General features: G+C 42.5%; 1 long non-coding RNA gene across 3 annotated transcripts; it reads right to left on the bottom strand.

The window, feature by feature from the left end:
• Positions 1 to 583: 583 nt before the first annotated feature.
• On the bottom strand, positions 584 to 70,684 carry LOC130597338 (uncharacterized). 3 transcript variants are annotated; one of them, XR_008971737.1, is made up of 4 exons: positions 70,665 to 70,684; positions 9,119 to 9,329; positions 2,975 to 3,109; positions 584 to 883 (listed from the first exon to the last, which is right to left on the bottom strand). It is a non-coding gene; the product is annotated as an uncharacterized LOC130597338 (long non-coding RNA). The 3 variants fall into 3 exon arrangements; XR_008971735.1 differs by lacking the exon at positions 70,665 to 70,684 and adding an exon at positions 70,409 to 70,539; XR_008971736.1 differs by lacking the exon at positions 70,665 to 70,684 and adding an exon at positions 58,290 to 58,418.
• Positions 70,685 to 121,896: the final 51,212 nt, after the last annotated feature.

The following is a 121,896-nucleotide window of genomic DNA, read 5'->3' as shown; positions in this document are numbered from 1 at the left end:
TAACCATGGATGAGAAAAGAAACATTGTATTAGCATCAGGTTAATGCTTTCACACATTTCTGCATGACATTTCAAGATATGCAAGGACTTGCTGAATAAAAGCTCTGAAATACATCGTTAGTACTGCTGAATGACGGCTATGGAATTGCTTAGTCACAAATTTCTTGTACATTAATTCTGATTTTTCTGTCTCTGCCCACTGCACACAAACAGCAACTAGAAGGGTTGTTTGACAGAGGGGTTTTTGGACAAGATTTAGTAAATCTGTTAAAGACACTGAGCTGTGAGCTCTGTGGTTCCCTCATTATTTTACTGCACCACATGAAGCCTAATTTTGTGGAAACCAGAGCTGGTGGGTCACACAGCTTCACAGGCTGGTTGGAGGGACACCTGGTTTAGAAATGCTGGAGACTGCAGGTGATATTAGATTGGACCTACACTGAAGCTGCACTTCTGCATTAGTGAGGTAATGAAGAATGAAAGAAGTGCACTTAGCAAAGAAGAAGAAATCTCTCTCAAAATTCAGCTGTGTGCGTAAGCAGCAGTACTTTAAGATAAAACATTTCCAAAACTAATTTAATCTATTTTTAAAGTAGTTCATTTCCTTGGTACAGTTTGATCAGGTCTTAAATGCACTGCAAAAGCTGTGCATAACATGTTTTGAGTATTTGTGTGACCTTTTCCAGGAGAAGTAGACCCAAGAATAGTTTCCTGTAGCTAGCCAAATCCTGAGGACAAAGTAGGTTGACAGGAAAAGCTGGCCAGCATTCCTTAATGAAAGATCCCACTCTAGTGTGCTCTTTTGCAAAAGGACTTTTCACTATGCACAGTGTAGCTTCTGTAAACTGTCCAGCATAACATCTTGTTCTGCTTTGGGGTTTATCTGCTGAAAGAAAGGAGGGTTTAGCCTATTTAAGAGCGAGGCAGGGAACTGATATGCAGGTAGGAAAAGAAAAGAATTGCTCAGAAAATCTGAACAATCTTCTGTCTTTCTTCCTCTTCAAACATAACCGCATTTGGTTACCTTGAGCCAGCTTGTATTAGTGTTCTTACACAGTCAGGATGTGTTCTCCCTCTTTGGAGGCTGATGTTACATCTCTTTAGCCACTTACAAAATAAAGCTTGGTGAATGAGTATTGATTCCCTTACTTGGAATAACAGGAGTGCAAGTGGTTAATTTCCTGACCTGCTGAGCTGCGTAGAGAAAAATAAGCCCTTTCCAAAAGACTGAGTGTGAGTAGACATGCTTAACAAAACAGGGAGGGGAATGCTATGAGAGTTGAACTTCTGAGTGACACTTGTGAAATATTAATCCTTGTTGTCAATGTAACAGTGAAATATAAATCAAGAAACTAGGCACATGGAGGGAAACAACTACTTGTTGTATCTAGCAACCATGATGTTAAAGGCACATGGAGGGAAACAACTACTTGTTGTATCTAGCAACCATGATGTTAAACCTATTTCTCATTCACCAGGTGGGAGCAAGGCCTGGCCAGGTGCCTGCCACTTATGGTACCCTTGACACCACAGAATTCCTGTTTTCTCCATACAATTTTACATTCCATCCTCACAAGGAATGTCTTGGTGATTCAGAGAGGCGACTAGGTTGCATTCCTGTTATTCCAAGTAAGGGAATCAATACTCATTCACCAAGCTTTATTATATAAGTGGCTAAAGAGATGTAACAGCAACCTCCAAACAGCGAGAACACATCCTGCATGTGTAAGAATATTACTACGAATTGGCTCAAGGTAACCACCCAGCAAGAGCTGTTTACTAAAGCAAATCAATTTTTAATCAGAAGCTTGCTCCTTTTAAAATGTTTGACTATTTTAAAATAAAGGAAAAATACAGCCTGGAGAGAGTGATCAAGCCCAGACCCTACTGAAGTCATGTAGAAAACAGAGTTTATTGCACAGATACAACTTAAAACGTTGGACTTTGATCTACTGCTATGGAATAAACATGTTACAGAGAGAAAAATACAGAAGAAAAGCCCTCTAAAGACGGTCTCTGAGTTGGACTCTGACCCACTGCACATACAGACAAGTGACATATCAGTTGACTTTTGAGATACACTTGGCAGGTTATACACATTTCAGATCAAAGGGCTTTGGCTGGATGGAATAATACTCTGTATTTGCAGAAAAACATACGTCCCTGGTTCCTCCTCTGAAGATCTCCAAGAGCTAAGCATCTAATACTGAATAACCTTTCCTAGAAACCCTCTGGAGCTGGTACAAGAGTCACTGACAAAGACAACCTGAACCACAGGAGAAGGTGACATCCTGTATCTCCACTCACTGAGTTAGGAACTACCTTATTTCTAACTCCAGAAGTTTACTGCTCTGTAGAGCAAGTTCTGTTAGCATGAATACCCTCTAAAAGCAAACCCCTCTACTGCTGCAGCAAGCGAGACCAGCATTTGGTCCCAAACTAGCTACAGACCATTTCAGGCTGTGATTTTCAGGCTGTTTTGCTCAGAATTGAGCAATATCTTGGTTGCAGTAATGTCCATTCCCCCTCCTCTTCCCCCTCAAGCTGTTCTTCAAACCCCATCACTTTCAGTTTTGTCAAGGACTGAGATTTTTATACAGAGCTTTCAGTTGGCTTAAACTTTCGAGTTCCCCAGGATAAGGAATCAATAACCATTTAATATTTAAGCAGCTTACAAGCAAGGACTGAGCTCTAGATGTGGCAGCAATGTTTCAAGTATAGAGAACTTTTGAAAATCAAAATGCTAGCACTAGCAAGGTATTAGCATGTATTATGCTCATCTCTATTTTAGGACCAAGTATCTCACAGGATAAATCCTTTTAATGATGCCTTCCAATGCTTACATTTTCCCCCACATCCTACTTTGTTCTGGATTAGGCAAATCATGATTTGGGGCAGACCACCAGCAATATGGCTTTAAGAAAAAGATGACTCAGAAGTCAAGCAAAGTCTAAGTGGCAAGTGCTTCAATTACCTCTTCCAGTAAAGCAGGTATTTTTGATCCATTAATCCCCAGCAGATGATCCGTATCTGGTTTGTTCTCCCAGGATAGATTTTGCTGCAGGTCAGCTCCTGAGAATATCATTCATGACTCTGCTGAAACAGAGCACTTAAAAGAGAGTTTATGTGCCAGCTGTCTAAATGCACCGAGATGATATGGACAGGTTGGGAGTTTAGCATTAAAAACCCACATACTACGTAACAATGCGATCTATAGAGAGACTATATACGATATGCCTTCACACACAGATGTATCTTTTCATCTCAGAGGAATCACTAGCAGAGAATCAGCTCAAAGTGCAGGTAAGGCAGGATAAAGAGCTTAAGCAAACCCCTAAACTGACCCCAAGTTAAAGAGTCTTCCTCCACATCTACATATATGTATTGGCACGCAGTGATATGTACAGGTAGATTCCAAACATGTTTTCACTTCCAGCTAGCAGCTGAGAAGTAATCCCTGTAGGAACAGGTTAAATAAGTATAAATACCTATGTAATTCCTGCCTGAAATCTTTCAGATCATGGACAAATTAGGCAGAATAGATAACTTCTCATATTGATACAGGAAGGCTTAGAAGCCAAATAATCCCTACTCCTTTTAAAGCAGTATAAATACTTTAACAGTGAACACATTCTTCAGTTTTAAGGGAAATCAATATGCTATTTATTCAGAGCCTTTAAGAAGAGGCTGAAATGAGAACTGTCTGGGGATAAAGAGCATGGGGCCTTGTAATCCTCAGCTTGCTTCTTTATCCTGAGAAAATGCACTTATTTGTTGCAGGTTGAGGCTGCTCCATAAACATCACTAATCTGGTGACCGTGCAAATGACCAGTAATGCCCTGAAAACTCTCATTCCAAATGATTTTTGTCATGTATCAGGGCAATGAAGACACTGCTGCAACACAATGGACTGATCAATTGGCATCGTCCTTTCTTAGGTGATAATTACATTTATTTTCCTGTAGTCTCCTCATGGCAAAACCCAACTGAACTGAGAGTGAAGGAAACGGTCCATTGTGATTCCTGGGTGATTTCTACATGCCCCCTTGATCTGCCTTTCTGCTAAGCTCCTACTTAGGAGTGAGCTCCTCGGAGCATGTTCTCTAAAACGCACTGTTATACCTGCTTGTGAGAAATTCCTCTAATTCTTATAAATGGTTTTCTAACACTGCTTGGTGACTTTGACAAGTATTCGTCAGCTTTGAGCAGTTCCAGACCCAATTAGTTTGCTCATGAGGACTCTTCATCAGGGACTGTAGCAACAGGACAATGGGGAATGGGTTCAAACCTAAACACTGGAGATTTATGCTAGATAGAATGAAGAAGTTCTTCCCTGTGAAGGTGCTGAGGCGCTGGCACAGGGTGCCCAGAGAAGCTGTGGCTGCCCCATCCCTGGCAGTGCTCAAGGCCAGGTTGGACACAGGGGCTTGGAGCAAGCTGCTCTAGTGAAAGGTGTCCCTGCCCGTGGCAGGGGTAGGAAATGGATGAGCTTTAAGGTCCTTTCCTACCCAAACCAGTCTGGGATTCTGTGATCTGCAGAGAATTGGCCATTCTTTACTGAGTCTGTAACAGGATGGATTTTCCCAGTTCTAAAAGCAATCTCAGAAATTCCTCTGGGTCTCTGAGGACATGGTATGATCTTCCAAGGGAGGTGAAATGGCACCTTCATTTAGCATTTACAGGAGTTGAATAAGAGGTAGTTAGCAGCAGTCTTTTACATGAGCAAATACCCAGTGACAAACTGTTCCTAGTAGTATCCAGCCTCTAACACATATTCTTCAAGGAAGGCAAGCCTGACAGCTCATTTTTAACGTGGAATCAACAGAAGAGCAAGAGCAACCATCACACACATTACTGACAAACACTGGGGAGCAAAATTAGGAGAGTCAGAGAGACCCAAAAGCCAAGACACTGCTTGCCTGACAGTCCTTCTGTGCATGCCAGGTGTGATGGAATGACAACACTGTACACAAAGCCACCAGCAGTCTGAGGAGGAAAAGCCCTGCATGCAGCCACTGGATTCTTGATTAACACACTCCAATTTCCAGCTATCCCAGATGTAGAAAACAGAGATCCAGATCCAATTTTACATTGCTTGCAGAGCAACCAAAGTCACAATAAATATCCCCCCCCAAAACAGATTAGATGAGAAATACCAATAAAAATTGATTTCCCTGATACCACTGCCTGCTCTGAATCAGGATTTAAGGGGTGTTACTTCTGAGTGTGTCTGTACAATACATCTGTGGAGGCAGGTGACAGGAGGCTGGCTGCTGCTCACACTGTGTCTAAGCACGGATGAGGATTTAAGCTCTAACAAGTAATTTGGGGTATGCTAAGCATCTGCCTTTGCTGCTGAACTATGCTGGCTGCCAACTCTCAAACTGTATGTAAAGAAAGAGTGGATTATTATTTCCTTTATTAAAAAAAGGACACTAGAGCTGCTGACTGTATATCTCTGCTCTGGACATACTTGTGTATCTAAGCACTTAGTACCTGTATTCAGAGTATTATGAGCAGAAATATTTCCTCCAGGCACTTGCTGACTCACAAGGCACAGGTAAAAGATATTTGCAAGGAGGATGATCTATACTCTTTTTCTTTCAAATTTAGAGCACAAGTTATATCCATAATCCTTCTCCAGTTGCTGGGGTGTTATAAAGCTGTCTAAGCACAGCTTGGGGAGTGCACTTCAGAGATAACACTTGGATCTCTGCAGCCTACAGTGTTAAGAACCAACCCACATAGACCTGGAGTTTGTAATTAGTAACAGATGCATATGTTAAAGGTGGCTATTCTCAGGGATGATACGTTTGAGATCACTCCACGTGGCATTTTTGGACAGAGCTCTTAACTACAGAGATTTACCAGTAGGGTTTTCCAAAAGGAAATCTGTTACTATTATGTTTACTCGTCAATTACTGCTAATGAAAATAAACAACTTGCTTACTTAAAGTCATTATAAACCTTGTGCTAAGAAACAAAAATTAGGTTAACCAAGCACAACTCTTTTCTTTGCCATTTCCCCACTGGCAATTTAATTAAATTACATCTTGCAATTTTTAAGTATGCTTCGCCTAAATTATTGATTTTATTATAACATCATTATTGAGCAGTCTACAGTTCTGTAAGAGTTGCAAAAGCCTTCACAACTCCACATTCTCACCTGATTTAAAAGCAGATGAACACATAAAAATGATTTTACTTGAAACTTTCTTTGTGAATGGTTTTATCTGAAACATCCTTCCTATCCCCACCAGCTACAGAGGCATTTCTCTTACTCGGGTATTTGCCAGCTTTGTCAGGAGCAAAATGACAACGAGGAATGCAAACCTACCTCATCATGGTGGGCAACTGCATTGTATTTACTTGGACTGTGATAGCCCTTCCAGAGGAACAGGAAAGAGGAGGTTTTTAACAGACAGCTTCCTTTCGGCAAGTTATTATTTTCCTGTTGCCATTAAAAGCACCTGATGACCAGACCTGTCTCTTCTGAAATGCTGTCCTTACTCGTGTTAGTTGGATTTCTTTTGGATTTTTCTGAAATCTTTCAGATTTCCTTCTAAGCTTTTCTCTTTGATGCCCATCTGGAACTTCAAATGCTTTTTATACTGTAACAATCCTCTTCAGAAGTTCCTGGGTCCTTAAGGAAAGCTCAAAGCTGTGTACACACAGGTTACAAACTCCTGAGCTCCCAACTCTCCAACAGGTTTGAGCTGATTCACTGCTAAGAAAATGACAGAGCTGCATAGGTTTAACCTCTCCTACCTTCCTCCTCCTCCTCAAATGATTTAACTGCTGGGTCATCTGAATTATTAACTCCAGCTCTCTTCTTGCAATCAAACTTTAAATCAGAGCCTGTGACCGTGTACACTTAGGTTGGATTTACTGCTGTTTGGATGCATATTGTTGTATTCAGCTTTTCCAAAAGAACTGGTGTTTTATGGTTTTGACCTAGCACAGCCCCCGAGATCTCTTTTTTCATCATCTCTCAAGTATGTCAACTAATCAGCATTTCTATTTCGTGGTTACAATCTCCTAGCAACTAAACTTTACCTTAAACTGATTCTCACTGTTTTGGAGACCCTGTGCCCAGAGCACGTTACATCTCTTCCTCAAACACACTTTGTACGTTTCCTTATTCTCATTTTGATTACCTATAGGGCTTATGTTCATCATCTTGCTTGAGATAAAACATCGGGAATATGCTAACATTTAGACTCACAGTACTCCTACTTCTGGTTGTTGCCTTGCACATGATCCATGAGTTGTCATTATCAAAACCTTCCCTTAAAGGGGGAAAAAATGCAAACAAAAAATTACTCTGGAGGCTTTTCTAAGTGCCTCACAAAGAGCATTCTTGTGTCTCAACTGTCCCAACCTCAGAAGCCTGCCATAACCGGAGTATTAGTTTTGTCAGGATGAAGGGTTCTTTACTCCTCAGAAACTTGCAACCTCTCCAACAACAAATGCAGCTAAAACTCTCTTCCGGACAAGTTAATAGTCCTTATGGGTCACCCTGACACTGAAGTCAAAGACATGGAAATGATTATTTAGGTCTGGACCTCAGAGAATACGGAATACTCATGTGTTGATACCAGCTCACAATTTATCTTTGATTTTAATGATGTGCATGGAAACTTACAGCATCTCTTGGTCCCTTCATCTTCTTTTATTCTAGCTGGGCAAAGAGAGTGGCAGATCCACCTGCTTTGTATCCAGTGAGAAAATCAGATGCTGAAGAGATAGTAAATTCAAAGTCTATAATGCTGACAGCCTCATGAAGGATACCTGCACCTAACAGTAAGCCAGAGCAGCCTACTTCACTTGATCATTTGTAGTACAGGTTGCCAGGACTTCGAATCTTGTCAGTTCAGCCATAAGCAGAGAACAGCTTTGACCTACCTCTCACACAGTCCAAGGCACGTAATGCACAGATGCTGATTGGGTGGAAGCATTAGCTTCACCTGGATACTACACACATACGTATTCAGGCTTATTCACATTTATTGAGCCCTGTTTCTTCAAACTCTCATGCAAAAAGAAATGTTGTTTGTGTAAAAGCTAGAAAGATAAAGTGAAAGACTTGTACAGTACCAGCAAAGTGGCTCAGGTAGTCATGACAACCACGTCGGTGCTCATAAAACTTCTCTTCATAATCTTTTTTGCACTTTAGGAAACACACATGCGAGCAGTAAAAAATGTAACTGATCTACAGCAACACAACCAGAAGTAAAACCTTCATAACATCCACAGTGGAAGCTGATACACTGACACTTGGTGTCATTATTGACAACAGCTTTGTCCAGTTCCCACAGGGGCTCCTCAATGTGCCCAGGCTTAAAAGAGTCAAGAGCCTTACCCCAGATTTAGGGGTGAGCAGGGAAGGGAAGGAGGGAGAGGCTTAACATTGCTTTTAAGGTATTAAGATCAGACATTAAAGACACACAAGCATATTATAAGTTATTTAAAGGTTCATGTACTTATTATTTCCTTCAGCACCTGATACCAGAAGGGCTCTGCTGCTCCAGTCCAAACCCAAGGAACACATTCTGCATGAGTTGTGAGTTCCCACAAACCATCCTTACTTCAGCAAGAATCAAAATCCATGTTTTTCTTTCAGTCTTTATGCTCCTTACTTTTTCACTTTGTTTTCAATGTGGAAATTTAAAATCCCTCTCACTCTTACCATTCCCAGGTGGAAACCAAAGCATGCCTGAAATAAACCCCTCCCTCTACCCCACAGAGGAGTTACTGGATTTGCTTCCAGCAAGCAGGGAGTGCCTGCTGGCAATAAGGCAAGTCACCATCTTTCTAATCACGTGATAAGCTCAAAAGAAAATTGCAAAGCTTTATATACCTGAGTCTGCCAAGGCGTCATGTGTTGCTTCAAAAGAATAAAAAGAAGATTTGGCATCTGGAGTCTTCAATAACTGAATTTCCTTTCATGTAAAATTGCTGTAGTTAAGAAGTATCATTTACTGAGGAAAAAACCCTAAACTTCTCTTTTATAATAAAAGATCTATGGTCAACATGTCATTTTCTCTTCTTTCAGCTAAGAATAATAATTCACTGACACCCATATAAATCCCCTCATTTTATATGATACTGAACTTACAAGGTCTCCATCATCACCAGTCTTGGGGAAAGAGCTCCATCTTCTGGGAAACAGTTCTTCAGTGGTCAGGGAGGGACAGGTTCTGATGGATCATTGCATCTCTTCTCCAGAATCACACAGCAAGTATCAGGGTTTATCAGAGAGGTCTATCGGTGCACGACAGCTCATCTCACAAATCAATCTCCTGTGAGCTGGTTTGTAGATGGCAGGACTGTTAATGGAAAGAACTGGGGCTGAGTAAATAGAGTCTTGCCAGATAATCCACTGCAATAGAAGCATCTCACACAGTAAAAGGGGCATTTTACCCAGAAGCTCCGTGTTGAGGCGGTTGAGTAACCCAAATCCATGATCAAGCTGGTATAAGATACAAACATCCTTCAGATGAACTCTGTCACAAGCAAGTTCCATAGCTGACATGATGGAAATGATAAGAAATAGCTCTAAACCTCCAAAATTAGTGATACAAAATATACACTTACCAAGTTTAAAAACAGCATAGCAAACACCTGAGAAGGCAAGATCTTCTCCCACAGGTTAAACACTGGAAGCCAGTTACCAATTCTACGTATTGACTTAAACTGTATCATGATTTGAGGCCCTATATTTAACAATGGATATAAATGGCAGTTTTGGATGGAAGCTTGGCATTTCTTTCCAACTCAAAAGCATCCACACAGTGAATTTTCTTGTTCCCATTCATCACAAATACTGTGTTACACAAAGGCTGTGCACATGTTCCATACACCGGTGATGATGAGGGAACCTGTGAGGTTGAAATCGCTGACCTGAAGTTGTTATTTCATTAGATGCGATTCTGCTTCAGCCATGTAAAATCTGACTAAAGTCAAATAAGCAAATAAGGAAAATAATTTTTCTGTGAACATTACTACAAATTGTTGAGAATTTTCTGTTAATTATATGCAATATAATTACTTTCAGGGTTAAACAGTCATTTTTATGCAGCTTTCAACAGCACTGGGTAACTAGCTTCATCTCTAGATTCCTGTCTACTTGCTCATTAACTACAGGAAGAAGAACTTAAAATACCTTCAAGGGGAACTGATCTTATTAAATGCTTCCACCTTTTCTTTTTCTTTCTCTCCTCTCCAGAAAACAACATTCCTGGCACTAATACAGTGAAAAGCAAGTTCCTGGTTGATCCCAGGGAGCTGTGAATTGTGCTCCTGGACCAACCTGGAAGGAAGGGGACTCTTACGAGCTAACAGATGAGGATAAATAACCATTCTTTGAGGAAGATGAGGACAAACAACCATACACAGAGAATGCTCATGATATAAACCTGCCTGTACCACCACCTACCATCATTTAAAAGTGGGGGTTCTACAAGGACACCAGTAAGAGTACATTTACCATTACTTTTGGGGGTATTTCTGGTGGGGCTGCGTGCGTGTGTATGTGTGTCATGTGTGGGTTTTCTTTAATGATACTTTCAGGCTTTGATGTGTAGTTTCACTTTTAGCACGCTGATTTACCTCATGGTGAAAGAAAAACCCCAAGCTGCTTGTACAGCAAAGAACCTATTTGAAGATGTTAGCTTTTTCTCCTGATTGCGGAATGTCTGTGAGCAGAACATAATGTCACCACATTGATTTAATCGCAGGTGATGTTTCATGATTTTTCTTTCTCCCCTATGTGAACTGAATGAATTGTGTTGATCTCCTAAATCACAGCAAGCATTTTCTCTCAGTTGAAGCCGGAAGACAAATACTTCAAGAGCAACTATAAATCCTAGTTGGGCTGAGAACATCACAAAGACAGCTTCTGCCATAGGTGTTGTCTAGAGTCTCTGCTCACAGCACGAGATGAACAGAGCAGCTTCACTCTACAAAGGAATCTCCAGTCTTCATAAAATCTTCCATCCTCTTGTCTCTGTCCACTCCTCCAGCTTATAGACAAAATTAGCATCAGTATTTTCACTAACTCCTATTTGAATCATTATTCTCAACTTCTGCTGAATTTGGGACATTGAATCTCACTTCTGTGGCCACCGGCACCAGCTTTTGACGCCTGTGAATTTCAGACAGGTTCTGCCTTTCTGCAAGAGCTTTCCAATTTCTCTTTTACCAAAGCAACCACACTGTCCACGAAGTCTAACAGAGCCTGATTTAGTAAGTCACTTTATTTTACCTCATTTCTTTAACCAGGGGTTTCAAAAAGAGGAATAGCAAAAGGAAGATCTCCTTAGGTGCCTACGCAGACTTCCCTCCCCGTCTCTCCTTCTGGTATTTAGTTATGGGAAGGTTGGTCTCAATGACTGTTCGGGAATATGGGAGCTGCTGCTCCCTTTGCCCAGAGGTGTAGCAAGGGCAACGGAGGAAATGGGCATCAAGTATCTGCCAACCCCCTTGGAAGCTGCAGCCTGGCATGAGAGGCTGCTGGCTCACTGTTGAGATGTGTGCCAAGTCATAAGCAATTGCCCTGGAGAGGAGAGGGAGGACAAGAAGGGTAAGAGAAGGAGATACCTGGACAGTATATGCTGCAAGTGCCAGAGAGCCTCCTTTCAGCACTGGCTGACGTGTTACCCCCCGCTGTGCAGTGCCTGGAGCCTCTTGTTTCTGCAGACCACAGCGAGGCACATCTGCCTGTGCTCCAGAAATAGCCTCCCAGTACTCAAACAGACCCAGCGTCCTCCCTGCCCACTATCCCAGCCCTACCTGGGCAGCCAAACACCATCCTCATGTGCTGTTAGTTACAAAAGCAAGTGCTGTGTCATGCAAAAGCTTTGGGTTTCTTTACGCTTTCTCTGCAAAGTCAGGGAGAGGTCGGAACTGCCTCCCTTGCCATCCCAGAATAACTTTTGCTGAGCTTTAATCAATGAACTTGAAAAGATTTGCTGATCCAGACTATAAAATACAAATTTAGCTGCTGAGCTGTGGTGCAATCAGTTCTTTGTGAGCAGGGAAACCCCAACTCCAACATAACGTACAGAAATAGCAAACCCCACTAACAAGTATTTTATTAGTACTCCATAGTAGTGCTGAACTGTTCTGGTTGTTTCTAGAAGCCATACATTTGCATTAGAAGGCAGCAGTTTGCTTTCTTTATGTTTATTATCCATATGGGCAAAGAAGATAAAGAAGAAAATAGGAAAATATCCCTGCCATTGCTAAAGCAGCTACACTGCTGTAGTACAGGCTGGATTGCAGTGTTTTTCTGTACCTTTTAATGACACAGCTCCTGAGATGTCACATTTCATTTAACAGCCTGCGTAATGGTTGGGATGGTGTCACGTAAGTAGTGAACAGAAACTGAGCTTTTAAAATGACAAATCACCCTATTTCTGGGGATTTAGGGCAGAAATTGTTTCCTCTCTCAGAGGCAAAAATCACTGTAATTAACTTTTTCTCCCTGTCGGTTCATGTAATTTGTTCTTGTTAAGAGTATTATGCTTGAGGACAGTGTTACCTCCAGCCTACAGCCATCACACACACAAAATCACACAACACTGTCTGCCAGGCCTGGTTTCGAATCTCCCCTTTTCCAGGGATGTCCCAAGGGAAATTTCCATCTGCCCTGTGCCTACAGGAGCCACGTCTGCTTGCTGCCAAGAGAACTGCTCAGGGGGCTCTCAGCAAGGTTTACTGCCTGTTTTCTAGGGAGTGTAAATGACCTGGAGCATACTGAAGCACTCAGCAGACACGGGCTCGATGCTGTCAGGGAATATGCGTGAGTATGTGCCGCACTGAACGCAGGGGGAGGATGCATTTGAGGAGAGCTGAGCCAGTGCCCTGCTGAGAACAGCCATACATTGCTTTCCCATCACCTCCTGCACCTCCTGTACTCAGCAGATGCGAAATCAGGTGATCAATTATGAACAAGATGACCTCAAACATCTACCCTGCAAGTGCAAGCTCTGCGAGGGCCTGAGCATGTACCTGCGACATAGGGAATGATGCTGAAAGGAAAACGGCAGCACAGTGTTGCTTCTGTTGTGTCAAGTCACCCATCTAAGGTTCCCGGGTCTCTGCTGTGGGAAGCACAAGGTGTCCTGCAATGCATCAGCAAATACACCACAGAGAGAAAAGCACAGACAGCACCCCACTGGCTCAAGGTGCAGCTGACATGTGGTGTAGTTTGCCTCATCTGTGAGTAATTTCATTGCCTGGGTTTGCTTTGCTGTTCTTTTATGAGTGTGACTTCAGAAGAATGATAATGAATTTTACAATAACCATGGGCTCCTTTTCAACTTTTCCAGGCTAACACGAGAGGCCCATTCTGAAGTACATCCACTAGACTCAAATGTAATTAGGTGCATTTAACCTTCTCCCTTTCCCAGCCTCTAAAAAGGGTTTTCCTCAGAGCATGGGAAATGAAAGATCCTCCATCACATGTAGGTTATTAGCTCTCTTATACCGCTGTCTCTGCATTTCACATCCCACACTGACAACTCAAAGGCACCCACACTTCCCAGAGCTTCCTTTTTGTAGCAGCAACGGAGATAGGCTGAAAGGGGAAACTAAGGCACGGAGAGATGATTTAAGCTGTCCTAAAGGTAGCAACTGAACAGAACAAAGTACAGATTATAAAACTCCTGAGTTTCCATTTTACTGAGGAAACACTTGACATTAAACCTCTGCTAGTGTTAAGATACATATCCCATGGCACTGCTCCCATCAGGAAGATCTGCCTGACCAAAATCTCAAGTAGGTGAAATACTAGGATTTGGAACAGAAGTCTGAAGGTTCAAACTGAGGCAGTGGTGCTTCCTATCCAAGAATTCAAAGAGGAGAGAGACACCAAATAGGGGCTTCTTCTGAAAGAGAACACCAGGAGGACATGGCACCTGGGGCAGAGTGGTTGTGTTGTCCATGTCCTAGGAAGTCTCAGCAGCTGGGGAAGATGCTGCATCAGCCAGGGAAGATGCTGCTGCTACCACATGGGTAGCTAATGTTTAGGAATGCCCGTGGATGTTTTTCTCCCTATTCCTGCAATCCAGTAATCTGTTTACATGTAATCCCTTAAAGCAGTGCAACAGCTCTCCCTGCAAGGCTGGTGACTGCTCCAAACGGTTTGCTTGCAGAACTAGGTACTGTGCTTTCAGAGGGAACATTACAGATTGAATCATGTGCCTCCAGAACTGGTGAAAGTGTTGGTATTGACTCTGAGGGATGCAGGGTCAGACCTTGTATTCAGTATCACATATGGATGGAACCTTACCTTGCAACCACAGGAATGAACAGTAAGCCTTTCCCTTCCTCCTCTACCGCATTTCTCCATAAATATTGATGACTACAGAACAATAGCTTTAGAATTCAAAATACAGGATCTTTGTTGCCAGATAGAGAATGACAACACAAAAGAGAGAAGCTAACACTTAAGTTATTCAATAGGCTATTTATAATCATTTGAGGCCAGCACGACGGACTTATAGAGGCTGCACTGCAGCCATCCCTCCATACTCATTAAATTTATCTCATTTTGACAGATTTTCAGCAAACTCTGGCCCAAACAATTATAGCAGTTCTTAAATCCTGAAACACCTGGAGGTAAGCGGTACTGTCTCTGAGCAGAGCTCTTCTAGAGCTGGAATAGCATCATCTTGCCGTTTCTTTGAGATGAACTATTGATGTACATGAATACAAGGTATTAGAAACAGCAAAAGCAAAGACTTCATACTGAACAACTGCTTTTAGGCTATTGGAGTTCTGTGGGCTACTCAGGCTCCATGAAGTTTAAATACTTACACAGAAAGTCGGTACAGTGTGACTGGGGAAAATGCTCTCAGCGGCTCTAAGTGACACACTGGAGGGGAGAATTAATCATGCACAGCTGACTGCCTTTCTTTAAAGGAAAAGGATGGCCCCTGTATAACTTGCACACAGCCCAGCTCTGTGGCTCCTTCTGTGCTCCCTGTAATGAAATGAAGGACAGAAATGCTGCTTGCCTTCTGAGGGTGGTGGGGAGATAAGATTGTTCTTTGCCTTGCAACAGCTCTCAGAAGTAGTTACCTGGGTACAATCCTCTGTGTGTTATCCCCAGCATTTTCTCCCCTGCCTTTCCCATTTTTGAGTCTAAAAGATGTTCAAGTAAAGCTTGGGGAGAGTTTGCTGCCGAGGTGTTTATTTGCAAATGTATTTGGGGCACTTTCCATATAATACTGCTATGGAGATAATGGATACCAGACCCTTCTTAAAATGTAGCGACCAAAGGATCTGAAAGCCACTGACACCGCAGTAATACTTGAAAAACGGAAGGAAAAAAGGAAGAACACTACAGTTCGGTCACATCCTCTGCTTAATATTCCTGATGCCAACCTTATGAAGTTTAACCATGCCAAGTGCAAGGTCCTAAACCTGGGTCGGAGCAATCCCAGGCACAGCTACAGGTTGGGCAGAGAAGTGATTCAGAACAGCCCAAGGAGAAGGACTTGGGGGTGTTGGTTGATGAGCAAATGAACATGAGCCGGCTTCAGTATGCGCTTGCAGCCCAGAAAGCAACCGCATCTTGGGCTGCATCCAAAGGAGCGTGACCAGCAGGGTGAAGGAGGTGATCCTGCCCCTCTACTCTGCTCTTGTGAGACCTCATCTGGAGCATTGTGTGCAGTTCTGGTGTCCTCAACATAAAAAGGACATGCAACTGTTGGAACAAGTCCAGAGGAGGCCACGGGGATGATCAGGGGACTGGAGCACCTCCTGTATGAAGACAGGCTGAGGAAGTTGGGGCTGTTCAGCCTGGAGAAGAGAAGCTACGTGGAGACCTCAGAGCAGCTTCCAGCATCTGAAGGGAGCCCATAAGGATGCTGAGGGTGGACTCGTCATTAGGGACTGGAGTGACAAGACAAGGAATAATGGGTTAACACTTGAACAGGGGAAGTTTAGATTGGATATAAGGAAGAAGTTGTTTACTGTAACAGTGGTGAGGCACTGGAATGGGTTGCCCAGGGAGGTTGTGAATGCTCCATCCCTGGCAGTGTTTAAGGCCAGGCTGGACAGAGCCTTGGGTGACATGGTTTAGTGTAAGGTGTCCCTGCCCATGGCAGGGGGTTGGAACTGGGCCTTTCTAACCCTAAGTATTCTGTGATTCTAACTGCTTGCTACGCCAAACTGAAGGGAAGCAGGAATGATGCTTTACGGTAAAATGCTATAAATAAAGCACTTTCAAATATGGGTTGTTTCACTACCATTTTGTTTATGGGAAGGTAATAGCTTGTGAAAAGTTCCTCTGCTACCTTCATTTGGATGTCTATAAGCAAAGTGCAGAGTGACATGCTCTGAAGACTTCTATAACTGGCATTATTGCTATCCTAGGCAACCTTTTAAGGGAGAAGAGGCTTTCTCTCACTTTTTAAAAGTAATACAATCTGAGGGCCACTTACCTCCCCCTGTAACCTTCATCTGTACATATGTTTCTCCAGGGAAGTATAAATCATAGTCTTTGCGTGTCAAATAGCTTAGTGTCAACAGAGCAATGAGTCATATATAATAAACGATACAGAATCCCAGGCGCTTTGTGGAATTGGAACAGTAGCAGCATGCAAACAATAAAGCAGAAAAACACCCCGAATGTGCTTTTCCTGCTCAACCAGTTCATTTTGGTTACTAAATGGCCCCAGTGAAGCTCGCATCTCCTTTTTGTGCTCATTTCTTACAAGGGTTCTGACAGAGGAGCTCTATTGTCAGGCATGGCAAGCCACTAAGTGAATATTGGAACAGATTCAGAAAAAACTGCATTTTGCATGGTTGTAACATGTACTGGTATCAGTCAGGCAATTCTGAACAATTATATTTACGTGGTTTGTGTAGGAAACCTATCAAGTAACCTCTGGATTCAGGGAACCAAGCTGGGCTGTTGAAATTCTTGACTGAACTACTGAGTGACATGCCCCTTCTAGATGGTTCTTGGTCTATCTTTAGTGAATAAACCTGAACAACAGAACATTATAACAGTGGTTTGCCACTTGCAAACAATTTACAGCAGTGAAGCATTGATTTGAAAAGTCAATTTTCTCTTATGCTTACCTATGTACCATGTTCTGCTTAAAAGGAGGTACTCTGGATTTGCACGGCCTGTAGCACTCACTGAAAAGTCAACCAAGCTTTAAAGTTATTTTCACTCTTTATAGTGTTTTGAGGAAAAATGAGGAGACCCAGCACCATTGCTCAGATCTGACACAAGACACAATAAAACCAGCAAGATGAGAATGGGATATGTTTCTCAGATTACTCTCCATGCTTACTGAGTATGGCTTTGACAGAGCATTTCCATCAGGAGAGCCCAGTGTGCAATGAGCTTGCTGCAGCCTGTAGGGTTTTGCAAGAATAAATCTGCATGGGAGTTCACAATGAGTAAACCAAAAGGCTGGCAGCAGCTATGCCAGTAATTCACAAGTCACTCTGGGTTTATAAAGATGTAAAAGGAACTATAACTAATGCTGGATACAGCCAAGATAACCCTACAGCCTTATAGCTGCTGTTTACAGAGAAACACTGACCACAGGGGACCTTTTCTAGGCTACGGTTTGACTTCCATACGTGTCTATAGTGTACAAGAGCAGCACAGACAAATGCACCTCAGTGCAACAATGATAAGGAGTTATCCACAGGATTAAATGCAGTTTTGAAATGATATATATATACACACACACACATAAAAAAGAGATATACTGTCCTATCCTGATGTTCTATGTATCTACCACAATAATTTATCTTCTAAGAATACATGAACTGGAAAGATGCAAAAGCTAGAAGTGCCAGTATCTTGAGTTTCCCCAGGCAGCCTGAAAGGCCCTTGTCTTTTGAGACTGCTTGATTAACAAGTTTTGATAGCTGTAACAAGCAGAGACTTTGAAAGCAAGCAGAGGAATATGTGAATGCAGATCACAGTGGAAGCAGACAGTTCAGGATGTGTTTAAGGCTTGCAAAACCTTGAGGATTTCTTTTCTGTTTAAAAGACACATTTCAAAATGTTAATTTTACACACACACAATTTGTCTTGTACCCAAGTGCTGAGGTCAGTCAGTTACTTGTGCCACAAACATGCATTAACTGGAGCAACATGGGGAAATACCTGTGATCAATAATACAGACCCTGGGGGCACAAATGAGAAACTCAGCAACAGACTGGCTGTACCTGAAAGAGGTAACTAGTAAATCATTCTCACCAGCATGGAAGCCTGGTTACTTAACACCATGGTTTAGGTTAAGTCTTATGAAAGAGAAGAAAACAAAGCTGACCAACATTTTCCCATTAGTGACCTAAACCCCATGAAGAGCCAAATACGAGCTCCATGATAACAATACACCAGAACTGCACACGACTTACCCAACTGAAAATGCAAAGTCAAATGCTAATCTGTCTTTAAATAAATCACGATTATATACTATTAAGTCAATTTGCAAACCAAGCTTCAAAAGATGCATAATTAACGAGATGTCTGTTCCACATTTATCACTAAGAAACTATTTTCAGCTCTCCTGTGTTATCACTTTTCCTGCACTGTGTCAGACATGGACTCCTTAACATCACCTCAAAGATTCTCTGCTCTTATATGACCTCCTGAGATCCCTGAACTATAAAGGTGACTCATCCCCTCTCCCAAGCAACAACACTTGTCTTGAGCACATATTATTGCTCCGTATCTAACTAGAACCCATATCTATACTTGGAGGCCTACTAATACCCTCTTGGGTGGTAGCAAGTAAAGCTGCTTTGGGTGTCCTCTCACGATTTCCCCTATAGATGACTAAGAAAAATACAAGGTACCTTTTTTAAGAAGACAAGCTGAGAAAATTGGGGCTGTTCAGGCTGGAGGAGAGAAGCTGTGTGGAGACTTCAGGAGCAGCTTCCAGTGTCTGAAGGGAGCCTACAGGGATGCTGAAGAGGGACTCTTCATCAGGGAATGGAGCAACAGGACAAGAAGTGATTGGTTTAAACTGAAACAGGGAAGCTCAGGTTAGATATAAGCAAGAGGTGCTTTACTGTGAGGGTGGTGAGGCACTGGGCACAGGTTGTCCAAAGAAGTGGTGAATGCCCCATCTCTGGCAGGGTTTAAGGCCAGGCTGGACAGAGCCTTGGGCAACATGGTCTATTTAGTATGAGGTGTCCCTGCCCATGGCAGGGGTTGGAACTGGATGCTCTTACGTCCTTCGCAACACAAGCCATTCTGTGATTGGACTAGTGATGCTGGCTGAGCTGGGATGTGCTTCCTTTCCCACCCAATCCTTTGAGGAATGCACTCTGACTTTTTCAAACAGCAATGCCATGATGGCAAGTCCATCCACTGAGGACAAAACATGGATCCACTGAAGAGTTCAGGCTGGACACGACCTCAGCACCCACCTGGTCCTACACCCTTCTCCCTGTCTTTATAGGCAAGGACTGTGTTTGGAAATGAGACAACACTTAAAAATGAGATGCAGCAGCTCTTGTTCCTCAATCTCTCAGTGTGGGTGTAAATCCAGATTAATTTAATTGACTTCAGTGAAATCCTTGCAAAACATCACAGATGTAAGAAAAAAGCCTAAGGATGGATGGGACAGTAATATGCTGCAACACTGGTAAGAAATAAATCTAGCAGTATGAGTGGGATTGGTTTACTTAAACCTTGATATGAAGTAGTACTTCAAAGAATGAACTCTATAAAAGCTTCAAGTATGTGATTATGTCTCATGAAAACCAGTGCAAACTAAGGCTATACCTTCTAATAGGCATGCTTCAAAGTTTTTTTCCTTTAACCCCTCTTACTTCTTTTCTTATTACAATTATCTACAGTTTTCCACCTGTTCCATTTTAGCCCCATCCCTTCCAGGACTTACTGACACATTCTGAGGAGCACTGCCTTACAACAGCACACCACACACTTCTTTTTGAGTCTAAAACTTGCTCTCTTTTTCTTTGTGGAAAGACCCTGAAAGTTCCTGTATTTGCTCACTGAAGTGACCTGTTACCCCTCTTCTTGCACACTGATGCCTGCCAAACACCTGTGTGAGCTGTCAGCCTTGGTGCTGGTGGCTGGAAGCTCAGCAAGTCACACCAGGTGGCATGTGAAGAGCAGAAGATGATGAAGAAAGCTTTGAATATGGTGCAACCGTCAACACTGCATGTCTGCACATGCCGAGCCTACGCTCAAGTTACCACAAGTGTATCCACTGCTCTCCAAAGGCATTTGAAAACTGGAAGTATTATTACATTTGTAATAATGTAATAATTACGTTACATTATTTCATTTGTTCATTTCCTTCTGTTCAGCCTGGAGAAGAGAAGCTGTGTGGAGACCTCAGAGCAGCCTTCCAGCATCTGAAGGGGGGCTATAGGGATGCTGGGGAGGGACCCTTCATTAGGGACTGTAGTGACAGGACAAGGGATAATGGGTTCAAACTTAAACAGGGGAAGTTTAGATTGGATATAAGGAGGAAGTTCTTTCCTGTTAAGGTTGGTGAGGCACTGGAATGGGTTGCCCAGGGAGGTTGTGAATGCTCCCTCCCTGGCAGTGTTGAAGACCAAGTTGAACAAAGCCTTGGGTGAGATGGTTTAGTGTGAGGTGCTCTCTGCTCATGGCAGGGGGTTGGAACTTGATGATCTTAAGGTCCTTTCCAACCCTAACTATTCTATGATTCTAAGATTCTATGATTTGTGGGGGAAGATGAAAAGAAATCAACAAAAACCATCACAAAACCAGCCTATGAATTAAAGTGATGTTTGGTTAGCGATGTAAGAGTTGCAACCCTCCTCTTGTGAGCTGCACATTTGAGCCTAATACTCCTACCTGCTACAGTGATACTACACAGATGGCCAAGTCATCAATTACAGTCTGATTAATCTTATCCTAATAGAAATGAAGCACTGCACAGATCCCCCAGTTAACTCCTAAGATGTCCCAATGTGGAATGGCTCTGGCAACTCCAGCAGCCCCTGAAGCTTCAAGGCATGGCTTGAAGTGATTTCAGTAGCCCGCATTACTGACCTCCTACACACAGGTGCCATGAACAGTTCCACACTGCAAGTTACCCACTCTGTGAAACAGACACTAAGATCTCCTGAGGAGGCTGCAGAAGGTGAGAACAAGTCCTCTGCCATAGGTCCATCTGTAATTGAGGGATGTCTCTTTACAGCTTTTAACAGGAAATGTAATTCCCCAGACATGCAAACCTGATTTCAACACCACATTTTGTTATCTCGGTCCAGTTATACAACCTCCCCTCTCTGCAAGCAGAGCCGTCAGCTTTGTGCGTGTGGAATTTTCCTCTAATTCTTAACAGTCTTGAAAGTACAGTTTGTGACCAATAATTAAAAGCACAGCTTCCAAGGCTGATGTATGTCCCGTTCGCAAGCTAAACATTACAGGCACCCTCCCTGTTCTCATTCCTGTGAAGCTTATTAAAGAAGTAAGACCTAAAATCAGCAAGTTTCCCTGTGTTCCACCATCTTTGGGATAAAACCAAGAGGCAATGATAAGGCATGAAAAGTTCTTTATCAAATTAGGAAAGAAATATTTGCCAAGAAGCTGTCACTATAACTGCTGTTCTAAGCCCGAATGCTACTTAGTGTCTCCAAGAATCAAAACAATAAATTCCTCCGGTTTAAGTACATTTAAAGTGCTGCATTTCCATCAGATTTGAATTAAGTCAAAACAGGGCAGCTGAGCTATTGAGCAAGACACCAAAACACTGAGCTAACTGGAACGGAAGAACTAACATGTTCTCTCATCTATGACCCTCTAAGCTCCCAGTTACTTTTGAAAACCTCTTTGAAAGGGCAGTACCACTTTGGAGCAGGATGCTCCAGGCTGGTGTGGATGATCTCATCAGTGCAGTATCCCTGCCATTTCTGCAGCTCAGTGCAGTTCTAGCTTGATGACTGGTTGAAAAAGCTATAGCAAGTGTGTGTTTGGATCTTTCTCTCAAGCCTTCTCTACTGCTTCCCTGATTCTAAATAAATAGGTATTACAAGTATCCATAAGAAAAGTCTCAATTACTTCCTGCTGCTACCCTTCCACCCCTAGAACCCTGAGAGCTGCTGGAGCTCTGCGATGTCCTGATGGCTCCTGTGGCCACACTCTGGCAGAGATCATCTAACCATAACTACCATTGTGTTTATGATAGCGTCACGACTGCTACTATTTCAGGGACTGGATTATGGTTTGTATTACTCATGTCCCACACTTCACCTGCTGGTAACTACTCCCCTGACATCCACATGGTTTTCACATTCTCCAATTTATTCCTTACCATCTGCTAGTCAGATGTTCCAACCAAATAAACTTTTACTGTTCCATTTCTCTTTGATATATGCTGCTTTGCCCTTTTGTAGCTCCTCTGATCCACTCCAGAAGATTAACTTTGCATGCAAACATCCACGCTGTTGTGGTTGCTTTGGTTTAAGAAAGCCACAGAGAAGTCAGTGCATCTTTGGCTGGAGAAGGGGAAACCCAGGCAGTGCTCACACAGGCCATCGATCAACTGTCTGATTCGCAGATTTCAGAACTGCTAATATAACTGGCACTTCCTCCTCTAGCAGAAGGACATTCCTAGACATCATCCCTTCTCCTTCAGATTTAGTTTTGCAGTGCAAAGAGAAACCCAATTTACTTTTGGGAGAGAATTATCAGGTGCTGCAGCAGCAGTTATCACTGCAACATACAGAACACTGACATCAGTTTAGCCCTGTGGGAAGTATCTGTAGCTGGTGGGTGCTACTCTTCTCCCTTTGATTTCAGTGGCCTGCACTGACAAGTCACATCCTTGCCCGAAGTATGTCCCAAAAGGCAGAACTGGCTCTCAGCTAGGAGGATCACCTCTAAGTCCTTTGTGGTTCACTGCTCAGACACCAAGCAGCACATTGTGGGGCTGACTGCAAATAAGGAATGTGACAAGGTTTCTCCTAAAACATAGAGCCAAATTCTGCTTTCACATATGCTGCTGTCACCTTTGTGCTGTAAAGAGATTCTAGACTTGAAACACTGCAGATAAAGGTCTGATTTAATAGACAGAGCAGCCCCTTAAAGCCATCCACTGAGGATCTTAACATTCTGAAAGGTGCCCATTCATGCTGCACTTCAGCTGCAGCATGAACTGAAGGCAACCAAAGCATTACCAACTGTCACAACTTCTCTGCCAACTCTGAAGGTTTCTCATGCAGTTACTCGTCCTGTACTCATTTCCATGCCATCAGCAAACTGAACATAAAGCCCACCCAGGGAATATTAGCATTTTGCATCTTTGCCTGTTATACTCACTTCAAGTGAGTATAACACTTCAAAACAGCTCTTTGCAAAATGACAGCCTAAGCCATCACCTAACCCCACTCTGCAAACCACTGAAGGATTAGGGCCACAAGGTTTTCTAATGAGGGTTTGCCTAAATGGCATCACCCATCTGTCAAACCTGGCTGCACTCGAGCTTCTCGCTGAGCACACGTAGGACAGGTAGCACAGCTCTGGGCTCCAGCCTTGGAGAGGTTGGGAAATAAACACTGAACCAAACAAGAGCAAGGCTGTTGACCTCACTGGGAGCAGGCAGCCAAACATGTCTTAAATAAGAACATCGCTGCTTCCTGAAGGGCCCTTGATATATTTTCCCCAAAAGCCTCTTTTATCACTAGTCACTGCTTCATTTCCTGCCTGTTGTTCTGAACGGACTTTTCTTGGTGTAATTCAATAGTGAAAGACTAAACCCAAGCAGGTAAATCAAAGGCACATGACATTCATTATAGTAATCTTTCCCTCATACCCTCACGTATAACAAGTAACCTCTGCAAAGTTTTGACAGAAAAAAACCCACTCTGCAGTTGTTTAATTTCCTTTTCTTTCTTTCTGTCAGGAGAGTCGCTGGTTTATGGGGAACGTGTTCTTCTGGCTTCAGATCAGCACGCTGCATGTACAGTGGAATGGCAGAACAATGTCAGCACTGTGGTGCCAGACCTGGATGAACTGGACACAGCAACTTAGAGATACAAGACAGTAAAATGCTCAAATGCTTCTTTGATCAAAGGGTTTTTGCAGCATGGTTTTTAATCCCATCAAATCCCCATAAAGGTGAGAGCTGGTAGCTCTGAAAGCAGCTTGTTACATTCTGGCAAGCCAGAGTGTCCTTTGATATTTTCAAGAGCCGGGATACTGCATATTAAAAAGGTTTGGATGTCTGAAAAACAAACCAAGAAAACTCCTTTGCAAGGATATTTTGCAGGCTCTGAAGGTCTGGTATCAAGTCTGGTGCAGCACAGACACATTCCTACACTGAGTGACCTTTGCCAGGTCTGTAAAACTGCTGTTCTCTTTCAGAAATGGTTTCTGGCACACAAGGGAGAAGCAGACAAGTCTGAACTAATTTAAACCCAAGCTCCTTTATGAAGCCCAGTTTTTGTGACATCCCTGCATCATGGCATTTGGGTTAAATCCATTCATCTGGAATTTCCCATGTGTGTCTCCATTTTGACTGAAAATATTGAAATTGGATTTGATATTTAGGAGAATCATTTCTTAACCAGCACTCAAACACACCAAGTTTTCCATTTTAATGCCATTTAAAAAGCTTACTGCAGCAGCAACTTGGATTTGCCTCTCCAAGTGTACTTCATAGGACAGAGATGAATTTATATAATTGAGATTAAACACCTTTGGACAGTTGGATCACTTGCTATGAAAAACTCATCTCCGCCAATGCTTAACTAAAGTTCCTGCTGGAATGTGGGCACCAACACCTGCTCACAGGCAGAGCTCTGGTGCTCTGCTTCTTGCAACTCCCCAGATTAAATTCCCGCAAATGCAAAAGTTAATGTCCCTGGGAAAGCTGTGTGAAAACAGAGCTGAAGAGGGGTTACTTAGAAATGTAAACACATGGCTGAACCACATGAATTAAGGACCCTATTAAATAGGGTTTCTAGATCTCTCTCTACTGCAGTTACACAGTCTGTCACGACAGCAGTTTGGGAACTTGTTCTCTCTGCAAGGGTATAATTAAGTATTCATTCCTCCTTCTTATTGATTTGATTAGTTGGAAAACGGTTATGTACTTCCTAAGCCACCGAGCTGACTTTGGTGATCGTGACTGTGAAGAGCTTTGAGAATGCACAATCACAATTGCTTTTGCTATTATTGTATTATTCCTCAGAGTGCATCTTAAAATGCATCAACCTTCTCATTTCTAAACTGATGACATGCGAGCAAAAATTGTACAGCTAGCTAACAGGTCTGCATGGGGAAAGGTGGTTCTCAGGAAGAAAAGGCCATGAGAAATGCAAGGGATGTCTGGAACAGTGAGGATGCCTCATTCCACATGTTGGTCTCGGAGCCAGTGCTGTCAGCAAGGCAGCCACACGCATATGGAAAGAGGCCTCTGGGTGACAGACAGCAGCAGGCAGGTGGGTGCAGCTTTGTTTAAGGATTTCATTAGTGTCTGCAATGCATCCAATTACTTGCTATTAATTTAAAGGTTGTTTGATTCTGGTATTAATTCAATAGCCTTGAATGATTTTCAGAAGTATCTGTCTGGGTAGATATGCATGGGAATCTAATACAAACCTACTGTCTTCAGAAAGGCAAGTGGGGCTATCTGAACATTCAGCCTGGTTTGGTATGCAGTTCAGCAGCAAAAAGTACTGGCTGGGAATTCCAGATTACTCACAGGCAGCTTTGACTTACGTGGTTCCATGTTCGGGCAGATGGGAGACAAAATGGTCTGGAGGTTTTACAAAAACACTTCAGGTAATGTTCAGCCAATTTATTTAATCTTAAATTACTCAAAGATCCATAAAATTCACTCCTGAAAGTTAATCTAATAGTTGCATTGCTGCATGGGGAGTAATTACCAGAACACATTTATCTGGTTATTAACTGGTCATCTAGACCATACCCTGCCGCATGTTAATTCCTGCCTACGTTGAATGTGGTAAAGAGAAATAAATAATTAGAAAAGATTCATTTCTTCATGTTAATGCAACACTTCAGCCTCTGCCAGGAAACAGCAGCAGTCATTACAGACTATCAAGGGCACCATTTATGTGCTTGAACATTATGGAAGTGGGATGCAAGACAAATTTGCTGTATTAATGAAGATGAATTATGTTTTAAGAGTTACTCTTAGCACTAAGATATTAATCTGTCATAACACAGAAACGTGTTATGCAGACATCTTGAAAACAGGCTTTTCACATGTCAAGAAGCATTTTTGGCCATAACATATCTGCTCCCCAAAAGTCTGCCTCTGTAATAACTTTTTCCAACCTCAGTTGAGGATCTGGCTCCTATTTTTGGTGTTGTTTAAAAAAGCTACAGCTTGGACTTAATGTGCACCCATGGATGCAAAGAGAACTTTCTTATCCAGAGAAAGAGGACTTCTCACCCAAAAAGTCCCATTGCAAGATGAGTGCTCATGGAGAACCTGATCTAAAGCCATCCAAAATGAACAACCACTTACGGCAAAAGCAGGTCTTGAATTATACTTCGTGATCCACATAATTATGGTCTGTAACCAGCTAAGTAGGAAGTCTTTACAGTGCCATTATCTATGAGACCTTCCTTCCTCAGAGGGACTCCAGTCATCACGCACAACAACTTGTCATTTTATTGGTGCTGTGGGGAGCTCATCTCCACTGGACAGAGGCTCCTCCTTAGCTCTGAACTTCTATCACCAGCCCCAGGTCCGTGATTTCCAATTCTGCTGTTCCTCAGGAGTCAGGTGCCAGTGAACGCCTGGGACTGGAGAAGGGCTGAGAAATGGAGAGGTTGAGAACTGCACAATACATTATTGAGGAGGAAAAGCCACACTGCATCATACCTAGCCTGCGGGAGACTTTAGGGATGAAGCCAGGAGGAAGTTTAGGGGCTATTTATAATAGTATTTCCCGATCCTCCCCCAGAAAGAGTTAAGAATGAATTTTAAATGTGGAAGCTCTTCAACAAGTACCATTTTTCTTTACAAAACAATTACCTCTAATGTGAGTGATGAAGTTTTGGAAGAGAAGGGATTTGCTGGCTGGTTTTGTTTCCCTGCCCTGCACAATGAAAACACTCCCCCCCCCCCTTTTTTTTCTTCCTCTGTAAATAGAGCCACACTTTCAATACGAAAAGTACCTGTGACAGAAAAAGTTCATAAGAGAAAGAACTGAGACAAAGTGTCAGCTACATTAAACATGAACAGCCTATAGAAACCAAAGTTATGTCTATTTATACCAACCCAAAACCTAGGAGGAAATTTTATTTTCTCTTCTCTATTATTAAATCAGATAGTCCAAAAGGATTTTGCTCAAGTGCAAAGTTCTTGTTATTCCTTTTGCACTCAGTTGGCTGTACAGCACATCTGGAAATTAAATGTGAAGTTATCACCTACAACATCTAGGCGGTGCAGAAGTCAAATCACGAGTCTATGGTTTACCACTACTTTATCTAAAGCTAATTTATGTAAGCAGAACCTCAACTGCTGGATGAAGTGGAGAGTACAAAGTTCAGCTCCCCTATTACATCCATCTACTTTTTCTTGGCAGAATTACTTTTTCCAATATTACTTGGCTGACGTGCAAGAAGAATCAAGGTCTCAGCAGATATATCACAATCTGGTTATTGCTTAAGTAGCTTATAGACACACCAGGATTTTCTTCTGCCCATCCTCTGCTCACTCCTGTGTATGTCTGACAAGAAATCAAGTTTGGAGATTATTTATTCTAAAAAAAAGTGATCTTTATTAAAACCCTGACATGCCATTTTCCTGATATAAGCAACAGTAAAAGCATCTCATGTCTTCTCAGCAGCATCCCAGTTTGGGTATTTTGCTTTGGGGGCCTTGCCTAAGTTGTAGCAGAAACTACCACAGGCTGGATTTCAACCTGCAGGAAGTTTTTGGATTTCCTCTGCCTCAGAGGGAATTCCATGGGGAGCTCAGGTAAAGCGGGTGGAAAAGGGACAAAGCCAAACCCCAAACATGAAGAAACTCCAAGCTTGTGAGACTGTTGTGGCTTAAGCACAGCCGGTAACTCAGAACCACGCAGCCGCCCACTCTGCCCCTTCTTCCTCCCCACAGGATGGGGAGGAGAATCAAAAGAATGTAACCTCCACGGGTTGAGATACAAACAGTGCAGTAACTGAGGTGTAACACAAACCACTCCTGCTACCACCTATAATAATAATGATAAGCGAAATAACAAGGGGAAATAATGCTATTGCTCAGCACCCCCGCTGATACCCAACCCAACCTGATCAGTGATCTGGGCCTTCTGGGTAACTCTCCCCAATTTCTATCCTGGTCATGACATGATGTGGGATGGAATACCCCTTTGGCCAGTTTGGGTCAAGTGTCCTGGCTCCGCTTCCTTCCGGCTTCCCATGCCCCTCCTCACTGGCAGAGCATGAGACTGAAAAATCCTTGATCAAATCCTTGATGCTTCCATGATTCCATGATTCTAAGTAAACATTACTTAGCAACAACTGAAAACACTGGTACTGTTCTCAGGCTAAAGTTGAAAACACAGCACTGCAGCAGCTACTAAGAAGGAGAAAAATGACTGCTACTGCTGAACCCAGGACAGAGACAAATCCCAAAGTATTACTTGATTAAACAGAGTTACAGGACTCGGTATCACTGAGGTATTAACATAACACCAATGGGATTTAACTATGGAGAAGATTAAAGTCTAATATCAATTTTTAGCCAGAGTGCTGAAGTGTGAGAAAACATCTGGGGTTTGCAGTGAGCAAGGCAGCTCCCATCCCAAAAAAACACCACCCCAAACAACTGAAGAACCCCCCAGAATAACCCCAAATCCAAAACCCCCGCATTCCAACAACCCTTCCCTTCTTTTGCTACACACCTTATGCAGTCCTACCTAGAATAATTCGTTTTATACCTCTTGAGCAAATAGCTGGTCCTAAAGAATTTATTCAAGGCAGTAAATAACTGTATGCCAAGTAACTGACTTCTCTGCTAGAGAAACTGGTGGGACTTTTACTGTGTTTAAAGTTTAGTTGATTTGCTGGGTGGAAGCTAAGTTGTTATTCCTGAATCAATGTGGAAAGGTGGGGTTTTGTATGTGGTTACTGTAATCTAGGAGCTTGAGGGTTTTGCCCCTGTCCTGTCCCCCTGCCTTGCTTTACAGCAGAAAAATAAGCACAAAATAAGCACAGGAAATGTTTTGCAAAATAAAATATAAAAATCTGCTCTTGGATTTATCTGCTTTATCTATTTTTGTTACCCTGAATTATAAAAGAGTGCTCTTTTCATAGCTGCTCTCAACATGCCTTTATTAGCACTATTTGTTAACTGCCAATTTTCCTTATGCAAACCCAAGCTTATGAATGCTGAAGGAAACCAGAATGGGGTAAAACTCGGCTGTATGAGATGCAAACTCAGGCTGAGGAAGTAGCAAAGGTTTCTGATGGAAGCCTGTCAAATGGTAAACCAGTTGAAGAACCACCAAGGTGATCTCAGACTGACTTCAAGCTGCCAAGCAGTGACAAACATGGAAAAATTAAGTCTATGAGCATTATATTCAGCATTCAAGCTGCTGTACAAAGAGGCTTCACCACCTCATTCAAAATGCTGAACAAGAGCTACCAGAGCTGTGTAACAGTCAGAAACTAGAACGGTTTGAAAAGGACTAGAAGGGTAACTGGGGAACAGAAGGGAACTGAGAGACTTTGGCTTGATTAGCCAAAATAAAAAGTGATGGGATTGCTGCTCTAAGTGTGACTGAGGTAAGCTCTGAAAAGGGAGAACAGCTCCATAAGGTGAAGTATGAGAGCTACAAGCTTTCCCAAGAGGGAATGCTCCTGACCACCACTGCAGCAATCAGACTGTGAAATAGCCTCCTGCAGGGGCTACATAGAAGAAAGAAGGAAAAAAAAGGGGGGGGGGAGGAAGGGGAAAAGAATCCAATCCACTGAACTGTGCCAAAACACAACCTCCTCCCAGTAACAGCTTGTAAAAAGCAGTCCACTTAAATGGGATGCTAGCTGCAGCAGCAGGGAAGTGAATGTGCTTATCCACCAAGTCCCTCGAAGGCAGCATATTGCTAACAGCTCCCAGGAAGCTCAACTGAAACACATGAAGTTCAGGGTGAGAGCACCAGACACTTGGCTCTACACTGTCAAAATGCCTTCAACATCATTAATCAGAGCTTGGCATTTTCCATTTTTCCCCATGACCAGGCATGTATTTGCAGAGTATTTAAATCTCCCCAGTTTCAATATTTCAGGATGACAAAGGCTGAGCTTGCAATAGGAAACTATTGCATGGTTGATTAGCGCTCTGATAAATGATTCACAAGTCAGCATCCTCCTACCTGCTGCACAGTATAGCTCTTCAGAAAGCCCATTCTGTGTATGTGCCACCACAGTTCCCACAGAACTCGGTAAGAAGTGGCTTTTTTTCTGTTAGAATGAATATAAAAAATAAGAAGTGAAGATCAATGAAATGAATTACTGGTTCCTGAATTATCTAAAAAGAGTCAATGTGCTCCTGAAGCAGTAGCTAGGTCAGTAGATACGATAAGGAAAGCTCACCATGGAGCATGCAGATGATGAGGCTGGCACAAGCACTTGCAGGCAGCAGTTGCTCATGAAGCAGGAAGTCCAGAGGTGGGTACTATGCAAGACAGTGTTTGCGGTTGGTGTTAAGCACATGCCCATGAGAAACCTCTTGCAGGGCATGGCTCTAATCTCCTACCAACACTAGAAAAGCCATGAAAACCCTAGTAGGCGAGCCCAAAAACCACACAAAGCTTTATAAAGCCATCTACAGGCACTTCTTTGTGCTCATCTTAGTGATTACTACCTTCAACATTTTCTATCTTTCTAAAGGGTTTGAGCATTATTTTCCATAACGCTACAATTTCCAAGGTCACTTCAAGCACTACTCTCTGAGGTCAGTGCCTGGTACCTGATTTGTTTTGGCCTCAGGTGTTAGCCCACACAAATTAAACATGCATTTTCATTCTTGTTTCCCGAAGCAGCAGAATGGATTTTCCCCATGAACAAATCTCTCTAATCAGTTTTCCTCTGTTAGAAGCATGCTTGCAGGCAGAGGGTGAGGCCCTGTTAAGAGTAGCAAACACGGCTTTCAGGCACGCAAATCTTTCTGTCTGATAAAGCAATGGCAAACTTTAAGCAAAATGCAGGTTAAAGACAGCTACTCTTAGGTGACGATTATACAACTGCTACTAAAAAGCTAAGGTAAGTAACAACAATACCAGTTACAAATGACCCACAGCAATCACTGTCCTGTCCCTTCTGTCCTAATTCCCTACCCTCTCCAGGGCTGCTTATGAGAAAACTAAGCCAAAGAACACTTTTTCTTCCTTATTTGCTGCTCAGAAACCCTCATCTCATGCCCAGCTAATTGAAAGAATGGGATCCATTAATTAAAAAAAATACTATTACTGTAATAATTACTATCATAATTATGCTGACTTTAGCATGATTTCTCAACCCTTTATAATGCAAATTCATGCTCACAATTCCACCAGATTATGGGAAGCCCAACAAATTGTTGTGAATTACCTAGGAACAATTTCTATAGCTGTCTAAATCAGTCCATGGGATGTGTGTAATTACTCATTACATTTATCAGGCATCTGTAATGCTCTGCAATCACTCCCCATCCCCAATGTATTGGGTTGTACCAAGTGCCAGTCCACTCTACGCTGTAATATATATCCATACAGCTCACAGCATTGCAGTTCATAACACACCAGTGAGGGCCATGCCTGGGGGGAATACCCCTGGCTTTCAGTTGTAAGTGCTTTGGAGGGTGCAGCACTCCCTGGTTGCTCACAGTTGACATGTTTTTAATCTCACTGCAGTACCAGGAACATATTTCATGGCTAACGTCAAAACGAGCACATTTGTTTTACCAGTTGAATGATCAGGGTCTGTAGGGACACCATTACTGAAGACAATTACAGGATTACAGTGTCACAGAGTAATGAAGAGTTGCAACCGATCATCTCCAAACTGATTTTACTTCCAAAATGAAATGAAAATAATTTTGAGGGGGGAGACAGACCTCTTTGACGGAAAACTAACGGTTTTGTTTTGGCATAAAAAGCCTGTGGTTGCATTATAAAAAACTCTTTTCTGAGTGAAAAAAAAACCCTTACATTCATATTAACAGGGTCTAGACTTTAAATTGTTGGTTTTTAAACATTGTGAAAAGGATTAAATAATGAATTCAGTTCTTATATTGGTGGCAAAAGTGTTTCTGTAATATGACACGACGAAGATTTATTCAGTGAACAACAAAGCTTCATTCCTTCCTAGTTAATGCGATCTAATTGCCATAGATTAAGACACAAAGGAGAACACCTCTCTACAGGATTTATTTCCAGCATTCTCAAGCCAATAGGTTAAACAGAAAGAATGAAGTTAAAAAGAGCTTTGACCTGTTGTCAGACAAATCCCATTCATTTCCACTGTCCCATTTATAGAGAACAACTATAACTGGCAAGAACCTCTTGTTACACTCTGGAAGAATGCAGGGCTGGAGAGCAATGGAGTCTAACGTGGCTCTTGGGACTCAACCCATCCGCAATTAAGGAGGTGCAAAAGCAATCACTGGTGACACTGCTGGAGTCTCACTGGTGAATCCTTTGCTCAGCTTACGGCAAGTGATGTATAACGAATGCATATCATATCGACCTATGCACAAAACTGAACTAAGGAGAGATGAAAGCAAGATGGAACTGGGGGGAAAACCCTGAATCGCCTGAGAAGCCTTTAGAGACCTCTTAGTTACACTGACATTCCTTAACATAGAATCTATTATTTTCTGCTCCTGTCTCTGTTATTATATGTTGCCTGGATAATGCTCATCAAAATAAGAATTTGCTTCATAACTAGCCACTAGTTAATTTAGTTGCAGAAACAGAGGAATGAACCAGGGAAGAAGATGAAGAGGTGAACACCGGGCCAGCAATTCTGCTGTCAGCTCATGTTTCCCTTTGCCAACTTTTACTACCTTGAGAAGTCTCTGAGCTCCAGGTGAGGTATATTTTGAAGAGTGACAAAGACAATAACTGAAAATTAGACTGAGAGTTTAGTTTTTGATCAGAATTAAAACATCACCTCCTCCTAGGAATGATAAATTGCCTGAAAATAAAGGCATGAACCAGCGAGATGCTGTACTAGAGGCCAGACTCAAGACACGCAGCAGACTTGGGTATGCAGACTCAAGTTTGAATTCCCTGTGTGCTGGCAAGCTCACTGCAGGAGAGGATGCATTGAGAGGCATCAGGTAGGCTGTTCAAGCTTTACAGACTGGCATAGGTGCCAACTGCCTGAATAAAACTAGAAAGAAAAGACGTACATGGAAAGCAATCATATACTGTAAATACCTCTTTTAAAAATGCAGTGAGAATTACATGAAGGCTGGATTCTAAGGAGTGTGTTGAGCAGTTGAATCCTGCTTCCTTCCCATGTATTTGTCTATCTAAATCCCAACTACGATGCTCCTAACTGCACTGCTGTGAAGTAAGTGGAACTCCTTGACTGACTGTGGCAGGCAGGGTTTGGCTGCAGGCCTTGCTGGGGATTAGCTCAGATTCAAGGGAGGGGGGTGATGATGAAGGTTAATGAAAGGATTTAACACAGGTCATTTCAAAAAGGAGCTAAATAGGAAGCAGCAGAGCTAAAGATGTGACTTGAGACAGCAAAAGCTTCAGGAAAAGTTCAGTCTTTTTTCTACAAAGACATTATCAGGGTATTGGATCCATTATTTTATCACAATTATTCTGCAGTATTTGTCCTGTAAAGGGAACCTGTTGGATCTGCCAACAGTTTGCTCAGAGATCAGCACTGAACACAGATAAAGCTGTAATGTTTAGCTGTGAGTCTTCTAAAACAGGTCAGCCAGTATAGTTTTCTAACTCTGGTTGGGATGACTGAAGAATCTCTGAACATCTGCAGTAAAGTTTGTTTCCATGGATACTTCTACCACTACCACTTCTTCTGTGAACCTGTGCTCCAGTTAAAGTCCCTCTCATGTTTGCCAGAAGCTGCACGATTTTATCAAAATAAATCAACAGCAGGAGGTATTTGTAGGAGTGTTTTGCAATGCTCGACCCTGAGTAATATTAAGTTCAAAGCAAAGCAACTGTGGCAACAACCCAAACTGCTTTATTTGGCAAAAAGTAGAAATAAGGAAAAAAAAATGATGGGGCAGGGGGGATATAGGGAGGAGGAGAAAGATGCTGTTAATGTCACTAAAATTCAAGCAGCTGCTTAGAACCATGAAATTTTAAAGTAAGGATCAACATGTTAGTGTGTTTTAGAAAAACACATGGGAATCTTTACTTAAAAAGGAAAAGAAGGGTATGAACTTCAAGCAGGAAGAACAGATCCAGCAGTGTTTGTTGTCATGTCGACTGATACAATTTGATTTATTCTCCAGTTGGTTATTAAAGGTATTAAAATGTATCTTGATGGATCAGAAATGATCCCAAACTATAAAGCACGTGAAAAATAAAAAGAACAGAAAGCAGATAATCATTCTCAGATCTGAAAATAAAGATGAGCATTAACTAGAGCTGAGACTTTATACAAGAATTAGGGTTTTAAGAGGAAGAAGTTGCTTGCCTAATGTGTTGCTAAAATACTGACTAAAATACAGGTAACTGCCCCCAGGTAGGTTCACTTGTACCTTACATAGATGCATAGTGAGGAGGGACCACACAGCAGCTCTACTGCAGTATGCAGGGCAGATTTTCAGGTTCTACTCCCAGACTCTCCCCCAGCTCACTACATGGTCGCTGGCAAAGAAACAGACCCAATATTCAAGCACTTGCTGAGTTTGCAAGCCAGGTGATATTGTATTGAATGGTGAAGAGAACACACAGAAAGATGCCCACCTCTAAATTTCTGCCAGTTTGGTTGCCTGCCCAGTGGATGAGCTTCCCAATGGACAGTGTAACAGGAAAACAGAGTGTTTCAGCTCAGGGGAATTCCAGAGCAATGGAGACAGGAATGTAGTGACTGTAAAGAGAATGACAGCTGTGAAATGTTACTGTGGGGTTCTGTAAAGGCTGGGGAATGCTTTTGCCAGAACTAAGTGCTCATGGAGCCCTGCAGTGCATGCACGTATCATCACTGTCACTATTCAGCCTTTGTATCTCACTATATGGACACTCACGATGCCTCCATCCCACGTATTTCTCTGCATTAGACTGAGCACTGCAGTTTTGATCACCTTTATGTATACTGGAGATTGCCAAGTGATTTAAACAATTGGATCTAAACTTTAAGGCAGTATTATGGGAAATTAAGTGGTAAAGGAAAAAAAGATTAGACACTGAGTCTGCTTAAAATATAGGCAATGAAATGAAGAGGTTTTTGTGGTAGAGAAGGGTGCATAACTTGGAGGAATGGCTGTTAGACAAAAGAAGTAACTTTTGCTGGCAGCAATTAGACCATAAAATAGCTGCATGAAAATGAGGAAATGTAGGCAAAAGGACAGAAACGCCAACCTACAAAATAGCACCTTCCATACAGGATGCGACTGCATCTACACTCTTATTTAAGGGACATTTCAAGCCTCACATCATCCATTTCAAGTGTTAATTTTACTGTGTATCTGTTTGTGCATCTGTTTTTACAAAGATGCCACTAAAGATTGTTTCCTTTTCATTCTTGTGCAATAGATCTTTGTAACATTAAGTGGAACCAACCTGCCAGAAACAGCTACAAGAGAAATCAGCTCTTCAGCCCCTGTAAGGAAAAGCATAAACCAACCCTAATTAATTTCAGGCTACAACTGAAGTTAGCCAAAAAGTCATCATTCCATCTGATTTGGTTTAAAAAAAAGAGAGAATCCATCACCTTTGTTTGTTCCAAAACACTGGAGCAGCTCTCAAAACACGGAATATAAGACTGTATCATTCTTGCCAGCTGTTCAAATAGAAAGTTGCCATATCAGAGTCTGAAATGCATCAAGACTTTCAAATGCTCATCCTATCAGCAGGCTCTTCAATAACAGGAAGATGCTGACAATCCAGGAGTGCAGCAGGGGCTGGGATCTGCCCAGCTGGAAGCAGCTCTGTGGAAAGGGACCTGGGGGTCCTGGTGGACAAGAATCTCCATAGAAGTGAACAGTGTGCAGCTGCAGCAAAGAAAGCCAACAGGATGCTGGGTTACATCAACAAGGGCATCAGCAGCAGGGATAAAGATGTCATTATCCCACTCTGCTCTGTGCTTGTCATGCCACATCTGGAATAGTGGTCTTTTCCAACCCAAACCATTCTGTGCGGGAGAGGGTGAATCTAATATCACCCTTTAAAGCCAGTTCTCACTCTGAAGCTGCATCTAAGTGAACACTGATGCTGCTACTTGCAGAAATGGTCGCTACACCCAGTGACAACCAAGCAGATGAAATAAAATGCGAAGAAATGATTTCTTACAATAAAGTGTTATTACAAACTAGGCAAGATGCTGGCATTTTGAGTAGTCAGATCTGACAGCAAAATAAGCAGAGCAAAAAAGTTGTTCAAAGGACATATGTGTAGAAAAGATCTTCCTCATTATGTTGCAGGATTTTCAGTAACAAAATCCCCAATTCTGCTACCTAATGAACCTTGGGTTTCAAATATCTTACTGTAGCCCATATATAACTCTGAATTGCACTGTTATGCTCTTTCAAGCTCCCATATTAATTTGACTAGATCCTTTGGGTGTTTTGTTTTTCCATCTTAATTGCCTGAAACTTATTTATTTTGCTTTATTATGTTGTGCTTCTCGTTGCTATTTCTGAGACAAGAAAACATACTGATTTTGTGCTTTTCCAGAGGATTCAGTGAGATGAAACACATCAGCTGGGAGCGTATCGAACAAAATTGCCAATGAGATGATGGACAGCTACTGAAGAGCTAAGAAGCAGATGGCTTTTGTTTCTATTCCAAGCAGATAAACCTCCGATTACAATACTCTACAATTCTAAGGTTATTCTAAAAAGAAAATGTGATCTCCATTTGGATGATTAGCCTATAAAGATCAGACTGTTTAAAACTGGGCTCATCTATTAATCAGACAGTCAAAGAAGATAACACCAATCTAACATTTAGGCAGTAAAAGCCAGTGTTAGATCAGCCCTAGGCTGCACTGACCATGTTTCATTCCTCCAATACTCCCCAAACACAAAGCACGTAATGCACCTGTGAACAATCGCAGTCACAGCCACAAGTTGGGTGGAGAAGTGATCCATAGCAGCCTGAAGAGAAGGACTTGGAGGTGCCGGTCAATGAGAAACTGATCATGAGCTGCTTCAGTGGTCAAAAAGCTGTATCCTGGGCTGCATCGAAAGGAGAGTGACCAGCAGGTTGAAGGTGTTGATCCTGCCCCTCTACTCTGCTGAGGCCCCACTTGGATACTGTGTGCAGTTCTGGTGTCCTCAACATAAGATGGACATGGAACTGTTGGAACAAGTCCAGAGGAGGCCATAAGGATGATCCCATATGAAGAGAGGCTGAGAACATTAGGGCTGAGAACATTAGGGCTGTTCAGCCTGGAGAAGAGAAGCTGCATGGAGACCTCAGAGCAGCTTCCAGTGTCTGAAAGGGACTACAAGGATGCTGGAGAGGGACTCTTCATCAGGGACTGTAGTGATAAGACAAGGGGTGACAGGCTCAAACTGAAACAGGGGAAGTTCAGGTTAGATACAAGGAAGAAGTTCTTTACTGTGAGGGTGGTGAGGCACTGGAACAGGCTGCCCAAACCAGTGGTAAATGCTCCATTCCTGGCAGCATTCAAAGGCAGGCTGGACAGAGCCTTGGGCAACACAGTCCACTGTGAGGCGTCCCTGCCCATGCAAGGAGGTTGGAATTGGATGATCTTAAGGTCCTTTCCAACCCAAGCTGTTCTGTGATTATATGATTTTAATTTAAGGGATAAAATACATACACTAGCCCCTCCCCCCCTTTTTTTTAAACAACAAATATGTATCAAGGAATCCTTAACTAAGAGATGACCTCATCTCTTAAATCCCATCTCCAAACAGGATGACTGTGGTCTCAAACATTATCTTTATTTCTTGCACTGAGGGCAGCTCTGATGTTTTCAAATAGTAAGATAACTTGAAAGTACTTTGAACAACAAATGCCACCATGCCATGAAAAATAGGGCGAAAAATTACTGACGCGCCTGTTTTGTATATAAAGGCCAATGTTTCTGATGTTTGCAGACTAAAAGACACTGTTGTACCCAAACAAATCAGAAATTAATGAGGATTTTAATGGAAAGGAATGTATCTGCTCATGTCCGGAGAGTAGCAGTGAGCCATACAATTTGCATTCCATCTTTCTTTCAGCAACTACTCCATTAGAGTACCAGTCCCCTTATAGCTCTTGAAGATTTATATGCCTCAGATACGGAAGGAATTTGGTGGTAGTACCCAGAAAGCCAACAGTATGAATAAGCTTCAGAAAGACCTTCGGAGCAGAGCAAGGTAACTACTCTGGGATCTTCAAAAGCAAGCGTGAAAACAGCAGTCCTAACTAAAATGGTAAAGAGCCTTCTCCTGACACCATACAAATTCTCTTTCTACAACGCGTGGCTCTGGCAGACACAATTAGATGCCAGTCTGAAGACACCAGCTCTTCAGTTAACTCCCCTCTGTATACACATTTACATCCAGTGTGCTTCAGCCTGCCTCTGCACATCGGTGTTCGCAGTATGGGAGCCCTATGCTGTTCCTGCTCATTACAGAGGCAAACAGTGGTGAAGAAATGTGAGTCTGACAAGTGTTTCAATTGCTTTATGATCCAAACTTCTTTTCTTGCAGCACAGTATCATTGATCTGATCTCTTTGCCCACTGAGCAGAGCATCTGGATCTGATTGCCCATGTCTGTTTTCTAATCAGTCTTTGTTCTAATTTGCTTGATTATTTGCAGCCCTTGTGCTCTAAATTCAACACATTCAAATTCAGCTTGGCATAAGTTGGTTATTTTTATATCACTCCAAAGACAACTGCAGGCAGCTAAGATATGAGTTGTTTATAAAATGCCCCCAGAACCCTGAAGAAAGAGTGGCTGGAAGGAGCTTCTACATTACTACATATAGTAATGGATATCTTCCTAGACAGTCACAGTCAGGGAAGGCTGGGAAGTATTTTGTGTGCTCCCTTGTACAGTCACCACTCTGTCCCAGGCTTTGCAACTCTGCCTTAACAGACAAATGACCTAAACCTGCAGGCTTTCAGAATGACACTTTTCAGTAACGTTAAACTTAAGAGTCACAGAATCCCAGATTGGTTTGGGTTGGAAGGGACCTTAAAGCTCCTCCAGCTCCCACCCCTGCCTCAGGCAGGGACCTCTTCCACTAGAGCAGGTTGCTCCAAGCCCCTGTGTCCAACCTGGCCTTGAACACTGCCAGGGATGGGGCAGCCACAGCTTCTCTGGGCACCCTGTGCCAGCACCTCAGCACCCTCACAGTAAAGAACTTCTTCCTTGTATGTAACCTGAACTTCCCCTGTTTCAGTTTAAACCCACCACCCCTTGTCCTATTGCTTCAGTCCCTTGATGAAGGGTCAAGTTCAAAGACAGTGAATTGACTTCAGGATAAACGTGGCCATACCTCTCTACTGCAGGAGCTGCACGGGTAGCCTGTGAACACAACTGAGAAAAGAGACCCCCCACCCGCAGTGAGATCAAGAAATAACCCAGTGCTTGCAATCTTGTGCAAAGGGAGAGCATTTCCATTTCCTCTCCAGCTTCAGCACCAAAGGCCAGGATTCCTCATCCTTCACACTGGCAGGAAATTGGGTTTGCTCATGAAAAAAAATAATTAGTTCTGCCAGCTGAAAAAGTTAAACTTACACAATGTTTTGGACCCACCTATGATGGAAACCATCTCCTAGTATCTCCCATAAATGCTACAGGTGGACGTTGCAAATACTCTATTCTTGAAGAAACCTGAGAGCTGATACTCAATAAAGCAGCTATGATTTTTACTCCCGAATTTGTACATAGCCACTTTATCAGAAGCACCCAAATCACTTCAAATGTATCACTGAAACTATTAATGCACCCTGTGTCCCTGTACATTTGTTTGTTCTACAGGGGTTGTGTTTAAAAAGGTGAGCACACAAGCTGCACATGATGCACTGAGCAGTGATTACACTAGAAACTCTGCATTTGATACAGTATAATGAAACTAGAAAGCTACAGTGACTGATTCATCTATTATTGCCACTTGATATATGAAGTACTTTTCATATTAGAAAGCCATGCATCTCAACTACATTGCAATTACACTGTACGCTATAGTAATTCTCAGCTACATGTTAAAACTCTCTAGGTATGTGAATGAGTGGTTGTCATACCTTTTCAACACTTAACTAAGAGGTAACTGCAATTAAATCACCCTTATCACAAAAGGGGCTTTTTGGAGTAATTAATGATGATTCAAGTATAACCATACTGCCCAGATTAGCCATTTCATTGGCAGAAAGGGACTAAAGATTGAGTCAAAAATCTGCACACAGGTAGGCATAAAAATTAGAGAATCACAGAATCAGCTGGGTTGTAAAAAGTACTTTAAGCTCATCAAGCCCAACTGTTACCCCAGGACTGCTAAGATCACCACCTCATCTACACGGTTTGTGAACACTTCCAGGAATGGCCACTCTACCACTGCCCTGGGCAGCCTGTTCCAATGCTTGAGCACCTTCTGTGAAGGGATTTTTTCTTTATATCCAATCTAAACCTCCCCTGGGGCCACTTGGGGCTGTTTCCTCTTGTCATAGAATCACAGAATAGTTAGGGTTGGAAAGGACCTTAAGATCATCCAGTTCCAACCCCCTGCCACGGGCAGTGACACCTCACACTAAACCATGTAACCCAAGGCTCTGTCCAACCTGGCCTTGAACACTGCCAGGGATGGAGCATTCACAACTTCCCTGGGCAACCCCAGGGATTAGTGACTGTCAATGAGAATGTTATCCAGGGTTAGCACAGTCCCTAATGGCTCCCTAAACCCTTGGCATTAGGGACTTGAACATACTCAGCTCACACGTACTGACCGTTACACTGTTTTATTATTTGGGCAAAGCTGTATTTATTCTGTACAGAAATACATCTTCATCTCTATTGATAAAGGAACAATATATAGCCAATGTCTGGCTAATGTTAATCTCCCTCAGTAGAGTAATAACAAAAATGATTAGGCAATTAAGAACAATAATAATTGCTATATCTACAGCTAAATAATAGACCTATTTTATCAGGACACTGACATGACTGGCTGACCAGGAGGATCTCAGGGTAGAAGGAAGGAAAGAGGAATGGCTTTTTGAAAGCAACAGCTATGCAGCACTGGAGTACAAATAAAGTGGGAAACCAATTTACTGCACTCTACTCATAGAATTCAACCACCTTACACGAAATACTGCATCTCACCATCACAGCATAAAGACACTTATTCTGGCATATCAAAGTGAACTACAGGAGGATCAATCTGGTGGCATCATTCAACAGAATGATACTGAGAGAAACATGACATTAAAGCCAAGTGCCGCACAGGAAGAAGCACTCAGTGCATCACCAGTGATTCCCCCTGCTCTGCTGGATCCCTCTTCACCCACAGGTACCTTACCTTACCTCTTACAGCCCCAAGGCATGGCCTAACTGGAAAGGTATTGGAGGCTCACAAGTCATAATTTATGACCAATATTTCTCTTAGACATGTTGAGATTAGTCCCATCCTGTAGCTCTGATTACACCATATTTCTAGGCAAGAGACTGAACACAAATACCCTTTGAGGCTATAAAATACCTCCTCATCGTGTTTTACTCACGGACTTACTGTTCCTTTGTTGAGATTGAAAATCAGCAAGATATAGTCATGGAAGTCCTTAAGATTAAGGCTTAAGCCTTTGGAAAAAGTCACCGTTAATTTAAGTGCAGTGTCAGAACTGGCTCCTCCTTGGGAAAATTCACCAAATACACATACAGCTATCATCTTTCTTGAATTACCTTCAGAGCAAGCAGAGTATGACCCTCTGAGTGAAGCCTTGTGATTACAGTATCTAGATAACATTACCTCTCTTCTTCATAAGTGGTGAAAAATCAATGAACTTGACTAAATTTATTTACTTCAACCTCAGCACTTGTCAATAACAAACAAATTATTCTAGCTGGAGCTCTATTTGGTGAGGTATGGATACAGTCAATAACTCATCCGTAAATGCTAGCTCAAAAGTGAAGCTAAATCACCGTCTAAATCACTGCCTCAAACTATGTGTAGTTTGGATGTAGTGCAAATGTCACATTTGGGTGGGTTTTCCAGAGCCACTAGCATCAACATAACTTTACCTCCGCTCCTGTCATTCCAGCTTTAACACAGATTTCTCTGTAAGTACATTTAGGCCAGTGCTAGCTATCTTGAGTCCAGAACCCAGGACTGCTTCCCTCCTGGCAAAGACCTTTGTCACTGGGACAGAATTACACTCCTGTGTTCCTAGCCTAGCTCTCACATTTGTCCTCTTCACTGTTGTACTCCTTACAGCATGGTGGCAAGAGGCAATTTAACATGGTGCCTGTAAGTCACACTTCTGGAGACGCAAAAAAAGAGGTTCAAGTCTCCCATTTTCTCAGTGTGTCCTTTAGGCCATTATATAGAAGTAGACAAGGCCACAGTCTGCTTTAAGAGAGGGTAACCCAATTGTCCATAACCAGAAAGACAAACGAGGTGTTAAGAAGCAACAGCTCGTAACACCTAGCTAGAGTTCTAGACTAGAATTCTAAGTCAATTAGTAGGTAAGTACATCTGCCTGGGAGGGAAATGATACATATATGTATATTAAAATATATATAACTATATATATTTATATATATATAACTTCTGGTTAATGAAAGAATGCTGGTACTTGCTTAAGACACACCTCATGCCTCTTGATTTCAGAAACATTTATGAGTCTTGGTGCCACCAAACCCAACTTTTCCAAGTCAGCAAACACAGGTGCCCAACTTGGTATTGTGACTCAGATACCAACACCTGAGTCAGTGGCACTGGTTGATACAACAAAGCGGACTGCAGCTCTCCCACGAGCCTGCTTGGGTCTTGGACAACACCTGCACTGTTCTACTCAGTCCTGGGGCTGGGGCTGTGCTGTCAGCAGCTCATGGGCCACTCTGTGCCAGAGGCATAACTCAGCCTCTGCTGTTCCCATTGACTGCTCTGAGTAGCTTTGGGAACAGTAAGAAGAAAAAGGGGCAGGGGAAAAGATCAAAATATTGTCTTGTCCTACAGCAAACTGGCACAGAGCCATCAAAATCCATGGAACAAAACTCATTTAACAGCACCAAAGGTTCATACCTTCTGTCTGCTGAATAAATATTTGTAACCTTCTAAAATACCATAAACCACAAATTCTCTTCCTTGTAACCTTTTAAGATACCATGAGCTACAAAACTTCTCTTCCCTCCCAACAGCTCACAGGGTAGATAAATCTCTCCATGTACATGCTAATTTACAACTCAAAGTACGCTTCCTCCAACACGATACGTTTAGGCTGCTGTTTGGCTAGGAATGCTTGTGCATACAATGGATGATATACTGCCTGTGCTCAAGGAACCAGAGCTCAATTATACTGACTTCTGTGGAGTAATGATTTTGTCCAAGGTGTTTAAGGTTAGTCACGTGTGTAAGCACCTTGCTGAACCAAAGCATCCATCAATTGTGTCTAAGGCTTTTGAGTAAACTAATCCTTCTCATGTCCTGCAAACAAACCAACCAACGTGCCAGCACCTTGTGCTGTTTTCTCTTGAAAGAGGCAGCAAAAGCAAGGGGTTTGGTTTGTTGCCATTTAGTTATTAAAAAGAGGGAGCTCCATTTCTGAAGATCTCCACCAAGTTTATAATTTTAATAAATGCTGAGGAAATGCTTAAAATAATGTGATGTAAACCCCAAATCTTGTAACCCAGATAAAACACAAGCCTTACATTATGGGTTGTGGCAAATTCCAGTTGGTTGGGTTGGGTTTGGGTTTTAGGTTTTTTAATCCTTCCCTTCTAGCTGACAAGAGCCAGCACAATGGAAAGCAGGGGAACGCTGAGGAGAAATACATTTTCACATTAGAAGAGAATGGAAGGACAGTGCTGGCACAGGGCTGCCAGAAAAAGAAGAGTTCTGCCCATCTCTGCCCTGCAGTTGTGGGACATGGATGAAGAGAGGTGAATTGCTACCAAACAGCCTCAAGACTTCTGTTTTCAGCCCATCCTAGTACAAGGATGTAAATAATTACTTAAATATTGGCCAGTTCAAATGACAGTTAACATCACTGTCAGATGTCCTTTTTTCCTTGCCAGAAACACATTCCATTAACATAAAAATCAGACATATAACATGCAGAAGAATTTAATAATTAGTTAGCTCATGCAAACAGCATCTTGACACTATTAACCCCGCAGCTACTAGATACTGGTTTGGGACACAAGATTTAAACCCACACCCTCCTCCTTCAGATTAGGACTTTCTGACAGTTCATATTTAGAGTTTATTACTAATTTCTAGCCTGTTTTCCAACTCTCTAATGATTTGTCAAAAAAAAAATCCCTCCTTTTCCAGGTGTTCCCATAGAAGCTCTGAGTAAGCATCTCCTGAACTGACTGCAGGTCTATAGCCATATAAATCAGAGCAGCAAATTCATGACCTTGCTGGGATCAGAGACTCAGGATGGGATAGTTTGCAAAGAAGAGAACATAATTTCAGCAAAGTTAAGGCAGCAAAAGGAGCTACTAAGAATAAACTCTTCTTGCAACTGAAAGATTGAAATTATACCTTATTCCAAGAGTGGTTTTCTTCTCAGTGCCAGCTGAAACAACTTCATTGCCTAGGCAGAAGGGGTCACATCCTATTAGAAGGTGCCTTGCACACCCTGCAGACACATCTGTAATTGATAGTGTTCAAGCCTTGTTTACTGTGAACAAACCACAGCAGATCCCAGACCTAGAAATTGCTAGGAAATTGTCATTTGCTAGGTCTGTGCTGAGGCTCCTGCTGATGGTAGCTCCTAAATAATTGAAGATGAAGAATGGGTCTGATGCAGCTTCTCTGTTGGTGATTACTTTAAAAAGAAAAAAAAAGTAAGATTTCAAAGCACAGTCCTTGAAAGTCTCTCTGCCTTATTACTCGAGACAAGATGACAATGGATGGAGTCTGAAGCATTGTGAAGTACTTATTCTTGCTACAATATCCTTAAAAAGATGCTACCTAAGGGTTTGGAAACTTACTCGGGAGCTGAAATATGGTTGAACTTTTATTTAAGGCCATGTAAATTAGTACAAGATGGAAAATAAGTCTTTAGAAATTAAACTGATTTCTTTGCCAGCTGTTTGTGTTTGGCTTTACCCTGACATGGAAAACCTGAATATTGTGCACTAAAGAGCTGCTATATTTAGGCAGAACCCTGCCTAGATATCTCTGCCAGTTATTAATGCTGTCGGGCATGATAAAGTGCTGCATCATATTTGTCTGCATTTGCTGTTATCCTCATTTAAGCCATTTGGGCTAAAAATTCTCACATGGAGTTTCTGCCTCAAGCTTAATCAGTTAGAAATGTTAGGAAAGAGGGAAGCAGCTGCTGCCAAAGAAAGAGCCCAGCTCTACAAACTGCTTCCAACCCCTGGCCCAGTTTCTCTCCCAAAATGAACTTGTTTTTTTTTTTCCCTTACTTCCCTTAGACCTATTTTTGGGAAAGATGCACAGGTTCAGCATGGAGGGTCAGGGATATCCAGCATGCCTTGCACTTGGAAAATCCATCTCAATTCTGGATTTATTTTGCAAATATAAGGGCAAATTATTAGCTTCATTAGTCTGACTTTACTAATGCCAAGGGAGACTTCCATTTACTTCCATGGGAGCAGACTCAGAAGTTTCATTGATGCTGTTATCCCACATCCAGAGTAGTCTTTCATTTGAAGTTATCTGCTGTTCAAAGACCACAGACACAGGTATTTCATACTAGAAACAAGGGAAATCATCTTCCTTTTGTTTCACTGCATCTGAACAAGCCAAGACTGCCCTGTTAGTTTTGTTAAGATGCAACAACCTGAAGCTGGTTCTCTTAAAGAGAACTTCAAGATGAGCAATCCCTTCAATGGAAGGTGCTATAATTTACCCACCCTTTACATTGCTGTTTCCCTCCCTTCTGCAAAGGGCCTTGGCTTCAAGACTACCCATTCTGGAAATCCCAAGCCAACACTACACACTTACAAGTAAGATCTGTCCCATCTGCTGCATTTCCCTTGTTTTACAAAGCCAAGGGACTGCTATGAAGATTCATGCTTAGATTTTTTTGCAGCTCCAAATGTCAAGGGGTGTTTATGACTTCTGAGTTAAACAGTAAAATTCCCATCTCCTAATGACTCCTTTTTAACACCCAAAAGCCCCTCAAGCTTTAGGATGAAAGCTGCCTCTTTACCTGCTACGTCCTTCCAAGGGCAGTGAAGGAAATCTGCCTCTTTGCTGTTTTGGAGACAGGGGAGGCCAAGTCCTCCTGCTAAAAGAGCATCTCCATGGAAACAAATAGCCACACTGCCCCTCCAGCCTGAAGCAAGTAGGACCAGGAACAATTACTGCAATCCTGATGCTCCTCCATTAGGAGGAAAAAATCAAGCATGGCTTCACAGTGTTTGGTTACTCCCCGCACTGTTGTTCTTGTACCACAGACAAATTTATCTGTGGAGGAAGAGGCTGTGGGATGGGAATGCTCTTGGTCCCCTAACTTAGGGGATTTTTGTTTTGTTTTGGTCATTTTAGTTTTCTAATGGTTGCCAGGGTGAGCTCAGCTGCTCCAGCCAAACTTCATGTTTCTCCCTGCTGGTCCTGGCAGTTCAGTGGGAGGCAAGGCTGAATACTAAACATGATTAGCTGCTCCACAAGGAAATTAATACCAGCTATCGTCCACTTAGTGGAAGCCACTCACAATTAAAAAGCACTTCTGAATGAAGGGACTTGCAGTCAGGAATAAAGATTTCCCTTACTGTTGTTATCAAAGGACACATCCACATTCAAATCTAGTACTGTGTGGACAAAATGTGAACAGCAGAATTCAAAAGCAATTCACAAAGCAAATCCAAGTAATTTTTACCACCACAAAGGGACAAAACCAATCAAACCAAAGAAACCCAAAGCCAGCCAAAAAAACCTAAACCAACCCCCCAAACCATCATTTCAGTTTAGAGCAACTTCATGGAAAGCAAAGCCAGATACTTTTGGGGTCTCTGCTAGCGTTAATCACAATTCCCTCCACTCCATGGAAAACTGAATTGTTTGTCTCCATGGTTTAAGAAACATTAGAAAGTATTTTCAGCTGGAGAAACTGACCAACCAGCACTCAGAAGTTCCAAGTTTCCAGCTCAGAAGATCCTCATTTTGCATCGACAATGTTTCTACTGAAAAGCTGAAGGTTTTGGGGAGTGGGGAGTTTTCTGGAGCCTCCCTCCCTACCTCAAAACTGTATTTTTGGCTGCAAACCTTTCTCCACTGAAGCACAGATTATATATAGAAATATTTGGTTCAACTTCTACCTCTGCCGATGCCTGATACAATTTGAGGCCATCTGAGTTGGAAGTTGTTTTGAGTTGCTGGTGTGATGCCCTTCTGTATCATTTTCTCTCCATGGCTGATTGATCCTCCCCCATTCACACATTTATTAACTTCAGCTGACTGGTTTTTATGAAGAACACTCCCATGTTCCTTGATCTGCTTCCTGTTTAAACAGCAATTCTTTGAAGAACATTCTTTAATCAATTCATTGCTACATAGGCAATGGGATTGCTGCCTTTAAAAATAAATAAATAAAGCTCCTGCTCCCCATGGGAAGGCAGGAGGGTAGAGAGAGAATTTATGATGAGAACTTGCAAGGGGAACAAATAAAACCTTGAAACTGGAAATGGGAGGCAAGAAAGATGTTTCAGCAGCATATCTTGATCAGAAGATTTTTTTTTGGTTGAACATCTAAAGCCAGGTATTGGTCTGCAGACATCTATAGAGTCCTGGTGAAATAAATGCAGCTGAATCAAATGATACCAGCTGGCGATAAATCTCAGCTGCTGACATAGCACAGCATGCTCTGAATGCTACAGCTCTGCTGCAATAACCCTGAAGGCCTCTTTAGTCTGGACATCCATACTCCAAGGCCTGAATTATACCACGCAGTTCACTCATATCTTTTATGTGGAAACAGAAGCAAGTGAACCTGCCTGCAAATAACATCACAAAGTGAGCTCAACAAGTAGTTGTCCCACTCAGAACAAAGACGACTGAAAACTTTCCTGTCTGTGTTGTACAACAAAATACACCTAAAATAAAGGCAAGCAGCATCATTCATTTCCTGGCGTTTGGTGGCAAGTGGTGGGACACTGGTAATGGTGGCCTGCCTCTGGCAGGATGCTGAGTGACCTCATACTCACTGTGGTTCATGGTCATTTCTCAGCAGGGAAAGATAACAGTGCAGTGTTGTCAGGCGAGGTGCTGCTTTGGGCTCATTCTGCTGTTCACTAATCACATGTGGTGCATTCAGAGGGAATATGAAAAGAGATGAGAAAGACAGACAAACCACCGTGATGGTGTTGCTGTAATCCAGCGCCAAGGATCTTTTCACTTCATGTTCAGGAGAGCTGCTCTTGATAGTGTTAGCGCTGTGCAGAGCTGTCACATACCCCTTGCCTTGCAAGATCTGTTAGTGTGTGCGGGGCAGGGGGGAGAGAAAACAAACTAACAAACAAAAAACACCCAAACCCCATTATGATTATTTAAACCTGACAGCCTATCAGACAACTTGAAAAATGATCAAATATCTGGCTGTTCTTCACATGGTGTTCTGACTGGAGGTGTAGGGAAAATGATTTTCTTTTAGGACCAGGTTCTACCACATCATATTGTGCAAACCTCCCAAGGGAAACAGCTGAGAACAGAAGGAATTACATGGAAAGAGAATGAACTCAGCTTATTTGGGTATGAGCTGACACATGCTGGATGTGGCAGATGAGAGTATAAGTTAGGAAAAGTACCGTTTGGGAGAAAAGATGTCATGAATGATATCACATGATGTATATATTGATATCTATATATATATAATTTATATATATATATATATATATGTAATTTATATCACTTAAAGTATTTTCTCCTGCATTTGCTTTGAAGTCCAGTGCTTAAAAGCCTTCTGAACAACTATGAACTTCAGAATGAAAGAATGGCTGCATTTTCCTCCCCAGAGTGGAGAAGGGAGAGTGGCTTGCTTCCCACTCCACACCCGCAAGGTAAGTGCACAGTGTAGCAGTCCCTTCAAGCCAAGCTCTGTAATTGCAGCTTCTGCCAGAGTGAGGGGTCTCATTCAGTGAGAGGGAGAAAGAGGCAAATCCTATGGCCCCAAGCTTTAAGGGGATTCATTACCATGCAAAATGGCTGATGAAGCAAGTCTTCAGAATGGCTTTCACTCCCAACAGCACCTCATTAGGAGCACAAACTGTCATGATAAAGAATGCAAATGCATTCCAGCCAACCTACCCTCTTAATGATGCCAGGCACAGTTTCTTATGTTAAATAATGCATTTTCTCAGCCACAGCAGAACATCTCACCTACTTTCAAGCTTTTAGAAAAATCACAGTATTTGCGTAATCCCCATCATATCAAAGAACATTTTTAATATCAGCTGGAGGAAAGGGGTCGCTCCCATTGCTGGTAGCTTTCCACCAAAAAGTGGGTATCATTTGATTCTACATAAACCAGAGTGCAACTTTTCTGGGAATACAGATCTCCAAATACGACACACTCAAGAGAATCTACAAACACACTCATGTATCAATATAAAGTTCATAGCTTGAAGCCATCTACCAACTGCTTTATCTCTAAAGCCGCTATTTTACACACACACTTTTACCTTGAACACAATCCTCAGGTTAATATTAACTCCCCCAAATAATTGATTTTCAGCTCGTAACCAAGACGTTCTGTACATTGCAAAGTGCACTATCTTAGCTAAAGATGACAAGGACATTTCAGGATTTCATACTGTAGCTGCTCTTACCATGATGGGAAAGATCAGCAGCATGCAAACACACTGACACTAAATACACTGAAATGCAGCAATACAATTTATACCACAGAACAACAACTGATACAGCTAAATCAAGAAAAACATTCTTAATCCTCATTCTCTAATATTTAACTCCTTTAGTTTGGAGATATCAGGAACCCAACAGGTTTTTTTATACCTCCTCCCATACTGCAACACCTGGAAGTTTGCATTTGTCCCACGTGTACTTGGAAAAAAGTCAGAGGGTGCAATCTTGAAACCTGTTGGCTGCAGCCTCGGAGCCCAGGGAAAGCAAGCAATCCACACATAGGACCTGCAGGATCCATTCTGTTCTGCAAGGTCACAAGAAGGTCTTCAGAGAGCCTAAGACTGCTGTTACAAACAATGACAAGATTCTGCACAAGGCCCAAGACATCTGTTAAAGCCCAAGGAAGAAGTCAAACTGGCAGAACTCTTTCATTTAGAAAGGTAACTTGTACTGCATAGACAATTCTTGCTCCTTGGGTAAGAAATACAGCAGCCCCTGTTCAGAGCAGACTGCAGTCTAGGAGCTAATACCTAAAATGCCTTCACCTGAAAAGAACTGCATACACAGAGAAATAAAGGCTAGATTAATCCAGTGTCCCTGTGATGCAGGAGGAAAAGGGGGATGCCTGGTGTAAGATAAAGCAGTGAAACAGCTGAAAATCTGAGCTAATGATCCTGTAATTGTGTTTCCAAACTGCCACCCCATTTGGATCAAACCTGCTTTCTGCCATGCCACAGAAGTAGATATTCTCTGAACAAGTTGGCTCCAGCAGCTTTGATGCAAAAGTTTGTCTTGCGATTTATTCCTTCCATCTGATGATAATTTCTGAGGGAAAGCAGAAATATTGAACTTCCATCAAAGCAAGCTAACATAGCAGTAATGATTTCAGGAAGAAGGATTATGCAGATCACTAGCTTTCAAGTCCATGACTTGAATCACCAGTGTGATTGATGCTGAAGGGGCTCAGCCTCCTGCATCTCAGCATAGAACATGGAAACTGCAATTTCAGGGAGCAGAAAGGCTGATTTCAAGGATACAGGCTCTTTATCACTGACTTGTTGGAGCTGCAGGTGAAGAGCTTTGGTACAGTCCTCTTACTGGCTGTGTACAAAGGAGACTGCCCACAATTAACACAACTGGTTATCAGGCTTGCTAACACTTTTCTAACCCGGAAAAGAACATTACAGAATGTTAGCCAAGGTGGCTGGGATTTTAAGAAAGACAGACAAAAATACCAGTTAGGTCAACACCTCAGAACTAACTGGTGAGAAAGAGCCTGGAGATGGCTAAACTTCGTTGTGAGATGCAGCTAAAACAGAGCACTATCGACACCAGATAAGAAGCAGCACATTTTATCCTCCCTTAAGACAGGCATATATTCCTGAGATCAAGTGCCAGTTGGTCTGTAGCTGCTGAGGCGGCTCTTCAAACCCAGGGCTGATCCCAGTTCCTGCAGAGCAGCGTTTTACACTGGCAAGGAAAGTTAACTCCTCACGCCTGGAGTAGGAGGGGGGCAGTAGTGGAAATTAAGGTGAGTTGAGAACCAAGTTCCCCTTTGAGAAATGCTGGACTTGACTACCAGCAATGCCAGGGGTCCTGAAGAAATGTAAGCCTGTTGTACACCTTGAATCTCCCTTTTAAGTAACGGGCAACACCAGATCTTGATCCAGCACAAATTCAAGTACCTCATTAACACAATCGCTCAAAGTCACTCCCCATACCTGCAGACAAAGTTCATTTTTTTCGGGGAAAAATATGTCTATATTATCACCTCCATATTCACAAATAATGTCTTACATTTCTAAGGATATAATTGATGCCTGGGATTTATTGTAACAGTAAAGGCCACTATTATAATGACTTTAGTAAGAGTCATGAAATATTGTGGAAGTGAAGAACTGCAAAGTACTCTGGCTCATTTGACTCAGGAACAGGCACTAGATTTGCAAGTCAAATCAGTTGAAGATATTATATAATTGGATGAATAATCAAAAAATGCTCATTAAAGCATCAAAAAGATGCTGATGTAGCAGAATGCTTTCCTCTGACCTTCATTGTTTCGCATTGTCCATTTTGACTGTTTCTTGTCCCTGCCAAACAGAATAAATTCAGTCCTTAAAATGATCACCCAGCAGCACTGCCCCTTTCAGCTAGTTCCACCATCCATTACAATGCTCTTTTATCCTTCTGTAAGCAATGCCTGCCCAGAGGTGGGAATCTTGTGAGTTCACCCTGTTTCCAATGTTAGAAGAGGTCATAAGACCAAGATGAAACTATTCTGGTGAGCAATTACGTAAAAGCAAGGAAAAAGCACAGCATTAACTTGCCCTTCTACCCATGTCACTGACATCAACTGCTTGGCTGTCTGCAGTTTTAGGGCCTAAGATCAGTGATCCAGATGATCCCTACTTAGTCCCACATACCCCTCCTCTGCACATACAAACACGGCACCACAGGCAGGTTCCCTAAAACAAATGCCTCCTGGTTGGCTGTACATTAACATGCTGGCATCCAAACCAAACTGTGAACAAGTATTAAGGTTTTTAGGCCAGAAGCCAAAACATTAAGTGCCCTGATAACAAGATAACAAAACTATTTACAATTCACACCACAGCTGCCTGCATCTAAATGCAGTCTTCTGTGCTTTGGTAGGCACTCTGAAGCTCAATTCTACCATAGAGAGAAAGAAACACAACCAAGCCTTTAACCCTCCAAACCACAAAAAGGCGATTACAACATAACACAGCAAAAGGAAGGTAGAACACACGTCACTTAATTAAGTTTTAAGCAGAACTTGAGGACTGACATCTAAAACGGCTCCACTAAGTGTTGAGGACCCCATAGTTCCTGACACCGCATCACTTGAAAGTACCGCTAGTACCTACAGCTCTGTCCCACCCAAACTCCCCTGGCTTCCCCCAGGGCTTTGCTCAACTAGTCACCACCTACCCATGCTCTAAGCTTTCTATAGTTTTGGTTTAATGATGTTCAACAGTAAGATAAATACAAGGTATAAGAAGGGTACTGTCGAGTCTGAGAGGGAGAGCAGTGAAGCCCCTGAGCACGTGAGGGGCAGCAGGGGGCTTCTCTGACAGATTCCTGTTCAGACGAGCTGCTCAAAACTGGTTCTTACCAGAAGTGGTATATAAAGAAGGAATATAAAGGATGTGAATGATGGCACTAGTTTTTACTTATATAAAACAGTATTATTTTTTCTTTGGTGTTTCCATTATGTTTCTCTTCAATCCAGGCGCTAGGAAAACAAGGCTAGGAATCAACAGTCAGACACGGGGCAATTACTCTTAAAATGGTTGTTACAAATTTTTTTTTCCCCCAAATACCACTAGACTTTACCATACACAGTTGATCACCAAGAAACTGAACTACTGTGGTCAAAGTTAAATGCATGTCTTATACCTGATTATGTGAGATGACAACCTAAATAAGTACATGCACAGCTATTATCGTGTCACCATTTCAAACCTCATTAGGTGTGATAGCTTTGGGATTTCAGATTTTAGTTTAATGAAATATAATCTTAATGGAACACTGTGAGGTATATTTATAGTTATGTATCAGTTTGGCATTTGGCTTTGCCCCCAGGGAACAAAAGGGTGGTAGATACTTATGTTAAGCCAAATGACAGAAAGGAAACTCTGTAACAGCAAAGGAAAGAATAGAAAACAACAGCACCACAGATCTGGAAGTAGCACAAGGAACTGGGAGCACATTTTAAGTCTGACCTCTGCCCATTTTCATGGTTTAGAACAGGAGTAGCTTAGATTTGTGGTTTCTGTAGCAGAAGAGGAGGGGAGAGGTTAAAGTGCTAATGGGGAATATTTTTGTTGAGATAAAACATCTCTATATAAAAACAACTTCAATTTAATATTAGGAAAAAGCATTTTATAGGTTAAATACTGAAGTTTCAAACTCAGATGTTACCTAATCATGTGCCTACCAATTCCCTTTTATAATGTATTGATAGGTGTCTCAAAACAAGCTTTGAGTACAACTCCACATTAGCAATAGTTCTGTACAAAGCTGTTCTGACTTGGCTCCCCACGTCAAGCACATTCTGTTCAGTCAAACAGCTTCATGAAAGCTATTATCAATTTTCAGACTAGTGAAATGATTTCATATCCAAAACGAACACACACAGAAACCAGTAACGGTCCATTTCATTAGCAACACATGCAGAGGAAGAAAACATTGACAAGGGCTTGCACATATTTACTCACTGTTTATTTACAAACACCATTAATGTTTCTGGGAAATCTAAAGTTTTGCCAGGAGTGCCATTAACACAATTGAAAATCTTCCTCTAGATACCCATCCACCATCACCCCCAGCTTAGCTCCTAGACTACAGTCGTCACTGCCTGGTTCTTTTGCAAAGTAGAGAATAAAAGCAATAGACAGATGGAAATCCCACTGCGAACACATCTCTTTCTCTCAGTTTTCCATTAATAACAATTTGGAGAAAACAACCCTCAACAAACAGTCCATGTTAAAGAGCCACCCTTCTGAGGGTATTCCAAGCAAAAGCAAGTGTTTCACACAAGTCGCTCACTAGGGCACACTGACTGGGGCTTAGGACACCACCTGCAGCTCAGATGAAAGCAGTTTATTATAGTTGCTCTCAAGAAATGTAACTATTTTAAGAGATCAAACCATTACAAGCCTGTTAACATATATCTCCTGTCCTTAGTCTGAAAATACTTCACTGACCATTTCCTTAACATATAACCCGCAGCACACCCATAGCCCATTCAACTGAACCTCATAAAGCATAAATATACGTGGTCAACATAAATTTTTTCACGTCCAAATCAAAGATACAGCACTATTTCCCTGCCTTCTCCCCAAACCCAGCTGCATACACAAAGGTTGGCTCAGCCACAAGCTCCTACCTGCCTCCTGCCTTGCAAAGAAACAAATCCCATCTTGCAGCCCGGAGAGAGCGGAGCTTGTGTAGGCCAAGAACACAAGTACCCCACATGCTGACCAGGAGAAAAAGCTCTTTGCAGCTGCTGGAAGGGAAGTGCAGCCAGGCAAGAGTGAGCTGAAGATGGGGAGGACCCTCAGCTGCAGGTGATTAACAACTTCACCAGCACACTCAGGGGACAGATGGCTGTGTGTCTGCACAAGAGCTGCCTCTGTGGCCTTTCAGTGGGTTATGCTACAGCTGAGCTTATTTATTTGATTGGAACTCAAACATTTCGTTTGCCTGTTGTTACACTGTAGTTTTATACAGTTTTTCTACCATATCCATATAGTGGGTTTAATCCATACGAAGAAGTTCTGTTATGCTCAATGCTTCTTATGCACGTGAGGGAGATAACATACGGTTTTCTACATATGATCCTTGTACCAAATGTCAGGAGTTGCACAATACTAATGAGCAGAAAAGGACTGCTTTATTCTCCATTTCCATTTTGATTCACTTTAGCAAGGACTAAAATTAGCTCTAACAATGCACCCGGTGCATTACACCCCACACAGCTTTTTCAAGTGTTATTTGCATTTCGTATCGCTCTACCCAAAAGACAAACACACTTCTACATGTACAGGATAAAATCCCTTATCTGCAGCTGAAACGTGGGCTGACCAAGGTACACGTGCAAAGCAGTGAGTTTAGAAAGATGAGAAATGCCCCAAAGGCCACTCTGTTCCCTTAGCCCTATGCTAAAGGCTGATCAGATGTCCAAATACCCCTGCAATCACTAATGGCAGGTAGGGAGCGTTTTTCGTATCAGAGAATTGTCATCATGTACATTAACAAAAGGGATTAAACAGAAAAGGAGAAAAGATCAATGAAGCAATGCAAGGATTTCATGGAGTCCTTTATGCATATATCCCAAATGGACTGGGCAGGTCTGCGGCTAAGTGAGACCACCAAGTGTAGGTTTACTAAACTCACACAGAGCCACATGTGCCAGGTAACCAAGAATCTGGAGGTGAGGTGATCATGCCTTCTTTGCATTTTCTGTTATTTCCTGCAGAAAACCACACAAAATCTACAGGCTTTAGTGGTTTCTATTGCTGGAAAGGCATTCTCTGTGTCACTATTCCCCTTTCACCCTTCAGCACATTCAATGTCCAGCTAATATCTCCTGTCCTTAGTCTGAAAATACTTCACTGACCATTTCCTTAACATGGCACAAACCTGAGACCTTGATCTGCTCTGCTGAAGTCAGTGGAAATTTTTCAGCCCTTCAGTATGGCTCAGGAGAAATAAAGCTGTCTTCACTGAACCATCTGAGATGAGTTTTCTCTGCCCTTACGAGTAGCATCGTGGATGCTGCATTCACAAGGATTTAGGGGGAAAACCACATGAATATTTTGCTCAATGAAAGCATAAATGGTACAGGTAATGCAATGCCAAACAGCACTGCTCAACTCTGTATTGTAGTCTTTAATTCTGTCTTGGGGGAGAGAAGGCCATTCAGTGCCTTACCCAGTAACTGGAGATAGTACTGTGAACAGGAGGAACTTGTGTGCAAAGGTTTCAATACATTCATTGCCACAGAGCAAAAGGAAAATGAAAAACAGTCCTTAAAAGCCAAAAGAGTTCAAAAGCAGTTTTCCTGAGCCAGAATTTGTTATGAATAGCTAGTACTAAGACAGTAAATGCTTCACTGAAGAAAGGTTTCAACTAAAAAAGGTATGCCTTTATTCCTTTTGCATGAGCTCTGACTCCATTCTGTTGATTCTGCCTCTTTCTGTCTATGTTAAGGAAAGTAAAATGATGAGTGGAGCTGGGCAAGTTTAATAGCTGGGCTCAATTCCTGCATTTTAAACAGTTCCTTTATCTGAAGGACATCTGCAAATTGAGGAATCAAACTTGGAATCTAAACAAAACAAACTTTGTGGTATTATCCAACAGAGTGAAAAAGGCGTGAAAATATCCTGTCTCACTCCCATCCCCTTCCCATGCGAACTCACGTTGAAAGAAAATAAAATCCTTCTATCTCAACTAAAGTCTGCCTTCTGGAATGTATTCTGAAGTAATGTGCCTCTATTTAAACCAGATTTGCTTCTCCTGTGTCATGCTGAAGTAATGTCAAACATGGATCTGACTTGAATGACATTACAGAGCTGGGGGTAGTTTCAGTGCTTGCACTGCCAAGCTGGACTTAACTGGAATCAGAAAGTCTTGATGGTACAATCTGAGAAAAGCACTTTTGTTGCTCTGATGCTTACAGGCTAGAAAATCCACTCATCAAATTAACATTATGATAATCATCATAATAATAAAACCATAATGCAAGTAAGTTAGTGCTTCCCTAGAGTGCCAGGATCACCTTCTGCTCGCTGATGAAGACTGCTACAGAATCCTGCTTTGATCTCCATCACTATTGATCGTGTGGGATATTTCACTGATTCACTGAGGCTGTACCCTCAGTAAAACTTACATGAATTATTAATAACTGTGTTGATTCTTATTAACAAAGAGACCGATTTTTGTCAATCTGTTACTAGTCACTGTGCTACAGGCGCTGACAGCAGCTGCAAAAACACCAAACATTTATTAATACCATCAGAACAAAGGTTGAGTATAAAAACTGGAAACTCACTCAAAAGACCCCTGGGCATATAGATTTTATCCAGTTTAATTTTGTATGCACGGGCATTCCCATAGAACTCAGGATTTATACACTGGCTACTTGCTTTGAATGAATTAGCAACCCAAGTTCAATTCTGCTTAGAAAGTCAATGAAATTCACAGCCATGCAACTGATGCCCTGTTCTTAAAGACTGGAAGTATCGTATTTGTGTATCAAACTTTATTGACAGCAACTCTGTGCTCAAGCCCAGGGCTGAACTATGTGGCAAGGGGCTATCAATGAGGATGCTAATTCACTGCAACAGATTAGAGGGGTCTGTGAGTCTCTCATTTTACAAATGTAACTATATGATATACATCAGCAGAATTCCTAAGGGCTAGCAGCTCTGGTGTGCCATGGGGCTGGATACACTCTCTGTGGGGAAAGGGGTCACTGCTGCTTCCACTCAGCTCTTCCTGACGCTCTCTACACAGCTACTGAAAGTAAAAACTAGTATGTCAAGCACTTGACAGGATAACCACAGAAGTCATGGTCAGACAGGCGCCTGTGAGCATGTTTGAGTGAAAGCCCACCTATGGAGCTGTAAAGCATCACCTTTGAAAATTACCTTTTAAAAGGTCATTTCTCTCCAACCTTAGGGGCTGCTTAACATAGCCACTGTCTTTAAAGGCTGCAGTGTTCAGAGCTGTTCTTCCAGATACATGCTGGAAATCCAACCGTGGAGCAAAACACAGTAAGCTGAGTGCAAAGATAATCATGCCCCAGTGCCCTCTGGCCTTCAGGGCTTTCTCCCAGGAATTGAGTTCACGGAGGATCCAGAAGCTTTCATCACCCACCCCTCCTTGAACTTATGAGGACAGTCACAAAAATCATCTTAAGACAGACTGCTTTTTATGTCATTAAAGCACCGCTGTTCACTGCACCCAATCACAGTAATGTTTGTACCCTATATATACAGCATCTCAGGGCACCACCTATTCCACAACATCATTTATGTTGGAAAAGACCCTAAAGATCATCAAATCCAGCCAATGAATGCTTCCATTCCAAGCTGGAGTTCACTGGCAGGATGTTTATACATTAACTGCCAGTATTTCACTCTGGAGACAGAACTGGCTGGCTATTCTAATGCCAATCATCCACTGACATAGTGAAAACAAACTTTTATCTGTGCTGGGGTTTGTTATTCATTCAGAATTCTTTGCCCACCTGCTTGATCGACTTATTCCTAATCAGAAAACAACCTTTTACATTGTTAAGATGATGAAATATCATATATGGAAAGAGGGGGAGTCGAGTTTGCTGCTCACCATGAACATGTTCCTGGTGTAGAAACACAAGGTGGCCTCATAATTTAAAAGCTGACTGAAGTTTAGAAGCTGTGGACTCAGTTCTCAACCGTGATTTACCCTCACTCCAATGCTTGTTCTCCCTCCTTCATAGCATCATAGAATCGACACCTCACACTAAACCATATCACCCAAGGCCTCGTCCAACCTGGTCTTGAACACTGCCAGAGATGGAGCATTCACAACCTCCTTGGGCAACCCATTCCGGTGCCTCACCACCCTCACAGGAAAGAATTTCCTCCTTATATCCAATCTAAACTTCCCCTGTTTAAGTTTTAATCCATTACCCCTTGTCCTATCACTACAGTCCCTAACGAAGAGTCCCTCCCCAGCATCCCTATAGCCCCTCTTCAGATACTGGAAGGCTGCTATCTTCTTTGATTAGGCATTGACCATGAATGGACTATTTTCCCCTGGGAAATAGGGAGAGAATCTAATACAGTCTGGATCTGAACTCCACTGCTTCTCCCTGAGAACAGTTCCACAGAAAGAGACAGTTTTCTGCATATCACTTTTTTCACTGCAGTTTTTTTCAACTGTACAGCCTTATTTAAGCAAGTATTATTTATTCCTTTCCTTCCTTCTTCATACAGGAGTCTTGTCAGCCTGCCGTGTTACGAGCACCAACCACCACAACAAACTACACTGCAGAAAGGGGTCAATATTCATGTTACCACTTTACTGCTGTAGACTTTTAGAGGTTTTCTTGGTAGAAACTGAGTTAAAGTAACTGGGCTGAGCATAAGGAAGGAATGAAATGACTCCACCATTTAAAAAAGATAACCTCTGTTTGGAATGCTAAAAAGCCATTACAAGAGGCTGGGTAGACTGAACGGGAAGAAATAGATTAATAGATCTCCATGTGAGTATAATTGATTTTGGGCATGTACTCTACAAACCCTTCACCAATGATTTATCTTCATTTGGTGGGTATAACACCAAGTTCAGTCAGATCCTTAGAGAGACATCCATTAAAACATATCATAAACAAAAAGAAGTGATACTTTTGCTTTCTATTTTATCTTTCCCTTTTCTTTCATATGTGACTTAATCAAACATAAGATCACTTTTCTTCTAAAAATGAATAAATCTGTTAGTTATTGCAGTAATTCTAGGTCAGCTAACCCACCAGTATACGTAACAATTGCATTTTATTATGATCTCCCTTTTCTCTGGGTTTATGGCAACTCACCAGCCAAGAAACTGAGGAATAGAATGGTTTGGACAGCTGAACAGAATTAACAACTGTCAATTCATGTGCCCATGCACAGCCCTCAACTTACAGTCTGTATACAGAATACCAGGCATTTTCAGTATCTCCAGTCATATCAGCCAGTGGTGAGACCCAGCACATCACACACTGAGCTGTTACTGTCTAAGCCAGCTCCAAAGCTGATAATGCATCTCCCACTGCTACAACTCCAGCTCTCCTCAGACTCTGCACTATGAGAAGGGAGAGTTAATGCCATATATAAACTGCTGCTGATGAAGCTTAAGCAATCTTTTATGCTGTAGCTATTTTTGTGCAAGGAACATATTCTGTAAGGCTTAATACTTGGTACTTTAACAGGGCTCATCATTCTGGTAATGAACAAAATAGGAGAGACAGCTATTAATAAAAGTTGAGCGCCTGAATGCCTCCAGCATGCTCCTTCTGTCTCCAAGCAAAAGTGCCATGGGAAGGAAGCCCCAACCAAGGCTTTCTTCACTTTCCTCCAGGAAAAACTGCTGAGGAAGACTTTAAAAAGCAGTTTCTGCAAGGGAACCTTGCAGACATCTTACCCACAACTAGCAGCAAAGCACAGCACCAGGCTTCATTCCTACTGCTACAGCCTTCAGCCTCCAGTTTAGCCCTGCTTAAACCCCACACCAATACTCTTGGTTGCTCAGTGCAATAGGCTGGACCTACATTTTGCACTCTGCTTCTTGCTTCTTACACAGAAAAGCTAAGGTAGAAAGACATCTTTGGTGATCATATAGTCCAATCGCCACTCGGAGCATGTCAGAGCAGGTTGTGTCCAGGGAGCACGTTACTCCAGACTGCTTCCAGTCGGGTTTTGAGTATCTCCAAGGATTTCTTTTTCTTCTCCCTTCCCCTTCTGCTTCTCTCCTTCCCGCTTTTCTTTTCCTTTCTCTTTCTTTTCTTTTCCTTTCCTTTCTCCATTGCTTTTCTTTCTTCTTTGCTTTCCCTTCCCTTTCCTTTTCCCTTCCCCCTACCCTTCTCCTCCCTGTTCCCTCACTTTTGGGACCTAAAAGAAAGGTGTGTTTAATCATCAAAATGAATTCTTCTGGAAGAAAGCAGAATCCAATCTGATTTCTAAACCAGAAACACTGGTTATGATCATCTAAAGATGACCATACTCTGCAGAAACCATACTCTGTGACTTAGATGACCAAATATTTTGCTCTAATGGAGATTAACCATGGAGAATAACGGCATTCAACCTTTAATCTGCAATTTTGTACAGACCAATACATCTTAAATTGACAATTTCAAAAGGCCAAACACCACTGTCAAAACCTGCAAACTATTAAAATAAACTGCAACAAACAACTATTTCTTCAAGGGACTTGCCATAAACTAATCACTCAGCTGTCTCATGTACATATGGGGCCATGTACAGCTACACAGTGCCCTATTAGTACTCTACAAAGAGGCAGTAAAATACCAGTTTTATTCACCACAGAAAATCTTCTATTAAAAATGATGGCTCCTGCCTTCTATTTTATGAATATTTAAAAACTGTAAGTGCTCTTTTTATGTTCTTCATCATTGCATACTACAGTTCCCTTAGTGTTCAATGTGCTGATTTATCCCTACTGAAACTGAAAAATAATAGATAAGAGACCCACAGCATTATTAATTACCACAGGTGTTAATCAGATGTTACACACTGGAACAAGACAGATGGGGAGACAAACAGCAGTAGGACAGACAGGTATGGCTGAGTACCTTGCACTGTCCTGTAAAGACAGATGATGCATCATTGTTTGTGTAAGCTGATAGAGAATGACCTTGTCATAGAAGACACACTGTGGTAAGAAATACTGAGACAAGTATGAGACACTAAAAACACATTAGAAATGTAAAAACAAAGAAGCAAATACTTCCTCAGCTCAACTGAGTGCATTAACTGAAACAAATGAAACATGCCAACTGAAGGAAGGAACGGCATCTGTGGTGTGTGACAATGATTGCCATTTGGAAAGCTGGCTAGATGGCTTCCCACAGCTCCTGTTCACTTTGGCTAATTGTCTCCCAGCAGTATGGAATGAGAACATCAAAGGTTTCTCATGCCTTTGGTTCTCCCTTCCCTTTAATTGCTATTTTGTTTTTAAATCACTGGCAGATGTGGAGCCTGGTTATGCATTCTGTATTAACCAGGCAAAATAGGAGTGGCAATGGGAAGCAAACCCCAAGCCCATCCATCCCAGCTCTGTCCAAGCCCATGGTCTGTAGGCTCTGCTCCATCTCACTCCTTTGTCAGCCCCCTGCTTGTTGTCATCGATGCCATGTGGGAGCCCAGCATCAGGGGAGGATGGTGCTTGCCAGCAACCTCCTGGGCAGGTGTGCTCCTCAAAGAAGGTAGTACTGGTGTGACCAGATCCAACTTCTCCCTTCTTGGACATGTACATGGGATAACTGAAATGTTACCATGCTGTGATGCAAGTTAGGTGAATAATGGGAAAGGCAAGTATTTTGATACCTTGCGCAACTACACACTTGGGTTTGCAGGAGTAAAATGAAACAATTTAATGGAGTTCCATAATGACATGAAAGTGCTGAGATATCAAGTACCCAGAGAGCCTTTGTGCTAAGATAAACAAAACCCTTCCAAACCAAGACTTTCTGATGTGAGATAAAACAAAAAGAAAATAAAAAGAGAAGAAAAAGGTTAAATATTCACAATTTCTTTTAAAAAAAGCTTTCCTTTGCTATGATTAGGTTTGTGGCCAGGTGTGTGTGCAGATACCCCAGTTTCTGCTTTTATCATGTCATTTGGTCAGTCTCCTAAAATACTCTGCAGTTGAACAGCACTTCCTAAGAAAGCACACTGATACAGGGGAACTGCACTAAGGCAGGACCCTTAACCTGAGCCTCTTGGACACAGGCTGGGCTGGAATTGTTTCTGCTTTGCCTTCAGGAGTTTGCCTTGAGTACACACGTTCAAATAAGGATTTCTTGTGCTTTGTCTTAAGAGACCACAACACAGTAACACAGCTCCTGGCACACGGAGTGAGTTGAAACTGATCTAGCAAGCACTTCACGTGACAGCATAAATCCCCAAAGCAGAGCTTGACTGCATCTCTTGGATGATGTTATATACAGCAGGAAAGCTCTGTATCATTTCCCCTGTTGCTGTTCTGGCACACCTACTTGCAGTTCTCTAAGAAATGAGAGAAAAGCAGTTTTCCCTGCCAAACCTTTACAGGATTGTTCTTATTTCCTATGTAAGTAAGCTGAGGACTTGGTGCTCCTCTGTCCTGGCTATCCCATTACCATGACCTCAAATCCCAAAGACAGAAACAAGAAAGAGCAAAGGAAGTAATTCCCTTGTACTGCTTGCCTTGTACAAATTACCTCAAAACCGGGAGTTTATTTGTTTCATATTCACATAATATAGTAGATGAAACTCGATTTTTAGTTACACCTAAGTGAGAATTTGCCCCTTTCTAACAGGAAAGGATGTGTAGTAATGAGCTATGTGGCTACAGCTGCATCACTGTAGCTACACACCTATGATGATACTCACATCATACTAACCAATGCTGTCCAAGGGGAACAAACTGGTTTCCACAGGTGCCCTGTCCTCTGTTCATGCTCCTTCCCTCCTTAGGTAAGCATGATTTAGCCCACTGGTTTTGCCAACCATGTGCTTACAAGAAATAATAGGTAAACAAAGCCCTTGGTTTTATGATCCTCATTTATCACCCTAATTGCCACTTCCCATCTTGAATTAGACACTGATACAAACTCTTTGTGTCAGGCAGCAGAGAGCTCTGCAAGTTTCAGCAGCAGCCTATGACTGATGGGTTTGAGGGCCGTGAGGATGACCAGGGGCTGGAGCACCTCCTGTATGAAGACAGGCTAAGAACACTGGGGATGTTCAGCCTGGAGAAGAGAAGCTGCATAGAGACCTCACAGCAGCTTCCACTGTCTGAAGGGGTCTGTCTACAAGGATGCTGAAGGGGGACTCTTTGTCAAGGACTGCAGTGACAGGACAAGGGGTGATGAGTTCAAACCAAAACAGGGGAAGTTCAGGTTAGATTTAAGGAAGAAGTTCTTTTGCAGTGAGGTTGGCAAGGCACTGGAATGGGTTGCCCAGGGAAGGGGTGAATGCTTCATCCCTGGCAGTGTTCAAGGGCAGATTGGACAGAGCCTTGGGCAACATGATCTACGGTGAGGTGTCCCTGCCCATGGCAGGGGGTTGGAACTGGATGGTCTGAAGTCCTTTCCAACCCAAAACATTCTATGATTCTGTAAGTAGGACAGGCCCACACACACTGTGACCAGCTTCAGTTCCCAACTGCAGCACTAAGCCAACAAAAGGATTATTCCATACTCAGGTGCCAGGAGAGACTTCGTTGTGGCCATCAATTTTAAGATTCCTATCATGGGACAAAGAAATCCTGTGGTGGACTCTGTTACCTTCCAGTTAAGGCTGACAGGAGCCTATCTCTATTTGTCTCTCCATCTGTGCTATGCTTGTAGTTGACAGAGCATGCAATAAATGCTTAAATTCTGCCTCAGCTGAAAAATACCATGTCAACTGGCTATTACAGCAAGCAGCGTATTCACTGTAGGGATTTCAGGGTTTCTATTTCCTTTTCAGCCAGAGAGAAGTTATCACAGCTTCTCCTTCTACCCTAGAGGTATTTTAGTGCTCCATTTATTAGGTACTAAATACATATTTAAGCAAAGTATGGGATGTTGCTTTCTACCTGAGTTGTTTGGATAAGGAAGTGTTGCACTTGATAGAAACCTAAAGAAGACAGTCTCCCATTACAATACAGTTAACCCACATCTTTATTCCTATAACCATGTATGCTGGGCAGAACTAGTACATAATTAAGCCACCAGCCTTGGCAGTTATCAGTAAATAAACACTATTGTGCTCCAGAAACTTTCTCCATGCTCTAAAACAGGTAAGGTTTTCCGCATTACCTCCAATGATCTGCTTTCAAGGTTTCCTGTGCAATTGATTTCCACTGGGCCAGAAAGCTGCTAGGACTCCACAGTGTGCATCTTGACAGAAACATAACAGTTCTTAAAATGTTTTCTATTACCTGCCCATGGTATTTAGGTTTTCTTCAAGGTTTGTAATGCAGCCCTTTGTGACCATTTATTGAAATCATTTTCCAATATACCTTGAAAATCGCAGAAAACAGATATAAATGGATAAAGCAGAGAATTTTCTCACAGAAACGTGGTGGGATGGCTCCTATGACTGGATTGTTGGAATGGAAGGCTACAGGGTCTTTAGAAAACACCATCAGACGGGGAGGGGGAGTTGCTATTTATGTTAGAAATAGGCTGGAGAGTATGGAACTCCATCTGGGGACACGTGAGCAGTCAACAGAGAGTTTGTGGGTCAGGGTTAAAGGGAGAACAGCAATGGGAGACATTACTGTGGGGATCTGTTACAGACCGCCTAATCAAGAGGACTCTGTGGATGAAGTGCTCTATAGACAGATAGGAAAAGCCTCACTCTCACAGGCCCTTGTTCTCATGGGTGACTTCAACCACCCTGACATCTGTTGGAACAATGGTATGGCCTGGCACAAACAATCCAGGAGGTTCCTCGATTGTGTAGAAGACAACTTCCTTCTGCAAGTAACAGAGGAGCCGACAAGGAGAGGTGCCGTGCTTGACCTCGCGCTTACCAACAGGGAAGGGCTCGTTGGAAACGTGACGCTCCAGGGCAGCCTTGGATGCAGCAATCACGAGATGGTCGAGTCTGAGATCCTCGGGACAGTGAGAAGAGCGTGCAGCAAGCTCACTGCCCTGGACTTCCAAAGAGCAGACTTTGGCCTCTTCAGGAACCTGCTTAGGAAGGTTCCATGGGATACAGCCCTAGAGGGTAGAGGGGCCCCAAAACTGTTGGTTGATAATTCAAAGATCACATGCTACAAGATCGGGAGTTTTCTGTCCCAGCCAGAAGGAAGTGCAGCAGGAGGGCCAGGAGACCTCCTTGGATGGATAAGGAGCTCCTGAGGAAAATTCAAATGAAAAAAGAGGCTTATAAAAGGTGGAAGCAAGGACAGGTGGCATGGGAAGAGTACAGGGATGTTGCCCGGGAAGCCAGGGACCAGGTTAGGAAAGCCAAGGTCCAATTAGAATTAAACTTGGCTAGGGATGTGAACGATAACAGGAAGGGATTCTACAGGTATGTAGCAAATAAAAGACAGTCTAGGGAGAATGTAGGCTCCCTCAGGAAGCTCTCAGGAGAACTGGCTACACAGGATTTGGAGAAGGCTGAGGTTCTGAATGACTTCTTTGTCTCGGTCTTCACTGGAAAAGGCTCTGACCAAACCACCCAAGTCTTGGAAGGCAGACGCAGGGACTGTGGGAGTGAAGACCTTGTGCCCACTGTAGGAGAGGAACTGGTTCGAGATCATCTTAAAAATCTGAATGTGCACAAGTCCGTGGCTCCTGATGAAATCCATCCCTGGGTCCTGAAGGAGCTGGCAAATTAAGTTGTGAAGCCACTGGCCCACTGGCCATCATATTTGAGAAATCCTGGCAGTCAGGTGAAGTTCCCGATGACTGGAAAAAGGGAAATATAACCCCCATTTTCAAGAAGGGGAAAATGGATGACCCGGGGAATTACAGAGCAGTCAGTCTCACCTCTGTGTCTGGCAAAATCTTGGAGCAGATTCTCCTGGAAGGCATGCTAAGGCACATGAAAATCAACAAGGTGCTTGGTGACAGCCAGCATGGCTTCACTAAGGGGAAATCCTGCCTGACCAATGTGGTGGCCTTCTATGATGGGGCTACAGAACTGATGGACAGGGGTAGAGCAGTTGATGTCATCTACCTGGACTTGTGCAAAGCGTTGGACACTGTCCCACACGACATCCTTGTCTCTAAATTGGAGAGACATCAATTTGATGGATGGACCACTTGGTGGATAAAGAACTGGCTGGATGGCCGCACACAAAGAGTTGTGGTCAATGGCTCAATGTCCGGCTGGAGACCAGTAACAAGTGGTGTCCCTCAGGGATCGGTGTTGGGACCGGTCTTGTTCAACATCTTCATCGCTGATATGGACAGTGGGAGTGAGTGCGCCCTCAGCAAGTTTGCCGATGACACCGAGCTGTGTGGTTCAGCTGATACCCTGGAGGGAAGGAATGCCATCCAGAGGGACCTCGACACGCTTGTGAGGTGGGCTGATGCCAACCTCATGGAGTTTAACCATGCCAAGTGCAAGGTCCTACACCTGGGTCGGAGCAATCCCAGGCACAGCTACAGGTTGGGCAGAGAAGAGATTCAGAGCAGCCCAAGGAGAAGAACTTGGGGGTCTTGGTTGATGAGAAAATGAACATGAGCCGGCTTCAGTGTGCGCTCACAGACCAGAAAGCAACCGTATCCTGGGCTGCATCAAAAGGAGCGTGACCAGCAGGGTGAAGGAGGTGATCCTGCCCCTCTGCTCTCCTCTCAGGAGACCTCACTTGGAGCACTGTGTGCAGTTCTGGTGTCCTCAGCATAAAAAGGACATGGAACAGTTAGAACAAGTCCAGAGGAGGCCACGAGGATGATCAGGGGACTGGAGCAGCTCCTGTATGAAGACAGGCTGAAAAAGTTGGGGCTGTTCAGCCTGGAAAGGAGAAGCTGTGTGGAGACCTCGTAGCAGCTTCCAGTATCTCAAAGGGATGCTGGGGGGGGAACTCTTCGTTGGGGACTCTAGTGATAGGACAAGGGGTAATGGATTAAAACTGGGGAAGTTTAGATTGGATATAAGGAGGAAATTCTTTCCTGTTAGGGTGGTGAGGCACTGGAATGGGTTGCCCAAGGAAGCTGCAAATGCTCCATCCCTGGTGGTGTTCAAGGACAGGTTTCACAGAGCCTTGGGTAACATGGTTTAGTGTGAGGTGTCCCTGCCCATGGCAGGGGGATTGGAACTGGATGATCTTAAGGTCCTTTCCAACCCTGACTATTCTATGATTCTAATGCAATGGTGTATTGCTGCAGACTATCTCCTTGGCTTCATCTTCACTTAAGCACAGAAACAATAGAGTCGAGCATAAAGAAATTGGAAAAGCATCAGCTTAAGCAAAACAAATTACTGTATTACTGAATAACATGAAGAATAAATAATACATGTGCAGTTTAGAGAGAAATGTGAATTTGTCATAGATCTGATATAAATGTAATCGTTATCAACTTCACAATATCTTAAGATTACTCTTCTCGTGTAAGGTCTTACCAAAAATCTCACATTAATCTAATAGGGTTCTCTGAGTTTGGAGGGGAAGAAGCCTGCCTCCCACTCAGCAAAGCAGGCAGAAGAAGCCTCAAATGGAAACCTCCAGCTGTTACATTTGAGGTATGAAGCTCACCACTTAAATTATTGCGTGGATTCTTAGACATTTATTGCAGCAATCTCAGGATCTCTATGACAATTCCAGCAAATGCTCTCTAAATCCTGCTGCTGCACAGCCATGCTTCAAATGTAAAACCTTTGTGCTGATTCCTATCAATAATTTTTGGAGTGAGAAATTACTCCTTATGATTCTATTCTACGTTTTATTAAGAAGAGGGGGCTAGCACTGAAACACATAAAAAAGGGTTAAAATTTGGCCTATCTGAAACAGAAACAAATGCAAGAGTTCACAGTGATGTCGGAGTTTTTCTCTCCCTCCCCCTCTAGGGTGATGAGCATCTTCTTGGCCTCCTGGCTAAGCCTGGCTGCGTCAGTCTAGACATCAGCTAGAGCACAAACAACTGGGACATTGAAGAAACTAATTCTCTGGAGATCTCTCAATGCATTTTAGCTATTTTAAAATTAAGAAGTAATAATAATAATTATAGCATAAGCATCTTCCATTCAGGTCTTCTGGTGCACTACCAAGCCTGTGCTCAGGTTGTTACACCTTAGCACTGTTAAAATAACCAGCAGTTCTGCAGAAGCACAATTAATCAGTACCTGTTGAAATGCTTTCCTTCCTTCTCCCCATTGCCTATACAAGATCATTAGGAACTGACTGGTTTGGCCCAAGATGTGTAGATCCAAGAGGCCCAAACTGCAGCTGAAGCTGCATCACGGACAAAGTACCATGGCAGAATTAAGGAATTCTTCCTTACATTTCACTCTGTACTAGCTCAGCTGTATAAATAGCCATATCATGTAACAAGGTTCCACACAGCTGAAAATCTCAGTGAAGGTAAAAAGGTGAAGGATATCTGAACCACTCCTAATGTCTGCATTATTCCCTACCACAAATAGGTATAGCTTTGTATTTGCCAGCATTGTCAAACAGGCTATGAAGTAGGACCAAACATACTCCAAGATGCATTAACCTGCCTGTTCGCTCATGCAGTGTGAATGGGAATACACAAATGTCTGCCGCTAGTAGAGGCATGAATAGATGATAAACACCTCTCTAAGCATGTTTGATTTCATATTTGCCTATTTGTTTATGATTAGCAATAATGGTACCATTGTATAGCTATTGTATTTTTAGTTCACAAGCCTGAAAGGCCTTCAGAGTTGTCTGTCAGTGTTTACAGTACAGGTTCTAAACATCCTTGTTTGCACATGCTCTAAGCAACCCCGGAGGAGGAGCTGCAGAGGAAGTCTGAAGGTTCAAAGCAGTAACCTTCTCTGCAAGATGCAGGTCACTTGCCACCAGAGCAGTGTCCCCGTGAGCCACAGACATACCGTGGCACCAACAGCTTGGTGGAGCTGCGGAGGGTGAAGAGCAGAGCAGAGCAGCCTTGGAAGAGCTCTCTGCTAACTGAGGCATCTAAGTCAGATTTCCTTAACTCCAGTGCATTACATCAGCCACAAGAGCACCCTCTGACAAGATTAACACTTAAAGATACCTCTCCCTCTAGTACTTGATAACTCTCTCATAAATTAAGAGCCCAAAACCCAGAAAATCCCCCAAAAGAGTACTGCCAGCACTCCCCCTCTTGCAGACACCTCTCAGTCCCTCTGCCAGGGCAATGACCACATGCACTGGCAAGACAGGGGCAAAGTCCTTTAAACGAGTCATCTCACAAAAGCTTATTTTCTCTTTCTGAAACAGGAATGAGAGGAAAGCCACCTTCCCTGTTTGCAGCGATGCCTGTTTCCATGGCACCCAGAGCAGCAGCCGATGGCCCTGTTATCACAAGAACTCTAATAAATTTCAGCAGATTGCTGGGAATTACCTTTTTAGTTTGGTGGTTTGGGTTTATTTTTAACCTCAGATGACCCTCCAGTCCTGGAACTGCCAATATGGTCCAAAAGTCTACAGCAAAGTTAAGCTCTTCAGATGACAGTTTGGATAGGAGGGTTTTTAATCAAGAAATAAACCAGAACATACCTCCCTCAGAGAGAGTGAATAAACACCCCCAATCTTATCATTTTTTCCTACTTATCATGGACCTGACAGAGCTCTAAATATGATTGCCTGATGAACCCTACCTGAGCAGCATCTGTCTTGCTCAAGACCAAAGAGGAGCCACTGATGGCTTCGAAGACAGAACATCTTCTCTCTTTAATTGTGCTCCCAGAAGGCTGATAAGCTGACGTGCTGCCCTGAAAAGAGATTAATGAACACGGGCATTTTACACTCAGATATACTTCTCATCACTCTGACATTCATTTCTGTAAAACCTCATGAATATGGAGAAGTGTCTTTTCCTTCTTTTAGGATCTTCCAGGCTCAGGGATTTCTAGATGTTGTTTGTTTCTAAGGTATTGATTCTGTGGTTTCCACTTTGATTTTACACACAATTGTAACTGACTGAATAGTGCTTACAAAACTGAAAAGCAATGGAAGCAAAGTAGCTTTGCACAGATCCAAAGGTAACTGTAAATATCTGCTCATTATCCTGGTGTCAGCCTACATCACACTGGCCTGTAATGCAATATGTGCATTTATCCCTGTGGTACCAAACTGATTTCAAAACTGAGGAGAAAACAGAATTCAAATTCCTGTAAGGAAAAAAGAAGAAAGCAGTACTCATCTCTGTGTCTGAGAATTCAGTGCTAATAAAATAACTTTGTGCTAGATTTTAAACACCTGTTTGCCAGAGATGTCCTTAATAAGGATCATTACCAAGTTATTACATCAAAGGAATCAATAAACACTGGGCCTGAGTAAGCGCATTTTTGGGTTGCCATCAACTATGGAGCAAAGCTACCATCAAATTGCCTGCCTTAGCCATGGCAGAAGAAATACCAGTTATCCATGTCCTGCTCTCAGTCCAAGACCCTTTACTGCATCTGCTCCACTCCCTGTGTCCCAACACCTTCCAGATGTGCCTTGTGACCCCTGCTCAGGAAATAACTGCTCAAAACCAATCTTCTCCCAAAGAACCTGCAATTCAGTTAATGAATAACAAAAATAATAGATCCTGCAGAACCACAGGACTAAATATTCCTAAAAACGTGGCTTCTTGTTACACTGTGACACACACACACACACACACACACGGAATTTCAAAGAGAAAACCTGTTCATCCCCACATTTAGGTATTAACATTTCTGTCTGTAAAAAACTCTTGCTGAAAGTAACTGTCTTGCAGTTAATTACAGAGAAAAATACACACAAGTAAAATCACATGAGCTTAACCAAAGTATCAAACTGCATCTCAAAAGAAACAGCCTTTTCTTTGGGAGCCATAAGAAGGAATATGTGAACAGGGAATAAAGACAACAGGGTGAAACCGCTTCATCACTTCATCACTGGAGTTACTGACAGATCATTTTAATATGAAAAATAGCATACAACACAACTGTAGAAGATTCCCTTAGTGTTTTGGGAGACACTGCTGTAACATGTCTGTGTTATCACTGAAAATGCACTCTGGCATCCCAGGCCATATGGTTTGCATCCTCATTTCCTGAGGAGCTGCACACATGTTCTACAGAGGGACAAGGAGCGTATTCGAAGAAAATACAGCACCAGCAATCTCAACTTCCTTCACAAAGTGCTTAATAAAATGACTGAGATTACTCCATTTTAGCACATCATTATAATTCATTTTACAGCCATACTATTTGCAGGTCGCAGACATTAAAAGGCCAACAAAAATGCTTAGGAGGTATTCTCTCCAGTTAGGAAGCATGACAGAATTCATCAAGCTTACTTCAGCGGCTCGGGAATCATTGAGAATGTTCATGAACGGAAGTGGGGAAGGAGTCTATGATTTTTGGAAGATGGAATTTATGTCCTCTGTAACACAGACATGAGAATCCTCATTGACTGGTATTTTTTGCTGTTCCCAGCAGTCCTTCCACTCCCTGCCCTTGAATGGACTTTTCCCCCTGCAGATGCAAAGCCCTCTGCATACCATGTCCTGTCTACAGGTGCTGGTGGGGTACAAGCAAATATACCATTTATTAAGCATTTTCCTCCAAATATATGGAAGGAATGCCAGGCAACTTATTCTAAGGCCTTTTTTGTTCAATAGTCCTTGACAGACTGCTCACAGCTGCTGTAGGCATAGAGGTTCTACTTTTGAGCCATGTAAAATGTGCCCCTCTGCTGATCGAGCTTCAGCTCGATGTTACATTGGGGTTTTTGTGTGCGTGTGTTCATTTGACAGACTGAAGGACTGAAACAACCAAGAGACTAGTATTTGTTTTGGTTTAAAAAGCCACAAAACCCAGTTTTGCACATCACTCACCCTTGCAGGGTGCTCTGTCCTCTGTTGAATGATACTGTGATGCAGTCACCAGCCAGGATTTGCTGCCATTTTTCTCATGACACCTTTACTCCTGACTGAGCAGGATTGCATCTAACACCTCCCTTTCACACAGCACAGCCCTTACCCACCCCACTGAAAGGATCACGGTCGTCCTGTTGATCTGTGGCTAGCTAAATGACAACAAAACGCATTGTCTGTCCCATCCATCAGGTTGCTCACTGCTCCCTGGTGCTACGAGGACTTGAGATGAAAAATACAATTTATAGTTTGCCCTGGAAATATATACGTTGAATGTTTTAAAATGCATTACTGTAACAAAGTGTATTAAATACCGCTGAGGGAATATCGAGCAACTCCAGGAAAAATGAGTATTCTACCCAATTCCCTCCTTTGTGTCTTAGGCAGGTAGATTATTAGGAATTTGATATTAGAGAGCAAAACATTTCAAGCTTCCAGAAGATGATAGTAATAAGATGTGACAACAACTGTAATTTGTGCATTAGAATAGATCAAAAGAGCTGTTTTAAAGAAGTGATAGTGGCTCATTTACAATGGCAGATGTGTGACATTTTGAAGGCCTGCGACATGGCTCTGGTTGTTCTGCACTGCAATCCCTACGGCCAGGGGCTCTTTCAGCTGCTAATGCACTTAATCACTGACATTAGGAACATATTTATTGAATGGGGCACATATTTAAGGACCTAAAATAATTATCAAGGAGCCTGCTGGATTTGGGGAAGGGAGAAAGAGCAAGAAAAAAAACCCAAACAGTGAGAGTTTGAGAGTTGTCCCACAAGTGTAAGTCTGATACCGCCATGAGCTGCACCACTGCCAACAGAACCATGAACTTCACTTTAACCATGGAGATCTCAAACATGACACAGAGCAGAGGCACCCTAATAATCTGGGCTGAGGGCAGGGAGGAAGGGAAAAGGGCTGACAGCTAGTTGTAAAGAACAGTAAATCCTCCCATCCATCTCTGTTTCATGCACATCACCTGTTTTATCTTCTTTCTTTTCCCTCTCTCCCTCACAGCAGCCCTGCAGAGAAGGACTTGGGGGTGTTGGTTGATGAGAAAATGAACATGAAGTGGCTTCAGTGTGCGCTCACAGCCCAGAAAGCAACCGTATCCTGGGCTGCACCAAAAGGAGCGTGACCAGCAGGTCCAAGGAGGTGATCCTGCCCATCTACTCTCCTCTCGGGAGACCTCACTTGGAGTATTGTGTGCAGTTCTGGTGTCCTCAGCATAAAAAGGACATGGAACTGTTGGAACAAGTCCAGAGGAGGCCATGAGGATGATCAGGGGACTGGAGCACCTCCCGTATGAAGATAGGCTGAGAAAGTTGGGGCTGTTCAGCCTGGAGAAGAGAAGGCTGCGTGGAGACCTCAGAGCAGCTTCCAGTATCTGAAGGGGGCCTATAGGGATGCTGGGGAGGGACTCTTCATTAGGGACTGGAGTGATAGGACAAGGGGTGATGGGTTCGAACTTAAACATGGGAAGTTTAGACTGGATACAAGAAGGAAATTCTTTCCTGTTAGGGTGGTGAGGCACTGGAATGGGTTGCCCAGGGAGGTTGTGAATGCTCCACCCCTGGCAATTTTCAAGACCAGGCTGGACGAAGCCTTGGGTGAGATGGTTTAGCATGAGGTGTCCCTGCCCATGGCAGGGGGGTTGGAGCTGGATGATCTTAAGGTCCTTTCCAACCCTCACTATTCTATGATTCTCCTGAGGGTTGGGGAGAGGCTGATTTGTCTCTGCTGCTTCTTTCCTCAGTCTTCATATAGGAAATTAGTTCCTAAACCTACAACTCCAAACTGAAATAAATGTTTGAGACAGTGAGAGAATTAATTCTTTGTGTTTGATGTGTTTTGCTTCTGATCACTGTGATTTAATCCAATAGAGCTGCTCCACACAACTGATGTGATTTATCAGGATTCTCTAGCAGCTCATGTTTTCATTTTGAAATTGTTGTCTTATTGATTAAGCTTTTCATATGCTTCATGTTTACTTCTTTGTATTGTCTCCAAAACACTTGCCACACTTCATTTTGTCTATAGTGAAGTTCCATTTCTATATTATAAGATGTAATTCTATATAATTATACTATACAACATAAAATGAATGCAAGGTTCATGGTTGATTTGAAAGATCAAAAGCAAGACTTAAATTCTCCTGGCTGAAAGTGACTTCTGAAAAAGTTAATTACTTCTCTTTATCTCTGATTTACCCCTTACAGCTTTCTGCTAAGTTACAAGAGAACTGAAAGGATCTGACTTTTCACTCCTGGCCATAGAATGGCACAGCAGAATATTTAAAGCTCAAACTGTGTGTGAACCTTGAGGAGTTACTGCTGCCATTTTATGAGTACCAGGAACAAGTCCTGCTTTCAATTATTTCTGAAGTTACTCCACTGAGTCTGATCCCCTACTGCCTTGCATAATATATACATTTAAATCTATACAAAGTGGGCTAGAAAGCACTCCTGCTCTGCTCTGCACACATTTCAGCTTGACATGACAGTGATAAAGAGTCACAAGAGAGCCACTTGATACTAAAAAAGATGCTTTAGGCTAATGGAAAATATTATCTATAAACCTTATGTGTATTTGAGGAGAGCTGGAGGGGAAAAATAAGCTGTATTTCTAACCTGCCCTGTCAAGGCACCTGGTTACACTTTTCATTGAGTTTAATGGGACATATTTGGTCTGTCTTGAAACCAGAGCAGAAATGTAACATCGGTTTCACAGAACAGATTATTAACTTCTCTTATGATTTCCAGGATGGTATCAGCCCTAGAAAGTCACAGAAACACACAGCTGATCTGTGGCTAGAAGAGATGAAGCACAGTTGGATTGCGTGTACGAAGCAGAGACAGCAGAGGAGGAGGAAAAACACCAGTTCAGGTGTGAACCACTGCCTACAGCCCTTTGGCTTTCTGCAGAGCAGGTCCATGCCACAGGTGGGCATCAGGGGAAGGAGAGATCCTGAAGACCATCCCTGGGGGATCCGGCTGGAGTCTATGTCAGCTGCTGGGGGTCAAGGTGGAAAGAAGCAGCGGTGCTGTCTGCTGAGGCCCATTCACTTTGGGCTGCCCAAGCCCTCAGCACTGCAGGGTGCCAGTGCCTGAGCATTGGCTGCGGGGTCCTCTAAAGACAGGCTGAGGTTGCCCACAAAGGTTTACAAGGTTTACAACTGGTTCCAGACTTAGCTGTTTTGGACACCTGAGCTGGAGCACTTCCTGCTGCACATCGTATCTGATCCTTAGAAGGGAGCAGTGTGTACAACGAAGCCCTCGTGTACCTGTACAGAAAGGAGGGGAAAGTTCTCATGGGATGTGTTGTGAGAACATCTGTTGCTTTTACAGGCACTTAAAAAATCAAAAACATAGAGGGCTGATTCATGGTTTTACAGGTTCTTGTAAGAAAACTCTGAAGGGTGGTGAAGGTTTGTGCCACCTGTCTGCAGCAGCTCAACAACACAACCTCTGAGCAGCCGATGGGCTGACACAAGCCCATCAAACTCTCACTACTGTCACTGCCTCTCCCACATCTTTCTCCCAGGGCTCTGCTGCTAACTGTCAGCAAGCTCTGCAGTAACTTGTGGCTTTCCACATGCCATTCAGGGTGACTGAATCCCAAACCCCTTCCCTTTCCTCCTCTTGCTCACAGCAAGCCTGAATAGCTTCATGAACCCTTCACCATGCACTCCCTTCCTCTCCTAACTCTAATCCATGGCTACAAGTGAGGCAACCCAGAATAGATAGGCAATTGCCAGCTGACAGCCTGAGATGGATATGTGAGCACCCACTAGCTTGCTGGAGCAGAGACAGAGTCACAAAGCCAGAAGACCCTTCTGGCAGGAGGAAAGAAACAGCAAAGTGTCTGCCAAGGGCTCACATCAGTCATCTCCATGCCCTAACACCTGATGCTGCAGGAGAGCAAGGGTTCTGGCATGTAACACATCATTAGGCAACATCGTAACATTTCCATCAGGCTGAAATGTTTTAACATTATCTAATTTGGTGTGGCTTAATAAACAAACCAGAGCAGTACAGGATGCTATAATGCAATCATGTTGCGTTAACATGCCACAACTGATGATTTTTATCCAGTCTATAGGAAAAGAGGCAGCATTAAAAGTTAGTTGCGTTCCCAGCATTGCCTGCTCCTCCTTCCTCCACCCCCAAAACCAAGAGCTCTCTTCTGCACAGAGAAATGTATACAGATAACTCCAAACATCCACGTGGAGTTGAGTTCCCAAGAAATAAGACCACAGATTCCACAAAAGTATCATGGTTTTTCATGTGACAGGATACCACTGGAATTGTAAATACTGGAATAGCAGGAGCTGCTTGCAATGGGATGTTTAAGAGATTCAGTTAGCCTCTTTGTTTTAGTTTGTTAATTCTTCCTGAGCTGATCTGAACAAATACTATTTAACCACTACTTTATGCAAATACATTTCTATCTACCACACTATCTTACATACTGCTATTGCTGTCTCACAGTGTAAACAGTCACATAAATTATATAGTACAGCTCTATTTCCTGATCCAAGAGGCACTGAGAGAAAGACAGAGCTCCAGAAGTGTCACATCACTTGTGACAAAACTACTGACCCTCATTCACAGTGAGAATCCTTATCTCAGTGCATTTTTCCTTGGGTATTGACACATTCTGGGTGCAAACGTACTTTCCCATCTGGACAACAGCAGACTTGGAGAATGGGACAGCTTTTGAGACATCTCCTTTTAAATGACATGGAATTGTTGGTGTAATAAAGAGCTGCAAGACATGGGGTAGCTTCCACTTTACTAAAATCACAAGTGCAACTTAGCATAATAATTTTACATTCTGCTAGGGTGAGTAAAAGGGGACACTGAGGAATTTTTAAATGCATGGATCTGCCTATCTCTGCTTGGGTTTGTGGCTGATGAGATTTCAGATTAGCACCCATGACCTATAGCATCAACCTGCTTTCAAGGTGTATCACCTACTTTATGGTAGAGATGGTTTTAGACAGAAAGAAAAGCCAGGCTGAGGACCTTGTTGGAAGTAGGGGCACTGGCATAGAACAGTTTTCCTGTGCTGTGCTAAGGAATAACTCCTGTCAGCTTGCTGAATGGCAAGTTTTTGGAGCACCACTGTCATGGTCTAAGCCCAGAACCATGCAGCCACTCGCTCACTCCCCCCTTCTTCCTCCCCTTGCCGCAGGAGGGGTGGGGAGGAGAATCAAACGAATGTAACTCCCATGGGTTGAGGTAAGAACAGTCCAGTAACTAAGGTATAACACAAAACACTACTGCTACCACCAATAACAATAATGATAAGGGGAATAACACGGAAAAAGAATGTAATTGCTCACCACCCACCAACTGATACGAAGCCCTACCCAAGGAGTGATCTGGGCCTTCTGGGTAACTTCCCCTAGTTTCTATACTGGGCATGATGTGCTGTGGTATGGAATGCCCGTTTGGGCAGTTGAGTTCAGGTGTCCTGTCTCTGCTTCCTCACAGCTTCCCATGCCCCTCCTCACCTGCAGAGCATGAGATTGAAAAAGTCCTTGATCGGAGTAAACATTACTTAGCAACAACTGAAAACATCTGTGTGTTATTAGCACTGTTCTCAGGCTAAAGTAGAAAACATAGCTCTGCAGCAGCTACTAAGGAGGAGAGAAATGAGTGCTACTCAACTGAACCCAGGACAATTAGGTAACAAATTTCCCATTTGTGGAGGGGGACAGATTCACAGCAGGCTGACAGTAAAACATGCGCCCCACAGCTGGGTAGGTTCTTGGTCCATTAGTAAACAAGTCACATTTCAAATCTGATCCAAAGCATTCTCACTCTTCCTTATCCCTTTGTATCTTTTAGCCTGTTATGAGCATAGAAATGTTACACTAATTTCCTGCCAGAGCTTTGATTATCTGTCCCTGTATTGCAAAGAAAAATCTCTCTGCTCTTACCTTTAAAAAAAAACAATTTTTTCATCTTCTGTGTAAAGTTATTACTTACTCCATTTTCAACGGTTATCTTTATTTTTCTATCACTGTAGCCAGAATTTCTTTTGTCCAAGAATTAAATCAAGTGGAAAGTCTGGCCTGCTAAAAAGTTCTTTAAGGATCTGATACAGAGAACATAGAACACATTCCAATGGTATTGAAACTTCCTGAAGGGGTATAAGCAACAACCCTGAAATTTACTGTTCTAGGCAGCACAGGACGGAGACAGTGACGGAGAATTCCACCAAAATGCCATACTAAGGATTATTAGCAACCCTATTGAGGGAAGAGCAAAGTTCCTAGTATTTACTTTGCAAGAATAAATGCGCGAAACTACATATTCTGTCTGTGAATTGCCTTTTACTTTTACCGCCCACTATGGAGAAACAATACGAATTTCCCTGTCATGGAGCCCATGAGCCACAGAAAATGCAATTTCACTATAACAAGAACTTTTAAACTCTCCCAGTTTCAGGCAAGAGCAGCACATTTGTTAAAGGATTTACTTATAAAAGTCAAAATAATTTATTCTTCAGACCGTAAATGTCTGCTCAGACATTCTTCTGGCACACAACTTCTGACTTTAATATTGAGGCATTCTTCTTTGATCTCTAGGAAAGACAGAAGAGACAGTCACTACACAAGGTGTGGGCTGAAGCACTGCTCTAGCCTGAGGATGTCACACACACAGAGCACCCCTGGCAGAAGCCATTTGGCCACCTTGGGGTCTACAAGAGCTGAAATACATAGAATGGTTTGGGTTGGAAAGGACCTTAAGATCATCCAGTTCCAACCCCTGCCACGGGCAGGGACACCTCACACTAGACCATGTCACCTAAAGCTCTGTCCAACCTTGAACACTGCCAAGTACAAAGCATTTACCACTTCTTTGGCCAACATGTGTCAGCACCTTACCACCCTCTCAGTAAAGAACTTCTTCCTTATATCTAACCTGAACTTCTCCTAGTTTAGTACACACCCATCACCCCTTGTCCTATAGCTCTAGCTTATAAATTTATATAGCTTATAAGCTCTGATTGATTCTAGTGACTCTTTACTGATGGAGGAATGTTGGACTGGGGATTTTTAGTCAATTTGTTGATTTTACATACACACTGTTCTGCTTCCACAGCACAGTGACACACGGCTCTTCCTCTGGTCCAAGTCAAGTTTCAAATCCCCATTGCTGAGGCAAAGGGAAGCTCTGATTGCACCATTCACATTTCAGTGAAAACGGCAATTCACTTGAACATTTCAGAGGCGCAACACTGACACAAAACAATCCCTTCGGGATTCTGTAAGCATCTGCAGGACTCTGACTTACCAGCATTTGTGATTTGCTAAATCAGGGAAGAGCTGCAGGTAGATGCTTGGAGGATTAGGCTGTGCTTTGATAATAAGAACTGACTGCAGCATCTCAGGAAACAGTGGAAGTCATTGTATAAATAGTGAAGGTTTCTGTTACAGAGATTAAATCAAGATGCCATAAATAAGGAAACCATTTCAGAGGAATGTATAATAAAAAAAAAGTCATTAATAATCTCTCACTGCATGCGATACTGGGAAATAAATGTGACTGAAACTAACTATTTTCTGCATCTGGAGAGAAACTGTTACATTCTCATTGGTTTGATATGAATGACTAATGGTGAAAATGATAAGGAAAACATACAAGTCTATTAATAATACACACTGTTGTGGGTCTTCTAAGGCTTTCCTAAGTCTATCACAGTGTTCTCATAATTACAATCAGCTAAATAGCTGGTGAAATGAGTGATGCCATTTAAATTACAAAATTAAAATGTTTGAACTGTTTTCCTGCAGATTTGGAATGGCTCCTTAAAGGCTGTGAAGTGCCAGCAGAGTGCCAGGATTCTCTATAGTCAGTGATTGTCTGCTGTTTGCAATCAATCTCCAATTTGTCATCCTGCTTCCAATAAAATATTAATGTAATCAGATGAAATTATTTCCCTTCCAGACCCACATTTGGTTTGGAGTCAGTGTTGTGTTTGCTATTGTTCTAAATGAGAACATGGTGCTCCAAGGACGTAAGAGATGGGGAGAGAACAAAAGGGGGCAGTTAAAAAATTATACTTGAAGCAGCATTATGAAGTACTACAAGGCATTATAAAGGACTTTGTTACTCTGGCCTAAGGTACCGTAGCCTAAAAATACCAATCCTGAAACCTCAGAAGCTTCTTGAGACAACTACCACACTGCTGCTTTTGCCCAAACATTAACTGTGCTTTAGTTAACTGAAACAGGGGAAGTTCAGGTTAGATATAAGGAAGAAGTTCTTTAATGTGAGGGTGCTGAGGCGCTGGCACAGGGTGCCCAGAGAAGCTGTGGCTGCCCCATCCCTGGCAGTGTTCAAGGCCAGGTTGGATGGAGCTTGGAGCAAGCTGCTCTAGTGGAAGGTGTCCCTGCCTGTGGCAGGGGGTGGAACTGGATGAGCTTTAAGGTCTTTCCCAACCCTAACTATTCTAGGATTCTATGACTCTATAATAAAGCTCTAAACAGCAAAAATTCTGTAAAGAAATTAAGTTACCTTAACAACACAGTGGCACAATCAGTCACCATTAGTGGAGCTACAGATTTTAAGTGATTAAAAATGATTCTCAGATAAAAATGGGGATGTTGGCTAAAAATGTTTCCATTAGAAAGATTTGACCTTCTTACCCATTAAACCTGAACATTAATCTGGAGATGTAAATCAAGTTACAATTGAACAGAGACAATTACATCTCAATTTTGGTTAACCGTAAACTCAGGTTTTATGTATAATACAGTTATTTTGTGACCTCAGGCACCTCATCCAAAGTTCTTTCAATTTCTAAATTAAAATAGTATTTTCCTGCCTTTGTAAGGAGCTTTGAAACCTTTGCTGAACTGTTATTATTTATGCCCACACCCCTGCAAGCATAACTCACCAAGATGGCTGTGTTGGCACATCTGAGCCTGGATGGGATTGTGAACAAAATATTTACTCTATCTGTACCCAAATAAATTTTGCTAGAAATATCACACCAGATGACTTAATAACACTTTGCTTGCTTGCTTTTCAAACAGAATCCTAAATAAGGCTCTGGATCCTATAAAATATATTGACTTTCTTCACAGAAACCTACCCACTGCAATCCAGAAGTCTGACTGGTCACATACCTCAGTTAAGGCTTAAGTACACATTAGAACTGTAGGGAGCATAAAATATGAAAACAGCCCTATTTAATCCATGCAAAGTCAACACTTCCTACATCAACCTAACCTCAGTGCCTTTGTCCTCACTCCTGTCCCACTCCCACCGTAGTCCTTGAATCAATGTCCTATTAGCTTTAGTGACAGATGAACAACACTCTCTTTTCACTCATTACAGGCTCTAGCTATCCCCTAAGAAGAGCTGTCTGATCTCATTCTCGGTGTTTTTAATGTTCCACTTAGTTAATAAGAAAAGGAACAAGTGTGCTGACCGATGGCAGGGTTTGACAGATTCAGACTGGCAGTGATGACACCAGTGGATATACTGTCTCATTTATAAAGAGAAAAAAAAGGGGGGGAAACAGAAAGACTGGAAATGTGTAAGCATGCAAGAAGCTCTTTTAGCCTCTACCCTAGCAAGTTATCAAACTATCTCCCCCTCAAGGTCTGTAGGCACTGCCCTATTGCCAAGGGACAGCTATAGTCTAATTACCATACGTGAGTGAAGTAAGAAGATGGCATTTAGCCACTAAGTGCAAGGCAAAAGAACGCATCCAGTTTCTTGCTAAGCACTATGACAACACAGCCACTGCTATGAGGATGTTTGTGTAGCTACAGAAATGCCCTTAGAGGCTTTTCAGTGAGGCACACTCGAGTGACAGAAGTCACTCACTCATTTCCTCCTGTGCAAGAGATGGTGTGGGTAACAGCTCTGACAACCACAGGGATGAGGTGTGCCAGGCTGAAATATGGGGGTTCTTTTCCTTTTGCATTTTCCACTTGCACGGTTCAGGTGCTGCTTCCCGCCCCAACTGCAGCCATGGCTCACACATAAAACAAGCATCCAAGGTATTCTGCCAGACAAACTGACTCAGCAAGTGTCAGAGCCAGACTTCTAAAGGGTAATCACATAAAGCTGCAAATAGAAGAAATTCTCCCAAGCATCAAGCACCTCTCTCCCACTGAAACCAGAGAGCACAGCCCTACTACTGGAGCCCAGAACACCTCTCTGGGTTTGTCTGTTGGTCCATACCCACCCAAGCTTGGTGCAGGCAGCCCAGCACTGCAGAGGTCTATGATGGGGCTATAGTTTTATGCATTATCAGATTTCACAGCTGGGAAGGATTTTCTCTCTCCTAAACTGCCTATGCAATTCTGAACACAGGGCTGAAAAGGGGCACCTACAATTTATCCGGCATCATCGCTGTTTGCTTCATGTGACATAAGGGTGTTGGATTGGCATACAAATAACAGTCCTCTCTGGGAGTGAGGTATTTTTCTCACATCACTAACTACTGAGAAAGTGATAGAATATTCTCTCCTCTAAAGAATGTGATTGTTCTTTCCCATTCTAAAGCCTCCTGGGTTGTATTTCTTACCTAGCAGTGAGAGAGCTGAGGAGTTTTCAGATGGCTAATGAAAGCCAAATACGTATGTGAAGGTCATGTGCATGGTCACCAGTGAACAGCTCTGTTTCTGCACTGCAGCTGAAATCAGCCATCATCAGGCTCATATTTTAGGTTTCCTCTTCAAGTTTCCAGAGAGAATATTGCTCACAGAGATGCAAAACTAGACACAGAAACACAACGAGCTGGAACACCTTCTGTATGAAGACAGGCTAAGAAAGCTGGGGCTGTTTAGCCTGGAGAAGAGAATCTGTGTGGAGCCCTCCAGAATAATTACTGAACATGATTTAGAAATTAAACTTGTATTTGAAAATGCAGCATTGTTCACACAGAACAGAAAGGTGTAAGGTTAAACTGACTTTTAGGGTAAGGCACAACTGCACCTGGTATGCAAGGAATGCACTCCGCAGTGGTTACTGTAACAACATTGCTTGATGGAGGATGGGGTGGAGATTCTGTAGCCCAGCTCTGTCATAACACAAGCAGAGATGGGAACTAGGTGGTACTGAAAACTGATAAGGACTGGTAAGCTGCATACTTGCTACCCTGAGCCAACAGTCTGTCATCTTTTGACAAAATGTTGTCCTTTGTGTGAACTTTGCTTCATTATAACCCACTTCAATACAAAAACACACCTCCATCTCCAGTGCTACCCACCTCCAAGGTGAGACCAACCCTCTTTGAGCATGCTCTTTGAATTCTTTTTGGTATATCTTTAAAAGCAAAGTGAGAGAACTTTACTCCAATAATAATAAAGGTATGTGTGACTAGAGTCACTCAAGCTCCACCTTGAAGGTGAAAAATAGTGTAAAAATGACCCAAGGAATGGCGAGTTATCATCATGGACAAGTCAAGGAAGATTCCATCAGCAGATTACCCTTGACTCCTGGGAATGGTCAATGGGCTGGACTTTTCTTCCCCCCTTGTCCCCCCATAGGGACGCCTTCGGGTAAGACTTGCACTGTATCAAGTGCTTCGCCAGGAAAATTAGGAATCTCTATACTTTGTCACATGTTTGTACAACTCACAACTCTATTATTTGCATGTGCTTTTTGCAGACAGTGTATTGATCACTGGCTATCCGTAAGAACCTGTAGCTGTTGCTTCAATAAACTGCACTGTTTAAGTAGCTAATCGTAATAGTTTTCTCACTGAACATGACCAAATCCTTCAGTGTGGCCATGTCAGTCCATGAGCACGATCGGGCTGAAGGTGCAGTGCGCTATTAGTGTATCCAGAATTGTGACTGTTCAACATATCGAACGCGACTGGACTGACAGTGGTAAACTGGGCATCACTCAGAATCTAAGCCCAGCTGCCCCCAGGCCCTCTAATTGCTGAGGAACAGCTGGAACACATGGGGGGTTATTTTCTGCCAAATTGTCTTGCCTTTTAACACAACAGGAAAAAAATATCAAGTAATACATAGGCAACTTGAATTGCATGACTCACATCATTTGGTACCTAAAACCTCATCCATTTCCTTTTGTAGAGTCCTTTAATTGAAAAAGAACTCACCTAGACAATTAACAGGCTTTTGGTCATACGAAAGAGCACTTAAGCAGGCAAAGACTGTTGTTTGAGGAAGCATCCAAGTGCCTCATTTTGACATCTTGTTAAGATGCCTGGATGTGGAAGTTAAACCTGTGGCATTAAGCACTTTTCAAGTCCAGGCCAAGCAATGCTTTTGAGTCTGAAGGAGCTCGAGGAAAATGACCTGCTATTTTCCTCTATGAATTTAAAGCACTGCTACTCCCCCACTAGGTCTGTACACTCCAGGCCATCAGAAGCAGAAGTATTTCACTGCTGAGTATTTAACAATGAATTAGATGTAATACTTTTGCTCTGTGCAGAGCAGACATTTACTCTGCAGTCACTGAGTACACCACTGTTATTTGCCAATTGAGCAGCCTAAGAATTACCTGTGAAACCAATTCAGACCAGCTCCTTTCAGCCAAAGTCATATGTCTGAGTAATATGCAGATATTTACTGGCTGGTTTTCTCCGTGAAAACACTCAGTGCTCCTCACACTCTGTCTATCTCAGACATGGCCTTTCTACTTTATTTCTCTCAACAGCTTGATTTTCCTTCAATTGCTCCTGCCTCTGTGCCTTACTCTGCACAGGCTATTTGAAAACATAAATGGTTATCCAAGTGGTCTGTTACCTGTTTACACCTCATGTGTTCCCAGTTGCTAATAGAGTCCAGCTACTCTCTTCCAAGAGGTAAATATCCCACACAGCTAACAATGAGGAGCTCGTTTCAGTGACTCTTCTCACTAGGGTTAGTGTTAGTCTTTATAACATCAAATAATATCACTTATACTGCTAGAGAGACTTTCTCCTAAATAATAGCTATCTAAAGTGTCACACTTCCTCAGTAAAAGGGATTTAGGAACATTAAAGAACAAAAAGAGATGAAAGAAAAACGGGTGTCTGCAAACTGGCAAGAAATAGCTAAGGCTGGTGGCATGTGTAAATCTATCTGTGGTTTATTGCATACTGAAAGAGATTTCTGGAATACTTCAAGAATACTCCAAGAGGTAGCAATGTGATTTGAGATGAATGAAAATGAAACACTGTGTTGCTTTCTCTGAAATCACATTGTTTGTCTAAGCATTGGCGCATTCTGTCTTCAAAGAAACCTGTAATCCCATCCATGTTTGCCTGCTTCTGTGCATGCCATGAAAGGAATGGTGGTTTACGCAGGGTACTACTGATACTGGTCTGTGGTAAAGCCTCTGATAGAAACACAAGACTGCAGTTAAGAGAAAGTGAAGCTGCACAGAGTTACGCAAGTACTTTAAAACCTCCCGACATTTATGTTCAGTTTCAAAGCAAACTGATGTCAGGCCAGGCGCTTCCCCATGAAGCTGGCAAGGAAAAGGTAAACTTAGATTTAGTGAACTATTTCTGCAGAAGACTGCTTTATGCTTCACAAGCATTAGGATTCACAAGGGATATCAGAATGGAGCCATATGTTTAAATATAAAGACATACGTTGGATTCTTTATTCAACATGAAGTCAGAATCCCTTAGCTGTGCCTCAGAAAAAAGGTTACAATGGTGCAAGAAACGTATCCTGAAGTACTTTAAAGTTACTCATTTATCATGGCTTTCTGGCGTACCAAAATCACTCAAAAAGAAATGGCAAATGGTAGCGAATGGAAAGAAATTGTATTACTGTAAAATGATTTTAAGACATTGGTTCATAGCCTGTGCCATTAAGAAGATGGGCCATTAAGGCTGTGGATATAATCTCATGGGGATTTCAAAAGTTATTAATGGAAGGAAGGAAGATAAAGAGCTGATTCAGACTCAGAAGTTCTTAGACAGCAACAGATTAATTGTCTGGCCAAAAATGCAGTAAAATGAAACAAAACAAAACACTAAAATAACTGAGAGGCAGCTCCTCCTGTTCAATGCAGTTTCAGTTTTACCACCACAGTCAATCTGTTCACAGCTATTCCATTACACACTAATAACAACCAACCCGGGGTGCTTACAATGACTGTGCCCAGCTGGTAAATCACTTGTTCTAGCATATTCTTTGTCAATTTTTGCCCTTAATACATGTTTGACCTGACGGGCAGACTACCCACTGACCCAGACTCATCAGCATGAGGGAAAACAGACCACCGTCAATCCAGGCTCAGCTGGCTTGCTCCCTGGAAGTGTTTCTTGAAGCAACAACTAAATCTCTCTGCAAGTATCTTTTCCCAAGAAATAACTGTCTGCTTGTTGTGCTCAAATATCTTTGATTGCCTGTGTGCAACTACTGGTTTTACAGAGTTAGAGAGAGAAAAGAGTAATTTCACCATGCCTGGCATACACTTTGGAAAAGCTAAGCCTCCCAAAATAAAACCACACAATATGGACTTCATTGCCTGCTCCCTTCTGCTTGCTCTTACGTGCTCTTAGGTTTCAGGAGGGCCAAGGAGAGCTGCTGTGCTCAGGACTTTGCTGTTCCTATCTCAAGAGGTATAGCAGATAATGATGCACTCCCCACCTGTGTGCACAGTGTGCATGACCTGCACAGAAGCACAAAGAAAGGGAATGCCACAGGAACAGGTTGGCTGCTTATAATTTATAGTCTGGATTTGTAGGCAGAAGAGGTTTAGATAAAATGCAAAAGCACCAGCATTTTACACTGCACAGAATGAAGGGCTAAAAACTGCACAGCTCTATCCAAGTAGATTTAAATAGGACGGGTATTACAAAGCAATCCTTTCTCTCTGCGTACACACGTCTAGCTCTTACGTGTTTGATTCCACTGAAAAAGGTTTTCACATAATCTTCGTAATAGTGCTTTAGGGATACCATGTTTACCAACACCACAATCCTATTAAACTCTGCTCCCCTGAATGCAAAGCGAGTTTTATCATTAATTGCAGTGCGAGCACGATTCCACATTTGGGTCATCTTTCATCCTTAAAAGAATTACTAGCAAACATTCTGATCTTACTACACTCCATTTTCCCAGTGCCAGTCCATGTTCTCTGTGTGATGAGCTCATCAATGTCAGGCCATCAACTGCTTCTTTACAAAGCAATGCAAGACCCATTCATACTGAAACTGAGCCTACGTTATGAATGTTCTTGTGGTTTACACACTAAAGATTAATCTGGTATCTATTTATTAGGGCAGTTCCATGTAGTTTAACTAATGGCTCTTCAGATCTTCAGACTAATGGTTTCTTCATATGTTTTTGCAGAGAAGTATTTGCCACTAGCTTCATAGAAAATTAGGTTCACGAAATAAACGTGTATTATACTGAAAGAAAAATCAATGGGGAAAAAAACAACTGCGTAGTTTAAAGGCCTCCACTGATTGAAAAGCGCACGCTTTATACAAATAGGTAAATGGATACGATTTCAGCTGGATTTCTAACTTCTTTTTTTTTGTCTGAAATCTATTAAATATTTTGAGTTACATCCCATTTCTCTGTCATTGTTATTTCCAGGTAATATGGTATCAGTCTGACAATTGTTTCACCCTCACCCTCCCTTGCTGCCCAAGCGGACAGATAGGAAACTGGCATTATCAGCTACACAAAGAACCATGGCCCTGAGTACATCAACTAAAATACTTGGCTTAAACCTCCAACACACCAGAATGGTGGTAATTTATTCCTGATTCATAGGGGCCAAGATGAACATATACGGGGTGCAGTTCTGGTATCCTCAACATAAGGACATGGAGCTGTTTGAGCAAGTCCAGAGGAAGCCACGGAAATGATGAGGGGCTGCAGCACCTACCGTATGAAGACTGGCTGAGAAAGTTGGGGCTGTTCAGCCTGGAGAAGAGAAGGCTGCATGGAGACCTCAGAGCAGCTTCCAGTATCTGAAGGGGGCCTGTAAGGATACTGGAAACAGACTCTTCATCAGGGACTGTAGTGATAGGACAAGGGGTGATGGGTTCAAACTTAAACAGGGGGAGTTCAGGTTGGATATAAGGCAGAAGCTCTTTACTATGAGGGTGGTGAGGCACTGGAACTGTGCCCAAAACAGTGGTGAATGCTCCATCCCTGGCAGTGTTCAAGGCCAGGCTGGACAGAACCTTGAGTGACACAGTTTAGCGTGAGGCAACCCTGCCCATGGCAGAGGGGCTGGAACTGGATGATCTTAAGGTCCTTTCCAATCCAAAACATTCTATGATTCTATGATTATGGAACACTGTGAATGAAGGTTATGAACTAAGTGTTGTCACTTGCAGCAGTGCTTCCTAATATACAAGTTTTAATCACTTATATTCAGGCATTTTAACTAAAAGCAGTGACTACATTAAACTTTTAAATGTAGATGCATTGAGGATGTGAGCACCTATTCATTTGAACAGTGTGCACAACAACTTAATAACATCATTACACATTATAAATACATTGCAGTACATGATAGGCGTGCTGTGGTACATAGAAAATTGGATTGCACATCTACCCAAATTATTTGATGAGACTTCATTACACCAATTACCTCTGTTTTATTATTTATCTTCCCACTGAACTGTGCTTGCAATTGCAGAAACTTAGTGTCATTACTGTCTAAGCCTAACTTCCAACCAAGGGAACAGAGACAATTTCAATATAACACAGAAAAAGCACTTAACTGTAAGTCTGATAGAGAAAGCGGTTTGGGATGACACACAATTTTTCCGTATCTATGTAAACCAGTCATGAAAAGTCATTCAGATGATGATGGAATCCCATCTCTTCCTTTGATGACGCTCACATCTCTGGACTGTCCTTTTATGTGTTCTCTGAGGGAGAAACCCACCAGTTTTGCCCTCTTTGCTAACTCCAGAGTCCCAAAATGGGCACATGGAAGGCCAGTAGACATTCCATTCATCTTTCACTAACACAGGTTAAACTTCCTTCCCATAAAAATGCTGTCCTGCTTCCCCCTGGGTATGAAAACTATTTGCTTAGATGCTCACAGGACCTGTGGTGCAACCCCAGCTCTAAAAGGAACAGGGCTGCAGGTTCTAACATGGTTGTGAAAGGTAGAACAAATGGGAGGGAAACTACTACACAAAACCCGTGTTTCTGAGCAGTCTGGTACTGGGCAGACCTCAACACTGCCTGGTTACTGGGAAGGAATGCCATCCAGAGGGACCTTGACACGCTTGTGAGGTGGGCTGATGCCAACCTCATGAAGTTTAACCACGACAAGTGCAAGGTCCTACACTGCGGTCAGAGCAAACACAGGCACAGCTACAGGTTGGGCAGAGAAGAGATTCAGAGCAGCCCTGTGCAGAAGGACTTGGGGGTGTTGGTTGATGAGAAAAGGAACATGAAACGGCTTCAGTGTGCACTCACAGCCCAGAAAGCTGGGCTGCATCCAAAGGAGTGTGACCAGCAGGTCCAAGGAGGTGATCCTGCCCCTCTACTCTCCTCTCGGGAGACCTCACTTGGAGCATTGTGTGCAGTTCTGGTGTCCTCAGCATAAAAAGGACATGGAACTGTTGGAACAAGCCCAGAGGAGGCCACGAGGATGATCAGGGGACTGGAGCAGCTCCTGTATGAAGACAGGCTGAGGAAGTTGGGGCTGTTCAGCCTGGAGAAGAGAAGGCTGCGTGGAGACCTCATAGCAGCTTCCAGTGTCTGAAGGGGGCCTAACAGGGATGCTGGGGAGGGACTCTTCATTAGGGACTGTAGTCACAGGACAAGGGATAATGGGTTCAAACTTCAACAGGGGAAGTTTAGATTGGATATAAGGAAGAAGGTCTTTACTGTGAGGGTGGTGAGGCACTGGAACGGGCTGCCCAGGGAGGTTGTGAATGCTCCATCCCTGGCAGTGTTCAAGGCCAGGTTGGAGGAAGCCTTGGGTGACATGGTTTAGTGTGAGGTGTCCCTGCCCATGGCAGGGGGATTGGAACTAGATGATCTTAAGGTCCTTTCCAACCCTAACTATTCTATGATTCTACATGGGGACAAAGAGGGTTCAGAATTGTTTTGTAATTTCCTGCTGTCCAGATCATCACTCACATAACTTTATTTTTATCTTTCAATCTGCAAACTAAATTTAATTGATATGGAAATGGTGACTCTATCAAATGTGAAACCTCACAACACTACCTTTAAAAACCAGGGTAGACTCAAATCCTACCAGCACAAGCAGAACCAGCAAACACCCTGTATGTAAAGTACCATACAGGTATCTCGGCTGGGGTTTCTGGATCTCCCACCTCCTCCTTGCTACACCTGAGCTGTACTAAAGCCCCCCAGTTTAACATGAAAATGGCTTTATACAACTCAGCAAGTCATCTGCATGTAACCCTATGAAGAACACACATGGAGAAATTATGTTTTCCATGGCATAAGTGCAAAGCAAGTCATTTAATGTCTGCCTGTTATGATCAGTCAAAAGAGAGGAGAGAAATCTATGATTTTGGTCTTAGAGACATCTTTATATATTCCTTTAAGAGATTAAAATATCTTTTCTCATTTCCAGTGTAACTTAATTTCTTCACTTCTTCCCTAATTTTTCCATTCTTTGCTGATAACCATCCCTCTATTGCTAAGTGAAAGCCTCACCCGCCTCAGCAAAATCCCCAAGCAAAATGCCTTAAACTCAACCAATAAAGTGAGTTTTACAGAACATTTGAATTAATGAGGCACTGATAAAAATTCACTGGTTTCACTTTACATGCAAATGGGCTCTAATACGCTGGATTCTAGGTACAATCCTTATGGCACTAACAAGAAGTAGAGGGCTGAATGCTAAATGGTCACATTGTGCATTCCAGAGGTAGCTACCACCTTCAACAGCTGACTTACTCCAGGTAGCCAAGCACACCCAGAAAACTAGGCCAATACAGACATTCCCAGCAAAACTGACCTTCAAGCCCTGTTTGCTGCTTACTGCTTAATAAACTTTTGTAGTGGTAGCAACAAATACATCTAAGAAGCATCTTCTAGTATTCAGTACTAAGTTATATATATATATGCAAAGAATAGGAGACGTACGTTTTGCTTCCCCTTTATTCATTATCCCTTGGAAATAAGAGAGTATAAAACCAGTTACTTGACTACACTACAATGGTGCTGCAGAGTCAAACAACCTTGCCTGCTTAAACTACCACTTAAAGAGTTACTCCCTTCTCCAGCAAGGCTCGTCTATAGGTTACCACAGCCATTATTAATGCACGGATTAATATACAACACATGCTTCTGCCTTGCTGCTTCATCTATCATTCAACCATGGCCTTGACCCCGGTTGCAGTGAGGCTGGCACCAAGAAAGCAGTCAGGCTTCCCCAAGTGTCTCCTGAACGCAAAGCCCAACCTCAAATGCAGACCTCTGTCTGCCTTCTGGCACATGCAAGAGCAGTGTGAAGTATTAACGTTCACTGACAGGAAAAAAATAAATTAAATAGAATTATTTACTTTAAAAAAACCCTTTCACAAGAGCAGAATCAACTGTGAACCTTACTCACCAAGACCATTTACCCTACAGCTCACTTCCTATTAAGAAGAGATAGATGTGATTGATATTTAATAGGAAACCTGGCAATGCTGTTTGAAAGACGCTTTTGTCCCTAGTTGCTTTTGCATTGAGAAACCCACTGCTGCCAAACTCCTCAGTTTGACAGTCGCTAGTGGAATAAATATTAAATAGTTAATATTAAATGGATTAAACTTGGAAATCCTCCTTTTGTCCCCTGGTTAGATGGAACCAGAAACAGGATGATGCTGTGCACAGCTCAGCTGTACTTGCAGCCTTTTGATTTTGCACTTTGGTTCGGCTTTTTGATCTTTGATTCCCATGTCTGTTTTCTTGCCTGACTGTTAACAGCAGTGTGGGACACCTCTTCTTGCTGAAGGAGTTCACCAAGACCTAAAGCTGCCTCTCCATTTGTGCCTTGTCTCCCTTGATCCCACTTTTTCACATCTCATGCAACACAGAACATGTTGCCAGAATTGCCTTGCAAACATGAAATGATTTAATGTAGCATACAAAATGTCATCTATGCAATTCTATGTAAAATGGGAAAAATATGCAAGCACAGAGAATTATCCTTGGAAGACTTCCATGGCAAGATTTTTCTTTTACAAACACAGGCTCTATTGCACCCAAGGGAAGTACTGGGGGAGTTTCTGCTTCCAATTCCTTTATTCTTATGAGGCATGACTTTTTCACACTGGGCCTCTGCGTTTCTGCACGACACCTGATAAAGCAGCTGATGGAGACAGAAAAAGAGGTCTGAGGCTTCTGGGGTGAATCTGTAGCTTTCTGCCTCCCCATTTTACTCTGTGTGCCTGCAGCGTCACCTGGACCACAGCATCACAGATACAGCCCAACTATCAAGAGGGTTCAGCTAGGAAAAAGAAGAAAATCCACAGGCATTAGATAACTGTAAGTAAAATCATATGCATAAAACTGTATGCAGACATATAATGATGTCTGTGTATATATATAGAGGTAGAGAGTCAAAACTTATATTTAGACTGTATTTATAATGTCTTGAGAAACAGCAGCCTGCTAAGAAGAAACTGCATTACCAAGTATGCGTATGCTTGGGAAAAGGTAAAGCATAGGTAGATGCTGCTTCCTTCATATGCATTTCCTAACAGTAGAGAAAGAAGAAAAAGTGAACAGAAAAAAAAATCACTTCCATAAACTTTGTTCCAAACATCTGCCAATCTGTGTGATGTTGACTATATATCTGCACGAGATCATGACGATGATGCCTCCAGAGAAATAAAAAGATGAAGGCTCAGAAGAATATTTGATAGCCTATGAAAGGTTCAGGCCAGTGAGACTCAGAGAAACAAGAACTGCCTGTGTACCAAAAGCATGGTTCTCTCTGAACCAGCAGCACTGAGAGCCTGGGTAATCTCAGTCTACTAACAACTCCAACTGCTACTGTCAAAGGTAAAGCAATACGTTTGCTAAATAGGTGAGAAAACGAAGCCAACTGTTACGACAAAAATTCTTTGTGACACTGCTGCTCTTCAGGAAAAAGCACGAAAAGCCACACCTTGAATCCTGTGTTCAGCTCTGGGCATCTCATTACAAGAGAGACATTGAGGTGCTGGAATGGGGCCAGAGAAGGGCAGCGGAGCTGGTGCAGGGCCTGGAGCACAAGTGTGATGGGGAAGGGCTGAGGGACCTGGGGGGTTCAGTGTGGAGAAGAGAAGGCTCAGGGGGGACCTGATCGCTCCCTGCAACTGCCTGACAGGAGGATGGAGCCAGGAGGGGCTGGGCTCTGCTCCCAAGGAACAAGGGATGGGACAAGAGGAAATGGCCTCAAGCTGCACCAGGGCAGGTTTAGATGGAGCTGAGGAACAATTCCTGCCCCAGAGGGTGCTCAGGCATTGGAACAGGCTGCCCAGGGCAGGGCTGCAGTCACCATCCCTGCAAGTGTTCACACACCAAGTAAACAAGGCCCTCAGTGCCATGGGTTAGTGGCGGCCTTGGCAGTGCTGGAGTAACAGTCAGACTCGATGACCTTACATGTATTTCCCAATCTGGTTGATTCTATGATTCTATACCTGTTTAACCACCACCAAGAGTCACAATGCAGCAGACAACTGCTTTTTCAAGTATGCGCAGAGGAACCAATACTTTTAAGGGAATCAAGGTCAGTTTATGAGTCATTAAGCAGCTACATTTTCAAAACAACTGTTTTTTTAAATGCTCCTCAGTGAAACCTCATCCTTTTCTTAGTCTTACTAAGGAAAGACATTCTGGCTTTCTTCCAAGAGTCCTTTGGCTTTTAGTGACTGAAGAAGCAGGAAAAGAAAGAGGAATGGGAAGGATCACAGCAAGGAGGAATCCTGGACTTGGCATATCATCCTTTGCCATCACACAGCACCTGCCAGCACAGTACTAATCCATGTGTCAGACCATGTCCTTCCTCCTGCTCTTTCCTGAGGGTGACAAGTATCTTTATCCACACAGTTCTACAGCCATCTGTTAACCGGGCAGCAACACCACCCTGAGCTCCTGTTAAAGCCTCGCCTGGGTATTTGAGGCCAAAGGATAATTAAGATGCCATCTGAAAGACAGACCCACAACAAGATTGGTATGAGATGGGTGAACCATTCCAAGGTCAGTTCCCACAAACAGCACTAATGATCTGCTGAATAATGAATCAGGGAAGAGCAGCAGCTGGTGCAGAAGGCTCAAGCCTTAGTGTGAATACAGTCAGTTTGCCTGCCAAATTAAAACCAACACAAGCAAACTATCCAGTACCTTAAGAGGGTATTTTCTGCTTAAATGGCAGTGTGGATAGATCTGCATCTCACAAGCTGTTTCCCTTACATCTAATAATTGCTTTGTGTAAAATAAATCTCTCTCTCTTGTTTCACTTTTTAATGGCTGAAATATTATCATAAAGGTACTGAATGTCTGAGAAAGCAATTAGTACTGGCTTTTGCTGGGCTCTTGTTCGCTCTGGCAAACAACTGATTGTTTCACACAAAGATCAGAGAACAATGAAACACCTAGTCCAGCTTCTCCCAGATCATGTAGCACGGATGAGGCATATTCCGACTTGGATAAATGCACCGTAAGAAGACGTTGGGGACAATCTTTTCCATCAAATGTCAATAAACTCGGTCTGTTCCTGAGGAAGTCCTCTCTAGAACAAACCAGGAACACACTCACTATTTATTTTACCAGGTAAGATATCCTAAAAGCTAAGCACTAGGAGGGGAGGGGAGTGGTGTTTGGTGCTTTTCTCAAAGCTTCAGTTAGCGAAGTGTCCTAGGTTCAGCTGTAAGTTATTTTTCTCCTTCCTAGTAGCTGGTAGAGTGCTGTTTTCAACTTTAGTCCGAGAACAATGCTGATAACATACCAAAGATTAGAATTCATTAAGATCAGATAAAAATCACTACCTTGATGCATCTTTTCCATTTTTTTCCATAAAATACCACTGAGAGTCTAAATTGGCAGAAGGACTATATTTCCAGAAACACAGAATCAAAGAATGGTTTGGTTTGGAAGGGACCATCCAGCTCCAGCCCCTGCCATGGGCAGGGACACCTTCACCTTCCACTAGAGCAGCTTGCTCCCAGCCCCTGTGTCCAACCTGGCCTTGAACACTGCCAGGGATGGGGCAGCCACAGCTTCTCTGGGCACCCTGGGCCAGCGCCTCAGCACCCTCACAGGGAAGAGCTTCTGCCTAAGAGCTCAGCTCAGTCTCCCCTCTGCCAGGTCAAAGCCATTCCCCTTGTCCTGTCCCTACAGGCACTTGTCAAAAGCCCCTCTCCAGGTTTCTTGCCAGCCTCCTTTAGCTATTGGAAAACTGTCTCCCTGGAGCCTTCTCTTCTCCATGGCTTCTCCATTTAGCATGACATCTCCTTGGGAGAAATTATTACTTTATAATTCAGCAGTACAGGATCTTTAACCGAAGTCCTTATAACCAAGTGAGTCGGTGTGAGATGTCTAACATGCCCCTTTAGACCTACTACTCTTCTGCATTAGGCAGCTTCCACCACATTTTGAATTCCTAGGCTGCAAGAGTTCAAAGTGAAGCCACCCTGATAGTGTGTTACAGTGTCACCTGGCTCTGACACATTTTACACTGTAGGAAAGAGTATTATATATGGCTATTAGTAAAACTATCACCCAGATATCACTCCTCATTGAAGGCATTCATGCCTTTGCAAACTGAACTTTACAAACATAGGCAGCTAACAGTGTGATTTGTGATTACAACCCAAGGAAAAAAAGGAAAAGCCAAACATAAATAAAAAAGATGCAATTTTCCCTCTCCCTCACCTCTGTATTGTAAAAAGAAATGAGAGGGCAACAGCTTATAGCAGCAAAGCCTTATCTCCACTCCTCTGTGGAAAGTTTGAAAGCCTCAGAGTTTCAGGTCTCAGTTTTCTATTTCCAAATGTAAAGCTGTATCTGCATGGTACAACTCCAACCCTGTGAGCTGAGTAAGAAGGTTCTTTAAATAAGGCAAGGGAAACAAAGCTGCTGTTGTCCATTCAGTTATTCAGCTCTTATCCCTTGGGGCTAAACTGCAACTCTTGCATACACAGCTCTGCTTCTCATTTTAACAATTTGCTTATCTTTGGGCACTGTATGAAGTTTACTGTTGGAAATCTGGAATTTCAGAACTCAGAAGGTGCAATCATTCATTACCTTGATGTCATCCACTAATCCAAACTGTATTTCTCATCTGCTTACAGGGGAGTCCAACACCACTCCGTCACACCTTACCTACGTAAGTGATTTCTGTTCTCCCTGCCATCAAAAGAACTGTGCCTCTGCTGCAGATAATGCCCTTTTTTCATAAGGAAGAATGAAAACCAAAATGAGGCAGGGATGTAGATGCAGAGAGAATAACCGTAAGGAGTTTGTGTTCTCCCTCACTGTACCTTGCAGATTACGGGTGATATTTGAAGCTTCAGAAAATGTATGTGGAAGTGTCAAATATTTGACACTCTTCCCTTTCAGAAGCAAGATACAAAGCACATTTGTCACATCCCATTATGAAAAGCACCTAATTCAACTGATGTGATAGAATGCAAATTGTTTAAGTGGCCACGGCCTCCCTGGGGTGTAGCAATGGCACTGCAGGGAGCTGATTACTGAGGCTTCTTGTACACAGCGTAGCACCGAGGAGAGCTCTGCTAAGGGGGGTTTTCCTCCCTGTCAGGTGCTGTGTTGAGCTGACTTTTGAGTTAACATGAATTATTCATGTCCCTTTTATCAGTTGTTACCCTTATTTTGTCCTCTGCCTGATTTTGGTTCCAGCTGCCAAATTCCCTGGTGTCATTCAAATCTGAATGATAAAGTGATATCTGAGGCACATTTGAAGTTATTTCACTTTTGTTAACAAATTCATCCATTCCAGCACTTTAATATTAATACATCCTAGGGTTAAATTACAGGAATTAGGATGGTTGTTCTATCATCATAAAGAATGCTCTAAATTATTTCTGCTCCCTTGGAGTTCTGAAATTATTTCGACTTTTTAAATCCCAAGAATTATTTCTAAGACACAATGAAATTGTCCAGTGGCTTCCTCCTGCCTTTTTAGTTTGTAATAATATCCTTTAGTAAGTAATGCCCATTAGCTACATGTACAACCTATCGTAAAACAGCTAAAAGACAGTACAATCTACTATTATAATCCTATCACAGTAAAAAATGTTTGGGATTTCCTTTGCAAAACGCCTTCTAAAAATTGTGTGCACAAGAATTTTCTATTATGAGCTGGGAGACTTTAACCAAAATAAAGCTTTCAACTCCTTTTTTCAAAATATAAAACCATGCAAAATTATACTATTTAATTAAATTTATAAGGTGCAAAATCTAAGGACAAAGGAACCATTTTTCATGCAGCTACAGAGAGCAGAAGCCACTCCTCTTTAGACTTTCCCTGCCATAAAGGAATACATTCAATTCCGCAGAGCTGATACAACATCTGTAGTATGTGAGGATCTGTCCCAACACCTTACATATGAAGCTGTGACCCATGTAGCTGTGTGTCAGCTGTAGTTAAATTTACCACTTTAACTGCTACTTTTTCCTCAATATTTTAAATACCCAGAGAAAATGCTCATGGTATCCCTTCATCCCTCTGCTGCTTTCCAGTCCCATTACAACTGCAGTGTAACAGTGGTGTGAGTTAACTGAGCAGTTACATAGCATGAAGTACAGTAAAATGAATAGCAGATGCAGAGATGTGAGAGTCCAGGAGTGCTACAACAAAGAAAGTAGACTGGAAGAGACAAACAGAGCTGCTATAGTTAAGATTCATAAATCTTTCAAATTTGGGATAAGACCTCAGTTCTGAGGAAAAGGTAACTCCAACATTAGGAACTACTCCTCAGTATTTTGTCCCACTGGTAACACCTGGTTGAAAGAGCCCCAAACATCTGCAGTAAAGGTCAGGGTCAAGCACCAAGACACAAAAAGATCAGTTGTGCAGACCTTTGTTTCATGAGATTCCAAGCTTGAAATTGCCATCTCCAGTAAAACTGAACTAGATGGGTTTCTGTACGCTGCCTCAGAGCTCCTGACTGACAGGGGGACGTTGGGAAAGCTTGACAAGGCCAAACAGCTGAGAAGCACAGATTTGAAAGCAGAAGGTGGCAACCGGAGGTGTCGGAAGAGAAGAACAGAAAAAAGAAGACAAGTGCCCAAGTCACAGGGGAGAGAGAAGAGTTTGGAGAAATTATCCATGGCTGATTTCTGGCAATGAAGGCAAATAATGTGTGGAAACAAGGCTGCAGAGTTCTTTTTGAGGGGCACATGGTCCTTTCAGTTTGCACATGCTTCACTAAGAGCACAGCAGCGATGACCTCACCAGATCCCACTGACAGAAGAACTCCATCTGTGGAAGAGCAGAAAGAGGGGGGAGAAAAGGCAACTAAGATATGGGAAATACAAAGGCTCTGGCATCAGCCACAATTAACAGCTTCAGCAAAGCAACCAAAGTGAAAAGGAAAGCCTTCTTATGTAAGTAAATATAAGAGCTTAAATGATCTTGTCTCTCCTGCTGTCAGCCTGCTGTATACATTTCTCATGTAACGACTGACACTTGAGCAATAGTGAATTTAGTAACTAGTTTTCTTTGCTTATAGCTGTATCAGTCCAGTCTGGGTATGCAGATAATACATGATGATATTTGAAATGGCTGTAGCCTTTATTACAACATCATTATAAAATGCAGTGAAATTCTCTTCTGTGCAGCCAGTCAAGTGCAGATAGCTAAGTGTTCAACAGCTACTTGAAATGAGAATATGTGATCAGAGGCAGCACTGCTAAAGTAAATGTAACAGTCAGAAGTCATGTACCACTGCCTGCTTCTGAAACAGTGCAGCTTTCTGTCCAGCACTTACTCTTCTGTGTTTGCTGGTGCTTACAGAATTGCCTGAGAAGCCACACTTTCTTTCAGGGAGATCACATCAGGATTCAGGAATTGGGTGTTCCTTCACTTTGGCCTCCAGCAAGCCTGGGGTTAGAGACATGCTCCTTACACATACCAGGGCCCTCACAAAAGGCAAGATTTTCTTTTCAGAATGAAAAAGTCAGAGCAAGCTTTTGGAAAATGATGCACTTTGATCCTGTAGAGATTTTGACTTCACATTTCTGCTGCTCAGAAGCCTGGCAGGATCTGGCCCATAGGTTAAAGTATCTCCCACTTCTCCTGATGAAGCTTGGCTGACATGCAAGAAGGAATATCAGATTTAAGTCTCCACAAGGAGCGTGCACAAAAGGTAACACAGCTCTATAGCTTACAGAGAGCATATAACTAAGGGCACAAGTACACGGCAGGGAGCAGAGGGATGCAATGGTTCTGATCTTTGCTCCCTAGTGTATTCATTCAGCCACTTTTGAAAACATAGATAAAAACTCTTCTGAGAGCAAAGGGTCTAGGACTTTGTTCTAAATCCTTCCTTACAGCCTGTTTATCCATCTCTCCTGTGTCTCTGTGTGAGTAAACCTCTTAGTGCTTTCTCAAGGGTGGCCAGCTACAACAGGTCAATAGAAGCGTCCCTTTCTAAGGAAAATAAATCAATAAACTTGTCCCCTGCATTCAAACAAATCATAAATAAAAAAGCCATAATCATGCAGTTAATCCTTACAGAAGCTGCAAAATTCCAGCCCTTAAAACCAGGCCTCAAAATATTCAAAAGGACAAACGCAAGTCCCTGTAGCCAGTTTCTCTTACAATCCATGGATCAAAACACTGCCCTTGCCAGAAGCTCAAGGAATAGAAGGTAAGGGGGAAAAAATGCCTCCTGAGTACACGTCAAAGTGTTTCTATGTGTGCAGATGTCCTCCCTTTTCTAGCATAAAGCAAACATGTTCTTACATAACTCAATTAATGCGCAAACATGACAAACCTACTGGAAACAAAATAATTGTGTTTTTCCTTTCTTATATTATGATATATGCCAGAGAGATGAGCATTCTGAATGCAATGCTTTACTAGTCACAGATGAGATGGTTGCCTTTCTCCAAGTCATTAAAGTTTCATGTTTGCAGCTGCTGATCACCTAGCACTACATCTTTGATGGCTTGCATTTTCCCTTTTATGTGACAATTCATTAGCTGTTTGCTTATGCCATTTCCCCAAGAAAGTTACACATTAAAGTAATGAAGATACGCAAGTATATAAATGAAGACTTTCTTCCCTATGAGGGATCTTGTTTTGATGGATACATTAAGGTATTTTTACATCTACAGAGCTCTGTACACAAGCATTTCTCGTATCCCAAATATACTCTTATCTCTCCAGTAAACATGACCCACATGATGCAGTATGTGCCTCAAACTTAACACGACACAGGTACAAGACGTGGTCACTACATCCTCTTCTCAACTGACTGAACAACTCCAGACCACTGAAAGCTGTTATCAAGCCTACAAACTGAAATTTTTCCTAATGGAGAAATAATCCAATTTCTTTCACAAATAAAGTTTATTCAAATAACAAGTTTTAAAGGGTAAATGCTCCAGTATCAAATACCCTGTTGTACAACTCTACCCATACATCCTCTGTGGAAATTCTTACCATTTCCACATTAGACATATCATAAATCTTCCCTGCAGAACTAATCTGAGCTTTAAGACCAAAGCTAAGTTTTTCATCATTTATTATTCTAAACTGATGCAGGAGGAAGTGGGAAGATGATGGCAACAACCTTCTGTAAAGCTGCTGCGTATCAATAATGATTGCTGACATCCCATTGACAAGAAATTGTACAAGCAAAGGTGATCAGAATGTACGAAAAATATTCTTTGAACCTGCCTCTTGTGCCATATCATCAACAGCAGTATTAGATTCATTGTCTAACACCTGCAGTACCAAAAGAAGCAGAAGCAGTTAACACCTCCAAAACACAAGCAGGCAGAGCTCCTGTACATGCTCAAGAGGCAGATGTGTGGAGCTACAATGTGCTATTTCAACATAGCTGCTGTGTGAAGGAGTGCAATCTACACTGCACCCAATGCCTGGGCTTTGAAAATGATGATAAGGGGCTGGAGCACCTCCAGTAAGGGAGACAGGCTGAGAAAACTGGGACTACTCAGCGTGTAGAACCTTCATGGAGACCTCAGAGCAGCTTCCAGTGTCTGAAGGCGGCTACAAGGATGCTGGGGAGGGACTCTTCATTAGGGACTGTAGTGATAGGACAAGGGGTGATGGGCTCAGACTTAAACCAGGAGTAGCTTAGGTTAGATACAAGGAAGACGTTCTTTACTGTGAGGGTGGTGAGGCACTGAAACAGGTTGCCCAGTGGCAGTGTTCAAGGCCAGGTTGGACAGAGCCTTGGGCAACATGGTCTAGTGCGAGGCTTCCCTGCCAATGGCAGGGGCTTGGAACTGGATGATATTAAAGTCCTTTCCAACCCAAACCATTTTACGGTTCTATGATTCAGTGATATTCCAACACTGCTGAAGGTACTTTTGCCCCTTTGCAAAATATTTATGGAGCAACTGTCTCTTCTTTGCAGAATATTCTTTATAGAATCATGAATAGTTAGGGTTAGAAAGGACATTAAGATCACCTTATGCCAATATTTAAAGCTGCACATACAGATGTGTTGTATACTTATAGCAAGTACAGGAGACCAACAATGTCTCTAGACTGTGCTAGAAAGTAATCTTTCTACATCAACTTGGGACAAACAGAGCTTTCAGAAGCAACACGCTCACGCAGAAACCCAGCCCCGAAAACCGTGTCATCCTTTTCCCACCTGTGTGACCATTCTTCCAGAGTATTTCTTTTCTAAAAAGAACACGTTTCTTCTTCGAAATTCCACTGTCTCACTTAGTCTGCCTTAAAACTTTATCACTTGTACATGTATGAATAGAGCAGGCTTTGCCCAAAAAGCTGGAGACTCCTCTAGAATGACAAGTTAACTCAGACCTCCAAGAAATATTAATCTCCAAGTCAAGCCACTAAAACTGAAGCAACATTAAATTTACCAAGCATAACCAAAGAGCCCTGTGGGAAAGAACCACCACAGTGGATAAAACAATCAAATACTAACCAGATCATGGCCTTTTTTTCTCCTTGTGCCTTTCAAGGTATTTGACAATATAACTATTATTCCTTCTGAAAGTCTGCTGAAGTTGTAGTTAAAAGCCAGTTAGGGCTATTCTCAAAATCTGTGCAAGAATAATCCTATTTACAGCTAATACTTGAAGATGTAGGGGGCCTACAAGGATGCAGGAGAGGGACTCTTCATCACGGACTGTAGTGATAGAACAAGGGACAATGGGTTCAAAAAACAAGGGAAGTTCAGGTTAGATACAAGGCAGAAACTCTTCCCTGTGAGGGTGCTGAGGCGCTGGCCCAGGGTGCACAGAGAAGCTGTGGCTGCCCCATTCCTGGCAGTGTTCAAGGCCAGGTTGGACACAGGGGCTTGGAGCAGGTTGGCCTGCTCTAGTGGAAGGTGTCCCTGCCTGTGGCAGGGTAAGAACTGGATGAGCTTAAGGCTCTCTCCAACCCAAACCATTCTATGATTCTATGTATAGACCTTAAACTAATTTGCTGTCCAAATCCAAGACTTCATCCCCTGTATTTTAGGAGAGATATGTGCCTCTAATCACCTGACAGGATATACAGTATGCCAGCCAACACTGAGCAACACAAGATGTTACACAGGCTCCATACATAATATACTTCTTTCTGATAAATTCTGAATTACTTCTGGAATCAAATACCATTACACCGTAATGCAGAACTGAAAGGAATCTCCTGGGCTCGTGAGTGCAGTGTGCTACTGCCCAAGACAATCTCACCATACCATTTTTCTCCTAAGGGCATTCCATTAAAAATTACAAGAAACATCTTTAAATACTAAACCATCTCCCGAGTATTAAATATTTTAATATAATTTAAATTGTTTCTGTGATCACTATAAATATTTTTCTTTAAATCAGCTTGTTAGTATCTGAGTGTTTAAAGGCCAGGCATTCACAAGCATTTTAAGCTCTTAAATAACTTGAAAGGGTTCCCTATTAAATATTGAAAATACTGAAAAACCCTTCCAAAGTATAAAATTACAGCCCTGGTTAATAAGGATGGTAGAAGCAACACCCTCTCCTTCCAAATTACCCTGTTTTCCTTGTTCAGATGTGTAATTTATTATGGAGTGAATAATTCATGGGTACTGTGAGACCTTAACCAATGCTGCACAAAATCAGCTGTGAACAGCACACTGGCTGACCTTTCAGTCACTTTGCTGTAAGTTGCATTCACTGTCCCAGCCATTTATGTTTTACTGGTACAGTCTTCTCAAACCTGAAATCACCGATATTTGCCACACTTACCCAGGAAAATAAGAATATATGACACATGCTTAAATCTATGAATGCAACAAACAGGATGGTAACAGACACCTTGCAAAAAACCTCAATCCCCAACCTCATACCCTTGGTATAACCTCATACTCCTAAATTCACACTACTCTGAATTTAGCAGCTTAGGAGAAAACAGCCAACTCAAAGATACCCAACATTCCCTTTACCTCAATCTTCCATGTAGTCCAAAAGAGAGACAGAGAAAGGGCAAAAAGGTGTTGAAGAATTTAAGACATTAATCCTAATGGCAGCAACACCATTATGTTCGAAGTCAAGAGAAATCTCAAATACACCACAGGTTTCTGATTGCTGACTCTGTGAAGCACATTAGATACTGATAGAGGAACAAAAGGCATAAGAGTAAGGGAATACAGATTCATTTCAGACAGTGGTCTGACCCATCACTGTCTGACTTTATTAATAACATCTAACAGTGAGTTTGGGACTAATTTTTCTCTTTTTCACACTCTAAACCCCAACAATGAAAAGCTGTAGCCATAGTAACCCTGACGGTGTTATTAGGGAGGACTGCTTGCATCCACTCATGGAAAAAAAAGTGGGTTTAAATTGAAACGGCAGCACTGGAATAGCAAGGGTGGGGGCAAGGTGTTTGCTACTGTGTCGTAAAAGCAAACACATCCAAGGACCAATTCAGCATCAGCTGCCAATAAAATGGGCAGGTTGTGACATTCTGTATCGCTGCTATTTCTTTAACAATTCAGGTAGTTAAGTCCAAGAGACCAAAAGGCAAACAACATTGCCTGTGATCCTACTGACATCAATGGTTCACCTCACAGTGGTTTCAGTAGGGACAGGATGTGGTTTAGGGTTTACACCTGTGGAGAGCAGGAAATGCTTTCTCAGTCAGAAGTACACTGAAAAAAGAGCATCTACAGCTGTACAAAAATCCTGACTGTATCCTGAATGTAGGAGAGTTAGTAACGCCAAAGGTGAGAGCATCCTAAACTCACTGTAGCAGATCCAACAAGGGTCACCTTTCAAAATCACCTGGTAATAACAACATGGGTGAAGATGAACAGGAAAATTCCTCTCCCTCCACAGAAACCCTTTTACAAGCAGTATCTGTGAATTTGGCACATCAGTTAATCGACTGCATTTTCTTGCCTCATCACTGCAGTCTGAACACCACTGTAACCCCAATTATATAGTGACAGCAGCATTAGGCGTTTATTAGACATGACATCCTCTACCCTCCTTCAACATGACCATGTCCCTACAGAGAACATGCAGAAGAGAGGCCCCAGATACTCGAGCAAGATAATATTATTGACACGATTGTCCACAACAGTCTTACAACTCAAGTACTTTTTTCAACTGTGGAAGATCCTAATTGGCAGCAGCAGCAGCTAACACCAACATCCAAGTGATCCCCCTGGAAAAGGCAGCTCAAGCTGTTAGGAGGCAGAGGTGCAGCTTCCCCAGCGACACCAACGACCTGACAAGAGCAGGTTTGGTATATGCTCCATGCCTGACATACCTCAAACAGCCACAGTCTGATCCCTATTTGTCAGCACTGCTGTAAAGACAGAACTGCTCATGGCTCCCATCCAAATTTAGTAAGGCTTTTTAATCAGCAAACCCAAAATCAAACAGCAAAGCTCAGGAACACCTGCAGTGATGCCCAGCACGGTACTGGCTTTTCCCTGCCTTTATTAAAGTGTTCCTGAGAATATGCCCTGATTTCTGTTAAAACAGTTCTTTTGCATATTCCCTGCTGGAGCAAATGGTAGCTCTATAAATGCCTCAAAAAAAGCATTTAATTCAGATTTAATAGGGCAGTAAAAAAAACGTATGGGTTCTAAAAGAACACTTACAGCAGTTTAATGAGTGCATGGGAGAAATCTGGGCAGAAATATTCCAGCAAGACAATGCAGTGCCTGGTTTCGAGTTCATTATCCTCTGAGATAGACTCACTTAGTTTACATTTGTGATTAAATCTGCAACAGAAGTTGCACCGCAACCCCCTGTTTTTCAACGTGAATTAGCAAAAGGAAAAGCAGAAAACCCACCAGTGCTTCATCAGCTTGTACTCAGTGTGGGCATTGCCTGGAAACAAGCCCCTAGAAGCTCATGCACTTGTAAAAGCCAGGATACTGCCTCTTGCTAGCCAAGTTCATTTACAGTAGTTGCCCCATTGAGGATGTGCTTTTATCATCAATCCAATCATGCAAAACCTATCACTATGTCTGTGTCTTCTGCTCCACCTCCCTCCCTTTCCTTTTAGCATTCTTCCTTTTTAACCCACCTGCAGTCATCTTCACTCTGTGTCAATTCTTGGCTTTTGTCCATGCTTTGAGCTCTCTTCATTCCCCATTTTTTTGATCATGGAGGCTACTTCTAGGCCTAATCCTAAAGCTGCCCTATACACAGGGCTACAGCAAAACCTGCCCTCTTCTCTGCAACTGAATTGAGCAGGTAAGTGCAGTGATAAAATTCTTGTCTGTGCAGACAAAAAAAAAACCCCAAACTTCTGTCTAAACTGCCCACAGGCTCAATCACTTAAAGGAAAAGAATAGATGGAACAGCACAAAAAGATGATGTAGCAGTGTCAGACAAACCCCTTCAAAGCCAAACTGCAACACACTGGATCTTGGGGCCAGCTGCTGTTATTATCCATTTAGAGCCGGTTGCTGCTACTCCTCCAGCATGGATTAGGTCCTGTTCTGTACTGCAACTCAGTGTGAGCAACAGTTGGGCTTTAAGCACCTAATGGCCTCTCATGCCGGAAGACCCCTGGGTGACTCTCCCAAGGACCATCTGTGATTGCTTCACTTCACTGGAGAGAGCATCTGAGATTGTGTTTAACATGAGAGTCCTCAGAGGGCAAAAGCTTGATTTTGTACTCCTGGTTTTAGCTGATACAAAAGACATTTGTCTTTGGCTCCTTCCACAAAGCTCAGCAATGTGTGCTGCCACCACAGTCACCCCGCGGCGCACTTACACTTCAAGCCACACAGGAGATGAGCTCAGGGCTTGTTTTCTCTGTGCAAAAGCTTGATCAGTCACAAGGACTGACCACAAACATCTCTGTGAATCAGTTGCCTTCCTTCGTATTTCTCCAAGCAGGGCACCAATGGGCTCTCTCTTAAGACTGCACCTGAAAATTCTTGTATTAAACTGTGTTGGCTGATACAGGTAATAAATGCATTAAAGGACTTATTAGGGAAGATGGGGTTTAAGATACATACTTTTGCCATTGGGTTGTTTTATGTATAGAGTTCAATTTGCAATTCCTATTCCAGAGAGAATGGGAAGGTGCATTTATAATCATGTCCTGCATTTAACATACTCAGAGGAAAGGCACCTAAGTGCACAGCATTACGATCACTAGCATGTTTTTGAACTGGCTAATTGGATGAAACCTCAGGGAAGAAAATGTTCAAATACCTTTGGAAATGATGATTTTTCTTTTTATGACTGAGTATGTTTATTTTGGGCAGTAGTACAAGTAGTCTAGGAGAAAATGGGAATACAAAAATATATAGGATGTCTACCACATAATGGCTCCTTGCAGGAGGAGGAACAATAAGCATTTAATAAAAATGCAAATCTAAAGTCATCTGAGGAGCAACTTCTGCCATAATTTCACGGGGAGAGACCAAGTGCAGCTGGGTTAACACCCTGAACTTCCTTCAAGAGATGGGCTTTCAGCAGCAGTTCATTCCCCTTCACCTAGAAAGGACTGAGCTGAATTATTTATGTTTTGGAAATCTTTGGCAGTCCATATTCATCACTCTGACACAGGAGATACAGTTACTGCATATTGTTCTAGCTGGTGGAACTCACCAAGCTCTCCCCGCATGTAAAAGGCAGCAGCAGGATGGAGCCTGCTTTCAGCCTGCTGAATTCTCTCCTTGGCCCCATGCAGGAGCAGGCAGGCGAGACCACCTGCAGAAAGCAGAGCCGAGGGCAGAGGAAGCGGTGCAAGCAAGGACAGAGAACTGGGTTGTTGGCTTTGACTCTGGGCAGCGACTGCTGGAGCTCTGTGCAACAGCGCATGAAAGGACCTAAGGACTATTTATGGTATGGTGCTTTCTTATCTCTTGGGTGTCTTTCAATACATATGATCCAAATGAATGAGTTGTCTGTAATAATTAAATACTGGAACCTATTTAACTGATCCTATCACCAAGCAGCTAACAGGAAGCATAAATCATCTTACTATCTGCTTTTTTAGTGTAACAAAACCCTTTCCATGGTTTTTAGACCTGTTGTTTACATCAGTAGGGAAACTTCAGGTACAGATATCTGCACAAAGAGCTGGTTATGATTTGTACTGTGGATGATGCCCAGTCTTCCTGGGCTGCAGCAACACCTTTGCTTTTAGAAATGAAGATTAATAGAGTGTAACTTGGTAGGCAAAGCTTGAGCCATTAGCCTGTGCTCAGACCAGCTCCTGAATGCAGATCTGAATTTAAAAGAATGACTTAAGCACACCTGGCTGGGAGCAAAGCAGGCTGCTTGTCAGCACTCTGACTGCTCAGTGGAGCCAGTGCTGTGAGGAACAAGGATCTGCACGGTTCATCCACATGCACAAAGCTACTACAGGGTGCACTCAGCATGTGACTTTGCTTTCTCCCCAGGAATCCATGGGGAAAATAATCAGGACTAAGTTAAAGCTCAAAAAAATCATGATATCACATCTTTGCTGAAGCACTGCAGCTCAGAGCACCGTATGGAGTCCAAGACATTTACATACATCTACCAAACTCTTTCACTGGCAGTTCAAAAGGCAGCCACAAAGCAAAAGAAACTTGTACTGGGATCTGATGTTGTTTTTCCTATTTGTCCTCAATTCCTCCATCGGCCATGAAAATAGGAAGTGCCCAAACATGTAAAAGAGTGATCTCACCAGGCAAAGGTGCTTGACACTGACAGTGACACTGCGCAGACTGTGTCAGCTTGTGAGCTGTCACTGGAGGCAGGGAACTTGACCCAGTTTTCACTGCTGAGAGTGGGGCACTTTTAGTGTACTTTTTTTCCTCTGAAAAGTAACACAAACGACAAAAGTATTTTTCTCTCTGTGCCTTGGAAAGAAAAGGTGACTTCTGTAATGTCAGCTCTGCAAACTCAGTCTGACACCTGAAAATAACACCCTGATATTTCTGGCTGTGATAATATCAACAGCAGCAAAACCGCAGCATCTCAGCCTGTGCTGGACAGACACCAAGTTTAGTCCTGAGGAGGCTGGTGTCCTTGGACACCCTCCACCACAAGAGTGTGCCTGGCCATGTGCAGAGGAAGAAGGGCTTTCCAAGAAGGAATTCAGGCTCTGTGTTGACCCTTGATCTAAGCCTGCTGCTGGAAAAGCAGCCCACTCACAACAAGTTTCTACTTGGAAAATGTATTCCTGGTGAACTGTTTAAATGTTGGGGCCTAAGCAATCCCAGAAGCCACACACTTTGCCCAAGACTACCTGTTCTAAGGCAACAGATGGTGCTCACCCAAGCAGAAGCTGCAAAATGTGTATGTTATCTTTTCTGTTCATTTGTGGCTTTTGGTCCTATTTCTTGTGCTCTATTTGAGCCCTGCCCCACAGGCAGCAGGCAGCTTCCTCCTGGGCATTCCTGAGATCACCACTGTCTTACCCATGTTCAGGACTCAATGAAGAGTTTAATATACACAACATTGTTTCCTTCACTTCATCACATTCTAAAGAAGTGACAGTTCAGCTCAGTTTTGCTCCTGAGCTGACCCATGGTGGAGGACCATGGCATGGCCTCATATCTCTATGCCCATACATCACACTTCTACTTTGAGCACGCTCCTGTTGGAGGCCAGGATAAAATCTCACATCTGTTTAGAAGAGCTCTGAGCAGCAGCAAAGGACCAACCTACATGAACAACCTCTACACCAGGTGAAGGACTGCTACATCAGGGACAAAACACATCTGGGCCCTTCTGTAGCTTGTGGTATTCTTGTTTGCCTGACACAAAAAAAGTTGGTGGAACTCAGCATACAAGGCAAAAATGACATCTTGCCACTTTTCTACTGTTGGAGCAACACCGGGGAATGGCTTTGCTCTTTCTAAGCTGGGTATGATACATCAGCCATGAATTTCTGCAGTGCAAAGGTTTTTCAAGCCCACATATCCTAGACATAGTAGTGAAACAGCAGCCAACAGAGCAATGCCAGGCACTCCTGCCAGTACCACTTTCTTTAAACCTCTGAAATAGTGCAAAGAAGTAATAGAGCCATCAGAGGTATATTTGCATTCAGCCTTCCTGTGCTAACATCCCTGCTTTGATAGCACAACGGTGCATTATAATGGTCTGTCACTAAAGGTCTACATTTTGCTCCTTCTCTTGTTCACTGCTCAATACATAATCATATTTACTTTTCACTGACTTACATTTAAATAGTCTACCTGAGGTGTGTTCCAAAAAACTTGTACCCGTGAGTAGTCTCCCACAAGGCCAAACTTGTCTTTTGAGAAGGATCTGGTAACAACTGGAGTGGGCTGCCTGATTCCCAACCAATTATTTATTCAGAGAAAGCTGTGCCTGTGAGCAGACTGCAAAGTCCTCAGGTCTGTTTCTCACTCGGAATTACTCATGGGTTTTCTGAGTGACAGGTAGTTGGGCTGCAATAATGTGCATTTCGCAACTTTTTACCCAAATCAAGCTCAGTCACTCCGCGATCCGGGAACGTGACAACCCATGCAACAAGAAACACAGCACTGCGCTGCACTTGGGATGCTGAGACAATGTATTGCATATATCATTACATACATATATGTAATGCAATACATTGTCCTGTAAAAATACCTAAAGATGCTCAGATTTTAGGAAAACTGTTGGGGTTATTTTTAGTTAGACTGTACCTGGACAGCTTTGTCGTGTATTTCTGTGAGGGGAATGCCAGCAGGTCTACTTCAAAGTGTCTCAGCGTGACACAGAACTGAATTGAGCTTCATGGACATAGCCTTTGTAATCAAAATGAAGGGAGAGCCAAAAGGCAAGAATGCCACCTGGAAGTGACCACTTGTTCCCCGGGTCTCTGCAAGCAAACTACCAAGTAATGTGACTCCAGAGGTTACAGGCTTGGGGGAAGCAGAGACACGCCTGTACTACAATGAGCAATGAACCTGCCATGTAGTGCAAGCCACTGGAGAGAGGATTTTCCACCATCTGGAAAGCCAAACAGTCCTCATCATCAACTTCAAACTAAGAGCAGAGATAGAACTAGGCAGAGAACACCATGCTCCGTTTTCTTGGAGTAGTTTAGGTGACAGAAATTATGACTGGTGCTGATGAAAATGTTAGAATCAGTAATATGGTTCCACCTGAAGCTACAGGGATCAAATCAGGCTTCTTGGACTTCAAGAGGGATGTGAAGAACAACGATTTCCAAAGAAATCATGATCTTAACAGTTTTTACATCCCGAAAGAAGGTATGCTTAAGAGAAAGTTAGCACCTGACATTAAAGATAATACATCCTATTTTGCAGTTAATCTAAACACAGTGGGGCAGGATCCTGAATGGATGTGCATCATCATGTTTACTGGAAAAACACAAGGGGTTCAAACTAGCAGGTTAAGGTACAAAAGTCGGAAGGTAGGGACAGGCAGAAGGAAGACTGTTGCTTGGTACTAAACTCTGGCCTCCTGTGTGAGTGAGAGTTGCAGCTGATCAACTTTACTTCTAAGGTACCTCTGGATGGAGATTTCCATTTAGCTAAGAAAAAGCAGCCTGCACAGGCTGTATCTCATTTTCTTGAGCCTTGTCTAAATTAAAACTGGTTTTTATTCAAGGAAAGCAATCGAGACAAAACAGTCAAAATATTGTAAGAAAAAAGCATAAATCTTCACTTATTAGAGGATAAATTATCAACTATTCTGAACAGTCAATATCATAATTGTAAGTGCAAGTAACTAACACAGAACTGACACAATGTATGTTTTACATCTGTTTAAAATCAAATGATGTGTTAAAAGATCCATCCCATACATGATGCACATAACCAAATACCTGCATGACACCTTATGCACTGGCAACATCAGCACTTCCTTGAAATAAGCTATAAAGGCACAGCATGTTGGTATCTTCTCATCAATGGTCCACAAGAGAGAGGATACTTAATTTAGTGTATTTTTATTTGTTAATAAGTTTATGCTATAGTCTGATCTGTTTAAATGCTGGTATTTGCTGCACTGTATTTTTGGGGTTTGGTTTTGCCCCCAAAATATCTTTATCTTCTTATTCCAAGAACTAGAGTCTTTACATATAGATAATCACCCCAAAATAGAAGTTACCCAACACACGCTTCTGTCTGTGGAGGATGATTATCAAGGGGAAGACTGGGTTTCTTTTCCAGTGGCAACCTGTAATTCAACACTCAATGCTTTCTTCTGACATGTAATCTCATTAACCACAAACATGCATTTCACTGTTCTTTTCCTTAAAAATACACAGCAAGATCCCTATTCCAGTGAAGTCCACCAGAAATCTGGCATGTACTTTCACTAAGGAATTCAGTATCATAAGGGAACCATAAGCAATATAATCCTCTATATGATACCTCTTATATAAATTTATCCTGCAGATTTTTATTGCACAGGAATAACCATTTTGGAGACTTAGTTTCTATAAACTGTTATTTTACCAAGCTCTCTATTTACACAGACGTAATTTGCCAGTCCCTTTGTTCACTCAACAGCATCCAATTATCCCCTGAACTCTTTCACAGAACATTTCCCACTTTGGCATTTCCTCCTGTATTGCTGCTAACCTTTCTGTTAAGACTCTCTCTCAGGTCCATTAATAGCTCTGGCCTTTAGGAGCTGCAGACCCACTGACAATTCCCACCAAGTCCTTTTTCCATGGCAGTAGAGCTTTCCTCCCTGTGCACTTGCTTCTTCCTCACGTGGCTCCTGCTACACCCCAGTCTTTCCCGACTCAAGATAACTAATATTTGGTCACACAGTCAAGGTATATTTGAGTCATACTTATTGCTGCCTGATGCACTCTGTAAAATTTTACATTTTCATTCCTACAAATTGCAGGCTATGGCAATGTGTACCATGTAACCGTGGATTAACATTCAGTCTATTTTTATTTTGCATAAATGCTAGCACTGACTTGGATTCACTCTTGCTTTAGCATGGGGGAGGAGAGAAAAAGAGGATGAAGACAGGCTAAGAAAGTTGAGGCTGTTCAGCCTGGAGAAGTTGAGTGGAGACCTCAGAGCAGCCTTCCAATATGTGAAAGGGGCCTACAAGGATCCTGGAAAGGGACTCTTTGTCACGGACTGCAGTGACAGGACAAGGCGTGATGGGTTCAAACTTAATCAGGGGAAGTTCAGGTTAGATTTAAGGAAGAAGTTCTTTACTGTGAGGGTGGTGAGGCACTGGAACTGGGTGCCCAAAAAAGTGGTGAACGTTCCATCCCTGGCAGTGTTGAAGGCCAGGCTGGACAGAGCCTTGGGTGACATGGTCTAGTGTGAGGCGCCCCTGCCAGTGGCAGGGGGTTGAAACTGGATGATCTTAAGGTCCTTCCCAACCCAAAACATTCTATGATTCTATAATTTTGGAATTAGTGATGCCCAATTCTGCTCCTCCAGAAGGTAACTTCAGCTGCTGCAGAATCAGGCCAATGCTGAATGTTGTAAAACCTCCCTGAATTGACTTCAGTATCTTTACAGCAACTCTAACTAGATCCAGACTGATTTCCAAACATCTTAATTGCATAAAACCTGAGAAAACAAGAAATATTTCAGTGTTTTTTACAAACACAAAATACAAACACAACTACCTGCATTAGGATGGGGGAGATTCCATTTATTTGAGGCACCAAGAGGTTCTGAAATTGTCCTTAATAAATACTACATCTTTAAGTACTAATCCACTTTTAAAGATACACTTTGAGTGTTTTCTGTCTGTTTTGGAAATGCCCCTCTCTGGCTTCCCCTGCGGATAGCATCCGTTTCAAACTGGCTATGAAGTAATGCAAAGCAACGGTCTATATGTTAAATGCCAGGGTACCCTCTAGTGGTGACAATGCTGGATCTTCTCAACGGGACACAAGCAGTCCATTTGGAAAGGACCCAGCGTGTTCCCTGCGGATTAACTGCCATCCCGGATGCACGCATTTGGTCTTTATCCAACATTTACAGTTTCTTCCTTCACCTTTTCATTTAATTTCTTTCCTACTTGCTGCTGCTTTACCGCCTGTGCTTTATTTTTCACCTCAGAACACCCATACAGAAATTCAAACTATAACTTTCCCTAAACATGACAGCAGGTTTAAGGAATCAGTGGAGTAATTTGAAAGCATCAAGATGTTTAAGAAGTGCCTTTGTAGCCACATTGGAGAAATTTTATTTGCAAATCTGATGCCAATTTAACTAAACATCTGCATTTTGATTTTACCAGCACAGATTAACGAATTAATTAGCAGGGGGAACAAACACACATCTGGCGCACTAAGTAATCATAGAATCATAGAATGGTTTGGGTTAGAAAGGACCTTAAGATCATCGAGTTCAAATCTCCTGCCATGGGCAGGGACACCGAACAGCAGACCGGGTTGCTCCAAGCCCTGTCCAACCTGGCCTTGAGCACTGCCAGGGATGGGGTAGCCATAGTTTCTCTGCGCACCCTGTGCCAGTGCCTCAGCACCCTCACAGGGAAGAGCTTCTTCCTTAAATCTAACCTGAACTTCCTGTTTCAGTTTGAACCCATCACCCCTTGTCCTATTGCTACAGTCCCTGACAAAGAGTCCCCCTCCAGCATCCTTGTAGCCCCTTTCAGACACTGTAAGGCTGCTCTGAGGTCTCCAATCAGCCTTCTCTTTTCCAAGCTGATCACCCCTGTCTAACTGTGGCTGCAGCTAACAAAGCTTAACATTGCCTCTGCTACTGCATTTACTAACCTCACCACCAAAGAAAACTGAGTAATCAGAAAACAGACCCAAAGAGCCAACAGAATACAGACCCTCACCACTGTGCAAATGAGAGCTCAGGAGGAGCTGAGGATGTTTACTCACAGAGTACAAGGGTTTCTGTACAGCCAACAGTGTTCAGTCCCAAACTACTAACTCTGCAGCTTCAGCCCTTTCCTCAAGTAGGGCTGTAGGTCAGCAGTGCAACACTGGGGGCTCGTAGCTCACAGGAATTACCATGCTTAAACTCCTCACCAGCATTTACATAAATGCCTAAGCTTTCCTAAAAGTAATTTCACACCACTGCAGGTGGTGGCAGGTTGTTCCACTCATTAATTTCGGTTGATAATTAAATGATTATTTTTTTATATAATTAATTAAGCTTCACTAGTATGGGGCTGGTTCCCTTCTCAAACGATTTATCTTGTGAAATCTTACAACCTTCCTCACAAAGATTCACACCTCTGTGTGTACGTACAGGAATATAAAAGGACTGCCAGCTGCTGGTTTTGCGCTCTGCTATCCTGTGGATTCATTGGTGTTTAATCAAAAGGAGAATTTCATTCTATACATTGCTGCACAATAGCAAAAGGCGGTACATGATAATCGAAGCCGAGGCTGAACAGAGCAAAAGGAGGGAGAAATCCACCTCTGTTCTTCACCTTGTTGCTTCTTTTGCTTCCAGTGAGAGGAAAATTTGGCATGATTTCTTGTGGGAAATAAAGGCCAGAAGCACTGCACGCAAATGAAGATGGAAATTTGCTAGTCAGTGTCGGGGTGCTCCTTGGGAAGGGTGCCTTGGTACAGAAAGGAAAATGAAAGCATTGGAGTATCTGGGAGAATGAGAGGGATGTTACTGAGGGCAAGCCAGGAGGCAATGTGAGTGCAGGCTGCCCACATCCCCTTGAAGCAAACACATCGACCCACATCACCTGAAGTTTTTTGTTTGTGAGGCTGGACTGAAAATTTCCCAAACTCTCAACACTTCCCAAGACATTTTACATCCTGCCAGTGCTCTCCTGGAAGTTTAATGCTCTTACTGCCAGTCCAAGCTGTCAACAGAACGTATATTTGTTTTAACCTAAAACTGATTTTCAAACCACTGAATGACCTCAGGTCAACTGAATGAACTATGAGGTTTTGTGTAAAGTTTAATTTTTCATATTCAGAAATAACTGATAGAAAATCTGAAGGTGGTTACAGCAGGCACAGGAATTGCTGGACACCAGTCACTGCCTGATGAAAGCTCTGTAATGTGGGAAAAAGACTGAAGAAATGAGTTTAAATAATGTGTTTGGACTCAGGCAATATCCCAGAGCAAGTGTGATTCCTTTCACTTCTGACAGTTTGAGGCAAACAAAGGTCAGAAACTATTTGCAATTTGGGATACTAGAATAGCTTGCCAGTGGAAAATCAGGTATTAATGGTATTAGAGGTTTAATCTGATTTAAGTCTTTCACCTTGCTAAGGAAGCATCTGCTGATACTGTAACTGTAACTTATTTTGTTGATTCCTTTCTCAGCTATGGAACAGTGTGAGCTTCCCAGCATCCTTCCTCAGACCTGCAGGCTATTTTGGAGGGAACAGCTCCAGCCCCATGCTTTTGCTCCCAAAGGAACAGGCTGACACAAGTGGGTAACTGCCCAACTCCGCTGTCTGACTGATGCAGCTTTCTAACTTCTCCAAATTTACATATATGACTTAAGCCTTATTGGCAAAATGATGTCCCCTTCCCCATCTAACTTGCTCAGCCTACATGTTCGGACTTCCCTTCTGTTTATTTCCAGGTTCTCCGGCTTCTCTGTGACTAGTTTTCTAGTTTTCTCAGTGCTACATAGATGTCCCTAAATTCAGGGTTTTCTTCTTTTTCAAGGCTCTACTAGAAAACCTCTTTATTGCTAGTCTCCCATGATCCATACAGTGAGGAAAATGCAGAATACTTTTCGATACAACAAGAATTTTAGTGGTAACTTCTTATTGTAGGACTTAGCTATGTTTAAAACAATGAAGTTACCTCTGCTATATCAGTTTGTAGGTAAAGACCATAGTGAACACACTTTTGAAAGTCAAGTTTCAGACTGCAAGCCAAGAAAATGTTATATATAAACAGAGATATGGAAATTATTTATTACTGTCACTGGGCAACGTTACATAAACCTTTCTGCATTCTTCGTACCATCTAAGAACAAGCACAATTCTCCCTTGCCTCATACCAAGTGATCTCACAGGGCAGACATGCTGAATTATGAGCCTAAACAGACATCAATCACAGTGGAATTCCACAAGTCATTAGCTTTAAAGTGGGGAAAATGTTAAAAACTGTTAAAATATTGGGGGGGGGGGGGCAGAGAAACAGAATAACTGACAAATGGGTTGTTATATAATTACCATCAAAATTGCTAATACATATCTTGTTATAGCTCAGCATCAGCAAGACTGGCAGAACCATCCTAAGAAATTAAATGTTTAAATGCTTAATAATTCTCATTCATTAATGCTAAGGAGCTTGAAACAGTTCCCAGTACCTAGCACAGTGATGCTGGCAAAGCAGCTTCCAACCCTGTGAAATGTTCTGTTTCTGTGAGGCTGTTTAATCAGTATTAATATACTTCTTATTCACTGAAAGGCAGGAATCACCAGAAAGACACTTGGTATTTATACAGGAGCAATGTGTGTAATTTCATCAGAAACACACCACGCTTCAGTATTCAGGATAACACGGCTAAAGGCTTCCAAAAATCTGTCCCATCCATATGAATACATGTCTTCCAGAGCTTTCTAACTAATCTATATGTATCTAGTTTAAGGCAAAGCCTAAGGAAATATTATTTCTATTATTAAATGAGTAAAAGCTCTATTTCTTCAGTATAACATGATCCACAATACAGTAATTTCTCTCTTGTTAAATGAAACAGTCAACTTAATGAAGGAAATTCTCAGAGAAGATCTGATTTCTGTCAGCCAATAGCAGGCACCGAGGCTCTTTAACAAAATCAGGGCATTTTGCAAGCATTCAACTGTAGCTTTACGGTTCATTTGCTCTGGCAATCTATGTTTGGTCAAAAAATGCAAGTAAAGATGCATCCAGGCAATGAATCAAGGCATGAACGGAACTTGGTAAAAACAGAGAGCAGGACTGAATACCTTCTTGTACAGTTCCTTGAAGGGCTCCTTCTAGGTGTTAGACATTTGCTTTGCTTTTGCTGAACCCACTGGCCTCTGCTCACTTTAAAGCTGCTGAAGTTTTCAGCAAAAAACCTGTGAAGCTTCAGCCTTAAACAAGGGCTTTCTCAAACACCTCTGAAAAATGTGGGCAATGTGCATTCATGACAACCAATCTGATTTTAGTCAAATTTTATCCAGGGAAGAGAATGTCCCTGCAGGAAAAGGAACATTTACAACTGGTCTTCACTGTGAAATCCAGAAGAAAACATGCATCTGAACCTGCAATTGGTTAGTTATTCTTTTCACCCCAAACTTTCTTTCAGTAATAGTAAAACTGCCCTTGTTTTCATGCCAGACTCCATTTTCAGGTGTGTGATGGCACAGCAAAGCCCATAGCTCTCACCTAGCCACCAGTATTGCCCAGAAATGCAAACGAAGAATTTTTTGCTGTGGCAGGATGGGTCTGAGATGATCCATGAGATGCCTGAACAGCATCTGCATGAGAAAGAAGCAAGAGGAGACTCGGAGCTGGAAAACCCACTCCACCCTGTAAAAAAAAACCAAGCCAAACCAAACCATCCTCAAAATGTGTGAAGAGCAGGTTTCATACAAGTAATTCTCACTAATCTAGTGATTAGGACATTCTCCTAGGAAGAGAATTTATGTGTCTTTTATGGAAAGCCATTGCTAGATAAAATAAGCTAGTCCTTGGAGACGGCAGTGAAAAGTCAATGTTTCTTACCAGATGGTACAGCACACACAGGGCCTGCAGAGGCTTCACCAGGTTTCAGCTGCCACCCAGTGCCCCAGAAAACCCAAACTACCAGACAAAAGCATACAAGCACAGCAGGCAGTTCCGTGTCAAGTAACACTTGAACTGATCACAAGGCAGCCTCTGTTTCTATCACAAATACTTCACGGTACAAACCCAGAAGTCCAGATTGCTACACATACCCCACTAGAAGATAAGAGGATCTGATTTTGGTTTTATTTTTATAGGCCAGCACAAAATAAAGTGTGAGGAGCCCAATAAATGCAAGGAGCATGATGCCATGGTTACCAGCAACATGAGATCCCTGGCTGAGCAAACTGGCTGCAGGAATGATTTCTGTCTAAACAGAATTACTCAATTATGTTAGCTGTGTGTCTATAAAACGTGATGCAATTGGATTTCACAGATGCAGCCTGCGGTTTGTGTTTGCGCTGTCAGTGTGTAGACTCCTCAATAAATACTCTTTTGCTATGCTCAGCAGTCACACTGCTTTCATAACCACTTCCCCTATTACACCAGCTTTGCATTGACTACCAAGAAATGGACTGACAATGAGCTGTCTGCAACTGTGATTCTGTTCTCAAGTCCTCTCCTATATAGTTCCAGGTGAAATAAAATGTGCCAAAAAGAGACTGATTTTTTCCTTCTCTAATGGAAAATACACATTTACCTTGCATGACATAGTAGAGTCCAAACAAAGCATTGGGATTCTGGAAACCTGAGTGCTGTTCCTATCTCTGAAATTAAAAGCTAGAGCAGGTTGCTGAGTTTTAAATACATCCAAGATGGAGATTTCATAGCTGCTCAGGGCCCCTGTTCAATGTTTTACCAAGCTCCCCGAAACAATTTTCCATTGCCTAGGTTTGTAAGATGAAGCAAGCCTCATCATCTTGCTTTGCTTCTATTTTCACAACTGCAAAGTGTAAATAATATTGGAATCATCTTTCTTAAAGAGGTCAGAGGTCTGTTGACACATGGCACTTTTCAGTTACTCTTTTCTACTTACAAGATTCAAACTTCAGTGTGAGAACAGCAATTTTGAATGTTTCTGTGCAAAAGCTAACTGCTTTTTCTAGAAGTAGAGGAATTCCTAGATCACTGCTGTGTGCAGCTGCTGGCTGCAGCTGCGACACATTAGTTTGGACGTCGGGGAATTTGCAACAGTGATGTGATCCCAGAAATGAGACTCGCAGAGACTGGATCATTCCCTCTCATGAGATGGAGGTTTCCTTCACTGAATATAGCAGCAGTCAGTGCCTACGTATCTCTCAGAAACAGTTGAGAGACAAAAAGCACTGCGGATGTTCAACAACCGAGCAACAAAGCAAATCCTCTAGGACTCCAAGGAGGAGGCAAGATCATGCTGTGAGTCAAGCACTTATTCTTGTCTTGGATGAGGATGATACGAAGTGAAACTACAAGCTAGTCATGATTACTTGAACACTAAACAGCTCCATAAAGTACTGATGGCATGAATACAGTCGAGCAGCGTAACTTCCAACACCAGGACAAAGCACTGCTGCCTGACTTTGAGCCTCAGTAAAGATTCTACAGGACTAAAGGACAAGCTATGTCCTTGGAAAACACTGTCCTGAACAGGAAGCATTCATCTATGTGCTTGTGTTAAAACTAGACAATACGTGCAACCTAGACTATCTGAGGCTCCACTTCCTTAGTGTCTATCGGAACGTGGAGCACAAAATTACCTTGGGGATGGCAGAAAGTGCATTTGGCTAGTTAATTCAGTTCATGTCACAAGCAAATTGATTATATGTATCACACTCGAAGAGCAGCACTGCTGGAAGTGCTTATCAATAGAGTTGCTGTTACCCAGCACTCTAGTGATATGGATTTTATATTCATAAAGTAAATTACTAAACTGGCCTTAATCCCTTCTTCATGCCAACACAGTATCACAAATTAAAGGATCTACACCCATTAACAGGTTGTCACCAGCAGAGTCAAGCGGACAATTTCTCCCTGTCTCTTGAGATGATGGCAAAAATAACATTTAGATATGGTGGTAAACCCCCAAATCTTTCAATATAATTACAAGAATTTTTTCTTCTGAGTTTCTGCCTTAGGAAAGTAATCCTGGATGGTCTCGGATTAATCCAAATGGAGGCTAATACAAATATAGCTGATAGGCATCGTTTGGTAGGTTTTGATAAATAGTACTTTCATATCTCATTTCATGTATTTTTGTGATCCTTATTCCTTAAAAGTCTTTAATAACACTATGAAAGAAAACCTCTGGAATCTCTCTCTTCTCCTCTCCTCCCTCCAGCCGCTCCACTGGCAGCCTCTGCGGAGGATGCTTTCTCAAGCTGCAGATGCTGGTCACAAGTTAGGGAGACAGGTTATGGTATCTCTCCCCTGCTGCCAACACACAAAATTTACAAGCACTTCACTGTTTCCTTGGTGCATATAAACTCAACTTCTGCTTATTCCTTCCCTGTCCCATAGTCATAGCAAACAACCTCTGCATTCCCCTTGACCTGGGACAGGTGGATACAGTGAATGGCAGACTTATCAGAAGATTTTTTTGAGAAAATAATGTTTTTCATGTTTTGTCATTTTCTTTTGTTCTTTTTACCCCTGAGCTAAATGTGGTGGTGTAAGAGAGTAAGTTACCTCATGAGTAAGAGAAGCTGTAGGATGTGGTTAGACTTCTCACTGTCTCACCTCATTTCAGTCTTTGATAGGAATTATATAGAAGGTATCAAGGGGAAGGTGTAAATTTGGAGACATACTCTTCTGGCGAGTTCTCTCTATTTAAA

This window comes from Pezoporus wallicus, unplaced genomic scaffold, assembly GCF_028554395.1.
Source record: "Pezoporus wallicus isolate ANWC-B61680 ecotype Strahan unplaced genomic scaffold, APGP_CSIRO_Pwel_v1 contig_6714, whole genome shotgun sequence".
In the NCBI taxonomy this organism is placed as follows: Eukaryota; Metazoa; Chordata; class Aves; order Psittaciformes; family Psittacidae; genus Pezoporus; species Pezoporus wallicus.
Note: the sequence above shows the minus strand (reverse complement) of the source record. Positions and strands in the feature narration are given on the sequence as shown.